The sequence below is a fragment of the Syzygium oleosum genome, unplaced genomic scaffold (assembly GCF_021117445.2).
Source record: "Syzygium oleosum isolate NSW1041296 unplaced genomic scaffold, Sole_v2.1 Sole_v2.20, whole genome shotgun sequence".
In the NCBI taxonomy this organism is placed as follows: domain Eukaryota; kingdom Viridiplantae; phylum Streptophyta; class Magnoliopsida; order Myrtales; family Myrtaceae; genus Syzygium; species Syzygium oleosum.
The window spans coordinates 408107-530002 of NW_026607504.1; the positions used below are offsets into that span (position 1 = coordinate 408107).

A 121896-nucleotide genomic window follows, 5' to 3' on the forward strand; every position below is an offset into this window, starting at 1 on the left:
AAAAATTTTCAAAAAAAGAAGTTGTTAGATTGCATGTTATTTTAGGCATTTTTTTAATTCCGAATTTCATTGGAAAAATACCAAAAATAAATCATTTGTCCGTCATTAGAATTAGGTCACGTCGTCGCATGACATATAGTTCGCATGCTAGGTTGCATTAATCGCATGTCATTTTTTGCACGTCATTGCATATAGGTTAGTTTGCATTTTAATAAAGCGCAAACCCTAAAGAACACCGTGAGTGCCGTGCTTTGTTAATTAGAAATCATATTAAGATTGTCTGTGTGATTTTCTACTAACAATGCAGATGCTTGCGTTATTCTAAGGTACGTCATTCTCCTAACCTTGCAATCTATTTACTGTTTTCTTGGGTGTTAAATTGGTGGTTTGCGCACCCGCATGAACACCTTGCATGTTAGTGATTAGGTAATAAAATGGATCCAGACTGCCTGCACAAACATTTTTTGAAAAGAAAAGGTACCGAAAGGGCGTTAGACTAAATCTAGCGTAATCAAGTCCCCGAACTTAGAATCTCTGATTCGTAGGAATAAAACATATCTCCCTTATGTTTTATTTAGGTTTCTAATCGACCTAACACAAATAAATTAGTGGCGACTCCAAGCATGAAAACTTTTGCATTTTAAAAACTTAAACCCTAAGTCGCGAATTGGTAGGGCTTGGGAGGGCCCGAGTTAGGCTTAGTCTTAATAATCCATTAGCCTGAGAAATTTAGGTCGCGACAATAATAATCATAGATTTATTGATGGAGTTTATCTCCGTTTATGCATTTGTAGTTTCTTTAGTAGTAAATCGTGAGAGATTCTTAACATCTCCATTTGCGCATTTTCAAGTTCATTTACATTGATATATCATTCATACCAAATAATGAACATAATAGGATATGAAAATATATAGTTTTATTAGTGCGATTCACCAAACAATTGATAGAATATAGCAAAATCCATCGATTTCATATTATATATTATCCAATCATATCATGGCTAAAAATTCAGACAACCAAACATAGCTTAGTGAATTTGGAAAGAATAATCTTCTTTGGAAATATTCAAATGACAACCAAACTAGGTTAGTGAATTTTGAAAGAATGATCTTCTTAAGCAAATAATTGTTTTGTTACTGAAATTATGACCGCAATCAATTTGTTAACATTTTTGTAACATTTGAGTTGATTTATTTCTTTATTAACCCTCTCATTTATTTGCCTATAAAGAGAAACTCCAAATCACAATAAAAACATACCAAAAATAAGAATTTTTATCCTTTTCTTTCCATTTATTAACAGGGTTTCTCCATGTATTCTGTGCGGAGTATTGAGGAAAATTTGCTCATGCTAAGAGCCTGACACATCAAGTTTCATACTTTGAGAGGCGAAATTATCTTAGGAAGATCTGTTGTATCCTTGCACGCCTCGGATATTTTTGTTCTTATTTTCGTACTCCGAGGCCTCAGATATTTTACTTCTCCAAACACTCTCTACTACAAACTCTCCATCTTGATGATGATGACCTCCTTATACGGCAACCTTGTTCCTTTCCTCCTCCTCACAGCACTGACGATGGCGGCTGTGAGCGATAGCCGGAGGAGCTTCGGAGAAATTGTGTCGAAGTCGGGTGGTGATTATGGTGCTAGTAAGGGCACTCAATGGGCTGTTTTAGTCGCCGGATCCAAAGTTTATTATAACTACAGGCACCAGGTGATCCACCACCCGAACTATGCATTAGGTACAGTATACCATCATATGTATATAAAATAGATAATGGACATCCGTACTAATATATATTGTGAAATGGATTGACCTGCGTGATGTGTGTCTATGCAGGCTGACGTGTGCCATGCCTACCAAATCCTCAAGGCAAATGGCTTGAAAGATGAGAACATTATCGTCTTCATGTACGACGACATCGCCAATAGCACGTATAATCCCACCAAGGGTGTCATCATCAACAAACCCAAAGGCCCCGATGTCTACCATGGAGTTCCCAAGGTCTTAGTTCAATGCATATTCGCATGACTGATTTCCGATTTTAATTAACCAATTGGGTAATATTGCAGGATTACACTGGTAATGAGACCACAGCAGCCAACTTGTATGCAGTCCTTCTTGGGAACAAGACGGCCCTCAGCGGGGGCAGCGGCAAGGTTTTGAAGAGCGGCCCGAACGACCACGTCTTGTTCTATTACTCCGACCATGGGACCACGGGACTACTGTGCATGCCTGTGGGGGACTATATATACGCAAACGACTTTGTGGAGGTGCCGAAGCAAATGCATAAGTTGAAGAAGTACATGAACATGTTGATATACATAGAGGCGTGCGAGGCGGGAAGCATATTTCAAGGGTTGCTCCCCAACGACATAGGGATCTATGCGACAACCGCGTCCAACGCCGAGGAGAGCAAGCTGCGCCTACTACTGCGCTGATCCCAAGTATGACACTTGTTTGGGAGATCTCTACAGCATCGCTTGGATGGAGGACAGGTATTGTTATGTCATTTCTCTACTGTACGTGTACATTCCATCATAAAATGCAAAAGCAAGAAATGAGCAAATAACAAGATAAGCATGTGTGTCTGTCTCTATATGCGGTTTTTCTATACTCTCTTTTTTGTCTCCGTGAATCCGATATTGGGTGTGTGAGAACAGTGAGGCCCACGATTTGGGGAAGGAAACATTACAGGAGCAATACTTAGTGGTGAAGAAGAGGACCAATCTGTCCCATGTGATGCAATATGGGAACACACTTCTCAGCAAGGCCTTCCTCTCCACTTACATGGGCCTATACTCCAAGAAAGTCTCTTCCGTTTCCTTGGACGAGATTTCTTCTTCGAATTCCCTGGCAATTCCCCAACGGGATGCTGATTTGGTCTTTTTCCAACGCCAGGTCCGTCTCCATCACCGTTGATTATGCTGCATATTAATTTATCCGTTAATTTATTTGTTCTAGTGGTTTTTGCTATGTCTGTCTTGCCTTTTGTTATTGGACACATTGTGTGGTTGTAGGTGCAAAAAGCTCCAAAAGGGTCGACTGCGAGTGTGGTCGCACAGAAGAGACTGGACGAACAAATTGCTCACCGATCGCATGTTGACCGCAGCATCAACCAAATTGTCAACCAAATCGTCCACCAACTGTTTGGTGACTCCAGTACTGCAAGCATGTTGACTGATGTTCGAATCGGAGACCAACCTGTTGTTGATGACTGGGACTGCCTTAAGGCATTTGTGAGTCTCCATGATCTCCTCCACGATTACTTCTCCAATCCTACATACTACATATAATACATGTGTGTGTAGCTCATATATCTCGTGAACCTGTCGAATTTGTTCGTTGTGACGTATAGGTAAGGGCTTACAAACAATATTGTGGACACATGAGCGAGTACGGGATGCAATACACAAGAGCCATGGCAAACATGTGCAATGCTGGAGTAGAGAGGGACAGTATGGTGGCAGCTTCTATTCAAGCTTGTTCTGGGAAAGCAGAGTAAAACTATTATCAGTGTCCCAATAATGCTTTTGTGTGCAGTTTCTCAATTACATATATGGACTATTTGTGCTGCTTCCGAGAAATTGGAATAAATTTACATTGGCAAGATCTCTATGGATCTTGTGAATTAGTCGGCCTGTCAAAATGCTAAAAGTTTTTTGGAAAGTATGTCAAGATCTTTTCAAATGGTTAATGTTAGGGAAAATTGCAAATAAGGGGTACAAGTGGGGTTTAAATAATGGCATGAAGTGACCAAGAAAGTCTCAAATTAAAGACATGAAGTTGCCAGCCGGTCAAATCTTCGGTCAAATATTCGTCGGCCGACTTTTTCCGGTGACTAGAATGGGGGCAATTTTGTCCAACATTTGCAATTGGCTAAAAATTTGGATAAAATCTCCCATATTGAATTGGGACTAGGGTTTTCCTTCAATTTTTCCTTCCTCTCATAGCGGCTCAAGTAAATCGCTTTCACCCGATCCTCGTCGCTTCTGGCCAGATTCAGTCCGTCCCGTCTCTTCTTTCTTAGGTTCCGTCGTCCGTGAGCTTCAACTAGTCGCCTTTTTTGGTTCCTTTTCCTATTTGCTGACCGTTAGAGTTGCATGTGTGCTTGTCGCGCCTCTTTGGTATTGACTCTCTGTCCGGATCTTTGTTGCTTGACCGAGTTACTGGCGATTCTGTTTTGCCTTGTTCGCTTTTCCACGGTTTTTGTCAAGGGTTTCGGTTATTAGAAATGTTTCTTTTTTGTGGAGTCGCGTGCATTTGGTTCGCCTCTGGCTTGTCGCTAGGGTTTTCTGCGGCTTCTGCGACTGATGGCCGTTTTGGAGTCACCTCTTAGTATTTGTGATAGCGAGCTTATCATTGTGCTTGAACACTCCGAGTCGTTGAAGAAATGCGGTGTTGTTTGATCTGCATGAAGACAAGTTCGTGTTGTAGTCGCACATCCTGATTTGGAGCTGACCATTCAATTACAGTGATCTCGACTATGAAGGTTGCTATAGAATTCAATTGAGTTGTTTCTTGGATTTTGAATTTTGAATCTTTTGTTTACTTTTAGGGCTGGATTTTATTAAGTTGCTCAACTGATGTGTGTTGCTATTGAGCTTTGTAGGAACTGGACATTGCTACTGGTAAGGCCACGAATCAGGTTGAGCGCTATACCCACACAGTACCCTCGAGGTAAATCTCCTGTGCTTTATTTTTGTTTTTTGGAATTTGTTTCGCTCTATTTCATAAAACTGACATGAAAGCACTAATCAGTGATAAACTTAAGGGTCTTAGCACACAAAAACAGATTTGAGGGTCACTAAAACGAGAGGAAAACATTGATCACTTTCCTGAGGAAGGTGCCATTCTTGTGCAAAGTCAGAGAAAAGTAGAGAATGTCTATGCGCTCTGATTTTATTAGCAAATTGTTGTGTAGATCACACACCCGCCTGACCCTCTTGTTCAATGCTGCATCACATGACAATCCAAGAATGTCTTAAATTTTACTTCTGAAATCTTTGGTCCAAGCTTTTATCAATCTATTTCTTGGATTATCCTTAAGAATTAATTACAAGGGTCGGGTGCAATTTGAAGTTAAGAGTCCTTATCAAATCAAAAGTCATGCAACAGTTGGCTGCAGGCTCTGTATCCCCATTTCTTTTTGCCAAGGCAGAGAAAACTTATGTGATTTTTTTCCATGCTCTAGATCAGCAGCGACAGCCTTCTTCAAATCGCATTACCCATCTTTCCTTTTTTGTTTGACATTTTCCTATGATGAGTCCATTGGACTATACTTTCAAGCACGACTTTAACACAAAGCGGCTTATGACAAGACACTTGCGTGATGTTCAATCTTTGTGGGTATTAAGAAGTTTGTGCTGTGTTGTTGGCGTGCAATTATTGGTGATAAGAACTCCCGCAGTGTCGTCGCTGGGCTGTTGCAAAGAATAATACTTGTTGAAGCCAGACTTTCAACAAAGCAAAAAGGGAAAGAAGATTTTATTGGGTAGACTGATAATTTCATGGGTGATGATGTACTACATTTTGGGGTTGTGATTGGTTGTTCTGGGTGTATTTTTGGAGCTTTAGATTAGTTGTAATAGAATGTGTTGTGATTAGTGGGAAGGAAAAAGTATTAGAAAAGTCTTAAATCTATTGCATTTGTGACAATTTAATCATAAACCTTTTTTGTGCTAATTTAGTCTTAAACCTTTTAATATACTGCCAATTCAGTCCTTCTAGCTAATTTTGGCCAGATATTGCTAATGCTGACGTTGCCCGGCCTATGTGGCACCGTCGGTGCTTAATTGGACAAATTTTATTAATGTTTTACTATTTTTCAATTTTTTTAGTATTTTTTTCGATTCTTTCTTTCTTTCTTTTATTTTCTTTTTCTTTCTTCCTCCTTTTGCCGATGAACGAGCACTGGCCATGGCCGGGACGACTGACCTTTCCTGGGCAAGGGTCACTATCGATCGCCATAGGCAAGGCCCGGCTAAGTGAGAGCGAGCCCCGGCATGGCCTCCCCTTGCCAGACTTGGCGAGGCTGACTGTCGCCTTCACCCGAGCCTAGGCGAGGGTCCGCCTCCCCAAATTTGGCAAGCGGGGCCCTTGCCAGGGCTTGCCCTCGTCGAGGGGAGGGTCGACCTTGCCTAGATTAGATCTACGAGGCCACCCTAGCTTGGGTGAGCCTCGGCGAGGACCTCCCTAGCCAAATCTGGCGAGGCCGGCCCTTGCCCAGGCCTCGACGGCCTCACCGGGTGTTGCCCGGACACAATTCAGAGCTCTTAGATAAGCTCTGAAATTCTCTTCGCTGCGAAGCCCTCTCTCTCACAATTTTGGTGTCTCGTGGTCCTCCTCCCTTCGGTGTTGCTGCAGCCTTGCTCTAACATCCAAGTCATCAGTTGACACCTAAATTTCGACCAACCATTTAATGTTAATTTGCATAGAAAATTAGAGATTAAATTTTAATGTGACATTTCGAAATTTTCGCCAATTGGAATTTATTAAATAGTTGAATTTTATGAGATGTGCTTGTAGTAAATTTCTCGCCCGGAACTGATCATTCCTAGGAATGCTAACCGTTAGGGAAAGGCTAATAGAGGAATTTAACTCGCACGACTAAAGAAAATTCGATCGTGAATAGATTTCGACCATTAAATCGCGCAAGTGATATTTTGAGCCACTGTTGGCCGATCCAAGGATAGTTAGGGGTCAGTTCGCCACTGTCCTAGTATTGGATCGCGGGTGATTCCGTTAGACCACAAAACGACTTGTCGAACGATTCCGAAATTATACCGAACGATCGTACCCCTCGGATCAAGTGATTGATCTTCGCGATTTTAATGACAATCGAGGTCGTCACGCACCGGACGGACTTGCACGTGACTCGATTTAGTATCAGTCATGAGTCGATTTCGCGAATTTCCCCAGCAAGCCGCCCATTAGCCCGAGAAACAATCGAGTTGCGTTTAATAGAATTTAATTATTGAATTTTTGCCCAAATTGGACACCAGAAAATTAGGAAGTCACGCCGGAACATTCGGACGACGTTGTACGTGACACGTGTGAATTTTTGGTGCGCTCAAATTCTTCGGAAAAATTCCATTTGGACGAGAAACGAAGAAGTTGACTGTTTTGCCCTTAAGGATTAACAAAGGGCATGCTTATGGAAGAAGGGGTATTTTAGTCATTTTTGCTTTAGATATTTTTTGGGCCAAAGTTTCTAGATAAGACTCTCTCCCCTCTCTCTCCCTCTCCTTCGTGGACTTCCCTCCCCCCCCCCCCCTTTTTCTTTTTTTTGGCCGTGAGTTTCCCCCTCCTCCACCGTGAGTTCTTCCTTGGCCATTCTCTCCACCGCCGGCGCCGCCGCTCGCCGCCACCACACCGGACCACCCTCAAGCCACCGCCCACGCCGCCGTACGCCACCATCACCCCCTCCCGCCGTCCCTCTCTCTCTCTATTTCCTTCCCTCTCTCTCTTGGCCGTGAGGCTCTCGGCCACGCGCAAGCCACGCCATAGCCGTCCAAGCCGATCGCCGCCACCCGGAAGTTGTACGTCGCCGCAGTTGTCCCCGATTAAGGGCCGCCGCTTTCCGTTCTAGCCGAGGAAGTCTAGAACGCGGGTAAGTCGCGCCTAAACCTAATTTAGGACTTCGGGTATCGACGGGTAAATTCGAACAAAATCAGTATGGAATTAGGTGCGGAATCACATGGATAGGGGTTGAAAATTTTATGGCGGGCCCTAGGAATTAATTCGGGTAATATTTATTGGAAACTCAGAAAATTAGGGGCTGCGAATTACTGTTCATATGCCTCGAATCACTGTTCACTGTCTGTGGATTACTGTTCACCGAGCTGTGATGGTCCGATTGGGACGCAAGTTGAATTTTTGGAACCTAGATATTATGGCGAGAAAGTTCCGTGAAGGATCGGAATTAATCCGACGCCGTTTGGTTGGAGAAAATTGGGAATTACCGTATTGGATGCATATTTAAATTATTAGTAAATTGTAATAATTAAGTTGAGTATGCTGTGGCGTGCTGTTGGGTACGAGAATGATACCGTTGAGTCCGGCTCGGAGTTTTATGTAAGTGTCGGGAAGAGTCGGTGGTGTGATTTTGTGATTTGAGTGCAGAAATTACTGTTCACGAGCTGTGGGAGTACTGTGCACTGTGCTGTGGTGAGTCGTTTGATGCGTGTTCGGTACCGTTAGGTCCGTCTTGGAATTTTATGAAAATCCCGTGAAGGGCTGAAAATGATTTGAAAACATTTGAACAAAGAAAAATGTTGTTTTATGCGAAAATGTGCTTTTGTGTGAAAATGGTGATGTGGTGAAGTGTGGAGTGCAAGTGTGCACGGAATTTGAGGCAATGGCATGAGAAAGTGAGTTGGGATCGGGCCGAGTATCATAAGCTCGGGCAGCGATCACGTAGGTTTGTTGCATTTGGCACAGGCTGAGGCTCGAAAGAGCATGATTGAGTTCGGTCCGAGGCACGATCAGCTCGGGTGAGACCGGGATTGGACCGAGGCATTATAAGCTCGGGCTTCGATCATGTAGACCTGTCGCATTTGGCGCGGGCTGAGGAAAGTGTGAATTTGGGATCGGACCAAGGCGTGTGATGCTCGGGGCGCGATTGAGTGTGAATGTGGGATCGGACTGAGGCGTGTGATGCTCGGGACGCGATCGAGGGGCCTAAGGCGTGAATGAGTACGCAGGCCGGATGTGGTGAGTGGTCGCAGTGTACCTGAGGCGTGTACGTTTACGCGGGTCACTGGCGAAGAATGAGAAAGAGGAAATGAGAATGGACGGAATAATGGGATAAGAGTGGTACATGCGCGTGTTTACATCTGACATGATTGGGTTTGAATGATGTTGTGCGCATGTTTGAGCCTGGCAATATCATTTGTTATGCCTGCAATGTGATGTTTCAGCGTGTGTGAATATATGTGTGTGATTGCGTAATTGCCTGGAGGTACGTGATAGCTTAGGTTGGGTTTAGGGGTGAACTTACTGAGAAGTGTTCTCACAGTTGTTTCAACCAACAATTTCAAAACCCCGACAGGACCCATGAATCTTCCGCCACTGCCACCAGAACGTTTTGGAGTCCTCAGTGGATGGGACGGTATAAGGGGACTCAGACTCAGAGGACAAGGAATCAGCTCAGAGTGGGTTTTTGGCGAGCACCATTTTTGGAGTAGTAGTAAACCCAGATCTTCATCCTTGGAGTATCGGTTTTTGAGAAAGGCAGTGTGCATGTACATGTATGGGACAGTTTATAAATGTAAATATTATGGTATAAGAAGGAAATGAAAAGATATGTACATTCTCCCAATTCTCCCCAGTTTTAATTATCCGGGTTTAATTGTTGATATCCGCTGTGGTAGTAAATCTCTGATGAGGTTTTGAGGTCAGCGATATTCCTGGGACGTCGCTTGAATCGACCAGAGGCGGTGTCGCGTGCCGTAGGGGTTCTGGGCGTGACATTTAACCCATAAACAAAAATATTAAAATTGCATAGCATATAGTTTAGGTTCATATAGGTTAATTGCATTCCACATCGAACTAGCGGTGGCGAGTAAGCTAAAAATTCATCGTGTAAACCGAGCCCTACCAATTCGCAACTTGGGGTTTAAGTTTTTAACATACAAAAGTTTTCGTGCTTGGAGTCGCCACTAATCTATTTGTGGTAGGTCGATTAGAAACCTAAATAAAATATAGGGAGATATGTTTTATTCCTACGAACCAGAGATTCGAAGCTCGGGGACTTGGTTACGCTAGATCTAGTCTAACGCCCTTTCAGTACCTTTTCTTTTCAAAAACGTTTATGCAGGCAGTCTGGATCCATTTTATTACCTAATTATTAACATGCGAGGTGTTCATGCGGGTGCGCAAACGACCAATTTAGCACCCAAGAAAGTAATAAACAGATTGCAAGATTAGGAGAATGACGTACCTTAATGCAACGCAAGCATCTGCATTGTTAGTAGAAAATCATACAAACAATTCTACTATGATTTCTAATTAACAAAACAAGGCACTCAAGGTGTTCTTTAGGGTTTGCACTTTATTAAAATGCAAACTAACCTATATGCAATGACGTGCAAAAATGACATGCGATTAATGCAACCTAGCATGCGAACTATATGTCATACGACGACGTGACCTAATTCTAATGACGGACAAATGATTTATTTTTGATATTTTTCCAATGAAATTCGAAATTAAAAAAATGTCTAAAATAACACGCAATCTAACAACTTCTTTTTTTGATATTTTTTATTAAAATTCGAAATTAAAAGTTACTCAAATTAAGAATGCAATCTATCCCAATCTATCCTAAAGTAACTCATTCTTTTGGGATTTTCATGGAAATTCGGAATCTTAAAATAACCTAAATAATCTATTAGGATTAGAATAACACCTAATTTAAACTAGGAAATAAATTATCCCAAGTCCTAATTTAAATTAAATAATTATCCTATCTTCTAGATACATTTAGGATTCCCTAAACATGCAAAACTTCTAATTTAAATCCTAACTAACATATTTTTGGATTTTCTTTATTTAAAAAAAAAATCAAACAAATAACAACCGCATTCAACAATCCACGCAATCTGCAATATTCTTCTTATCAAATTTGAATTAGGAAAAGAAATCAAATTAACAGTCATATCTATAGGGTTATAGATATCGACGGAAAACTTATTATTTGAATTGGAAAGCGAATAAAATCTATTATCGTATCCAAGTGATTATGGATAAGATAACGATTTTCCGTATTGCCGTGTATTGTACCTTATGGATAAGGTCGGATAGTCGTCCAGATGCGTTGCCAAATTAGAAAAAATTCCTAATTTAGGGTATCTTAGAATATTGCGGATAGAGCAAACAATATCCCTAAGATTTAGCAATCCACCAAATATTCACAGAATATTTAAAACACCTAAACTAGGAATTTGAAATATTCTGAAAAAATATTGGATATCGATCATACCTAATTTGACGGATATTTCCGATTCGAACTTGGATCAGACTCAGGCTTGCGGATCGGGATGATGACCGACGGTGGGCGCGGCAGCAACAACGCGGTGGCGCTCCAGTCAATCGACGATTGATGGTTGACTGGGGGCGTAACCGCTGGAGTAGTCGTGGACGGTGAGGGTGTGAACCAGGGCTGCAACTTCGTCACGGTTGGGCTCACGGTTTGCTGGAACGGACGTCACAAGTCTACTCCAATGCGTTGAACGTTCGTCCGTGTGTGAAGTCAATGCTTGAGATGGTCTTCTACGTGAATCACACTGAGGTATGAAGATGAGAATTGATGGAGAGTGGGCCCCCTTCACTGCACACGTTCCTCAATCTCTCGCTTGTATCTTCTACAGAAGATACCCACTCTGAATTGTGGCTGCCCCTTCTTAACGCCCTCCCCGATGGACGTCGTTCTCTCTCTGTATTCTTGTAACTTCGCGGACAGGAGCTTCCAGACAGCGACAGCAGTGAACGTCGTCAGAAGCAAGTGACGAGCAACGGCGGTGCAGCGTGGAAAGCACGGCCGAGAGGGAGCTCGGGGATGAGACTGTGAGGATCCAGCCGAGTCTCTCTCTTTTTTTGTCTTCTCTCTCGTCTACGTGTGTCTCTCCTGCTCTCCGAAATTGTGTTCTCCGAAAATTATGAGAGTCTCCCTTGATTATGACGCATAACGACATATTTATATCGCATACCTAGGTTAATTGACTAGGCTTTCTAATCCTAGTGGGCTTCAGCTTTATCATCTAATTTTATTTTAATTCTGAATGGGTTCAATTAATTTGAGCTTTTCTCTAATTAAGCTCAATGGGCTAATTTAAGCTCAAAATAAGAAAACCAAGACCCATTGCCCCATCCTCTGAATGAGCGGAATTTCGTTCGGCGCACGAGCTCGGTTTACACGATGAATTTTCAGCTTACTTGCTACCGCTGGTTCGATGTGAAATGCAATTAACCTATACGAACCTAAACTATATGCTATGCAATTTTATTATTTTTGTTTAGGGGTTCAAATTTAATCCCTAATTTTCTATGCAAATTAACATTAAATGGTCGCTCGAAATTTAGGTGTTAACAGCATCCTTTAGAGAGAGTTAAGCAATTGTTGAATTATTTGACAACTAACCAATCAAATCTTAATAATGTGCAGGATATCTGAATAAAATCTCTAAGTCTACGTTTGGTTGTCCAGATAAAATTCAGGATAGGATATGTATCATATCCTATGTTTGGTAGCTATTCAGGACAGAATAAAGGGGGATATAGAGGGGATATAGCCAATATAAAATAATCCTAGGAAGGAGGTGGGATAGAGCCGAATAGGATTTCTCAAGAGAGCAACACGCAAGAAGAACAAGTTTTTCTCACATTCACCGTCTCTCCTCCGTGCCTAGCCACCTCTCTGGCGGCAAGCCGTCTCTCAACCGTGCCCAATTGCCTCTCCGGCAGCAGCGACCAGCCCATGGGAAGATGAGCAAAACCAGGGGTATATTTTCCACTTGAGCAAAGAAAAACCAGCAGAGACTGTAGCATGCGCCACTAAAAATTTTGCTGCTAACCTAAGAAACAAAAACAAAGTCCGAACACAGAAACAAATGAATTTTAAATCACATAATTCTCCTCGCATGTTCAATATATGATCTCCTGCTTCAAGAACTGTAATCTTCACAAGGTATTTGACTTCTGGATGTAGCTAAGGCAAGATCTTCAATCGCAAAGTCATGAAGCTCTGCAGCAAATTCCACCCATGTTGGACCACCACCAACAACAATAAAATGCAGAATCCTCTTCCTCTCTTCTTCACTAAGGCTTGGTAAGCTTGCTCTCTCAAAGCTGTCGATCGCTGTCCAACGGATCTTCTAAGCATATTCTACATCCTGCATAAAAGGAAATCATATCGGCTTTACTTAACACTTACTGGGAACGGTATGGAGTGGAATTGATTGAAGAGAAGCATATTTATGTTTTTACTTAACCCACTATCCAATTGAGAAGCACATCGATTTGATAACAAAGTAGACCAAACCAACATCTTATCTTGGCGATATATATACCTTCAAGGAATGCGTATTCTCCTTGACACCGGGCATGTTAAATGTATTTGCACGGGCTCCCACAGCTATTATGAGATAGTAATAGTCTATTACAAATTCTTTTTATCCGACTTTAAATCCGCTTTTTATTAAACAATAAAAAGGATAAGACCAAATCCTTGAATTTCTTATCATATCCTATTTAATTATATCTTGACTATAAATTCAGACGACCAAACACAATTTAAGATTTCCCTACTTATGGCCGGCCATTTGAGGACTGGATTGGGCATGTAACGGTCCATGGTAACATCGTAAGGAAAGCTGTTTGACTTGCATGTGGGGAAGGTATGTGCATGGCACATAACCCCTATTGGCACCCATTCCCATGTGCTAGGGTCCATGGAAATGCGTTAAAATGGCACTTATGATTTCACCTTATACATCATGTCCAGATCTTATTCGATTTCCACGGTTTTGAGAATATTGCCTGCGTTATTTTCCGGGACCCTAAGTTTCCCACATTCTTGGAAAGCATGTTTCGAAGCTCGTCGAGCTATTTTCAAGGTCCTGTAACATTGAAAATTTAATTCTGGACCCGCCTTATCTGTCTGGTTCGTGTTTGAACTCCCGGGATGTTGGAAATTCAAATCTCGAGTTTATCTCGACTGTTTGGGCTCCAACATAAGGTTTGTCAAGCATCATCTTAGCCACAACTTTTTGAGCTGTTTCATCGTGATCATATTCATCTTCAGAATCATAATCATTGACAAAAGCCACTTTCTGATTGGAGTATGTATATGGCTTCTTATCTTCCTCTTTAGAAGATGTTCATACATAGACATCCTTGTAGTTGTAATCAATTGGAACAAATCGGTGAACGTTTGGCCTTCAAGCCATTCTCTTAAGTTGAATTTTAATCCACGAAAGGCCAAATTGATAAACTCTTTTTTCAAGAGTGATGTGTCTCAACTTTTTAAATCTAGAAATTTACTGATTCACCGATTTGTTATTGTATTGGCATATTCTAGCCAAGTCTGCCATCGTTGCTTCAATTATCAATTGATAAAACTCATTTCATTCTCAGCCCTATTATATATCGAATTGGCTGGCAGATTAATATACCAAGCGAAAACAGTATTAGATAAAGACAAAGGAAATAACCTAAGTCTTAGACATTCATATGTACCTACCTCACCACATTGAGCCCAAAATTGACCAACATGCTCCATGGTCGACTGATCATCTTTGCCTATAAAAAGGGCGAAGTCTGATATTTTAAATCTCCTAGGATAGGGAACGGCATTGACCCAATCCAGATATGGTTTCCTATAAATGGGCTTGACAGCTCCTCTGTCGGCTTCCAAGTGTTGTAACAACACATCGTTGATAGCATTGATGATTATCAGCCTAATGGCATTGGAAATGTCCCTCAACACCTGGTTAGCCATGTTGTTTTGTTGTTCCTCAAACAACCACTTCGTGGTGGCCACCATAACTAGATTTGGCTCCATTTCTGTCCTCTGCCCCTCAATGAGATGCCTTGGAATGTCGACATTCCCACTTTGGTTTTGCTCTGCCACTACTTGGGCAGATGACGATTCGATACAGATAGTTATATCATTACCATTTCGACTGGTTGTTACCGGCTGTATTGTCAAGCTCTTGCTGATTCCTAGTCATTGCCATTACACTTCCTTATATAAATCACAATGGTCTCACAAGGCGTGCCAAAAAGATATTATACTAGATATAGGGTTTTGTCCCAATGAGTGAAAAACCTCTCACCAAAGGTTGATCTTTGGTTTTTTTTTTTTTTTTGTTAACAAGTTCAATGGCGATTTGAACAAGAATTGAATTGCGTAACAGGGATGAATAACAACAAAAAAGGAAAATATCTACAAATAATAGCAAGTAAAAATATAATGATAAATTAAAAATACATAGAGAATTTGTTCTTGATGATCGGGGTCCCCTTTACAATCACTACAAATTAAACATCTTCTTACAAGCAACTAATACTCCACATGCAGTTACAAGTAGTTACAACTGCAATTCCACAATTTTAGGCCCCATTGTCACACATCGGCCTTATCCATAAGCGGTTATAACTAACTAAGTGCCGTTGGGTTCAATCATCAATGGATATCTATCTTCAATCCGTATTTTCACTTTGTCTCCTTTCTTCATTTTCCTGCTTTCAATACTTTGCCAAATTTATTAGAACACTATCCATGTATTGGTTTTATCATCCAATCGATATATCCATCGACCATTCGACCATTGTGTATCGATAGCTATATTTCATGTTCGTTGATAATCATTATTCATAGTTATTGATTAGTCTCACCATAGTTGATAACGACATTATATAACTGTTATGGACTTTCATGTCACTTGTCGATAGCCATATCGATCTAATAGCCAAGTTCTATGTTCGACCAAATGAACCTCATGTCAATTATAAAGAGTCAGGTCATTTTTTCATGCCAACAAATACTCAACTAATACAAAGCTGCTCGCTTTCTTTGTCCTTCACTTGATGACCACTTTCTTAGGAGCTGAATAACATTCAACAATTGTAATTGTCAATTTCTCGTAATTTCAACTCGAATAATGCGATGACATGGTTTTGGCGAAGGAGGGGATTTGCCAGTCGGCTTGAGCTGGTGATTACCCAATGCGGCCCAATTATTACTTCAAAGGCACGCCATGTGGTGTGTTTCAACTCAATAAAATCAAGCCCCTTAGCATTTTGTGGATCTGCTTTTATCAGGTTATTGTGCATGGGCTACCCAGCCAAAAACTTGGAAGACGTACACATATCTGTATGTACAATGTATGTATGTACATACATATGTATGTATAGGAGAAGGGTGAGTAGAGTGTGTGCTTTGTGAAGATTACACCTTATTGAGAAGGGCGTGTACAAATCAACAAAAAGGAAATAACAGCAAGGGTCCCTCGGTTCAAATACTCAAAATGAAGATTTAGGTTTTGATCGAATCTCATCTGTTGAAAAGAAGTGACATTGGTCTTGTGGGGTAATAGCGATGCGTCATTATCATGAAGCTGGATTGTTCCTGGTTTTGATAAGAATTGGGGATGAATGAGTAGAGGGTGCATTAAGTTGAAAAGCATGAGTGCGAGGGATAGTTTTCTTCTTTTCCACGTCCCGTTTGCTTTTCCTTCTATTTTGCTCTACTAACCCAATTCCTGTACCTGCATGAGTCTGAAAACAATGAATCGTACGTAGAGGGATATTCGTAATGCATCAAAAACGTACTATGGGACTGTCGGATGGGAAGAGCTAGCTTATTATGGTGTCGATATCACCGCCATCGATGACGTGAATCAAAGCTCAATTTTTAGTCATTTGTTCTTGATGCGGTTGATTACATAAACACAAGATACATTCCAGGCCTGTCACACCTGGACTCCATCTCAGCTCATCTCACCTCTAACTCACAAAAACATCCCCATTGTAGGATTTTTGTTCTGTGCTTCTAGAGCGTGCGAGACAGCTTCTACTAAAAGAGAAAGAAGAGTGTACAAGCCAGCAACACAGAAGTAAGAACGTGAAGGAGGAAAAGGTTGTATTGGCCCGCCTTCGAGAAATGATAGGTCAAGTCAACCCCTCAAAAGCCAAACCAGACAACGCGAAATGCAATCTTTCAGGACTATTCAATCAATCACGCAGTCTGGGCTTCTAGAATATGAACAAAAAAAAGCACAGAGAGAGTTGTGAGGTCCAATCGAATATGAGAACTCAAGACACTATCTGTGAATATGTAACATAGCATAGTAGTCTCCATTCTACCGCACCAAAGCGATGATTACCATTTGTAACAACACGGAAGGATATGCCTAACACACAATCTCTTAATACTGTGAAAGCAACTTCCTCCACTCGCTGTTTCCCGGAAAGCTTCCGGTCATGTGTACATTGGTTGCTATTTCTCAACCCTCGTCAGATTAAGTTATTCTCCCACGGGATGCATTCGAGGAGATTAAAGAAGTTGATTCTTTCTGGTTGCCAATCCATTTGTGGTCTTCTTAAGTTGAGGGAAGGATGCATTCGATGGTCCCGGATATTATTGAAAATCGCAGGCCACCTCTTTGCAGGGTCAATGTCTAAATGAAGAAATGCGTTATTGCCCAATGAATTAGATTGAAGTTTAGGCTCTGTTTATTTCGTCAAAAATATTTTCCATAATTTCTGATTCCGGTCAATGGAAGACGCTCTTTTAAAATTGGGGAAAATGATTTTCGTTCCTGAAAAAAAAGGAAATCATTTTCCCTATCTTTCTCGCGCTAGAGCTTCTTCCTCTCTTCCCTTACGTCACGCTCAATCTCTCTTCACTCACGCCACTCACCTCTGTCCCTCTCGTCCACACTCGAGCTTTGAGATATGTCCTCGTTCTCTTATTCAATTCATAGATTCACCTTCTCCGACATCCTGAGGTTGTAGCTACCACCGATTGTCCGTCGTCAATTGTCTAGGCAAGGGCATCGCGGCCCTCGCCTAAATTTGGCTAGGGCGTCGGCCTCATCGTAGCCCTTGCTTGGATCTAGGCGAGGCCCAACACCCTCACCTGTGGCAGGTGAGAGCCCGCACACTCGCCCGTGGCCAACAAGGGCATGACACCCTCGCCCAACTAGGCTTGTGGCTAGCGATGGTCAGCCGGCAACCTCGCCTGCCAGAGGTGTAAAAAAAACGAAAATAAAAAAGTTAATTAATTAATAAAAATATTTAAAAAAATACTAAAATATTATTAAAAATTATCCACATTAGCATCAATCGCGCCAAGTTGGATGGCCAGCGTCCACGTCAGCAATTTTTGGCCAAAATTAGCCGGATGGACTCAATTGGTAAAATGTGAAAAGGTTTTAAACATGATTGGCAAAATTAAAAAGCACAGGACTAAATTGGTAAAAATGTAACAAGTTTAGGATCTTTTGGATAATTTTCCCTGGAAAATATGGTCATTTTCTTTGAAAATGACTTCCTAAAAAATAATTTTAAAATGTCATATTTTTTGTAAAACAAACCGAACCTTAATATTCGAACGTGATAAAGGGGGCAATACCTGCTTTTTGACCAACTGGGAGTGGGGTTTGCCATTTGAGTGCCCTGAGGAACCCCACACTTGCATACTCTAAACCACTAATTTTTGCTGCAACTATTTTTGTCTAGTGGACTTGACTCAACTCATTCTCATCTACACTTTTTTTCCATTTCCCCTACCCTTTGTCCCCCTTGCTTGGCCCTTCCTCTAAGGGGTTCAAGTCTTTCCCACTTTGTCAAGGCTTCCCATTTATTTCAAAGAATTAAAAAAGTCCAACACATAAAGGAAACCATGCAATTCATAAGGAAGTTCCAACCAGAAGAGTTGATATTGCGATCTTTTAATGATGTGATGATGGGATGAGTCGTTGGCAAGCAAAAATCATTCCAAGGGTTTTGGTTACATAGTCCCAAAGAAAAGCACCTAAGGCTCCAGTGGCGACAGATAGAGAGCACCTTCATGGGTCTGTGATCAGATTGAACATTACAGCTGTCATTTTAAGATGCAAACCTGCACGATATCGTAAGTCTACTAAATAAACAAACAAAAGACAACTATTGTTCATGAGAGAAAACTTTGGAATAAGCGGTGAAGGTGTATACATATCAACCAAATGATAAATTGAGATGACAGAATGAGTTAGCAATATTTATGGAAATCTACATGCAACTCTGCAAGAAATTGTAATATGGTCCAAAGTTGAGATTAGACCAAAGTTATACTTCATCCCGACACATGGGACATCCCAAGCATCGCCGCCACTAATATGTGGGCAACGGAAATAATTTCCATAGTGCTTTCCATATTTAATTACATAGCAATAGTGCACATAATAACATTATAATTTCATGATCACCCTTGCATTCACAGCGAAATCAACACTCAATTCAAGAATCAACATCCAGTACAACATCTTTTCATGCAAATCATACCCGAAATACAATTACCTTACCCTTTCAATAATCGCACACGCAGGTGAAGATAATGACATGCTTATATCCTTTCATTTCTCAAAACAATGATAAAAAATTTATTTCATGCGCCACCACACGCATACTGTTGAATTTATGTCTCGAGTTTGAATCGTTTACGGAATGTGACTCGCTTGGATAAATTTCATATTTATCGTGAAGATATATATTTTTTCTTTTGGAGAAAATATTCAAAATTGCCTATAAAAGAAATCCTCCTGATGGCACGTAAAGTGAAGGACGTCTTCAACAGAGAAGGAAAACTGGTGGGCCCTGGTCAAAGTTATTCTTTGTTGACTCTTGGAATCAAAATAATAAAATAAAAGAGAAAGAAGGGGCACACATATAAAAGGCATGGTATCTTCTGCGAGGGTTTGAAGCCGCACACGCACAGAGCCGCATTAGCCGCGAACGCCCACGAAGCTCTCAGGGAAGGACGCCGCGCGAGAACAAATAGAAAGTACGTACGACGTTCTTGATTTTGATCATACGAGAGCGTTTCACTTTGGGCTTCAACACGCAGAGATTTGTGCAGTAAGTTTATTTTGTCCAATTAAGTTGTTTATTCGTAAACACTTTGGGTTTGGGCTTAAATATAGGTGTGGGAAACACTCGAGCATATGAGCGAATTGTAACTCTGATTCTCCAATTATAGTGGATTATTTGTTGCTGGCTCTCCCCGTGGATGTAGGTACCGATATTCGGACCGAACCACGTAAATCTCTGGTGTCCTTTATCGTTCGTCGTTTATTTCTCTGGTATTTTCGCATTGACTTAATTTGCAAGATCCTGTCGTTTTTTTTTTTTTTTTTTTTGGTAAAGGTAAGAGTTTGTATTACTTTTCTTAATCACCAAATACAAGAAAAAAACAAGAGACAACCCCAAGCCCCGAATATACAAGAAGTCCGAGAGAGGGGGGGCACTCAACAAGGCAAAACCAAAAGACTAACAACCCACAATGCTAGGTACAAGATATAGAACTACACAACCAATTTATGAAAAAATGGAAGGTGAGAGTTCCCAGTTCCTTTGTAGTCGCCTATTTGTAGGTGTGTCAGCAATTTTTCCTGAGGATAAAGCTTTATCCTTCACTAGCTTGAGAATGTGTTTGCGTATTCCCGGAATGAAGATACTCTTGTTTCTGAAGAGAGAGTTGTTCCGCTCGATCCAAAGGAAAATCTAGCAAGTCGGTGGGCGAAGGAAGTACCTCCGCAAACTTTGATGGCCCACGAAAGGAGTTCCAGCCACGGACGATTACGCCATGGCAGGTTACATTTGGTTGCCCAAAATGAGGCTAGCCTGCTAGTGACGGCGCATTCGAAGAAGAGATGGTTGATGGAATCTGGGATAGTGTGACAGAAAGCACATAATCCTGATTCAATCTGGCGATTTTGCATAAGAAAAACCTGGGTATGTAGCCGTTTTAAAGACACAATCCATAATAAAAAGGAGTGGCGGGGGGTCAAATGAGAGTCCCAAATAAGGGAGTGCCAAGGGGCTGGATGGCCTTTCTTCCTAATATGATTCCAGGCCCGGGCCACCGAGAAGGATTCGGTCGGGTTTGGGCTCCATATGAAGCTGTCCGGAGTGTCATCTTCTAATCTTGGAAGATCATCCATCCATTCCAAAATAGATTGTAAGGTTGCTGATGGTTGCCATGTAGATCCTGTCGTTTCCGCGTTATATTTCCAACAATTGGTATCAAAGCTTGAAGATAGGATTTTTTGGATTGTGATTTGAGGCTTTTTGCTTGTCTGATTATTATCTGGAAATTCTGTTATTGCAATTATGTCTGGAGCGAAAGTTGAGATTGAGAAGTTTAATGGGAGGAACAACTTTGGGTTATGGAGTGTCAAGATGCGTGCGTTATTAACAACCCAAGGTTTGGCCAAGGCATTAGATGGCGAAGATGGGTTACCCATTATAATGAAAGTAGCTAATAAAGCAGAGTTAATGGAGAAAGCAAAGAGTATAATACTGCTGAATTTATCGGATGAAGTGTTAATAGAGGTGGCTGAGGAGAAGGATGCCGCAGTGTTATAGGCAAAATTACAAGCATTCTATGTAACGAAGGGTTTGAACAATCGCTTGTACATGTTGAAGAGGATGTTTCAATTTCGATATACTGAAGGTACGTCGATCAAATCACACCTAGATGAATTTAATAAACTCATGATAGATTTGAAGAACGTCGGTAAGATACTTGATGATGAGGAACAGGGCATGATGTTGTTGGCTTCTTTACCGGAATCATAGGAGCACTTTACTGATTCACTACTACAGGGGCGTACTACTATTACCTCGGAAGAGGTAAAGTCCGCATTGTTTTCTAAAGAGTGGCAGAGAAAGTTGCGAGATGACAGTCTAGCGCAAGATGTAACGCGGGGACTAGTGATTCGAGGTAGAGAACAACATCGAGGGTCCAGTAGCAGCAGAGGTAAAAGCAGGTCAAAGTCACGCAATAGAAAGTCTAAAGGACGCGTGAAGTGCTTTGAATGTCACGAGGAGGGGCACATCAGGAGAGATTGTCCGAAGCGGAGAAATAGAGGTGACAAGCAAAATGCTACAAACAGTGTGGCAAACGTTGCTGAGGAGAGCACTAGTGATGCAGAGGCCGTCTTATGTGTGACTACTGGTTCGTTAGGAGACGAATGGGTGCTAGATTCGGGGTGTTCTTATCATATGACGCCTCATAGAAACTGGTTTACTACTTACCAGACTGCATATGGTGGTAGAGTTTTGATGGGGAATAATGCAACCTACAATGTTGTGGGGATAGGGATAGTTCGGATTCGGATGCACAATGGGGTAGTGCGCACACTGACAGACGTGAGGCATGTACCAGAGCTCAAGAAGAACCTTATTTCTCTGGGGACACTCGATGATATCGGGTGTAAGTACACTGCTGAAGGTGGAGTGCTGAAGGTCTCTCGAGGTGCCATGACAGTGATGAAGGGGAAGAAAGTGAGTTCTCTCTATCATCTACTGGGAAATACCGTGACCGGAGCTGCTGCAATTTCATCAGGTGAGTCAGATTCTGACTTGACTCAGTTATGGCATATGTGTTTGGGGCACATAAGTGAGGCAGGTATAACGATGCTGAGTGATAGGGGGTTGTTGAAGAGTCAAAAGACAGGGAAGCTAGACTTATGTGAGCACTGCATCTTTGGGAAGCAGCGCCGAATTAAGTTTACTATAGCTGTTCATTCAACCAAGCGACCAGTTGAATATATTCATTCAAACGTTTGGGGCCCGTCTCCAGTTCCTTCGAAAGAAGTTGCTCGATATATGCTGACATTTATCGACGACTACTCCAGAAAGGTATGGGTTTATTTTCTGAAGTACAAATCTGATGTGTTTGATCGGTTCAAGAAGTTTAAGGCATTGATTGAGAAGCAGTCAGATAAACAGATCAAGTGCCTGAGAACTGATAACGGTATGGAATTCTGTGGTAAAGATTTTACCAAGTTCTGCGAGAAAGAAGGGATTGTGAGACACCGCACAGTGCCCGGGACACCACAGCAAAATGGCGTTGCAGAACAGAAGAACAAAACTTTACTGGAGCGAGCTCGGAGCATGCTTTCGCATGCTGGAATAGGCAAGGAATTTTGGGCCGAAGCAGTAAACATGGCATGTTACCTAATAAATAGATCTCCATCATCTGCTATTGAGTGAAAGACTCCTGAGGAAGTATGGTCGAGGAAACCTGTTGATTACTCCGGATTACGAGTATTCGGATGTCCTATGTATGCTCATGCGAGTGATGGTAAGCTTGAGCCGAAGGCGAAGAAGTGCATATTTCTGGGTTATGCACATGGGGTGAAAGGCTACCGGCTGTGGTGCACTGATCCCAGATCACCCGGTTTTCTAATTAGCAGAGACGTGATCTTCGACAAGACTGCTATGCTTCAAAGGAGGGGTCTTGAGACACAACCAGCAGAGCAGACAGATCGTGGTGTCAGCAGTGAGGTGGAGATTCAGGTGGAGATTCCAGAGACCTCGAAGGTAACAGAAGTTGAGACTACAGATGAAGCCGCAGTTCCTGAAGTCGGTGATAATGAACAACCAGCAGAGCCGCAGCACACTATAGCCGCGGGTAGACAGAGAAGGCAAATTAAACCACCGGTACGTTATGGTTATACAGATATTGCTTATGCATTGACTGTAGGTGACGAGGTGGAGACAGATGAGCCTTCGTCTTACTCTGAGGCGATGGCTAGTTCTGAGTCGTCGCAGTGGATAGGGGCTATGAGTGAAGAGATGGAATCACTTCATCGGAATCATACATGAGAGTTGGTCAAAGTACCTAAGAGCCAGAAGATTGTTGGTAGCAAGTGGGTCTTTAAACGGAAGGAGTGCATTCGGTATCGAGGCAGCGAGATATAAGGCGAGACTTGTGGCGAAGGGGTATACATAGCGGGAGGGCATTGACTACAACAAGGTGTTCTCTCCTGTGATAAGACATATTTCTATTCGTGTTTTACTTGCCTTAGTTGCTGCACAGGATCTCGAGCTGGAGCAGTTAGATGTGAAAACAGCGTTTCTTCACGGTGAGTTGGAGGAGCGGATTTACATGAGACAACCAGAGGGATTTGCTATTCCGGGTAAGGAAGATCATGTTTGTTTATTGAAGAAATCTTTATATGGGCTGAAACAGTCTCCTAGGTAGTGGTATAAGCATTTCGATTCTTTCATGGCTAGTCAGAATTATTCTAAAAGTCAGATGGATAGCTGTGTTTACTATAGGAGATTGGAGGATGGGTCTTTGATATATCTGTTATTATATGTTAATGATATGTTGATAGCAGCTTAGAATATGTCTGATATTGTTGTGCTGAAGAGGCAATTGAGTGCTAAATTTGAGATGAAAGATTTAGGTGCTACAAAGAAAATATTGGGTATGGAGATTTTGCGTGATAGAACTGCAGGAATTTTACGTCTTTCTCAGAAGAAATATATTGAGAAGATTGTTGCACGATTTAATATGCAGTCAGCGAAATCTGTAAGTACACCTTTAGCAACGCACTTTAAACTTTCAGATAAGTTATCACCGCAGACTGAGGAGGAGGAGGAGGAGCATATGTCTCGTGTTCCTTATTCTAGTGCAGTGGGTAGTATTATGTATGCTGTGGTATGCACTAGGCCTGATATTTCACAAGCAGTGAGTGTAGTTAGCCGTTACATGAAGCGACCCGGTAAAGCTCATTGGGAAGCTGTGAAGTGGATCCTTAGATATTTGAAGGGGACAGCAGACGTTGGAATTGTGTACCAAAGGGACAGTAATGGCAGTGAGACCACTGGTTATGTGGATTCGGATCACGCAGGTGACTTGGATGAACGCAAGTCTTTAGCAGGGTACGTATTTACGCTAGCAGGTGGTGCAGTTAGTTGGAAGGCATCCTTACAAGATCACGTTGCCTTGTCTTCGACTGAGGCAGAGTACATGGCACTGACCTTTATAGCGAAGGAGGCGATATGGTTAAAAAGTTTGCTCTCGGACTTTGGGTTAGATCAGAAAAATGTTGATATACATTACGATAACCAAGGTGCGATATATCTGGCATGTAATCCGGTTTATCATGAGCGAACGAAGCATATCGACATCAGGTACCACTTCATCCGAGATGTCTTAGCGAAGGGTGTAGTTGTTGTTAAAAAGATTGCGACAGAGAAGAACCCAGCGGACATGATGACTAAGCCTGTTACTTTGGCGAAGCTCAAGCTCTGCTTGAGCACAATTGGCGTCTGTGGAGAGTGAGCGCCCGTCGGGGCATTGGGAGAGCTAGCATGGATGATGAGTACTATAACTTGGCTACAAACGTCGAGCCAAGGTGGAGAATTGTTGAATTTATGTCTCGAGTTTGAATCGTTTACGGAACGTGACTCACTTGGATAAATTTCATATTTATCGTGAAGATATATATTTTTTCTTTTGGAGAAAATATTCAAAATTGCCTATAAAAGAAATCCTTCTGATGGCACGTAAAGTGAAGGACGTCTTCAACAGAGAAGGAAAACTGGTGGGCCCTAGTCAAAGTTATTCTTTGTTGACTCTTGGAATTAAAATAATAAAATAAAAGAGAAAGAAGGGGCACACATATAAAAGGCATGGTATCTTCTGCGAGGGTTTGAAGCCGCACACGCACAGAACCGCACAAGCCGAGAACGCCCACGAAGCTCTCAGGGAAGGACGTCGCGCGAGAACAAATAGAAAGTACGCACGACGTTCTTGATTTTGATCATACGAGAGCGTTTCACTTTGGGCTTCAACACGCAGAGATTTGTGCAGTGAGTTTATTTTGTCCAATTAAGTTGTTTATTCGTAAACACTTTGGGTTTGGGCTTAAATATAGGTGTGGGAAACACTCGAGCGTATGAGCGAATTGTAACTTTGATTCTCCGATTATAGTAGATTATTTGTTGCTGGCTCTCCCCGTGGATGTAGGTACCGATATTCGGACCGAACCACGTAAATCTCAGGTGTCCTTTATCGTTCATCGTTTATTTCTCTGGTATTTTCGCATTGACTTAATTTGCAAGATCCTGTCGTTTTCACGTTATATTTCCAACACATACCATTCTTCTCTTCCCACCATGTTATCATCAATGTAATAATAGGTTTTAGTCAAGCAATCGGGTCAAAAACAGTAATTGGTGATAATCGACAAGTGGGTTTAACCAGCAAGTGGGTATACTCTACAAGTGGTTATACTCCGCAAGTGAATATACTCAGGCAAGTGGTTATACTCAGTAAATGGATATAAGTCGTCTATTCAGCAAGTGGATATAAGCGGCATGTGATGATACTCACCAAGTGGATATAAGCAGTGGCTGATGAGCATAAAGTGAGTATAAGTAGTATAAGCTACAGTTGGTGAGTATATGCAGCAACAGGTGAATATAAGCAACGGCTTATACTCATAAGCCGTGGCAGGTTAATAAACATCAATCAACCAAGTCAAGAGTACTAAGTAGAGGTTTTCACTTACCTTAAACAAAACTTGAACAACACAAAGCTTTAACCTCCTTCAAAGCAAAATAAGCAAGAACAAGATTGACAACTTTCAATCTTTTAATAAAACTAGTTTAAGAAAGGAGAATAAAGTCCACCAAATCACCTTTTAACTCTTGAAAGATGGAATCTTTGCTTTCCAATTGAAGAATCGGAAAGTGAGAATTAAAGAGGAAAGTGACGGGAGATCTCCTTTTTCTTTGCAAGAACAAGTTTGAATTATTTTTAAGTTCGAAGACTTAGAGAGATATGATCGTATGGCCAAGGCAAATGAACTTAAAAGACTATTCAAGAGTTACTATGGTTACAAAGATGATGAATTAAACTTAGAAAGGTTAAGTGGAAAGTTGTGTTCAAGTTAGAAAGTTGCAAGTGGTTCTATTCAAATATATGGCCAAGGCCAAGGGAAATGAATCAAAGATTTAAGAGTGGATGACCTAATGATGGCTTGAGTTAAAAGCCCTAGGTGTCAAGAGAGATAGGTGTTCTAACCAAGTGGCTCTAATAAGAGTAGCTTGGATACAAGTGACCTAATAAGATTAGCGAAAAGGCGATATTTTGATTAAAATGAGAGAAAGCTTCTCCTCGGCAAAGTAAAATGAATGAGTCATCAAGGACATTAATTGGTTAAAGTTGAAATAGATGATATAATGCATGATATCATCACTAGACTAAGTTCAATGTCACATGTGGGTTAAAATAACTCATAGAGAAAGAAGAGAGGTGGCCCAAATTAGAGAGTGACAAATGACTCAACTATATGGCTTTCAAAAAAAAAGTAAATATTTTGTTGATTCCAAAAAAATAGATATTTTGTTAAGTTATCAAAATGTCTAGTAAATCAATAGACAAACAAAGAAATTAGTGTCTGTTCTAAACATCGGTAAATCAAAATTTTATTTAGAACCATTAAAATTATCAATGAAAGATATCAAACATTAGGAAAATTTTAACTCAATAAATTTAAAACTTGAAAATCATTAAATATATAATTCGGAGCATTGTGGTAAATCAATTACTATCACTCTACAACACATCGTATATGTCGACATCTATTAATTAAATCTCAAAAGTATCGCTTTCCGGGCAACTACAGTCATGGAAAATCATCCTAAATAATTTTACCAAATATAGAAAATTTCGGAGGTCACGTGAGGCTCGGACGATTCCAACTCCAGAACATACACACCCAACACAGGCACACAGAGAATAGAGAGAGTATACATAAGAAAGAGAGAGGGACCCGCTCGGACATTCTCTCGCTGTGTTGTCGCTGTGTCCGCTTCGCTAGAGCGTTCACTTTGCCGATCCACCACCATGACGACGCAGCTTTTCCAGTGTTTCTCCACGACGAGTCATATCTCGCTCTGACGTCCCTGGTTGCCTCTCCGCTCTGAGTTGCTTCAGGAGGACCACTGTTCCTGTATCCTGTTCGGACGGTGATTGAGTTTAGCTAATTCTCGCTGTCGCTGCTTGATCGTTGCTCGTCATTCGCTGTCTAGAAGTCACCAACGTCCTCTGCCCATTCTTCCGGCCAACCACCGTCACTGCCTGCAGCCTTCCAACATCTCCGTGAAGACCGGCACCGAGTTTGGCCTTCACTGTTGTGCCCAGTTCCCTGTGGACGATCCCTGATGAGTTCCCTTGCACGGTTTGATCATCCTCAACTATTAACGGCAGCATTGCAGCAGTTTTAAGCTATTTTGCAGGTCGTTTGGCGAATTTTATTAGAAATCGCTCACATCTCGCCGCAACCTTACATCTCCAACATTTTGCGCGCCAAGCAGCCCTTCCCCGTCGCTAACTGCGCATCAATCACGAGCCACCTTCCCTCTCGCGTACCTTCAGTGGTCGAATCCGATTGGGAAATAAATCCCCTAAATTTGGTAACCTCTCAAACCGAGCTTAATTCCAATAACTTGTTACCAAGTTTACAATTTTCGAATCCAATATTGATTTACTTGAGTTTTTTAGGCATATCCGATTGGGGGATTATTCCATAAATAAAAATCCCAATAATCTTGAATATCGAGCTGCAAGACTCTTAAATCGGAGTCATGATTATTTTGGTTTTTATTGTGGAATGTGTTTATGATATTTTGAGAACCGGTGAATATTTTATTAGTATTTTATTTGTGTTGATTTTGGTAATTTATTGTCGTGCATGGTAGATTGATTGCATATTTATAATCATATGTTATATTAGAATTTCATGTTTAGGATCATGTAGGATTTTACAAGAAATTTCTCATCTTGAATAGGATTTAATTTAGTTTATTTCGTATAATAGATTAGGTAATTTTATGCTAGGATAGTTTACGATTAAGAAACAAAGAAATCACCAAAAAATAATAACATACATATATCATATAGGATTAGTTGCATAATGCCATATCACATTGCCTCATCATCATTAAATTCCATGTCATCAAAGCCATGTCACGTTGCCACGTCATTCATATATGCCATGTCATCAATGCCCAGTCATCAATGTAATGCCATATTCCATGTCATTCATCTATGCAATGTCATCAATCCTATGTCATTTAGTGACAACATATTTAGGGTCATAAAAGTTAGATTGCATAACATATTAGAATAGTTCATGACTTTTGTCCGTCATTAGAAATAGGTCATATAAATTGCATGTTGTATGTCATTAGTGTAAAAATCATGAATGTTAAAGTTATGTTAGAATTGCATATAATTAGTCTTCATATATATTAAAAAAAGAATTAGTTAGAATTGCATATCCACTTAGAAACCATATTGAGGTTAGGCATGCATTATTTTTAATTAATACTTGGTAGATTTTCGAAAAATAGACCATGATAAATGAGTGGATTGCTTTGCTTTGAGGTTAGCCCTAATCCTTGCAATTTATTTATTGCTTTAGTTTATTGGTTGTTAATTTAATGATTACGCATCCGCATGATCACCCATTGCATGTTAGTGGTTTAAGTTAGAAATTAATTGAGACGGCTTGCAAAATATTTCTGAAAATTAAAGAGAAAATGTATCAAAAATGGCATTAGATTAATCTAGCGTAATCAAGTCCCCGAATCTATTCAATCTCTAGTTCGCAGAAGTAAAGTATTCTCCCATACTTTACTTGGGTTTCTAATCGACCTTAATTGATTAGTGGCGACTCCTAATTGAATAAAATTGCATGATCAAATTGATTACTTTGAGTACCAAGTTGGAATTGGTAGGGCTTGGGCGAGTCCGTGCTAAGTCCTTGCGCTTAGTAATCCATTAATTTGTGGTTCACCTCTGAGAAGATCGCGACATCTAACTACATTTTACATCCGCTATATGGGAAGAAGCATATTGGCGTGATTGATTTTCAATCCTAATTTACCAGTTGGGTAATATTGCAGGATTACACCGGTGAGGAGACCATAGCAGCCAACTTGTATGCAACCCGTCTCAAGAACAAGACGACCCTCAGCAGGGGCATGGGCAGTAGCAAGGTTTTGTACAGCAGCCCAAACGACCACATCGTCTTCTATTACATGCCTGTGGGGTACAACATATATGCGAACGACCTATGAATGTGCTGAAGCAAATGAATGAGGCGAAGAAGTACATGAACATGGATATACATAGAGGTGTGTGAGTCGGGGGATGCTGCAAGGGTGCTCCCTAAAGACATGAATATCTATATGACCACAGTGTCCAACGCCAAGGAGAGCAGCTATGGCTACTATTGCCCTAAAGACTCTACCAATCCCTCCGAGTATGACATTTATTTGGGGAATCTCTACAGCATCGCTTGGATGGAGGACAGGTATTATTATGTCACTTCTCTTTCAAAGTAACTGTACATGCACATTTGATCATAAAATGCAAAAGCAAGAAATGACTCTCTCTTTCAGAAGGAAAAAAAGAAAAAGCTAGATAGATGAGCAAATAACAAGATAAGTATTAGAGATAATTAGCGATTTCTCTAAAGTAATTTTCATTGCTAGAGATATTATGATAATTATATTGATTATCTTTTATCTCTTAAGGTTGCACGTATAGTGCATGTATATCTCCCTTTTATTATACATATTTTGATTGAGATATTATCTTAGAATAGTTATCTAATAAAACATATAAATAGGCTAATGTATTCTTTATTAATATATACATACATAGAAAATTCTCCAATTCAATTTTCCTCTTTATTCTTCACTATAAGCATTTGCGTCTGTCTCTGTATGAGGGGCATGATTTCTTTGTCAAATGTACATGTACTTATTCTCTGTTCTCTCTGTTTTTGTCTCCATTAATCCGAATTTGGGTGTGTGAGAGCAGCTATGGCTTCTATTGCCCCCACTCAAACGCCAAGGAGAGCAGCTATGACTTATATTGCCCTAAAGACTCTACCGACAGTGATCCCTCCAAGTATGACACTTGTTTGGGAATCTCTACAGCATCGCTTGGATGTTGAACAGGTATTATTATGTCACTTCTCTATTTTCAAAGTAACTGTACATGCACATTCGATCATAAAATGCAAAAGCAAGAAATGACTCTCTCTTTCAGAAAAAAAAAAAAAAAACTAGCTAGATGAGCAAATAACAAGATAAGTATTAGAGACAATTAGGGATTTCTCTAAAATAATTTTCATTGCTAGAGATATTTTGATAATTATGTTGATTATCTTTTATCTTTTAAGATTGCACGTAGAGTGCACAATAATGCACGTATAGTGCACGATAGTGCACATACAGTGGATAATGCACGTATAGTGCACGTATATCTCTCTTTTATTATTCATATTTTGATTGAGGTATTATTTTAGAATAGTTATCTAATAAAGCCTATAAATAGGCTAATGTATTCTTTATTAATATATACATATACAGAAAATTCTCCAATTCAATTTTCCTCTTTATTCTTAACTATAAGCATGTGTGTCTCGCTTTGTATCAGGGGCGTGATTTCTTTGTCAAGTGTGCATGTACTCATTCTTTGATCTCTTTGTTTCTGTCTCCATTAATCCGAATTTGGGTGTCTGAGAAAAGTGATGCCCACGATTTGGAGAAGGAAACATTGCAGGAGCAATACTTTTCTTTTTTCTTTTTTTTTGGGTTTGACTGGAGCAATAATTAAGCTGCACATGGCAACCATTCTGTGCTCGGGAACAGATTTTGCTCAGAAATAATTCTTTTTTATTCTGTGCCCGGAAACAATTTCTAAGCATTTGAAGGCGTTTGGTAACTGCCCAAAATTTCTATTCTTAGAATAGAAAAAGAACAGAAATGTGTATGATATCTACAAAAAATTTCATTTTATTAATAATATTTTAATAATTTTTTGAATTTTTAAAATTTTCTTTTTTTTCTTTTTTTTCCTTTTTTTTTCTTTCTTTCGCTTCTCTTCCTTAGCCAAGGCCGGTCGCCTGCGTCGGCCACAGGCCAGGGCCGGCGAGGGCATCGCGGCCCTCGTCGCCACCCTCGCACCGGCCTCGCCGTCGCCAACCATGGCGACGGTGAGGTCGGCCTCGCCTTGGTTGGTCGCGGCCTCGCCGTCACGGCCGTGAGCCGCCCTCGCCGGCCACCGGCGAGGGCCACGACGCCCTTGCTGGTGGCTGGTGGCCGGTGGCCGGCGGGTGGCGAGCGGCAGGCCAAAGAACAACAACAAACCAAAAAAAAAATTGAAAAAGAATCAGAAATGGAAAAATTGTTCCAGAATCAAGAAGCTACTTTTTTTGGTTTCTTGATTCTGTTCCAAAACTGATTATGCGAACAATTTTTTGCAAATTTGTGTCCGGGCACAAAAAATTTAACAAACGGATTTCTGCTCCCAAACTAATTCTAGGAACAAAAGAATAGAAAATTTTTACTATTTGGCAAGTTGTCAAACAGGCCCTTAGCGGTTGAAGAAAAGGACCAATCTGTCCCACGTGATGCCATATGGGAACACAGTTCTCGACATGGCCTTCCTCTCTACTTACATGGGCCAAAGCTCCAAGATAGTCTCTTCCGTGCTCTTGGACGAGCTCTCTTCTTCAAATTCCTAGGCAGTTCCAACGGGATGTGGATTTGGTCTTTTTCCAATGCCAGGTTCGTCTCCATCACTAGTGATTATATTGCACGTATATTACACGTATGTTGTACGTATATTTCATGTATATCTCCTTTTAACTAATGTTTCTGGCTATGTTTGTCTTGCCTCTTGTTATTGGGACACCATATTGATTGATTACTTGAGGGTGGTTATAGGTGCACAAAGCTCCAAAAGGGTCTACTGATAGTGTGGAAGCACGAAAGAGAGGATGAACAACCTCGTCGATCGTATGTGAACCGCAACATCAACAAAATTGTCAACCACCTGTTCGGTGGCTCTACTACTGCATGTTGACTGTTGTTCGACCTGGAGACCAACCTGTCGTTGATGACTGGGACTGCCTCAAGACATTTGTGAGACTCCATGATCTCCTCTTTCTCCGATCCCTACATGACACGTGTATCCACTGCTAATTTATCCCGTGAACAGTTTCTAATGTCAAATTTGTTCGTTGTGACATACAGTTGAGGACTTACTAGCAATATTGTGGATGCTTTAGCGAGTATGGAACGCAATACCCAAGAGCCTTGGCGAACATTTGTAATGCTGGAATAGACAAGGACCGTATGGAAGCAACTTCTATTTTGCGTACAGTTTCTAAATTACATATATGGAGAATATGTGCTGCTTGTAAGAAATTGGAATAATTTTACATTGGCAATCCTCTAGGTGTCCTGTGAATGAATCAGCTCATCAAAATGCTCAAAGTTTGTTGCAGATTATGTCGGAATCTTTTCAGATGGTTATTGATATGGTCAGTCTTTTATTTGGCAATTATCCCGAATCGTCCTTACAACACATGTAAAAACCTCGTCAACCTAAATGCGATGACTATGTTAGAGATAATTAGGGCTTTCTCTAGGATAATTATCATTGTTAGAGAAATTTTGATAATTTTGATGATTATCCGTATCTCTCCAGATTGTACTTAAATTACACGTGTACCGCACGTATATCTCCCTTAATTGAGATATTATTTTAGAATAGTTATTTAATAAAGCCCATAAATAAGCTAATATATTTTTTATTTCAAATTTCTCTATTCCGCATCATTATTCTCAACTGACTGAATGATGACCACTTTCAAGGGTCGGTTTCAATTAATGAGAGGATTCACCTCAAACAAGAGAAGCACCTTAGCTAGCTGCGTTAATGGAGGGGCGGGATTGCTTTCACTTGAGAAACAAGTATAGGAAAATAGAAATAAAAAACTTGGTGAAAAAATTAATAGAGTTTCGGAACGAGGATTACCGCGTTGTGTGTGTATATATATACTGAGAGAAGGGTGACAACTTGTTTCTTTGTGAACCTAATTCTTCATCTGGAGAAAAAACAACTGACAGAAAACAAGCATCATGCAAACAAGAGTGTACCTAATCTGATGCATCACTCATGTCCTCTGTTCCATCACATTGAGCTTACGTATGCTTACTGTTACTGAGCTTCCAAGGATGCATTTATATGTATATTTTTTTTCTTTGGTCGAAATTTTAACTATACCCATTCAATGCTTCGGTCCAGAAAGACAAGGAAAGCTAGATTCAAAACGTAACAAATCCCACAAAGGTTGGGGGACTTAAATAGCCAATTACGAGGTAGACTTCCTCTTCGATGAGCTTTTGCAATCCAATCCGCAACTTGGTTAGCGTCACGTGGGCAGTGGACTATTAAGACTCCTTTCATTTGGGCCATTAAACTATTGCACACTTCAAATAAGCATATGAGGACCCATGGACTTCGAGATGGGTCTGACAAGCACTAGCATTTATATGCATGTTTTCTTTTTGGTCGGAATTTATATGTATATTCACTGGCATAATTTTTAATAATCAATTGGTCGTTCACTTGATGTACTTTCTTAGAAGCTGAAATAAAAAATTTTAACTAAAATAATTAGATAAAAGCCACTAAAAATCCTAAACTATACCCACTGTGACACATTTACCCTAAATTTTTTTTTCTGTGACACCAAAAATTACAAACTTGTAGTTATGTGGCACATTTACCCTCCGTTAAAGTTCGGTCAATGAAACCGTTAAAAATTCACCTACATGGACGCTAGAAAGCAAATAATATCATGGCGTCCACGTGACTTAAAGGAACTAAAAATGACGTCGTTTTGACTAAAAAAATCATATATATACAAGTTTAAGATTTTTTATGTCACAAAAAAAATTCTGAGTAAATGCATCACATGGACATAGTTTTAGGGTTTTTTTTTTTATTGCTTTTTCCCAAAATAATTTGATGAAATGTTTTTGCGGAAGAAGGGGATTTGCCAGTGGGCTTGAACTGGCGCTTACGGCCCAATTACTGCTTCAAAGGCGAGCCATGTGGTGTGTTTCAACTCAATTGAAATCAAGGCTGCCGTTAGCTTCCTGTGGATTTGCTTAGATCAGTTCATCATGCATGGGCTACCCAGCCCAATACTCGGAACACATGTATGTATACCTACCTATGTGTGCACATACTTTCCTTCTAAATGTAGGTTAGAGATTTTCTTCTTTTTAAGCTTAGTATGAAGTGAAATGAAATGAGCAGTTGTGTTATACGGGGCATTGTCAAATAATGCTGAAATGTATTTTGTACTCCTCAAAGGGTCATTTAAGTTGATTGAGCATACAATCTTTGGCTCTTATGCTGAAGGTAAAACGCAATTGCGCACGTGTTATGAGACGGATATGGTGGATCCTTGCACAAGCGGGATCCATTTTTGGTTGCTTGGTTGGTTGCCGATAGGCTAAAAGGCAAGTGTTTTTCGACTTTGCCAATCTCCGCCAACTCCTCATTCTCCCCAAAAAATCTCCTCATTCATTTGAAGAAAGATTTTGAAGCTTAGAAATGATGCCGCGGCCAGGCCTTTCATTAAGCATGTCATCGGTGACGGAAGATGTACCTTTTTGTAGCACGATGATTGGCATCCCTAAACAGCTGATGTCACACGGGGATGCGCGCTGATTTTGGCCTCCTACTAGCTTAATCAGAGGCTTGGGTGCAGATTCAAGCTGACATTTTTGTGATTCCTTGCAGCCAAACTCTCGTCTTTCTAATAGGGGTCATGGGGAGTTGACCGCTTCTTGATGTTTTACGATGGGGGGAGTTCGTTTTTAAGAGTGGAAAAGCTCAAGAGCGCATGGTCGTACCGGTGTCCTAAGCCTGGACCATGGTATTGCAGCTTCACCAGGTATGGAGAGGGATTTGTTGCTGGATTTGTTTGAAGTTGATTGGGATGTGGCTTAAACTTCAATGGGCAAAGGTCTCCCTTGTCTATGGCTCCAAAATCTGTTGCAATTATTTCAATGGCACTAGCCCATCCCCATTTCCTTCGTGCCAACCCTATAACTCATCTTCGGTCAACTCTCAACTGCGCCTGATTACCATCAACCCACGTTCGAAGCCATTAAAAATATTTCAAGTCGAAACAATGGTACCGCCCCCCCAAAGCAATTGCGCAATCCTCCATACTTATTCTAAAAATTATCACAAGACAATAGTATTATCGACTCGTGTGATTTTACATCCATCCCGGTGCACATACATACTTGGACCACAATAACTTCGACGTAAATATCGACTAATTTACATGGTCCGAGCATGAATGTATCCGCGTATTTTTCCAAAAAGAAGATGATTCTTTCCAAATTCACTAAAATTTGCTTCTTCTAACGCTTACGGACACGCTTTATAACCGTAGAATTTGTCGTTTATTTTAATTTTTTACAACTACAGGATTATCCGGAACAAGCGAATCACATGTTTTTTCAACCGGAAAAAAAAAAAAGAGAGAAAGAAGAAGGTGGGGGGGGGGGGGAGAGGGGCAAGAAAAGATGACGTGGCAACCAACCCGATCGGGGCTTTGCAATTGATTAATCACGTGGCGCGACGCCATTGGAGGTCGTGACCTGTCTTGTCTGAGAAGCGAATATGCCGAAGAGCGCATCGCGTACAGACTTTTAAGCATTTCAGTATGGATAGAAACGCATCCAAAAGCAAAGCAAAAAAATTGAAAAATAAAATAAAATAAAAAAGAAAAAGAAAAAAGAAAAGGAAAGAAGGAAGAGAAATCAGAAACTGAAGAAGAGGACGCAGACGAAGAAGAAGAAGAAGCAAGCAGGAGGAGGGAGGAGGAGGAGTTGTAGTAGTTTCCGTTCGCTGAGTTGACTCCGATTCCGATTCCGCTTCCGATCGCGCACGTCCGTCGTCGACGACTTCATTTGCACACAGAGAGAGAGAGAGAGAGAAGTGGCGTCTCAGCTGTGATCCACGGCGGTTGCGCGTTGTTCTCCCCCACCGTCGCTCGTTCGATAGCCAGCTGACCAGGTGACCTTCGGGAATCCCCTTCCCTTCCCTTCCCTTCCCTTCCTTTCTTGTTGTATCCGTGGCTCGAGAATGCGGGTTCCTCCTCTCGATCTGCTATTCTGTCCTGACCTTCCTGCTCGCCACTGTCTTAGATCTTGCCTCGGAGCTGCTTGCTGTTGTGGTGGTTTGCTTTGGCTGGTCATGTGGTTCGGTTGGTGGCGTTTGGACTTTTATCAGATCTTAGGGTTTCGTGTCCCTGTTTCTGCTTCCCCCCCTCCCTCCTTCAATGCCCCCGGACTGTACCGCTCGTCTGCTCGTCTGCTAAACTCCGAGGAGGGGGGGCTTTAACTCGTCTCATTTCCTGTTTTATGTTATGTGACTGTGTTGGTCGGGACGGCCTCGAAGAATTTGACGACTAGATTTCGATGATTTTGGTGGCGACTGTGGATTTGGGGTTAGAAACCTCTCGCTATTGATCCTGTAGCTGTCTTGCGGTTGTTGTGCTGGCCATCGTGCTAGTTTGCTTTTCCTTATGTTGATTGTTAGTTTCCTTTTGTATGCGATACTGGATACTAGTGTACACATAGACATTGGTATTGATGAATTATCGATGCCGATTCTTCAGGCATTGTTCTTGGCTGGAAAGAACCGGGTCTAAAGTAGTTTCGCCTTTATTTGGATTTCTTGGTATAGGACAAGGGAAGAAGTCGCTCGACTAGAAGGAGAGCAGAGCTTTACTTTACTCTCTTTTTTTTTAAACTTGAAAACTCATCTAAGATTTGGGCTTGCAGATTCTACTCCTGGTGGCTGAAGCACGACTACCAAAATTCAGCGGCCAGGTTTAGGGGGTGACTCGCCCCAAGTTGGTGAGTACAACCCTTTTCCTGTTGCACGGAGAGTAAACTCCTCCCAAATGATGGCCATGGATGATGACATGGAGAGTGGGGCTTTGAGGTCCTACCAGGACAAGCCCAGGACGTTTCCAAGCATGCGCACTAAGCCTCACACCCCACCGGTAAGGATATACTGTCTTCTTTTCTGCAAGTTTTTCATCAAAGTGTTAATTTTCTTTGGTTTTACTGGCCCGGTGATCATTTAGCCCCGTGTATGCTGTTAGTTTGTCACATCTTTTCCTTTTATTTCCCTAGGTGTATCCTCCACCCGCAATTGACTTGATAATGATTCCAATAAAGCAGCATTTTGATGCATTTTCTAGGAAGGCTTTCTGATATTATGTTTACTTAACCATACCACTTTACCCAATTTCTCGTTTCAGCATTGACTCATGCTCATCATAGTTTAAGGATATGTGTAGCGTTTCATGTAGACCCTCTTTTATTGGTTGACTCAATTATGCAAACTATTATGCGCTTGCTTGATGAATAATAAACAGTATGTTGAATGTTGAGCTATCATCTTTGTTTGCTTTTTATGATTTAAGTTCAATCTCAGGTATATATTGACCCCATTCTATTCTTCAGATTATCCGCATGTTGATGGGAATCAACGTTCGGGTTCTTCTTATCTTGCTGCTTCTGGTATTCGGAGGGGTCTTTTACATTGGTGCAAAGACTTCTCCAGTCATAGTGTTCGTCTTCTCTATTTGCATTATGAGTTTCCTTTTGTCAATATATCTCACAAAGTGGGTACTTTCAAAGGATGAGGGCCCCCCCGAGATGGTTCAGGTACATTGTTTTTGGCAATTACCTCATCTATTTGTTTTCCTTCTTATTTCCTTGTATTTTATGTTCTTTCTTCTGGGCTTAAGTTTGTTAGTAACAAATATTGGAGATGATTTCTTCACTAACAACTTGCTTATCCTTTTGCACTTCTCTCAATTGTATCCTGCATCATCAGCCGTAGAGCATATCAAACTCATTTTTATAATCTCCCATCGTATCCTAGTGGAATACGTATGCTGGCGGAGTCGTATCAAATTCATCTTCCATTAACTCAATTTTTTGTCTGACCATTCTGAACTTATGATATTACTTGTTTAGATATCAGATGCTATCCGTGATGGCGCTGAAGGTTTTTTTAGGACCCAGTATGGGACTATCTCCAAGATGGCACTGTTACTAGCTTTAGTCATCCTCAGCATTTATCTGTTTCGCACTACTACACCACAACAAGAAGCTTCTGGTCTGGGGAGGTGATTTCCACTGTTAACTGGTTGAGTGCAGTCTCTTCCTCTTCTTTTTTATCCATCTATTGACAAGCATATTCATTGGGCTTGTTGGTACAGGTCAACATCTGCTTATATCACTGTTGCTGCATTTCTTCTGGGGGCTCTATGTTCAGGTATAGCGGGCTACATTGGTATGTGGGTGTCTGTTCGTGCAAATGTTCGAGTCTCCAGTGCTGCAAGGCGATCGGCAAGAGAGGCATTGCAGGTTTTCCATCTTCTTTTGTGTTGATTATTTGTTGGAAAAATAATGGATTGTGTGACTATTAATGAGAATTATGTACAGATAGCTGTTCGTGCGGGCGGCTTCTCTGCACTGGTGGTGGTTGGCATGGCTGTTCTTGGAATAGCTATCCTTTACGCTGCATTTTATGTTTGGCTGGGCGTGGACTCTCCAGGTTCCATGAAGGTTACTGAATGTATGTCTCAACTACTCCTTGAATTTTCTACAGATATGGTGCCTTAAAGTCAAAAAGCTTATGCTCTGGGATTAGTTTTAGTCGATCATCTATGGTTTAGCTCCATGATTCTTTCGTAAATTAAGGACTATTCTATGCATGGAGCATTCTTCTTGTTGTTCAGCGCAGAGTGAGATTCATTCCTAAGATCTGTGTCTCATTACATCAGGCCGTGAATGCCAGGAGGGTTTTCTAGCACATGCAATAGACGGCATCAATTTTTGTTTGCTGTCCCGAGAGAGAGAGGGTGTGTGTCAGGGGAGGGGGGGGAGGGGGGATCGGTGCCCTTAAGGGGGCAATGATGTTATAAAGTCTATGACATCACTTCTATGTTTTTATTGCAGTGCCCCTTTTATTGGTGGGATATGGATTTGGAGCATCATTTGTGGCCCTGTTTGCTCAGCTGGGTGGTGGAATATATACAAAAGCAGCTGATGTTGGTGCTGACCTCGTAGGCAAAGTAGAGCAGGGAATACCGGAAGATGATCCACGGAATCCTGCTGTTATTGCTGATTTGGTAATTGTTTGTTCGCTTGTGCTTTCTAAGACCCATGACTATTTGCTTCTTGGTATTGCCTGGATTACTGTCGCTTTGCAAGTTTTTCTTATATGCATTCTACATTTTTGTCTCTGGAGGTTAGGACCATTTATATTGTTGGTGAGTTGGTGAGATAGTTTCATGATGTTATTTTACTTGCACTCCCAATTTCCATTCTCTTTACACATCTCATGGAGAATAGGATCGTACATATGGCTTTTTCTTTTGAAGATAGGACGATGGTCTGTCTTTTTTTGATTTGTTGACTGAGTTTTCATTTTTAGGAGATGGTTGTTTGGTGAGATGCAGTTTTGTTCAGTTGTGGCATTTGGTAATATTGGGGAAGAAGTTCATGGCTTTAAGCTCGGGTTTTAAAAAATATCCATCGTATATAAATTGAGAATCCACAAAGAAAGGAGGTGCATGATAAGTAATTCACCAGAAATGAACAATTCACAACGTTTGCGGTGATGGAATGTTTCAATTCAATAAATCTGATTTGGCATCCTTAGTTGAGCAACTATCTGAAAAAGGACTTGAATTGTTGGTTGCTCATAAAGTGAGTGTCGTTGGGGTTGTGTTGCTTTATGCTGTTGATTAGGCATCCTTAGTTGGGCAACTTCATACTGTTTGATTTGGCATCCTCAGTTGGGCAACTTTATGCTGTTGATTTGGCATCCTTGTGTTACTTAGATATGTAAATATATTAGTCTGTGTGCAGCATTGAGAAGCAAGCCTTTCTCCTCCACAGTCCTAGACCTTGTGGCTCAGATAGATGCCTTCTGTCCGCGTCACCCTTTCTTTTGTACATTTTTTGTCTTCCATTGGTATGTGTTGAGATAAGAATTCTAAAGCTGGCTTCTAACCATTCAGCAGCTAAATTTGTCTGTTTGCCAAATTCTTTGGCTATATTGGCTTTATGGGTACGAACTTTTCCTGCGAAGCAAATAATCTTCTAAGGAGCAGACTTAATTTTGTCATTGTAGGTAGGAGATAACGTGGGTGATTGTGCAGCTCGAGGTGCTGATCTTTTTGAGAGTATTGCAGCTGAAATCATTAGTGCTATGATACTTGGAGGAACAATGGCCCAACGTTGTAAAATTGAAGGCAAGTGTTCCTGCCTCAACAGAGAAATAATCTAGTCTTTTAGCACAAACGTAAGATAGACGAAGAAATGACACATATCTTGGTATATATACTTTCTGGTGATACACTTACATTGAATTTAAAGTTACACATGTTTGAATCGAGTGGTTCCATCGGCATGATAATTAAGCCTATTCTAGTATGAATTTAAAGGCGTGCAACCCAACTACTGTTGCAATATATAGAAGAGAGAGACCTGTCACGTAGAACATAATTTCTATTTTCTCTTTTCAACTGTATGTGACTACGATTTTTATTTATTTATTCTCCAAACTAAAGTTAGTTGTGTCTCGATAGTTTTAGTTTGGAAGTTATATTGAAGCAAAGTTTACTTTGCCAATGTGTAAGTTCAAATGAGTGAAGTTGAATTGGAAGTTTGCTAATCTGATCACGCTGACAGTTAGTTCAATGATTGAACTAGGGGTGAGCATGATGGACCGCCCGAACCGGGACCGGACCGGACCGGCCGGTTTGGTCCGGTTCTCGAGAGTATCGGTCCGGTTCCCGGTTCCTAAAAGTGGAACCGGTTTCTGGGCGGTCCGGTTCCCGGTTCTAGGGTGGGAACCGGACCGGACCGGACTGGACCGATAAATATATATATTTACTTTTTAAATTTTTTGGAGAAAAAAAGAAAGCCTAATCTATTCCCTCTTGCCTTTACCAATTTTTTTAAGGATTGGTTCCATTGGAAAATGGAATTGGTTCCATTGGAACGTGATTGGTTCCATTTGAAAATAGAAAAATAAATACATTTATTTATTTAAAATAGAAAAATAAATACATTTATTTATTTAAAATAGAAAGCCTAATTTAAAAGTACATGATCGGTTCCATTGGAACCGGACCGGACCGATGGTCCGGTCCGGTCCACAGTCCTAGGACTAGCCGGTCCAGTCCTCGGTCCTAGAAAATGGGAACCGGTTCCCGGTTCTTGGGTGGGACCGGACCGGACCGGACCGGGAACCGCTCACCCCTAGATTGAACTACTGGTTAATGCACAGTATCTGGTTTGATTGGGGACAAATGCTTCTGCTGCTTCAGTGTTGAATCTGGTTAAAATTCCATCTTTGGCATTTGTGACTGAAAGCAGAAACGCGAGACATTTAAAGGTCAAGTGATTAATGAAGTTTTTTTTTTAATGGGAGAAAATTGAGCTAGCAATTGGGAAAGGTGCTTTCTTATGGGTAAATAAGGCCTTAGAGCTTAAAGTTGAAAATGCCAAACTCTGTGAGAAAACAGCGTATAAGTACAATTCTTTAACCCTACATCCTACCAAACATAATAGAGGACCTCTATGAAACAATAAGTTGGAAATTTCGTCCCAAAAATCTCATCCAGAGTTCACTGAACAAGCTACAGAGGCGGTTGTGGTTTCTCTGAGGGAACATGGAAAATAACAAAGTCGTAATGGTCCACTCTCATTGATAAAAATGATCTCTCAACTTTGTTGTTGCCATATTAATAGCCAAAACGAAATGGTTGTAATTTTCTAAGAGTTTCATTTTTGAAAATCAACTCAATGGAAATTGTTGCACAATTCTCCATGCTGACAATGTTAGAAAATCGCAGCTTGAAGTGACAACCACTGCGCTTGTTTGCTTATTTCGAAAGACTAACTTGGCAGTTTGCTTTGATGCAGATCCATCCGGCTTCATCTTGTTTCCTCTTGTTGTCCATTCCTTTGACCTGGTAGTGTCATCAGTTGGAATACTTTCGATCAGGGGAACACGTGAATCTGGTCTGAAGGCATCCATTGAGGATCCAATGGCAATTCTTCAGAAAGGATACTCTGTTTCTATAGTTTTAGCCGTTATTGCTTTTGCCGCGGTATTGTTTCTCTGACTATTCTCATTTTTTTCCTCTTCACTGTCAATATCCATTGAAAGATACGGATGCAGAAAAAGCTTTCTTGTAATTATTTCTGTTGTTGGTCAAATTTAAAATTCAATGACTTGCCCTTGCCTCTATTTTTGGTATAAGTCATGTGAATAGGTTCTGACACTTGATTTTACTGGATTGAAATCTACAGTCTACACGATGGATGCTTTATACTGAACAAGCGCCTTCTGCATGGGTGAACTTTGCTTTGTGCGGGCTGGTTGGCATTATGACAGCCTATATTTTTGTATGGATCACAAAGTATTACACAGACTACAAGCATGAGCCCGTGCGCATGCTAGCTCTTTCTAGCTCCACAGGTCATGGAACTAACATAATTGCTGGAGTAAGCTTGGGTTTGGAATCAACAGCTCTTCCAGTCCTTGTTATAAGTGTATCGATAATTTCAGCTTTCTGGCTGGGCCAAACTTCTGGTTTGCTCGATGAGACTGGCAATCCAACTGGAGGTCTCTTTGGAACAGCTGTAGCGACGATGGGCATGCTCAGCACTGCTGCCTATATTCTCACTATGGATATGTTTGGTCCAATAGCTGATAATGCTGGTGGAATTGTGGAGATGAGTCAGCAGGTAATGACCATATTTCTTCCAAATTTCCATATCATTAAAATTTTTTGAACTTGAGGGAAAGGTGGAAAAACCTTGTTTGATAGAATTTTAAGCACTTTCCTAAGCTTGATTGGTGTGGACCCTCACGTGTATGTATTATTTCATGCAGCCAGAAAGCGTTCGGGAAATTACTGACGTTCTAGATGCAGTGGGTAACACCACTAAAGCTACAACCAAAGGTTTTGCAATTGGATCAGCTGCACTTGCATCTTTTCTTCTCTTCAGTGCTTACATGGATGAGGTGTCTTCATTTGCTCGTGAGCCTTTTAAAGAGGTGGGTGATTCCTCGATCATGTAAATCCTCTCCTATTTGGATAGCTTTTGAGTGTAGCGTCTCACCCTGCTACTTCTATTTGATATTCAGGTTGACATTGCAGTTCCAGAAATTTTTGTTGGTGGGTTGCTAGGTTCCATGCTTATTTTTTTATTTAGCGCATGGGCCTGTTCAGCTGTTGGCCGAACTGCACAAGAGGTTGTTACTGAAGTGAGGAGACAATTTATTGAGAGGCCTGGTATAATGGTGGGTATCTATTTTCAGAGTGTGTTCTCCGATGCTTTTTTTTATCAGGTTACTTTATGATCAAATCCTTCTTTGGTTGGCTCAGGACTACAAGGAGAAACCTGATTATAGTCGATGTGTTGCCATAGTAGCATCTGCATCATTGAGGGAGATGATAAAACCCGGTGCTTTGGCTATTGTTTCACCTATAGCGATTGGTGGGTCGTAATTGTTCATATTGTGGCTAAGCTTATGTGGCGTAGCAATGAGATGTCCGCCATTGTCACTAATCTTTGCACGTATCTTTGCAGGTCTTGTTTTCCGGATTTTGGGGCATTACACAGGACATCCTCTTCTTGGGGCCAAAGTTGTGGCTGCCTTTCTAATGTTCGCTACGGTTTCTGGTATTCTTATGGCTCTCTTCCTGAATACAGCAGGTGGTGCCTGGGATAATGCGAAGAAGTACATCGAGACAGGAGCTCTTGGAGGCAAGGGGAGTGAGAGTCATAAAGCTGCAGTCACTGGAGATACGTGAGTTTGACAAAACTTTGCCATTTTGCTTAAATAAGGGCGAGAGCATGTTATAAAATCAACTGGCAATCGTGTTTGATGGCATAGCTCAAAGATACATGGTCATGCCCTCTTATGTGTGCTTGATGTGTTTGTTATGACACTTTCATTTGTGCTCTTGTTTGCTGCTATTGTGTCTGCCAGAGATTGAAAACCTTGCGACATTTCCCTCTTTGCACATGACAGCAATAACCTAATCGCTTACTGTTTTGGGTCTGTTGGATGCAGTGTGGGTGACCCCTTCAAGGACACAGCTGGACCTTCCCTGCATGTGCTGATAAAGATGCTTGCGACCATAACACTCGTCATGGCTCCTGTGTTTCTGTGAGAGTTTGTCCATATATACCGGGATTTTCAACAGCGAATTCAAGCCGGCACCCATTTTCGTCTGACTAGTATACTTTGCCAAATGCATTAGATAGGAGTTCTCGATTTTATGTATATCCCCCGGGTGTCGACTTGAATGTCATACTAACATCTTTGTTTGAATAAAGAGACGTTTAAGTTGCTACTCATTCTAAGTACACACCTGGTGGTAGCATAAAATCTATCGGGGGCTTTAAGTTAGGAGCGAAGATTACTTTAGTGCCATGAGTTGTGACAGCTCAGTAGGGACTTGGTCGGGCGTGGATGCGCATTTTTGTAATTCTCTGCTGTCATGAAATACTACTGCTCGATTGAGATGATTAGGGAGCTTTGGAATGGTGTTGGTTGTGTTCTTAATGCAGTCAAGACTAGGAATTTTGCTCATCTATTTTTCTCATGTTGAGTTCAACTCTTTAACACGAGAGTATTCAAGGAGTGAATCTCGAATGTGTTGAATCGATAAAAGGAGCATGCCCTCTTTAAATTACCGAAAGAGATGGGACTGGTCAAATTGCAAGAAAGCTGATCTATAGACTTCACCGAACCGCTAAAGAAGAAGCAAGGGCGCATGTCTTGGAACTTTTTATGTATATATTGGATTTCAATTGCAGAGCACTAAAGTCACATATCCGTATGACCGGCACTCGCCAATCAATTGGTATTCATCCGCAGCATCCATGCCTCAGCTGACTTTCTGAAGGAAGTCAAAAATAATAATATCAGGTTCGTTTTACAAGGAAAAGATGAGGTGAGGTGAGGTGAGCGGAAAAAGTTACATCATCAAGAGATGACGACTGTTCATCTCTTTCCTTCTGATGTTGGTATTTGTGGCCCATTTTTTGCAATCAAAAGAATTAACTCAGCGATAGCTTGGGCGAGGAAATTAACGATTCTTGAGACGTGCAATTCATTGGGCCATTTTCAGCTACGTTGGGGTTGGGCCCAACGTACAAAGCCCACAATGACTACGGCGACATCGCAATTGTGGAAATTACAAGGTTCTGGTCATTTTTTTAGCAGCTCCTGTTTCCTTCTCCTTCTTATCTTTCTGTTTTTCTTATAGAAGCCAGCGAGCGCTTTGCACGCATTGCAGCTCCGCGCTCTGTTAGGGTTATTGTCGAAGGAGGAGGAGGAGGAGGAGGAGGATGCAGCAGCCGGGGAAGCTGACGGCAGCGCTCCCAGAGCAGGAGGAGAGGGCCAAGGCCAAGGCCGCTCAGAAGCTGAAGAAGAGCACCAAGATGCCCTCCCCTCAGGAGCTACTCTCCCACTACGAGTCCCGGGGGCTGGACTCCCACCAAGCCTCCCTCCAGGCCATCGACGACCTCCAGAAGTTGCTCTCCCGCGTCCTCTCCTCCCGGGGCGCCCCCCCACCCGCCGCCAAGGCGGACAGGGGGTCCCCGCCCGACCTCGCCCGGAAGATGGACGCGGTGAACGGTCGGCTCGCCCTGCTGGAGATGAAGCTGGACTCCAAGCCCGGGTACGCGGAGGCGTTCGCCATCGGGGTGGCCTCCGGGGCCGCCCTCAACGGGATGGGGAGCCTCATGCCCCACCTGCTCGGCTCCCTCTCCCAGATTTGGAGCTCTGTCACCAATCCTCACCATCACCAATGAAAGCGAGCTTTAGAGTAGACTGGCTGATCCCTGTTGCTTTTCCGCCATTGCGGTATCGATCCAATTCGAACTCTGGACTATTTGTTTTGCTGTTGGGTTTTTACTTGTTTCGTTTCATCTTCTCGGGGGAACGACAGATCGGGGCTGTTGTAGCTGGAGCAGGAACAGATAAGAGAGGCTGAGGTGAAAACAGAGGAGGAGGGGCGGGTCTGCGTCTGCGTCTGCGTCTGCGTCTATTCAAGTTTGTCATCGTTGCCAGCCACCATGTACCCGTCCCCTCTTCATTATCGCTCTGTGTACAATAACAAGGGAGCACGACCATGTCCAATGATGTATCGCTCTCCTAAAGACCAGAACTTTAGGAGGCACTTTGTTTTCCGACTTTGACTTTCATCATCATTGATTGATATTATTGGTCCCGTTGAATTCAAATGACGCTCCAAGTTCCGGGAAGAAAACCATTAAAGCTTCGTGCCAATGTAATCGGCTCTGCTCTGAAAAGATAAGAATCATAATAAAATATGGACCCGGATTAGGCGGTTTCCTTTGTCCCTCGAGGGAAAACGGCACATTTTTTTTCACGCTGCAGAGAGAGCTTTTCACTTGATCATCAAAGTTGGGGAAAGTAAGAAGAGCTAATGGACTTTTAATAAGAACTCCAGAAAGACAATTCATGTCTTTGTTCAGTCGTTGTTAGATGTAATGAGGAAAAGGGTTGCCCTCCTCTTGCTCCTCCCACATTCTTATTATTGACGTACCGTGGAGGAGGGAAAGGCTAGATTTAGTCCCGTTGCAATTCATTCCTTCGCTTTAAGAAATTAATGTGGAAGAATAATCTGGGGGGCGTATTTTAGGATTGCTGTAGTCAAAGTCAGATTAGAGTCGCAACTACGCTAGCAATTGGTGCCGCCCCGCCACGTCGACGACTGACGTGGCAGGTGAAGGATTTAGATATGGTTTTGGCCAATGGGTTACGAGAAAATATTATGGTCAGTCAGGACAGGAGATGAACAGCAGCTGCTTGCTCGAAAGACAAACGAGAGGTAAGGCGAGCGTGGGAACTAAACCCGACGACGATGGCGATACGATAGTGATTGTTGCTTTCTTCATCGCCCTTTTCGTGAGCATGACTTGCGTGCGGTCATTTAGGAGCAAACCACCGTGTAGTTTCGTTTCGTACCATCTTTAAAAGTGACGATGCTTTGATGATTCCCAGTGCTCCCGAGCGACGAAGACGCGGGTCCTTGCATTATGTCTCTCGCGGCGACCCACTCCGCCACTATCTACCGAAACTTCAACCCATTCGGCATACGACGAATGACATGCTCCGCTGAATCCAATCCAAGGCGTGGCTTCGGGACCAAAAAGGTACGCAATTTGTCTCCTCCTTTGCGGTATGTATATACGAGTTTGAGTTGGGAGTGACTTTGCTTGTCTCATATTCTCAGACCAACAAAATCTCCAAGGACAGCGATCCCTCCTCCCAAAAGAGGTATACCCAAGATCGCTTGCACTTCCATTTTCTGGGTCTGCAGTTTTTAAGCTCAATTCCGACTAGTTCATTCTAAAGCTGCTTGCTTGTGACGGCCCAGTCTTGTTCTTTCTTGCTATTGTCTCGTTTGCTATCTCCTTGGTGAATTGTTCCGTCCTGACGGGCTGTTTCCAAGGGTCAGCTCCACTTATCTCTCGTCTTCGCTCAGTGCAGGAAATCCACGCTCGATCAGCCTGGTCCTCTACCTAGTCGTAAGTCGACGAATCACTCTCGCCTTCGTAGCCAGCCATATATGGATGTTTTGCTTTTTTCATGTGCTTGGTAAAACTGAAGTATATCCCCACATTGTCTGATTTGGTTTTTCCTGCTCAACGGTGCTGCCGTAAAAGCACGATTGAGTAGAAAATCATCGCAGGATCAAAATTTTAGTACAAACTGTTAAATATAATGAGTGCTTCAGCTGGAAATAGCTTGTTCTCCTTTGAGAGAACGTTCGTCCCTCGTTCTTTGTTAGTATTTCTTCAGGCAACATCACCTGCTGCACTAGTGAAGTCTCAGCTTGTGTATTTTTGAGTATTTGCTGGTGTTACGTCATGCCTGTGTGTAGCTCATGGTTCACCATGTTTAAAATGGATTTGAGTGAAACCACTTTGTCTTCTGTTTCTTATCCATGGAGTTCTTAGATAATGCATTTCAAGGCACATTTAGTTTTGATTTCATTCATTCGTTTTCTTGATCTCCAGCAGAAGGCCCGTTTGTGTGTTATTCTAAACAGTTTTTTTTTTTTTTTGCTTATGTGATTTAGGTAGGAAATATCTTGTGCGTCATTACTCTTATGCAAAACTTTTCTTGTAGAGGCACCTGGTGTAAGCCCCAGATTCGATGGGAACTATAGAAAAGTTACTTCTACCGACCTTGAGTTTGAGGAACGGCTGAAAGCAGTTAGAAGGTGCGGCCTCACCGTATAACATCTTGCTCTATGACATTCATCATTATGTGAGACACTATCTGAAGATTGAGTTATGTCCAAGATGCCACGTGTGCATCATCAGGACATCTCTGTCTGCCGCAGTTGAACAGTATAAACATCTAACTTTTAAGTCATTTTTGTCGCTTGGACTTGCTCGAGAAGTGCCATTCAGATGTCCAGAGTAGACATATTACTCTGTGTGATCACAATCTCTAGTTCACATGGTGTGACATATCGATAGAGCTCTCCATAATGGTTGAACTGGAAACTTATCTGTCAATTGATAATCCTCCCTGGGAAAACCTTTTCTCTGTACCTTCTCAATTTACGCTTTCCTTTTATTCATATAGAAGAGATTAGGTTCTTACATCAAACTAAGTATCCTCTTCAGGTCAGCGGTCGAGCAGAAAAAAGCAGATGAAATGAAAGAATTTGGAGCTATTGACTATGATGCACCGACCAAGACAGATGATAAAACCACTGGACTTGGTACAAAGGTAAAATCCTTGCCATCACATGTTGAGTTTAGAAGTTCACTTTTTTGGAATTGTGGTCAGCTGAGCCTTGATCTCTGATTCGAGTTTCAATGTCAAATAGATTGGAGTTGGAGTAGCAGTTGTCGTCTTTGGTTTGGTTTTCGCTCTTGGAGATTTTCTTCCTTCCGGAAGGTATGCCTTAATGAAGGCTTTTTCCACATCTTTGAACAAGTGGTAGTTATGTGCCCTTGGCGTCTCTTGAAAACTGTTTCCTAAATGGTTGATGTGCAGTCCTCGCACCATTATGGTTGGAGTTATTGATCTTTTTAAACCTTTATGTTCCAGTGATAGTTCCTCTGAAGAAGCAGTGGTGGCCAACAAGAAGCTCTCAGAAGAAGAACAAGCTACTCTTCAGGTGCTTGAGAAAGAGCTGGCTTGATATTTTCACGGAGAGTTTTTTTTTTCTGCATGAAACAGGCCAATTTTCGGTCTCGAGGAAAGTTAACATTTTCAACGGGCTTTGACTTTGAAAGCAATGAAATCCTTGCATACCACTATTTACTTGCTGAATCTCACTGTACATATTTCAGTGTTGTGAGTGAATTTTTTCATTTGAGAAGAAATATTATGAGGGAGACAAAGTGTAAAAGAACAGAGTTGAATGATATTTTTTTTCCTATTATTCGTGAGCTGCAAGACACATGTTATTTGAAATCCTTTTGAATCCGAGCTCTTGGTCATCTCATATTTACTTGTATTTACCTGCCTTTCCTATTCAGAATATGGTACGATGACAGATAATGTTGCCCTTTCTTTTCAGCTTTACATTGAATAACCAAAGAGAATGCATAATTGTTCAGTCATAGTTAATTCTCAAATTCTGTTCTCCTATTGTGATCTGTTACAGACAAGGCTGGAAAAGTTTGAAGCTACACTTACTACTTCTCCAAGAGATCCCACAGCGCTTGAAGTAAGTAATGAGTCTAAGATCAGCTCTCCATTTGCGTTTTGCTCTCTAAACTAGATATTGACTCATAGGTTTATATCTGCTATGCATGGCTTTGACTTTTAACTTTACAAAAAAGAGACAGGATCTGTGCTACACTTATATATGACAATAAGTGACTTTGAATGGTACCCATTTATCGTGTTAGAATTACGAACTTTTCAGCTTGCATGCTGGTTGAAATACTCACAGGTTGAAGCATGTACATAATATTGAAATGTGGTCATTCTATAAACTGCCACTTATATCTGTACACAATGTATCAGGGCACTTGAACAATGAGAAATACCATAAGCGGATAGATAGCTTTTCCATTTATCTCTGTATATGCATGTTTGTCTGTTAGTATGTGGATCTAAGATGTGTTTTTTAAAGTTGCTTCTTCGTCTATTCTGCCGCATGAGATTCTTACATGTCTACAGGGGGCTGCAGTAACATTAGCAGAACTAGGGGAGTATACTAAGGCAGCTGCTAGGCTGGAGGAGTTGACTAAGGTTTGTCATTAGGCCAACATGCTTCTTAGAATAATGTGTTCTATTCAGCAAGTATCTTTGGCTCAAACATCTCTGCAGGAGAAATCAAATGATCCTGTTGCTTTCCGTTTACTTGGGGAAGTCAAATTTGAACTCAAAGATTATGAAGGGAGTGTTGCTGCATATAGGAGCGCGAGCAAGGTGTCCTTTTAATCTTTTTCAAAAAAGGCAGGACTATTGTCTTGTCATTTAATTTTATTGCTTTAAACGTATGGGAAGCGCTAGTCAAGTCAGGTAGACATGAGTTCTGACTTTCATGCAACTTATTAAAATTGAACTATTTTGAGTTTCACACCTATACATGTATTAATTGTATATCATGGCTTGTCAACTCGGACACCAACAGAAAAGGCAACTTGGCTGGTGTCGGTCTTGCCCTTCTAGAAAAATCTAAGAGCTGATCCCAATTCACAGACTTTTCATTGTATTGTAAGTTGGCTGTGCAAAGGGAGTGGGATAATGCTTAGTTTTTTTCTGTAGAAGTTGAAAGTTTCAAATCTTCCATTGGTGCAGCACTTGCATGTAAAGAAACTATTAATAGTTACAGGAGGAAGCATGTGAAAAAGACGATTGCATCTAGTTAGTTTATATGTGTAAAAATAAAAATTGGACTCCATGAATGCCTTAACCCATGAGATCTGCTCTTACTTTGATATCGTGAACTTATCCTTTTAATTGTCTGCAGTTGTCGACAGATATCAATTTTGAAGTTCTGCATGGCCTTACAAATGCACTACTTGCTGCCAAAAAACCAGATGAAGTGAGTCATAGATGTCATTTGAGTCGTTATATTATAAGCTAAGAACATGTTGGTGAAGCTGTGTTTTAGGATTAAAGGTATACCAGACATGACATGATCTAGCTTAATTTGTCTAAAGTGGTATTCATGGATGTAGAAATTTAGGAGAAATTGTTCTAAGTTTTATTCTCCAGAAAGGGCTACGAAATTACATGAGGCCTCTGGCCTTTTATAGCTGCTCGTCCAGCTAATTATTTTGTGCTAACTACCGAAGCAAAAAGCCAGATATACTAGCCATAAATCTGGTTAGTATCTGCTGGTTTAAAAAAAAATTATCAGCACCCTAAAACTTAGGAAACAAATTCCTAAAAGCTAACAAACAAAATCCTGAAAATCTGAAAACAAAATAATCGAACTTCTACTTCTAACTAAAATATCCGGATCTGGTTTTCAACACTCCCCCTCAAGCTGGGTTATGAATGTCTATCATACCCAGCTTGCACCTTAGAGTCTCGAAACTATTTCTGGATAAAACCTTGGTCAGTATATCCGCTGTTTGATGATTGGTTGGAACATACAAGAGCTTCAATATTCCTTCATCAAGTTTTTCTTTGATGAAATGTCGATCGATCTCCACATGTTTTGTTCTATCATGATGAACCGGGTTCTTGGCAATCTCAATAGCAGCTTTGTTGTCACATAATAATAACATAGGATTGGTATTAGTGAATCCTAGTTCATTTAAGACTCTTCTCAGCCACATGCCTTCACATATTCCTTGACACATTGCTCTAAACTCCGCTTCAGCGCTGCTCCTAGCAACAACGGGTTGCTTCTTGCTTCTCCAAGTAACCATGTTGCCCCATACAAAGGTACAATACCCTGTTGTTGACCTTCGGTCCGTGAGAGATCCAGCCCAATCTGCATCCGTGAAAATCTCCACGTTTCTCTCCTCTGTTTTCTTAAAGTAAAGCCCTCTTCCAGGACTTCTCTTCAGGTACTGTAAGATTCGAAAAACTGCCTGCAGGTGCTTCTCTGTTGGTTGGTTCATGTATCTACTAACCATACTTACTGCGAAACCAATGTCTGGCCGAGTATGTGAGAGATAGATTAGTTTGCCAACTAATCTTTGATATCTCCCTTTGTCCGTTAATGGTCCTTCTTCTTCCATCTCAGTTTTATAGGTAGAATCCATGGGGTTGTCAGCTGGTTTACACCCAAGCATACCGGTTTCCTTCAAGAGATCAAGAGTATACTTACGTTGGGAAATTGCAATCCCTTTCCGTGACCGAGCTACCTCCATACCTAGGAAGTACTTGAGTTGACCTAGGTCTTTAACTTCGAATTCTTGTGCCAAGATATTCTTCAGTTTTCCAATCTCCTCCAGATTGTCACCAGTTAGGATTATATCATCGACGTATACGATCATTATTGCTCTTCTACCTTCATCTGACTTCTTGACAAACATTGTATGATCTGTTTGACATTGAGTGAAGTTCAGCTTCTCAACGACCCTTGTTAACCTCTCGAACCAAGCACGAGGTGATTGCTTTAGGCCGTATAGGGATTTCTTGAGTTTGCACACCTTGTTGAAGCTCTCTTTAGTGTCAATTCCAGGTGGGACCTCCATAAAGACTTCTTCCTCCAATTCCCCATTTAAGAAGGCATTCTTTATGTCTAATTCTTTGTAGGGCCCCCAAGTTAGTGCAAAAGAGAGCAACACTCGGATGGAGTTTAGTTTGGCCACCGGAGCGAAGGTTTCTTCGTAGTCTATTCCATATGATTGTGTGAATCCCTTAGCGACCAGCCTTGCCTTGAAACGATCAACACTACCATCGGCGTTGTGCTTAACTGTAAAGACCCACTTACATCCCACCAATTTCTTCCCAGCTGGCAATTCTGTATATTCCCAAGTCTTATTCTTCTCAAGTGCATGAATTTCCTCAAGAACCGCTCTTTTCCACTCAGATTGAGCAAGTGCCTCATGGATATTCTTGGGAATTTGAATGTCGCTCAACGTTGAAACAAATGCCTTGTATTTCGGAGACAACTTTTCGTAAGACACAAAGTTGTTAATGGGATGTTGAGTGCACTGTCTCTTCCCCTTCCTAAGAGCAATAGGCTGATTAAGATCATCAAGTACAGCAGAATTTTCTGAGTTTGCAGAAGTATTACCTTCATCGACTGTGGGTCTTGAACTCGGATCTGTCTCTTGAGCCGGCCTTGATGTAGTACGGTTCTCCAACTCCTTTTGAGTCTTTCGCCTAGAATAGACAATTACCTCTTTATTTTTGTCTTGTGTAGCATCTTGAATGGGTAGACACGAAAGACTTTCGGATGTTGGATGACTCTCGGATGTTGGAATGGGTAGATACGGAAGACAAGGAGAATTTGTTTGTTGTGACCCGAATGACTGAGAAGTGTCCCAAAAATAATATTCCTCACAACTCTCCCCCTGAATGATATTTTTGGAGTGAAAGGGCTGGTGCTCAAAGAAGGTAACATCCATGGTGGTATAAAAACGCTTTGTTTGTGGGCAATAACACTTATATCCACTTTGATTTGGAGCGTATCCTAGAAACACACATTTGAGGGACTTAGGATCTAGCTTGCTGCGATGTTGCTGATTTATATGAACAAATGTTGTGCAGCCGAATACTTTGAGTGGGATATGTGAGGCAAAACGAATATGTGGGTAGGTATGAAGTAGCCTTTGAAATGGCGTTCGGAAATCTAGAACACGGGAAGGCATACGATTGATGAGATATGTGGCTGTTAACACTGCTTCTCCCCAAAAATGTTTAGGAACATGAGTGGCTATCATAAGAGAACGGGCGACTTCCAAAAGATGCCTATTTTTTCTCTCCGCCACTCCATTTTGTTGTGGAGTTTCTACACAAGAGCTAATATGTATGATACCTTGGCTATTTAGATATGACCCGAGCTGTGAGTGAAAGTATTCTCTCCCATTATCCGTTTTGAAAACTTGGATTTTTGTGCTGAATTGGGTTTGGATCATTTGGTTGAAGGTTTGAAAAATTCGGCCAATATCTGATTTTTCTTTCATCAGAAAAAGCCAAGTGAGTCTTGTGTGATCATCAATGAAGGTAACAAACCACCTAGAACCAGTAATATTATTGACACGAGAAGGTCCCCAAATATCACTATGAATCATGTGAAATGGATGAGAAGACTTATAAGGTTGCAAAGGGTATGAACTGCGAGTATGTTTGGATAATTGACACACCTCACATTGAAATTTTATTGAATCTTTATTAAACAAAGAAGGTAGCAACCTTTTTAAGTACGAGAAATTTGGATGACCTAACCTATAGTGCCACAATCTTACTTCACTCTCTTCCTTAGCACGAGATGCTACACATGACATCTTCTTGTTTTTCCATTCTGAGGCATTAACTCGCAGAAGGTAGAGGCCCGCATCCATCTCAGCACTGCCAATCGTCATCCCCGAGTTCAAAACCTGAAATTCACATGAGTGTGGGAAAAATTTAGTAGTGCAGCCTAAATCTTTGGTTAACTTGCTGATGGAGAGAAGATTATAGCTGAGTTTGGGAATAAATAATACTGAATTCAGTGTTATATCTTTTGAAATAACCACTGATCCAATACCAGCCACCTTTGAGCAAGAACCATCAGCAATTCGAACGCTAGTGCCGTTTTGACATGGATTGTACTCGTTGAACACTGTGATATCTCCGGTCATGTGGTCGGATGCTCCCGAGTCTACAACCCAAGAGGTGATTTTCTCCTGTTTAGCACTAAAGGCATTTAGAGAATTACCTCGTTGAGCTATTGTTGCTGTACTAACCCCTTCTGAACGGGTTGCCTTCTGAACTGATTCCTGTAGCAGCTTTTTCAGCATCTCCAGTTGCTCTTTGTTGAAGGGACTCGAATCTACCGAAGCGTTTGTTTCGGTTTGGACTATGTTGCTTCTGCTCTCCCGGTCTTGAGTAGGACGTGAGGCTGATGGCTTCCAATCATCTGGCCGACCATGAAGTTTCCAGCATGTGTCTTTTGTGTGACCTGTCCGTTTGCAATGATCACACCACGGACGACCACCCTTTCGCTGGTTGTTGTTGTTTGATTGAGTGCCTCGACTGTAGGATGGTTGAGATCCTCGGGCTATTAAGGCAGAATTTTCTGGATTGGTTTGGTTTTTTGAACAACCAAGCATCACCTTTCGCCGAGTCTCTTCTCTCCTGACCTCCGCAAAAACTTCTCGTACATTAGGTAGGGGCTTTATGCTCAGAACTCGTCCACGTACCTCGTCAAGCTCTTGATTCAAGCCTAACAGAAATTTATAGATGCGTTCTCGATCTTGAATCTGCTTGTACCGCTTGCTATCTTCAGGACAACTCCACATCATATCTTCCAGCATGTCAAGTTGCTGCCAATGACGCATGAGTTGGTTAAAATAATCAGTGACTGAAGATTCCCCTTGCCTTAGATCATGAAGAATGCCCTTAATCTCGAAGATGGCTGACGTGTTATCTTTGTTGGAATAAGTTTCATGAACAGCATCCCAAATCTCCTTAGCTGTTTGGTAATACATGAAATTCTCCCCTGTTTCATTCGTCATTGAATTCAGCAGCCAGGACATCACCATGTTATTTTCCACCTTCCATGTTCGATAGTTTGGGCTTGTCGCCTCAGGTTGTACGGCAACTCCAGTTAGGTAATCTTCTTTACCTTTTCCGCAAACGAAAATCATGACAGAATGGGACCATTGATTGAAGTTGTGACCGGTAAGTTTATGACCGGTGATGAGAAGAGTTCCCCCTTCGGATACATTGATAGGTTGGGTAATCAAAGGAGAGTTCTGAGCTTTAGGGTCTGAGGTTTCACTCTCAACCTCGCTTGCCATGGTGGCTCTAGGGTATTTTGTCATGGTGGAAACACTCAGAGATGTGGTAGAAAAGAATGGTCCAGATCGAGCTCTGATACCATGTAGAAATTTAGGAGAAATTGTTCTAAGTTTTATTCTCCAGAAAGGGCTACGAAATTACATGAGGCCTCTGGCCTTTTATAGCTGCTCGTCCAGCTAATTATTTTGTGCTAACTACCGAAGCAAAAAGCCAGATATACTAGCCATAAATCTGGTTAGTATCTGCTGGTTTAAAAAAAAATTATCAGCACCCTAAAACTTAGGAAACAAATTCCTAAAAGCTAACAAACAAAATCCTGAAAATCTGAAAACAAAATAATCGAACTTCTACTACTAACTAAAATATCCGGATCTGGTTTTCAACAATGGATATAGCAGTAGATAGCCTACCGGCCTCTGACGGACTCAGACATGGACCTTCCTTCTTCTGAGGCAGTAGGAGACTTCTGATAAGGATACCAACCTGCGCTGCCCCCACAGATGATGCTTTAAATTTTAATCAACTTTTTTCTTGGATGCGTATTCTTATTTTCAGCAAAACGAAAAGTTTGTTAGAGCATTTCAATAGTAAACAACACATCCATTTTAACAGCTTAAGCTTTGCAGTATCCAATTTTCACCAACTGTAACGTTGTGGTCTCCAATTTTCACCAAGGCGTATTCTCTGCTCCATTCTTTATCAATACACGGATCGTGATTCTAATTACACAGACCGTGTAGCTTTAAATAACCATGTGAAACCTTGTATTTTAAAATACATAACTTTATCAGTAATGCGGTCTCTTAAAATATAGCAAGAATTTGACGAAAAGTTTTAGCCTATGTCATGGACATAGGCTGGAACCTTGAGAAGTTCGTTTAAATCATACATGTAGCTCTGCCTCTTGATCTCTCATCAGAAGACTAGGGAGGTCATTGTATATTTGAGAAGTATCGGTATCTCTGTACTTGCACTGCAATATCGGTCTTATTTTCCCTAGGCCTTATCTGCACCTGTTTTAGCCTATTCTCTACACAGATTGTGTACCTATTCGTCTATTCAATAGCGGTCAAGCTATTGAGGTTAGTGACCTGTAGCCATGTATGAATTTCTTTGATGCGGTGGATCTGCAGGCTGTTCAAGTACTCCTGGCCTCTCGAGACCTCATGAACTCAAAAAAGCCAAATGTTGAGGCAGCTAGCAGTACAGCGGAAAGAAGTAAGCAGAACGTGGATCCTATTCAAGTGAGTTCTATTATATTCTTATCTTCTATCACACTGAAGTTTATGCAAGCACCTGTTTGGCTAGATAGGCACTAAGAACAGTAAGAAAGCAAATGGCGTCAACTTCTAGATAACAGATTACCTGGAAAGAACCCTGCTTGTGGAGACCTATGATTCGCATGTCATACTAATGCAGGTAAGAAGCAGTATGTTTTGAGATGAAGATTGGTCTATGCTCCACCTAGAACGATTGTTCTTTTCAATTGATTGTCTTTACCTCATTTTCCTTTTCTTGGTTTGTGGGGAGGTGAGAAAGTTTTTCTGTTAAGAGCTCAAAGTGGCGTATGCCATGATCTGGTGTCCCTGCAGATGGAAAATAGCCAAACAATTAGAGACAGATGGGACCGAAAGTGTTAGTGACTAGATTGACTACCTGACCAAGTTTTAAAAAAGACTAAGTAACCCCCCCTGGCTGCACTAAATTAAAGAGGGCCCAATTGGCCGCATCTCAAATATTAGCAGAACAGTTCAGTGTCTCCCCTTGCTCTGCAAATTCCCTGTAGGTTACAGCTCCAGATCAATCATTGACCAAACTGTCCTTTGATATGACCCACCATATTTTTGTGTAGCTCCATCATGCCACTATTGATTATACCAAATAGGGTTCCTTATTTTCCAGCAAGAGAGACTAACCACGACACTCATCACGGGAAAACTTCTCACCTGCCATATGCAGTTTCATTTCCAGGACGCCCTGCGAGCTGGTACCAGACAGCAGGCTTTGAAATATAGCATACACTGCTAATCATCTGTACTGCGACCTGGTTGCACAACAGTGTGATGGGTCATTGCATTCGTGTCCCATTTTTTAAATGATGGTGAAAATTTTAGTGATAATTTATTAGGGGAGGGCATCAACAATTTTTACGTAATTCAAAGACAACAGAGCATAAGATCCTGCCACTTGTAAGTCCTTAGTTTCTCCATAGAGACAGTAATGGTAATTATGCTGAATTTGTGTCTTTCTATTGAACTTGTGCTTACATTCTTTTAATTAAATTCTGGAAGATTTCAAGAAAAGATGAGCCTTCATAGAGATAATGGGAGTTTTACAGCATCATTCTTACGAAATGATGTCGAACTGTACTTGGCAGTGTTTTTAGTTAGCCTAGTGATTCTGGTACTCATCTGTAGTTGATGAGGGCACAAGTTCAATTCTCAAGAGTGAGAGAATTTCGTTAGGAGACCAGTCCGTCCTCGTGCAGAAAAGGTTGTGGTCTGCTAACGCGCTAGTGTTACCACAATGATTAGCTCACTGACCTTAGACCATTGGGTCACGAGTGGTGTGAGTAACTGTGGCTCAACTTGAACATTTTGTAGTGGGTATGGGACTCCTACATTAGTGTCCCAGGAGATTGCTAACATAGAAACCCTTCCTACCCTTTTATTAAAGAAAAATCGTGGCGGTTGACTGCAAATGTAGGTTCCTTCCAAATTACCAACAAGAACTTAACTTATCAAAGAGAGGGTATATAGCAAGTTCTTGTGCAATCTGTCAGTCTGCATAGTATTTGGGTAAGTAATTACTGCTAAACCTTCTTTTAGCCATCATTTCATCCTTTCTGTTAAGACGAACTCTAATGTTCTTGTTGCAAAGAAAAGTCTCTATGTTCAACATCTCATCGATACATTTCAGGTTGATTTACTACTTGGGAAAGCCTATTCAGAATGGGGCCATGTTAGTGATGCAGTATCTGTTTACGATGGGCTCATCTTTAGTCACCCTAATGATTTTCGGGGATACCTAGCAAAGGTCTCTTTCTTCATCTAGTAACTTGCTGTTTCTTGTTAGAATATCTGATGCAATTATCATGGATATCAATGCTGCATTTATTATATTTATGACACATACACATGCTTGATATATTACCATTGCATTAGCTTTTTGTTTTTCATTCCATGAATATAGCTAATTTATTAACAGAGGGACTCACAAAAAAAAAAATCAATAAGGAAAATAAAGACTACACAAGAGAGAGCTACCTTGCAAGATATAGTTAAGCCTGTAGATGTATGTGCTTGCTGCTTCCAGTATGCATCAGACCAAATGTAGTCTGCATATTTATTTTTAGCTTTTACTTGGCATAGTTGAGTGGCATATTAAAGTCTCTTTTAGTTACTGAACATCAGAGTATATTAGTAATGTTTATTACAGCTCCCCAGTGGGTTCTGGCAAAAAAAAAGAAAAAAAAAAAGAATAAGAAAAGCTGCCAAGATGGTTAAGCTAAAGGACCCTCTTGTTTTCTATTTTGGGATTGAGCCAAATCAGTTGTAAATTTGAACTTACAGTAACTATTACCACCTAAAAAAGGCTAGGGACGGGCTTGTTGTTCCTCAACGTGAATTTTTTATTCCAAAGTTTAGCCTGAGTTCCTCCATTTTTTTTCTGGTGTCAAAGAGGCTCGAACCGTAGTTTTGTTCTTTTTGTTATTATTATTCTTCCTGTTGGCTTGTTTACTGTTTGGCTTATGTGACCTCTGGAAATCTAACTGTCGGACAACATATTTCTCTTGCCTGTTTTCCAGGGGATTATATTGAAAGAGAATGGTAGAGCTGGAGATGCAGAGAGGATGTTTATACAGGTGAGTATAAAAGCTTAGGCAGCCATAAGTAGGGGTGAGCATGGTTCCAGGTTCTACCCTGGAACTTGAAAACCTGATTGGTGGGAACCTGTAGGTTCCAGGTTCCAAGGTATGTAGGGTAGGTTCCAAGTTCCAAAAATTGGGGAACCTGTTTCGACGGGTAAGTTCCAAGTTCTAGGTAGGCGGAACCTGAAACCTAGAACCTGAAATCTAAACAAAGTTTTTGTGTTTTTTCTTGGTCTATATCTTCACGTGATCTCGCGGTGTTTCATGGCATTAGATTATGGGTGTATAATCTGAAATCACTAATTTGAGCTTTTATTTTATGACTTGTTAATGTTTCATATTCTTCATGTGTCTAAATATAAATTGTGATCAATGGATCATAGCAGCAAGTGGTGCTCATTAAAGTTAATGATTCACTGCAATTATTCAATTAATAATACAGGGAAAACTTAGGTAGAACTTGAAACCGACCCTAGAACCAGTGATAGGTAGGTTCCAAGTTTCAAAAAATGAGGAACTTATTCTCATGGGTAGTTTCCACACGGAACATGGAACCGCTCACTCCTAGTATCGATTCACGCAATGACTTCTCAGTTTAATTGTATTTATTTGACCCGTAATGCCAGGAAAACTAATCTTTTGTATTCTCTTTGGTGAATGACAAGCTTGTTTAGTATTGTTGCGTTCATTTTCGTTTTGTTTAACTAAAAATGAAATAAAAAAAAAAGAACCTGTGACAGGGTAGGTTCTAGGTTTCAAGTTCCGACGGGTAGGTTCCAGGTTCCAAAAAATGAGGAACCTGTACCCGAGGGTAGATTCTAGGTTCTAGGTGGAACCTGGAACCGCTCACCCCTAGCCATAAGAATGTCTTGATGAGCATAGGCATGCAGTTTTTGCAGTCTAAGATCAAGTGGCTGGCCTCTAGATAGAAACTTTATTGAGAATGATGCAAAAACTCAAAATCATCATGCGATATTGCTGGTGTCATGCCTTTTGCATTTAATGCAATGGTTAGTGACGTATTGGGAGCTCTTCCAGTCGAGTAGAGAAATCAGTTTAATTGTCACTAATGGAGCTTTACAGCATTCTGCTGATGTAGTCGTTAGAGAGCTTGTTAGAAGAGCATTTTCCATGTAAATAATTTATTAGGCAAGGAAGCAAAGAGCAACCAATATGAGTCGTCACCTTAAGAATTAATTTTACGTTTTTACGCCAAATCTTGTGAAATATGACGAACTAAAAATTACCATTTCATCATGGAGGTTCAAATATTCTTATTGTTGAGGGTGTCAAAGGCAGTATTCAACCCCATTTTAATTGTTTGACCGGGAGAGTTTGCTTCCTGTCATAGTTGGACTTCTTGTTGCTAGTAGACTCAAAGTTGGATGTTTTCATTCTAATCATGTAAGATTAGTTTACTCATATTATTTTGTGAACTCCACTTGATTGTTTACTTTGCAGGCACGATTTTTTGCACCCGAGAAGGCCAAGGCACTTGTGGATCGTTATGCTGGACAGTGAGCGACTTTCTCCAATGCATTCACTTGTTAGGGACAGGAGCCTTGACTCAACTTAAAAGTCCATTTGGCTTTATAAAATTGTATAGACATGAGATAGATGACTGCCTATGACTTCGTTTGAGTAGTTTTATATAATGAATGGAGATTAAAAAGATCTTTTTTCTCGTAGTCTGTCGAAATCTACAGCTACGAAAGACCAAGGTTATGTTGTTCCTCAATTTTTGGCTCCCATAATTTGGAATTCCATGTAGATGGATTAATTCATACCCTTGATGCTTTGTCTTGTTTCTTGGTTCATTTTCTCCTCCGTTTGATAATAAACTGCATAAGCGCAGTCCAAAAATATATAGATTGCATGATATGTGGCTTGGATCACTTGCTTGCTGAACTCGTACTACGTACATTGTTATCCAAAGAAATATGAGCAGGGGCATGGACTCAAGCTCCTGCTTGAACCACCTGTCCAAATGTCATTCTCTGGAAACTGATGAGACTATGAGAGTGACTATGATCATCACACACACTAGGAACACAAGGATTTTGTGATTTTTAGGTTCAATTCAAGTGAACACGTAGGTCCTCCCTGATTTCAATGCAGTGTGACTATAACTTCTTAGAGGTCTGCGGTCCTTATTGAAAAGAATAAGACAGGATGCCATAAAGCAATAGAGATTGTATGTTCACTTTATTCTAATTCATGCAATTCGATAATTATGTAAAGAGTTATTGTAGACATTCATGTAGGATAACTTCGTTTAGCCACAGAAGTGGACTGGAGTCGATCTTAATTTCAGAGTACATGTAACGGCATAACAAGGGAAAGAACATAGATTAGCTAGAAGCATCAGGGAGCTGCAAGGTGGTAATAGTTCAATTTCTGCGTCATTTAATGGTAGATGTAATTAAGGGAGAGCAACCCTTGGTTTTTGTTTTCTGTTTTTATGGCCAATAGCAACCCTCGATTGAAGCCGCCCAACTGATAACTATTTCTCACCAAAGCAAGTCTGCCTTTTTTTTTGGCCATCAAAGAAAGCCTGCCTTATTCACTCCTAATTTACTTTGCCGGGTCCTTCATAACATCTCCTACACTACCTTTAAAATTATAGGTAATATCACTCAGAGGACCAAAATACATAAAGAAGAAAGTAAGAGAAACATGAAAGCAGAAGTTATCTGCACATTTGGGGGTGATGAGAAGGTGTGAGCTCACAATCGGATGAGCCACAGCTAACGGCTTCTTTCTCTACATATTCATGGGAGAAGAACGTGACGTCTCTTTTTTCCTCGACAGCCTTCAAGATCATCTCGAAAGCAGAGACTTCACATGGAATCTTGAGTACGCCTTCCTGTTGGAAGCCAAACTCTTCTTCTGCTTCTTGCAGAAGTAACCCGAATGCGGGGTGTCTTAAATGCTCAGTCGGGATCACAAATCTCTTCAGCTCTTTCCCCACTGAGACGGCCAAAAAGCCTTTGGGGACAACATCACTAGACGATGCCAAGACGTCCGAGAAGGAAAGAGTTCTCTTTAGAAACTTGATGCTTTTGCTGCCATTACCCATGGAGGTGGTAGTTGAACTGGAGTTGCTTGTGCTGCTATTGCCACTTCTGTTGGTGTTCTTGGAGGCGTTTGCGAGCTTTTTCCACTTCTTGAGGATCTGTTGAAGCCTAACAATGTCACTGATCTTGTTAGACTTCTTAGAATCCATGAAGCTGATGTGCCTTCAGGAATATGGGATCTGGCAAACTTCTCTTGTTTGGGGGTGGAACTCAAATGGGGGTGGTGTTTCGGGGTTTATAAGCTAGTTGAAGGAGGTGCTTGGTCAAGGTAATGGAATATTCAATTCATGTTCTACTCCGTTATTTAAGCATTTCATTGAAGATAGAGCCCGTCGGTTGCTGGTTGCAACTGCCTCCGATGAATAAATTAAAAGAAATAACTGATGCATTTGGCCTTTCTTTCTTGGTTTCTGTGACCCTTTTCATTGTATTTTGTCTTTCCGAGCCTCGGAGGAATGCAGATCCATATGAAAAGAGTCAGTACTGAACTACTATGCAGAGCTCGGCATTTTGTGCGCTATATTTTATTAACTGTAAATGTGTCTGTGAAGCAAAGTCTACAGATCTAGATAGATAAGCCGGTGCTCAGTCTCCTCTTCCTTACGAATATTACTGGTTCTTTTTGATTCAACTGTCTCAACAGTCAAACCGCCTAGAAAGGCATCATCCTCGTGCATGCTCCTCTTAATAATTGACCCTTCACAGCACATTGGTGTTGGTGTTTGGAGCTCTGGTTAGCAATTAAAGGCACTGATTGATGAGATATTAATCATTGGCGAGCTTTTCATGCACCCCTTTTGTTTTTTGGATTTTGGAATGGCCGAGCGGATCCTAGAAGCAAAAGGGCTCTGGAGAAACCCATGTGGCCTCCCCATTCTTTTTCTATCTAGTGCAAGGTATGGAATGATGTTAGATTAAACACTAAAGCCCACGGGGTTGACTTCTTATATAACACTGATGAAGCCAAGAGAACATGCAACCCCTTTCTTCAGCTTTTGTCTTCACATATTCGGCATCATCGGAACAAACATTGTCACCTTGTCAAAGCGAATTTACTTCGTTTCTTCTTCAGATAACCTTGATGCACATGATATGGTCGTGGTTTGCGATGTATGATTATCTTTTGAGAACTAAAAAGATGCTGTACAAAGATCTCTCTGGGAGATGCAGATATAGCTAGTGTACGTTTTTGTACCCTAGGAAGAAAAACATAATAAAATCCCATCTCCATATATTGTCAAGATGGTGCTGCAAAAAAAAAAAAAGAGCTAAGTCCATGTGGCTTGATCAGGTACCTCATAATCAAGAATATATAAAAATTTGAAGGGGAAAGGCTCTAATGAGGATTAGTACAAGTATAGTTTGATTAGTGGCGGGCTGGAAACAGTGACAAAACATGGTTGGAGCATCCTAAGATAGTTTGACCAAGTGGGGTGCTTTTTTAAGTGCCCAGAACCAGATAAAACAAATGATGCAACAGTTTATTAAGGAAATAAAGTGAGTGGCACTTGCCCGATTTGCAAGGGAAAGAGGAGATCTGATTGCTCGGTCAAACTTCAATGGAGACGGACAATTCGTACAAGTCCATAAAAAACAAGGGCTTTGAGCTCCAAAGCTCATGCTCGAGTCGATAAAGAAAAGGAGTATTCCATTGGAAGAAGCAAATGGCTGATTAAGTTAATCAACCCATGATTGCAGGGCTCATGTTGTAATCCCACCTCCCGAGGAGGGAGAAAGATTTCTTTTATCATTCTTGGTTTGGGGCTCTCATGGGTATCCCATGGCTTATGGTCTGCCTCTGCTAATAATTTGGATCTGGTGCACATGACCCCTCTTCATTTGAAAAATACAAGGAACCTCCTCAAATGCATAACTACAAGCATCTCTCTCTACGTCCCATCAGCTCATCTGAGTACCCGCACTGGTATGCATGTTGTCTGACGTAATATTTGATAAACTGCAACTTGGCCAAAAACAGTGGGCAATTGATGGGTCGTTTCTATGGGCCATCCCTAGAAACTAGGGTTTGAAAGCCAGAGCTGCCCATCAGCGTTTAGCTTAACGTGAAACCGAGTCTTTTGACCCAATACTTATAGATGACTCCCAGTTGTAGCAGAGAACCAAATTAAATTAATGCCGTCCAAATTGCACTGCAACGTCATCACGAAAAAGACTATTTTTAGACTACAAGCCATCATGATTCAGTTTTGAATCTAAGACCTCATGGCAAACCAAATCGAATCTTCTTGGTCGATTAGTTTGATCGTTTGGTTTCTTTTTTACACAACTCCATTTTGTTGAGTTATTGATTCAAAGGACCCAGATATCCAAATTTGTGGTCCTCTTAACTGTGTTAGCTACTGTAGATAAAGTGATTGACGGTCCTCCTATCACTTCTAATCTTTTTTTTTTTTGCTGTAGTGTAGAAAGTACAGCATTCTTCTATAGGTCTTCGTCGTCCGTTTGGTACGTATAATCCCCCTTGACGTGGTCCCTGTGAAATCAACTCGAGTTGAAAAAATCAGCATGTACACAAGAACACGATATGACTTCTCTTGGAGCTACTATGTGGAAGGACTACAATTCAATTATACGTTCGACTGAATTAAAAAGAAGAAAAAGGGAAAGAAGCGAGAGAAATCATTCGGGCAGAACCGGACGGATCCAGCAGCTACGGACGATGAAAGAGGGAGTGAATGCATCTCTGCTCTAGCTAAGACCCATCACTCACGTGATGAATATAAGTCTCCACATCTGAAAAAACTGAGGAACAGTGATGGGCCTCTTCCAGCCCAGTCACATGTCGGCCATTGCTCTTCGCAGGATTGCAGTGCAGCGTAATCCCACATGCGGACTGGGACGGAAAATCATCGCTTCTGAGCCGTGAACATGTTCACCATGGGCCAGGAACGACAAAACGTCAAAAACATGGGTACGCAACGTGCTTGGAGAAGAAGAAAGAGAAATATCTGTGGCTCCTGCAACGTTACTTCCTATACAGAGGCGTACAAAAACGCAAAGGTCAAGTGGGGGTGGCAATAGCAATGGCAATGGCAATGGCATCTTCAACTTTTGGAGGGAAAGCAACAGGTGAGCCTCCCTGGTCAATTCCATTTTTGTCTGCCCCTGCAAAAGCCTTCCTTGCCTTAATCGAACATGGATGGTCCCTCTTCATTGTCTTCTTCTTGGGTCAATTTCTCCCACTTCTTCCTCTTTTTAGGAGTCACATGTTTTCATTGAGCAAGTAAAATGCCCCCTCCATATTCACCCATCTACCTATCCTCTTGTTCTTGATCATCCGGACAACAACTTCCTACCTCTTCACTTGCATCACCTCAAGTTTATCTTTTGGTTCTTGCCAAATGTACTTCAACCTCCTTATAGCAAATTATCACCTTCTTTGTCTTCACTCATTGCAACATATAATGATCAGGGTTGTTCTCTCGTTATGAACCCCTTAAATTAGCGATGTTAACTTGAAAGGCATGTGATTCCGTGACCATATAATATAACGTTAAAGCCGATATTTAATAAATGAATCGTATAAATAAGATGCTCACCAAAAGTTGAACGACACATAAATATATATATTGTAACCTGATAGCCTTTGTTCGACAAATAAATGTTATTAGTGGATTAACAAAAAAATTATCCATCTTCGCAAAGAGCTATACTATAAGCTTTGCAGATGAATGTTAGAAAATATCTATCCATTATTACATAAAGTCTATAGAACGAAAATGATATTTGTTTAGAGGGTTATATGACACTGTTGATCATATATCATAAGTAAATTTAATTAAGGGCATAATTATTGATGACTCTTATGATAAAACCTTATATCTGGTTTATTTCGATTACTCTATACTTGCCGAGAGCACAGGATCCTACATTTGGTGTCATTCATATCACTTTACAGTGGATAAGCACAAAGTAAAGGTGAAATGACATGACTGCCAAAGTTTAACAAACAAAATAATTTAAAATGATCTAACTAGTATGATAGCACATATTTTGCTTACAAATATAAATTACCAAGTTAATGATAAATTACCCATTAACACAAATGCTTTATTGAAGAAAAAAATGAAATTTAAAAGGGCTCTAAAACATGACAGTGCATGTTTCATTAATATATGATGTTAGAGGATAATTAAAAAAGTTATATAACATGATGCCTTTTATATGACAAATAAATGATACTAGAGGATCAATTAAAATATTCGTTACTACAGAATTGTGGCTGATCTCTGATACTTAAGGTGAATGCTATCAAATCGATAAAATAGATGCTATTAGATAAGTATGAGAACTAATCGTGACAAAAATTTTAGGCATAATGATACAAATGATCCTTAAATTTTGACCCAATGTGTAATATGATCTTGAAATTTTATTTTTTTCAATATGGCCCATGAATTTTAGCCCTATGTGTAATGTGGTCCCTGAACTTTTTGGTACATGTTCAAACTAGTTTTTGGACTATATGAAAATTTTCAATGTTATCTCTAAACTTAAATTACTAGAACGACAATAATGAACATTTTCATATAATCCAAGGACTAGTTTGAACATGTAACCAAAGTTTAGGGACCACATTGAACAAATTAAAAAATTAATGACCACATTACACATTAGGCTAAAGTTCATGGACCACATTGAATAAATTAAAAGGTCAAGGATTAGATTAGACATTAGGCTAAAGTTCATGGATCACATTGAACAAATTAAAAGTTTATGGACTAAATTGCATATTGAGCCAAAATTCAGGAACCATTTGTGTCATTTCCCAAAGTTTTATAATGTCATATTTTGTCTTTGCCAGTATAGAATCATGTTAACGGGTCATCTTACTTGATTATGCATACTTCGCGTATAGTAAAAACTTGATAATCGTTATGATTAACCACATATACGAAGGTAACTCTCATCACTTTGCAATTTAGATCATGTGAAAGATTTGAATTGATATATAGATACAGAATATTATGAAATATTTACCAATAAATGATTTTAGATGATCATTAAAAAAATATGCATATAGTGTGATAACTTATATTTGATGAATAAATGATATTAGAGGATTGTTAAAAGAATTACACGTCATGTTTACAGATAATTAAATACAATAAAATTAATAAAAAAAATTCCGTATATATGAGAATCACCATTACGCAATATCAATGCAGGAGGAAAATATTTTTCTAATATAGTATATAATTTCATAATCAATTAATGCGCAATTTTATTATGACTCTTGTAATTAAGCGCATAACAATGGACAACTCTGATAAGATGATTTTTATTATGTTTTAAAATTTGTACTGAAGCATCGATAAAAAGGTTACCTATCCTCACAAGAATTTAATAGCACATTTATTTAATCAATGAATATTATAAAATGATAAAAGATGAATATGAGCTGATCAACAAAATACATTACCAGTAGTGCTTTCAAAATAGCTAAAAGAGAAAAAAAAAATGTGCCCAAATATCGCTTCACCAAGAAAGATGAGATTTATAAATATTACATTGGCATCTATTCAACCCGGTTATATTTGGCAATGCCAACTAACAATTTTTTTATTTGGGCCATATCTAACTTACACTTAATGTTGTCGATTTTCATCACAAGTGTCGCTTCACCGAGAAATATCAAATAAATGGGTATGGTTCGTTTTCCTTAAGTGTATCCATTAATTAACAAGAAGTATCAAAATACAAAGATAGATCAACAATCAACATTCAGCAGAATACTGAAAATATAATCCTAGATCCGCGCAACGCACAAGCATCTTGCTAGTTATAATGTATTGAAAAACTGCATATTCTTTTTATTGGCCTTAAAAAAAAATTGCATCTTGCTAACTCAATGTATCATATAATTTATTTTGTGATTGTCACCCACGTATGGGGGGGGCGGGCCATTTATAACCAGAAGTCCTGGTAAATGTAATGAGCCCAGTTGCCTCTTTTGCCCCCACAAATCAAAAGACCTCCCAAGCTGAGAACTTTCCCAAGTAAAACCCTAACAATCCACAAGAAAAGAGGCGGGTGCATGCCCCTGAAATCACTCGGTTCAAAGCTTGATATTTCCCTAGAAGGGAGAAAGAAAAGGGGGAAAGAACAGAAGCAGAACCCATCAATTTATCATCTCCCTCCCATCCAAAAAACATGGAGGAGTTACCATCCGATTCCACAGAGCAGCAGTATCTTTGTCGCTGAATTATCACCAAAGGGTCCATCATCGCACGACAGGGAAGCGATAAAAGAAGAGGAGGGGGGGTGGGGGGGGGGGGAGAGAAATCTCTGCTTCTCAAGCCAGTCCAATGACCCCCAAGTCTCCTTCTCAGGCACGTCAATCCATTCCTCCTCCAATCTTTTGCCCTCTTTGTCCTGAATTTCCTCACGCTTTTTGTGCTTTGCTCATATGGGTCTGTGAATATCTCTACACTCGTCATATGAATCTTTGAGGAGAAAAAAAAGGAAGGGAACCCAGAAAGAAAAAAGAGAAATGATATCTACTTGCATATTCTCTGTTCCTGCAGTAGCTTTAGATGTAAAAGTCGGTTTGATACTGATAAGAGCTTCGATTTAAAAAAATAAAATAAAATCATAATCTGGACATGGAATCACAGTCGCAGAAGAAGACTTATGGAGGGGCTAACGCGGGCTTTGGCGACGTCTATGGAGTGTTGATGCTCTCCAAGGAGATGATCGACCTTGACAAGGACCCTCCTCCTTTTGAGCTCCGGTTTCAAGTTCCCGACTTTAAGCTCGTCCTCAAAGTAAGTAGAGTGCTTTTTCTCTGGGTAGTTATTTTCTCTTTTGCACTCTGGACTTTTAGTCTCCAAGAAGTGTTTGATTGTGGATGAACACACGGTATATTCTCTTCCGAAGAATTGCCTTTTAAGTTAATAAGGAGTTACCCATGATTTACTGAGGTTATAGATGAACTTTAGGAAAGCAGGAAGTCACTTTTTATAGTTTGGGTTCCATGACACTCCGTTTTTATGTGTGTTTGATCGATTCGTGGGAAAATCTGACCCTCAATTGTCTATTTTCTCCTCCGAAATCTGCTCTATAAAGGTTGGTTGCTGAATAAATTGCCAAATGGCTGAGCACAAATATTCAACTGTGACTACAACGTGTAAATGCTTTCCCAGAGCAGAATCTTTGATGATCTTCATTCGACTTATATGAGATTGGTTGTTAGAGACTTCCCCATGGTTTGAGTTGTCATAATATGCGGTTGTCCCATTCCGGGGTCCTGACTACCCAGCTGATTTTAGTTATTGGTGATAGCCTATTCATTTGATTCCATTCTGAATTTTTTCTGCAATAAACCTGAGTGAGCTAAGTAATAGTGGAAGTATAGCTGTTGGCTTCATTGGAGATTACTGAAAAAGTTGTTTTTACGTTAGTATTCTGGATCTGGAAAAGCAAATCACAGATCAAGCTAAAAGTTCGTCATTTTGAATCTAGACTATATGTGCTATCTTTGTTTTGTTGTCTTTGAAAAGGAATGCTTGTCCAAGGGTTACAGTTATCTTAATATGCTGCTTCAACTCTTGGATTTCTCCCTCGAAATTTCTTAGGCACCTTTTCTCTCTTTACATAAACATCAGTAGATGCTCCTTTTCCTGTAGTCTTGCCATATTTGCGGCTTACCAATTGCAAAAGTCATTCTGCCCATTATCTGGGGTCGAATTTTTAAGTTCCTCATTCATTCTATGTAAATGCAGGATTTCTTCAGAACTAGAGAAGTTGGCGAGTTTCTTAGTGGGGCTTTGGCTGGAGCCATGACCAAGGCTGTCCTTGCTCCTCTCGAGACAATCAGGTTCAAATGGTTCTTTTGTCATTGAGCATGTTATTTGCATTTTTCTCACAATATGAAATTCCAAATGCTATCCAGTCACGCTTAACTAATTTGTAGACAGAAAGTATTCCACATTATAGCTTTTTTCAATTCTTATCATGTAAATCTTGTTCCATGGGCCCCCAATACATGTGAAGTTTTCAGTTGAGGTGTTTTCGGGATTAGGGATTTACTGTACTCACTATCTATTGGTCTCATCTCATGATTTAATTTTATGGGGGACATGTCTGTCCAGGAGAATCTGTGATAATTAATAATTGTAGAACTCTCTGACTAAATTTGCAAAACCCAACTTTTATTTCCAACTCCACCACCCTTTTAATCTGCTGAATTATGGTCCTTTGTACTCTGAAACTTTCGTATGGTGAGCAACCGAGTGATAGTTCTATTCCTACCCAACCTCAGCAGCTAAGCTGTTGAAAGTATTGCCCCTGGCTGCCTTAAGATTCATCATATGAAAATCTTCAAAATTTTTTAGCTTAGTTGTGGCTTGTAATTTGCAGGACAAGAATGATAGTTGGCGTCGGATCAAAAAACATTGCTGGTAGTTTCCTTGAGGTCATGGAGCAGCAGGGATGGCAAGGACTTTGGGCTGGCAATACAATCAATATGCTCCGCATCATTCCTACCCAGGCAATTGAGCTTGGAACATTCGAGTGTGTCAAGCGAGCAATGACATCTGCACAAGAACAGTGGAAACAGAATGAGGGTCCCATGGTGCAATTAGGTAGTCTGAATCTTAGGTTAAACCTTTCCTGGATCTCTCCAGTTGCCGTTGCCGGTGCAGCTGCTGGCATTGCTGGCACTCTTGTGTGTCATCCCCTTGAAGTTCTGAAGGTATCCAAACTTATGCTTCCATTCTGTGTGCGTCAATGTCTTAGCTTACTTTTGATTTTCATTGTTTGAGTTGTATGAAGACAGTTATCTATTCTTAATTCTCATGGTATCATGATGACATGAGAGCTTTTCAAAACTGATATTGACTTAATTCTCTTGTAGGATCGGTTGACTGTAAGTCCAGACATCTACCCTAGCTTAAGGGTTGCCTTAAGCAAGATCTATCAAGATGGTGGAATTGGGGCATTTTATGCTGGTCTTTCACCCACGCTAATTGGTATGCTTCCATACAGTACAAGTTACTACTTTATCTATGAGACGGTCAAGAAGTCTTACTGTTCAAAAAAGAATAAGAAGTCCTTGAGCCGTCCCGAGATGCTTCTAATTGGAGCATTTGCAGGTGAGAATCCTTCCATAGTGAAAATGCTGGTTGAATGATGCTACCCTAGTCATTTTCTTCTGTTACCTTTTCAGTGGTCTCCTGTATTTTTAGAAATTTTGGTCATTTAGGAGTTGCAAAAACCTTTGGTAGCATTTTTACTAGTTTGCACGTCTGAAAAATTTCTCTTTTCGCCCTTTTCTCTATCACTTTGCCAGGTTTTACTGCTAGCACCATCAGCTTCCCATTGGAGGTGGCAAGGAAAAGGCTAATGGTGGGAGCTCTGCAAGGGAAGTGTCCGCCCCACATGGCGGCGGCACTGGCAGAAGTCATTCGGGAGGAGGGTCTGATAGGGCTGTACAGAGGGTGGGGCGCAAGCTGCTTGAAAGTTATGCCCTCCTCAGGCATCACCTGGATGTTCTATGAAGCTTGGAAAGATATTTTGGTTGTCGGTAGACATCCCATGTAATGGCTCGAGAGCAAGTCACGTGTAACGGCGCGAGAACAACGTCCGGCCATATTTTTGTTGATCTGGGCGAGGGCTCCTTTTTTGAGAATTTTGCTGATGTAACGTGGGTCATTTATTTTGCCCATTGATTAATTTGTTCCAGCAAATTTTTATTGGAAAGGATTGTTTCCTTCTCCTATTTGACTTATTTTACATGATTTCCTTGCAATTTATAGAGCTTTGGTGATGCATTCGGATTGATTTCCTACTTCTCCAAAGAAGGAATATGTGGTCGGCGGTGGGTGCTGTTTTTGTTTGTTGATCATGTCGCCCACGGTGAGTAAGTGGGGATATTGGGAAGATTCAATCACCATAGATTTTAATTTAAGCACCTTAGTTTCTCTAACCATAAATTTTTGTCCGTAATAATCTTTTGACAGAAAAATTTAGAAGTACAGTGAAGTAATGGATTGGAAGAGGACCAGGAAAATGCGAAGCCACATAAAATATGGTAATGAAAGCCAAGCTGACGCACTGCCAATTAATAAGATATGTAAAACAGGAAACGGCTCAAAGTAAAGATTAAGAAGGCATGGCAAAGTCTACATGCTTTTAATTGAACAAGTTCCTCATCACTACACAGAACAGGTCCACCTGTTGGGACATTGCCTCTCTCCCTCGTTTCCCCATTCAAATGCATACCCAGAACTTCAAAATTTCAATTAATAGCCACCAGGGCAGTAGCATTGACCGACCATGCTCTACAACAATAAATCTATGATCCACCAATGACTGTTCAGACGGCTGCTGTATTGCCCATTGAAATGGAAGCAAGTCTTTTCAAGTATTTTTGTCTCTACACCAAGTCTAACCACCTAAACAATCTCTCCGATGACATTCAACAAGGAAAAAGTATAGGAGAGGGATCTCTATGCAACTTCCCATCAGACAAATCCAGTTTCTTCATCTTTTCTTCGCACCAGAACAATTGTCCTTTGACGATCCTCTCCATCTTAAGAACCATGGAACATAATTTCACGTCTATGAGGGCAAACAGCAGCTGAACGTCGTCATCTCTTTGAGGCCATGATTTCTTCTTCCACCCTTTCCTCCTCTTGCGCAGTTCCTTCAATTTCACAGCTTTCTGCATATGGCAGCAATCAGACCGAAGCAATTACAAAGTTTAAAAGTTTACTAGCAAATCGTATTCACTGCCAGTAAACTAAACACAAACAGCTGCCAGTTTATTCCATCTAACTGATGCGTAGGTTCCTAAAATGCAAACGCCAATCCTGCTGCAATAACAATCTTTTTCAAGAACTTAGCCAGTCAGATTACAGCTGTATCAGTCATATAGCAGTCTACAGAGAGAATCAACATGAGAAGACTTCGAGGAGATCCCAGCAGCAACAGTCACTGGTTATGCTCAAGAACCGAAGGGACATCAAAATGAAAAATTGAAACTTTTACTGGTGAGCGGATATAAGCAAACAATATCAAGAAAAATACAAATTCCTATGCCAGAAAAAAAAAATGAGAACTAATAAAGCCTGTAAATTTGAAATACAAACGAATCAAAGACCAATGCAGGAAAAGCAATACGTAACGAGTAATAAGAGAAACTCACCTTCTCAAGAGATGACTGGACCTGCTGTAGGGGGCTAGCAAAATGATTCTGATTTGCAAACAAATGTAGAACTCCAGTGGACTTCCTCTTGTCCATTTTCAGGAAAAGATGAAAAGTGAGGATGGTATTCTCCATAATTCTGAGGAGATCCGGTGCAAGAACCAATTTATCTGAGCCACCTTCTTCCACCGCTTTCTGCTCTGAGCCTGTTGTAGCACAAGTATTAATATAACTTTTACAAACATAAAGTCCATGTCTTCCAGTTATTTTATCTAATTTCCATGTATACCATCAAGGCCATTACCTTGAATATTTGGAACCTGAAGAAGTTTAGGCAAGCTTTTTCTTGCACGTGCATAAATTTCTGGTCGAAGACCCTGTTCGAAAGGTTCGTTTTCCATAAACCTTTGGAGTAGAACATGAAATTGTTGAAACTGTTGAGCACTGCGGCTGTAACATGTCATATTTTCAGGCTGGCCAGAGATCTTTTGGCACAGTTGAGTGTATTGGCAATGAAGTGCCTCCCATGTTAAGCAAGTTTGAGCTAGATAAGCTGTCTCAAGATCATCATAAGGATTACCTTCTGACTGTTGCAGGTTCTCCATTTCTTCATCAGGCTCTTCAATCTTCTTCAAAGAAAGACAGCGAAGGGGAGAAGTAAGTTTCTTAGATGCAGGTCTGGGTGATGGTGCCAAGGGAACTTGCGGAACTGCAAAACAAGAAAATACAGACCATATAATTGTTATCAAACTTCCGGAAGCCACTTCGGCAATGAATGGACATCTCTATACAAATGAAGATTCGATTTTCAATGTAAAATTAGCATTCACAGGACAGCTTGAAGTACATCCAGACTCCATACCAATCAACTATGATCATGTGTGCTCTTTCACAAGAATAAATGAAGCACCTCCTCATACCTCATCCAATTTCTCTCATCAACAAACAGAAGATACTGTATTGGTCCAAACAGAAAAGCTTTTTTATTAACAATAGATGAGGAATGCAAATTCTTTCTTTAGCACATATTAAATCATAGCAATACCAAAAACACTTACAATGGCACCAAACGAAAGAAACCAACTGCAAGACTCCTAATATAGAAGTCCAATAGAATCTAAGAGAAGTTACTAATAAAATGATTGGGAAAAAAGAATCCTGACAACAGAGAAAATCATGTCAGTCCATGTGAAAGTAATCAAAGCATAAAACCATCAGCTGTCACCAAAGTACCATGTTTTGCATAAGCATTTAACAGGCCTAACATGAAAACCATAACAAATTACCGGCTTCGCTGAGCTGCTGTGTACTCAATCGATCAAAGAACAGCATCCCCTCACAGTACTTTTCATAAAAAGCATCAAATCCACCCCACCATTGTCGACCTTCAGCTTCGACATCTCTCCACTCACTAGAGCTAGTCTCTCCCTCTTCACCCTCTTCCTCGTCATCCTCAGGGCATGAGTCCTCCTCAGGAATCAAAACCAGAAAACTGTTCCGCCTAAGTTCTTTCAACCGTCTCTTCACTTCATTCGTTATAAAGTCGTCGTCGTCGTCTTCATCCTCCACATCAGCAACATTATCCGTGGAGACCGACTTGCTAAAATCATCAATGCCATTTTCATTGTTTGGTTCCTCTTGTGGCGGGATGGACTTCCCCTCAGTATCCTGCTCCAAGATAGGCTTGCGGGCTTTCCTGAACTTCTTGACTTTGAAAAAGTCCATCCTGACTCTTCCTTTTATGTTGAATCAGATCGAATCCTCAAGCAATAGCTCAATGCAGTTCTTACCAGTACCGAGCCTTATGTCCTCTGGTAATAATATTCGATTAGATCAGAAAGAATGCCTCATTTCCTCTTTTTCTTTTTTCCTCCTGAACTTGAATCAGACCTTGCAGGATAAATCACAGACCTATCAGATGGGAAAAATCAGCAGGCAAAGCTTACCTCAGCTCCACTATCTAACCAAAAAAAGCTTTGATTTTTCGAACAGCACTTACGTTAAATAAACCGAAACTCTCTCTCACAAACTAAAGTAACAGTGGCGGCATCTCCTAAGATCCAGCAATTTTTCCAGCAAGTCTACAGCTTTACTCACGAAAGAGAAAGTACGAACCAGGAGGTCAAAAAAATCAGCATTTTTGGCGTGCCCAAGATTCAGCATTTGCGTCACGAAGCCTCAGAATCATCCACGGCTTCAGCAGAAACCTCCACGAACCAAGAAAGCAGAAAAGGGAGAACCCATAACCCTCAAAAGATCCGGCATTCGAGATCCCACTAGCTTGTCGATGAACCAGGACTAGTAGGCAGAGAAGATCCCTTTCAAGAACCAAGACATTGCCAAAACAAAGAAGAAGAGAATGCGACCAAGAAAGAAACAGCTAAAAGAGAACTGAGAAGTAGGGTTTGAAGGAAAGAGGGATGGGTGTTGCTGGTCTTGGTCCTCGGCGAACCCAAAACAGAAAGACAGTGAAACGGAAATTGGAAATTGGAAAATGGAAATTAGCAAAAGAGCAAATGCTAATGCTGAGTAGAGTGAGTAGGGGAGAGTGATTACTGTGTGTTGGTGTTGGCAATAAATGGTACGCGATTTTCCTTTCCTACGATAAAAGTGGGTGAAATGTGATTACTGATTAGGGAGAGAAAGTGAATTGAACGGGAGAAGGTATTAAAAGCACGAAGCCCCAGAGAAACATTGGGAAGCAGTGTTCCAGTGTCCGGACCTCGTGCAGAGAATATTGTCAGAAAGTATGCTTTATCTCTCCCTCCCTCCCTCCCATCACAAAAACCCAAAAACCCAAACCCAAACCCAAACAAAACCCCGCGCTTTTGGTTTCGTGAACCTGGGGAGAGCGAAAACACATGCTTGTCCTCTGAACATTGGCATAATGACAGCCACGTCCCGACTTTCTCGAGGTCAAAGGTGGAATCTTTATGAAAGAGAGACGACAGCCAAGCCAACCCAAGCGCGAGTTAAGGATCATCAGGTCAGGCTCTCATCATGTCCATCCTTCTTTGTCACGCTCACTCATGGAAAGAAACTTCTTTGTTACCTTTTGTTTAACTTATTTTACTTTATTCTTCAATCATGCCATAAAGCGGAAAAGAAGTGTCAAGTCAACACTTGGTTCGCGGGAATCCATTGAAACCTTCGAATTGAATTAGCGCGACAAGATTGGGACAGCAATGCGTGCCGGGGAGACAGTCAAATCTCTCGCTTTATAACGATGAAAGTGGGAGTTGAAGGTGGAATTGATGTCGCTGCCGTGCAGGTGAGATCCCCACTTGGTCCACCCGTCAAACCTTGCAGATGCTACCCGCAACATCGAACGGAATTGCTGAGTTCAGTTGTCTAAGAAAAGCCCATTCCGTGAAGAAAACATGATGAATATATAAAGAATAGAATACTAATCGAGACAGAAGTTACTACCAACCGATCTCTTTATGAATTAAAATTGATAAAGATCCTCTTCACATCTCTCAGGCAACATGTGCCGTTCAATAATTAGTTGCAAAAAGACTAGAAAAGCTAGAAGAGATTTGATGGAGTTATGGATAATAGCAGCTACAAGGGGGTCTTGCCGTGGAGCACCTTCCTCAGCAGCGATTCTCGCCCTGGAAATGGGTTGTATACCGGCACCGACGGTGCCGCTGCCGCCACCGCAGCTGCCGCTCCTCCATTTCTAACTTCCCTCCGGCTCCCACCGACAATCACTCGGTTTTGACCTTCACCCGTTTCTCTCTTCAACCTCAGCCTGTGTCTCCTCTCCCTCCTCCTCTCCTCTCCTTGAGATGGCGGTTCAGATTCAGAGCACTCCTCCTTCACCTTCCCCTTCCCCTTCCCCTTCTGGTCATCCGATTTCCTGGGGATCCTGCCGCCCTTGGAAGTGCCCAGAAGCTCGAAATCCACCCGACCCCACCCGGCCTTATCCTCGTTGTCCCACCCGAACCTCTCGCTTATCTCCAGCAGCTCGGACACCGCGCTCCCCGACCCTCCACCCGCACCCCAACCCCCACCACTCAACACCCTCTCCGCCGATTCCCACTCCATCCGGTCCCGGTAGACGGGGTCCTGCAACACCTGGTCGGCCAGCCGGGCCCACTCCTCCGTGTCGCGGGCCCGGAGGTTGCCGGAGACCCACCTGAGGTAGCCGGAGGGGAGCGTCCCCAGCATCCTGCCCTTGTGCCTCCCGAAGTCTATCACCCGGTCCCTCGCCGGCGTGGCCCTGCTCCTGCGGAGGGGTGTACTTGCCTGGGAGTGAAGGCTGCGGCGGCGGAGGAGACTCCACCGGTTGTGGGCATCGGCTGATGGAGGGTTCATCATCACGTGCACCCCATGCACCCCAATCATCATCTTCGGCTCAACGAACTGATGAAAGCAGAGGAGAACCAGTGCCTCCTCCTCCTCCTCCCCTCACCTTATGGCCGCGAAAATGGAAATGTTTGTCCTCGAAATAAGGGCCCAATTCCCTAAAAAAACCCCAACTTTACCCTTTGTCCCAATTATATCCCAAACTTTTTTTAGTCTTATAAAAAACCTCAAACTTTTACTTTTGTCCCAAATCTACCCAATTCACTTTTCGTCCAATTTTTTAATATTATTTTTTATTTTTTCGAATTTTTTTATTTTTTCTTTTCTTTTCTTTTTCCTTTCCTTTCCTTTTTTTTTTGTTTCACCTTTGGGCCGGTCGCCGGACCGGCGACCGGCCAGAGGCGGGGGCGAGGCTCGGTCCCGCCGGCGTTGGGCGAGGCCGACCTCGCCCGGACCACGGCGAGGCTCGGCCCCGCCTATTGGCGAGGTCGGCCTCGCCGGCGCCGGCGTGGCCGGAGTTCTCGCCCGGATCTGCGAGGCTCGGCCCGCCAAGCATCGGGCGAGGTCGGCCTCGTCCAAGACGGCCTGCGAGGTTGGCCGGCCTCGCCGGCCTAGTGGAGTTCTCGCCGGATACGGCGAGGCTCGGCCCCGCCGGCAACCGGCGCGAGTCGGCCTCGTCCGAAGAACGGCGAGGTTGGCCGAGCCTCGCCTAGTTCCGGACGAGGCCGACCTCGCCAGGTCTGCCGGCTGGGCCGAGCCTCGCCAGATCGGCGAGAACTCTGGCCACGCCGGCCGCGGCGAGGCCGAGCCTCGCCGGCTATTGGCGAGGTCGGCCCCGGTGAACCGGCGAGGTCGGCCTCTACCGGGCCGGCGTGGGCCGAGCCTCGCCACCACCGGCTAGGCTCGGCCCCGTCAAGCATTGGCGAGGTCGGCCTCACGGCCATTGGCGAGGTCAGGCCTCGCCGGCGGCACCACGGCGGGCCGACCTGCTGGGCCTCGCTCTGAGGTGCCACTGGCCCGGCGACCGCCAGAAGGTGAAACAAAAAAAAAGAAAAGGAAAGGAAAAAGAAAAGAAAAGAAAAAATAAAAAAAATTCGAAAAAATAAAAAATAATATTAAAAAATTGGACGAAAAGTGAATTGGGTAGATTTGAGACAAAAGTAAAAGTTTGAGGTTTTTTATAAGACAAAAAAAAGTTTGAGATATAATTGGGATAAAGGGTAAAGTTGGAGATTTTTTAGGGAATTGGGCCTCGAAATAAGGTATGATTCGAGAAAAATTCAAGGACTAAACCTGTGACCAAAGTAAAAGTGCCGGGCATTTCCCCAATAACCTAAATAATTTTTGAAGGAAAATTGTCACAAAGAAAAAAAAGGTCATAAACTTATTGCAATTTTACCAATTGAATTCTACAAATTTTAATTTTAACAACTGAATCCTAAATATTTTCGCGTTTTATCAATTAAGTCTATCCCGCTAATTTTAGGTGGAAATAACCGACACAAACGCTAGTTAACCTGTGTGGCATGGCCGGCACTAATAAATTTAATTTTTTTTTATTTCTTTTCTTTTGCTTTTTTACACCTTTGGCCGGCGAGGTCGTCAGTCGACCGTGGCTGGGCATACGCGAGAGTCTCTGGCCCTCTCTTGTGGTCACTAGTCAAAGGTGTAAAAAATAGAAAGTTAAAAAATTATTAAAAATTATCAACATCAACAACGAGCGTCGATCGTGCTCGATAGGACGCTCAGGGTCCAGATCAGTGATTTTCAGCCAAAATTGACCGGATGGACCCAATTGGCAAAACGTGAAAATACTCATAGCTCAATTGGCAAAATTAAAAGGTTGATGACTGAATTGGTTAAAGTGTAATAGATTTATGACGTTTTGGACGATTTTCTCTAATTTTTCTGGGGATGGTCGAAATACCAAATCAGCCCCTGCAATGTCGATGGTAATTCCCACGACTGCCATTCCGTTCCGCGATTAACCATCTCCCCCACCCCCCCTGTAAAGATTTGATCTTTCAGGGCCACACTCTGTTGATACACACCATCATTTTGTACTTCCCTCTTTCTCCAATCTCCATCTCTCTCTCTCCCTTCCCTCCCTCCCCTCTGTACTGTCCCGTCTGGAAGGTCTGAATTCGCCGGCAATTCCGTGGCCTGGTCCGGTGCACGCGCGCCTCGATCGGATCCTGCCGGTTTCTTCTCCTCGCCTTTCATCGGAGGCTCGGTCGCAGCTCGAACCGCCCGTAATGCCGTCCGTCTACGGAGCTCGCTTGACCACCTTCGAGGATTCCGAGAAGGAGAGCGAGTACGGTTATGTCCGCAAGGTGCGTCCTCTTCCCCCTTCCAATCCGTTCCGGCGATCCCCCCTCCCTCCCTCCCTCCCTTCCTGATTCCCTCCCCTTCGTGTGGGCGTGGATGTCGGTTTGTCGGATCAATGATTCGCCTTTCCTCCGTCGTTGGTCGTTTCGTTTGTCTTGTTCCATCCGGGTTTTTTTCAGATCGGGAATCGTCCGTCGTGTTGGGGATTATCGTGATCCCGCTCCTTTGATCTAGGATCGCATTACTGGCGCTGCCCAATTGGTTGATCGTAATGCGATCGCCCTATCGCTGTTAAGCCGTGAATAATGTTTAGCGCATTCTTGTAGATACGTGGACATGTCGGAAAGATGCCATCTTTTTTTCGGGAATATTAGATAGCTTTTTGGGCATTAATGAATTGTAGCCAAACAACAGAACTGCTGCTTCATTCTGAGGCCTTGTATGAATTGACATGCAGGTTTCAGGTCCGGTGGTTGTCGCTGATGGCATGGCTGGGGCGGCGATGTACGAACTAGTTCGCGTGGGTCACGATAAACTCATTGGGGAGATTATTCGTTTGGAAGGAGATTCCGCAACGATCCAAGGTTTCACTCTTTCCTTCCTTTGTACCTGAATTTATTCATCCAGAATTGTTTAATTTCTTATTATCTTGTCGTCCATGGGTTAATACAACTCTTTTCTCGAACTCATTGAATGGCTGCAATGCATTATGACCAGGTTATCTTCTTAATAACAGTGAGAAAGCTCATTGTTTTCCTTCCATTTGCAGTTTATGAGGAAACAGCTGGTCTCATGGTGAATGATCCTGTTTTAAGGACACACAAGGTGACGCTTCTTCCTCCTACTCTCATATATGTCCTGTATTTTTCCAGTTGGCAAGTGATCAAAATCAATGCATCCTCTGTTCGCTAACCATGCAATGTTAATGCCATTGTAACAGCCTCTGTCAGTGGAATTGGGTCCTGGAATTTTGGGAAATATTTTTGATGGAATTCAGGTTTGCCTCAGGCTTCGCTTGCAGCTTAAATCTCTTGCCCCTGCTTTTTTAATCTGTGAAAATGTTTCATTGGTCTTGTCGAGCAGAGGCCCTTGAAAACTATTGCAAAAAGGTCCGGGGACGTTTATATTCCCCGTGGTGTCTCTGTGCCGGCCCTTGATAAAGACATACTTTGGGAGTTCCAGCCTAAGAAATTAGGTGAGTCATGGAATTTAATTTAAATTTCGTCTAGAGGCAGCTAATGTGATTTGAGGTTGACTAATGTTTATACCTTACCTTACCTCACCTCATCGTCTGGGTTTAATTTGCTGGTACCAGGTGAAGGAGATCTTTTAACGGGGGGAGACCTGTATGCTGTAAGTTCATCGGTTTTCGTCTTTGTTTCGTTAAGTTATTCCGTTGAAAAATGGGTTTCTTCTATCATGTTAAGCTGCAAAGCTATTTTCGGTTGCTAGATTTGCTATTCCTTTTGTGTGATATATTTTTGTGATGTTGTGTTCTCTGACAGACTGTCTTTGAGAATAGTCTAATGCAGCACCATGTTGCACTGCCTCCAGATGCAATGGGAAAAATTACTTACGTTGCTCCACCTGGTCAATACTCTCTAAAGGTATTGTTAAAGTCTAGCTCTTTCTTGTAGTTTGTAGTCTGCCCTTGAAATTTGATGCAGTTACCCTCGGGTTGGTAATAGGGTCATCTAAATTAATAACGTTACTGGAGCTGTTATTGTGATATTTTCCCGTGTTGCATTGCATGCATGCGCACTTGGTGTTTTCACTTGAATGAGATAAGTGCACGCATTGTTTGTGAAGGGCTTTCACTTCCCGAAAAAGTCTTCTTCCACCCTGGAGGGAATCGAACTCATTCAGGAAAATGTATGAATTAAGAAAATTCTATTCTGTCAAGGAAAATGCATGATTGAATTGATAAAATTGCCACTTCGTTGTCGAAATTTGGATAATTCGTCCTTGCTATTAACTCTGAATGTGTAAGACATTTCCATGGCCGATCAAAGAGAGACTTATCTTTCCTTTTTTATTTTGTATGATAACAGCTGCACTAAGAATATGCAAATTGTAAATGTCTTAATCTCCACCTGTGGTATTAAAGGGCTAGTTAGCTATCTTCTTAGTTTTATCTTGACCCGAGGACATAGACGTACAGATTATAAGAAGAAATGATGTATGGAATCTCCATCTCCATTTTCATTGGACAGTATGCAGCTGTGGATCTATTTTTGTTAATTTATATGCAATTGCAGGACACTGTTCTGGAGCTAGAGTTTCAAGGTGTGAAAAAGCAACTTACTATGCTTCAGGTTCGCTACTCTATTTTTTATCCATACTTTTTCTAGCTTGAGCAAATAATACTACAAGTATATATCTGAAAATCTTTTGGGAAATTTTGGTATTTGGTATTTTTCAGACTTGGCCTGTACGTACACCAAGGCCAGTTGCATCAAAGCTTGCTGCAGATACCCCTTTGCTTACCGGTCAGGTAACAGATTGAAAGTTTAATTTCAGATCGTGATGTCTTTTTTCCTCTGGTATATTATGTTCACAACATTTTTGTCACATGACAGCGTGTACTTGATGCACTTTTCCCTTCCGTTCTTGGGGGAACCTGTGCTATTCCTGGGGCATTTGGATGTGGCAAAACTGTCATCAGTCAAGCTCTTTCCAAGGTGATCTTTAACATTCTCCACTGAAAGTGAATCTTTAGTTTCATTGTATTGCTGATGCCATGACTTATTGACTTTTTATACATATGACTCGTTTGCAGTACTCTAACTCTGAAGCCGTAGTTTATGTTGGCTGTGGGGAACGTGGAAACGAAATGGCTGAGGTGCATATCGTCCCATCAAATAAAAGAAGTATCTGTATTAGCGTGTCAATGATCATGAGTTTGTAAAATTCTTATAATGCAGGTCCTTATGGATTTTCCACAATTGACAATGACATTACCTGATGGTCGTGAAGAGTCAGTTATGAAGCGTACAACACTTGTGGCAAACACTTCTAATATGCCTGTGGCTGCTCGCGAGGCATCAATATATACAGGTAATTGTGTTTATTAGCTTTCATGGTTGGCTTGATTTGGTGATTGCAGAAGCAAAGTTTTAGAAATAAGTTGGCTATGCTTTGCACCCTAAAGTTTATAACTGATAGTTCATCTGAATATTTGGAGATTGTTCGTTGGTTGTAGTTTGTTAAGATGTAACATGGTCTCCATAAAGAAAAAATGTATCCTGTTCTGCGTGCATGATTGTTTCCTTTTTTTGTCAATTCTTAAGACTAATTCAAGTTCTTGTTGAAGACTACATTTGAATGATTCTCAGCTTATATTTGTATGGATTGCTAGGTATTACGATAGCTGAGTATTTCAGAGACATGGGCTACAATGTCAGTATGATGGCAGATTCAACATCTCGTTGGGCAGAAGCACTTCGTGAAATCTCTGGACGATTGGTAGGTATTTCTTCATTAGCTTTAGGAAATCGCCATTTTCTGAAAGCTTCCAATTTTGTTGGCGAGCCTTCCTGTCCACTGCTACGATGGTTTTCTTATTTTTTTGGACAGTTTGTGAACTTCTGGTGGCTTTGTCGTCTAATAGGATCCTATCTTATTGTCTTGTTATGCAGGCAGAAATGCCTGCGGATAGTGGGTACCCTGCTTATCTGGCAGCACGATTGGCATCTTTCTACGAGCGAGCTGGTAAAGTGAAGTGTCTTGGTGGTCCAGAACGAACTGGAAGTGTTACAATTGTTGGTGCTGTCTCTCCTCCTGGAGGAGATTTTTCTGATCCTGTAACATCTGCAACCCTTAGTATAGTGCAGGTATAGTTGGAGCTTATTTGAATCAGTAATCTTGATGATGCTTCCATTATATGAGTTCAATCGTATGATGGATAGTCGGAACTCCAAAGAGCACAGGTGTAATGACCTGGAGATTTACCGTCCTTTATGAAAGTACGGATGTGAACTCTTTATTTTGCATCAACTCTCTATCAATATTCTTTTCATCTGAAAGACAACTTTTTTCCAAATTGGAGGAGATAAAATATATGCTCAAATACTACCAAGTTTAAGCAGAACCACAGAAGAGAAGGAAGTCTCAAAGACCATGTAAATAGCAGCCTTTTTACATGAGGCCTTCACAATGACACCTGCATTGGGAGTGGTGAAGTTCATCACTGAGGAAATTAGCCCTAGATCCAACTAGTTTTAGAAGACACTATCTTCAGGAGGTCATTGACAGTCTTAAAAGAAGAGAAGGTTGAATTTGTTCTTTCGTCACCATTGTAGATTATATAATATTGAACTGCAAAAATACTTTCCTAAACTGTTGCAGACTGCTTATCTTGACGCAAAGTGTGAGACCTATGCATTTTGGTCCACGGGTTATTAATGATCAGCTTACTTTATCATACATAGGATGTCTGCCATTAGTTTATTCCTATGTACATGCCAAAGTTGGGTAGCATAGCTCAAGTATCATCCAATCCGGTGCTAAATCTTCCTTGCTGATGATTATCCTGATGGGTTTCCAGGTCTTCTGGGGTCTGGATAAGAAACTTGCTCAAAGAAAACATTTTCCATCAGTGAACTGGCTCATATCCTACTCGAAGTACTCATCAGTGAGTTCTTGAGCTGCTCTCTCATGCATGCAAGAGTTTTTGTCATTGGTGAATTCCAGTACACCTAATGCATTCTGCCAGTTGTATATAATCATTGGAATTCTTTTTCTCCATTGTATATAGGCATTGGAGTCCTTCTATGAGCAATTTGATCCAGATTTTATCAACATCAGGACAATGGCTCGTGAGGTACTGCAGAGAGAAGATGACCTCAATGAAATTGTTCAGGTACTTCATTTGTCCAGTGACTAGGAATGACTAGGGACTAGATGAATCATTATACAACTGATCCAAAAGTTGTTCATAAGGGCATTACTGGTTGTTGTTGCATAAAGGACCTAGATCTTGGACTTTTTTATCTGGTTTTTCTGCTCGTGCTTGCAACTCTTGCGAGAATGGACAAGAAATTGCATTGAGTGCAACAAGAGAACTTCAAATAGTTGTCTTCATTAGTTTTGGTCATGCCTTGCAAATTAGACCAGTTTTCACTCTTCATGACTTTCTGCAGCTTGTAGGTAAAGATGCTTTGGCTGAAGCAGATAAAATTACACTAGAGACTGCAAAACTTCTGAGGGAGGACTATCTTGCTCAAAATGCCTTTACCCCGTAAGAGGAAGCGATTCTTATGCTATCAATTAGAACATTATATTCGTGCTCTGCTACTTTTTTTTTCTCAAAGTCTTGCTTTGCCCTTTTTTTTCTTTTTGTAATAATCTGCCTTGCTTGATTGCGACAGATATGATAAATTTTGCCCCTTCTACAAGTCTGTGTGGATGATGCGCAATATCATCCACTTCTATAATTTGGCCAATCAGGTAGATTTGTACCCTGCTCTATCTTTTTCATGCTTTCTAAGTCACGGAATCATGGTTAAATGAACCTGTCGTATCTTTGGGGGAAAAGGTAGATGATGTCGGAAAGAGAATTTGGAAACTATTTTAACACCGGGGACTTGTACTTAAGAAATATTAATTAAACTAAGATTAATCCTGACATAGAAATCTGTCACTTTCTATGTCGGATTAACCTTAGTTTTTTATTCTTGACCAAAAAAAAAAAAAACCTTAGTTTTATTAATAATGTGATTAAATGTGAAAATCAGAGTTATGCTTGGGGAAATACACAAAAGGAACATGCCTTTGCTTGCTTGAAGGACAATCTTTTTAAGGTGTTATACATGGCGAGCAAAATGTTGGTTTATTAATTCCTGTTGACACACAAAATGTTAATGCAGGCTGTTGAAAGAGCTGCTGGCATGGATGGCCAAAAGATAACTTACACCCTAATCAAGCATCGGTTGGGAGATCTATTTTACCGTTTGGTGTAAGTATTGTACTTTGCTAATTAGTGATGAAGGTTTTTCTCCATGGAGCTTGTTTAAGAGACTTAATTCTCTGTTAATTCAACTTAATAGGTCCCAAAAATTTGAGGATCCAGCTGAGGGGGAGGAAGCTCTAGTGGCCAAATTCAAGAAGCTACATGAGGATCTTACTGCAGGTTTCCGTAACCTTGAGGATGAAACTCGATGAATTGAGTTAGGAACTACAATTTCTCACGGATCTTCGGCACAAAGTCACTTGGTCACCTTTTCGTTCTATATCTCTGCTTACTGAGTGCCCTTGAGGGAGGGATCAGAGTATTAGATTTTTGTGCATCCCGCATTAGAGATGGTGTTTTCTTGGTGTTCATATAATTGTACCTATTATTTTTTTATGTATCCTGACCTTTTTCTTATAGTTATGTCTTTACTGATAAGATTTAAAGAACTATTGGTTTCCATGGATAAATGTAGTTATGCAGTGTAGTAATAATGTTGCAGGATTTTTTTGTCTTTGGAATTGACCTTATTTGGCTGTAAGCTCTATTCCCTATTTCAAGTCTTCTACTCCTGCTTTTCTGAGTGAACACAAAGGTTGCACCGCGGATACTGCTTTGTCACAATTAAAATGAGTAATACCTTCAAGATCATTCCTCCTATACTATGTGTAAAGATAGGAGGGTTTGCTGAATTGACGAAGTAAAGCTAGCTACTTGAAACTTTCGGTCGTCTGTTTTTCATGCAAAGGAGGAGGAGGAGGAGAGTAAGGGTGCGCATGAATACCATTCTGTGCCCGGACGCTATTTCTGAACAGAAATGATTTTTTTTTATTCTGTGCCCGGAAACAATTTCTGAGTATTTGAAGGCGTTTGATAAATGTCCAAAATTTCTATTCCTAGAGTAGAAAAGAGCAAAAATGCGTTTGGTAACTACACAAAATTTCTGTTTCCAAATAATATTTTAATAATATTTTGAATTGTTAAAATTTTTTTTTTCTTTTTACTTTCTTCTTTGGCCATGGCCGGTCGCCGGCGACCGGCCACAGCCTAGGGCCGGCGAAGGCGTCACGGACCTCGCCGTGCTGCCGGCGGAGGCGAGGGTCGCCCTCGCCGGCGAGGCTCGGCCTCGCCCAGATCTGGCGAGGCCGAGCCTCGCCATCGCGACCCACGGCGAAGCCGACCTCGCCGTGGGTCGCGACGGCGAGGGTCCAGCCCTCGCCCTCGCCGGCCCTGGGCTGTCGCCGGTCGCCGGCAGCCGGCTTAGCCAAGAACAACACCACAAAATAAGAAAAGAAAAAAAAAAAAAGAAGAAAAAAAATTGATTCTCAAAATTGTGCCGAGAAACAAGAAGTAACTTTTTTTTACTTCTTGTTTTTCTTCCAAAACTGTTTCTCGGCACAAATTTTTGCAAAAATGTGCCGAGGAACAAAAAGTTTACCAAACGCATTTCTGTTCCCAAATTATTTCTGGGAACAAAAGAACAGAAATTTTCACTATTTGGCACGTTACCAAACGGGCCCTAAATGATAAGAAGGCCTAGGCTATTTCCGATGAACGAAGGAACTTTTCAGTCAGTTATAAATGGCGAAATACCATGAAGAGGAACTACCGAAGAAGCACGAGGCACCTAATACAAACCTAAGATGACATGACCTGTGGGTGTGGGACTCATTATCTGAGTCAGCTTATTCGTGCGAAGTAGCACAATCTCGTTCATAATTATCATGTAAACAAGGTGCCTCTACTGTGTTTTCTCACGATTTGGGATCGTTTCTCTTTTAGGAGACTGGCTTAATTTAGCTTGGGATACCATAAAATATGACTCTTGGAAATTAAATTAGTTATTGAGATGCATTCTGCTTCGAGATGTCATTGTCTCGTCAATGAAAATTGAGTGGAATAAAAGGGACACGACATCCACAGGCCAGGGCCGGCGAGAGCGAGGGCTGGACCCTCACGGCCTGGGCGAGGGCCGCCCTCGCCCTCGCCGATGAGGGGGACCCTCGCAGCCTAGGCGAGGGTCGTCGTCGCCAGATCCGGCGAGGGTCGCCCTCACCCAGGCTGCAAGCAGCGAGGATGGACCTCACATAGGCCGCGAGGGTCTAGCCCTCGCCCTCGCCCTCGGCCTCGGCCTCGCCTATGGTTGGTGAGGGCCGCGACGCCTTCGCTAGCCCTGGCCTGTGGCCAATTGCCGGCACTGGCGACCAAGCCATGGGCCAAGGAAGGAGAAGACGAAAAAAAGAAAAAAAAAAAAAGGAAAAAAAATATATTAAAAAATTCAAAATATTATTAATAAAAAGAAATTTTGTGCAAGTACGAAACGCCTTCAAATGCTTAGAAATTTTTTCCGGGAATGGAATAAAAAAAAATCATTTCTGAGCAGAAATTATTTTCGAGAACAGAATGGTTACCAAACGCATCCTAAGTTTGCATAAATCGTATAGAGCATTAATAGTATGGACTATGCTTGTTCAGATTACATGTCAGCAACTGAATGATCAGTCTGCATAAAGAATGTTCATGAATGTTTTTGGTCCTTAATAAATCAATGCACAGACGATCACCAAGCAGCTGATGACGACTGGTTGGCCCATGACCGTTAGGTTATAACTAAGAATCAAAAAACTGCCGGGAAGCTGCAACTCCTTTAGCTGGTGCAGCTTATACTGACCAGTCAAAAATTGAGAAAAGAAAAAGTAAGAAGGAAAGATCAGAGCTTGCCACAAATTCAGCTCTTCCCGAGCACATCCATCCTCTCTTCCCATCAGTTTAGGACCTGGCAATCCGGACTACTATCTCTCCCTCCCTCTACACACACCATTTTTGCCTCCACCTTCCAGTTTACGTTTGCACAGTTCATCGGGTCTTCGCCTGAACGCCACTGCCGGTGGTGTCGCTGGCTCAAACAGAAGTGGATCCAAATTGGAAAATTACACGTGTTCATTCCTTGAGGACTTGTAAGCCCTGCATTCTCTTCCCTCCGCATTTCTTTTCCTTGATAATTAGAAGGAATGTACTAGCACTACTGCTCAGGAAAATGTAACCTGAGCCTGATTCTAACTTGTTCAAAAGCACTTCTTCATCCGTTTGGATTTTATGGGAAGGAGTAGCGCATCTGCTCTCTCACTTACAACGAATACAAATGCTATGTTACTTTTGAGCTTCATAGCTAGGAATACATTATAAACCATACTACAGTTTTTGCCGCGTCCTTCTGGGACTTAATTAGCTAGGAGAATTTTGAATGTGAATGGTAAGTTTGAGAACCCTTTTCTTATAAAGTTCAACTAGTCAGTCGTATAGACATTTGGGCAGGAAGCATCCACTCACCAGTCAAAAACAAAACTGGCAAACGTGGAGAGTCAATTCCCCATTCAAAAGGTCAGCACAAGCAACGCTACAAAGCTTCTAAATTGGAGTTGGAGCTATATTGCAATCTTTTTGCAGGTTTGCATACGCAATTTATATGGGTACTGAGGTTGCTGCCTCTGAACTCAATATTACATGCTGTTGAATGCAGCATGACGTTCCTTTGTTTCAAGGTCTTATATTGATGAAAACAGGTCGGAGTGGTTTATGCTAATATGCTTCGATTGTTAGATTGACTCTCAAAGTTTCTGGCAATATAGGCAAGAGTCTGGTTGCGAAGGTGGCCGAGGATCATCTGTGTCCATTATACTTGAAGGCTTCCTGACTCTCTTTTTCAACTTTCCAGGAGAGATCTTTTTCCTCTGAGGCAGCTCATATCAACCAAGTCAAAAAGAACAAAAAGAAAGAAGCCAGAGATTGCCGAATGCAATGGAAGATGCGCAAGAGGATGGCCGCATCTCTCCAACTTCATCACCACCAACACCGCCATCACCTCTTCCGATAAGTACAGGACCTGGCAATCAAAAATACTATTTCTCACCATCTCCTTCTCCATCCCCGCCATTTTCACCACCGCAGTCCAGTCATACATCTGCAGAAAACCTCCCTCTTCTGCAGGAGTCATCTGGTCCTACACGAACGCCGCCTTTGGCATTTTCCTTGGACCGTAAACGAGCTGATGAAGAGGAGGATTCCAAAAGTTCATGCCTTAAGGACTTGTAAGCTCTTCATCCTTTACTTTGCTAATTAGTTTGTGGGCATCAATTTTCAACAGGAGTTGGTCGGATCCATATTAGGGACAAAGTAGCGCGTTCACTCTTGCGTATAGTGTTAGCTTCCTTTGTAGCATAATTTCTTTCTAGGGCCAAAGATAGGCACAACTGTATCAACTTCACCTATTCCTGGGACTTCAATGGCTAGGAGATCTTTGAATGGTAGGTTTTTAACATTTGAAACGCCAACTACTCTAGCTGTGTAGACATTTCTGGGCAGGAAGCCTACAACTACCAGTCAAACCTAGCAATCCCGCTAAACAAGAACTGTGGGGAATCAATTTCGTTCGAAATTTTCAGAGCAAGGAAGGCGGAGCTCATATAGTCATATTGCCAGTTGGCTATACCACCAGGGCATTAAGCCTGCTGTCTCTTGCTAGCAACTACATGGAGACAAATACTAAGTTGAGTCGCGTGTTTCAGGACCTCAAGACTAATGAGCTTTTCTGAACACAGGTTGGAGTGGTTTGTTCGAAGATGCTGCAACTGCTACATTGAGTCTTAAATTTTGAGGAATCACCAGCTACAGTAGCTACGGCGAGAGATTGTTTGTCACCATTATTTTTGGGATTTTTACAATTTCTCAGGATCAATTAGATTCTTCTAACCGGAGACCTGACTCATACGTCAGAGATTGTAAACTTTACATGTTCATGTTTTAACTGCCCATACGAACAAAAACATCAAATTTGTTTTAGGAAATGCTCAAATTTGACCAAAAATGAAGAGAGAATCGCAAGGGAAGATCTGAGTTGATTGGTCCAGAAAGTCCCTTTCCTCCAATCATTTTGATATCCTAATGCCTGCATTCCATCTCTTTGTTTGAAATAACTTGGCTTACTTCGCAGCAAAAAGAAAAGGAAAACGTGCGTGCAGCCACAAAACTGTGAAGCAAAGATTTTTTTTTTTCTGTTTGGCCAACAGCGAAGATCATTAATGTCCGTCTTTCTAATCAAGCTTTTCCCTCACCATATATACTCCCCAAATCAAGTCTCTATAAGGAGGACTACACCAAAAAGTTCCACCCACACGAGTAGCACGGTGGCAGCCTATGTATCAATCCAAGAGTACCAAGATGCTCAAGCAACTGTAAATATCACCACGAAACCATTGTCTCACTGCTGATTTTGCTGCCTCTGTTGTGAGAAATTGGGGTGATTCTGAGATGTGTTTGGTAGGTTTACCATACCAGACTGCAGACCCTGAGCATTTTGTGCCATGTTACCAAACGCACCCTGTGAACCAGGCTGTTGCTGCTGCTGCTGCTGCTGTGGCTGTATAGGAATCATATTTGTTGCATTGGCTGCTCCCATATTATAAACTGCAAAGTGAGAGGCCCATTATTCACTATTGCCATAATCCATGTTTGATACTTTGAATCCAAGAAACATCCATTTGATCATGCAGCATCCTCTTCATTATACAGTAAGTGAATTTCCAATGCCAAGTAACAGAGAAGAAAGTGGAAGACTTAGTTCGTACTTTGATCGTTCAATATCTGGGACGCATGACTCCTCTGGGGATTGGTTCCAGATAAGCCAAACTGAAAAAGAAATTCCCAACAAGAGAATAAATAGTGACAGAAATAAACAGGCCAAATAAGAGTTCCAGTGAAGAAAAGGTATCTTGATCAAAGTATTGCATGTAATGAACAACCAATCATGTCAAGATACCAAAGTAAATGCAAGATTATCATTTTATGAAGTCTGAAGTTTCAGTACCAACTTCATAAGGAGCACGCATTTGGCACCATCATGACAGAAACAAGACTTAGTACTGAACCAAAGGAACTTCTGACTTAACAAAAGAATCAGAGAAATTGCATTTGACCTCCATAAGTGTGAGTTGGAGATTAGCCAGAATATTGACTCCCCTAACACTGTCATTTTTTGCAACAAACAGCCTTCATTACATTTATCCATCGATTTCAAAAGAATCCAGGGAAAATGGTGCAAGGAGATTGTATAAAATTTTGTGAAACCACTATCAACTATTCTAAAATCTTAAACGATTAAAAGACATGGTTTAATATTTAATTAAATACATTAACCATCCTCCTCAAGCATAAGCTGGACTTTAGCCTAAAACTAAGAGCATGGAGATATATAATAGGTTAAGCATATAGAAGGTCTTAGCTCCTGCTCTGATAGCTTGTTAAAATTTTATGAAAGCCAATTGTTCTAAAAGTTTAAGCTCAATATTTAATTAAAAACTTTAACGGAGATAAATAGGTGGCTAATTGCAATGTGGCTAATTGCAATCCTTTTCTCATGGATGTACTGATAAAGTTTTCATCTACAGGAATTCAAGAGTCCTGTGAAACGTTAGCTCATAAATTACACATCTTATGGATATCTTCTTCGACCCATAAGATTTGTCCTCTCTATATCCATACACCACACCTAGCAATCTCTTTTTTTTTTTGGAGGATATATTCTTTGCAATGTACTTAAAATGTAATATTCGCTTTTTAGAAAGAGGTATATCTTTTAGAATGAAAAGGAACTAAAAACTTTCTATAAGGATGAAACATAGTAGCTGAAATAAAAATTCAAGGAGATTTATTCACATGATATTTCTGGTGACATTCCATTCCATGAAGAAACATAGCAAACTGAAATTCCTCTCCTACTTGGAAGAAAGAGTAGAAAGCTCACCTGCATTCTTGGAAGAAGAGACTGTGGCTGCATTGTAGCTGACATATTTGGTATCTGAAATCAAATAAACACGGTCAGTGTACTTCACCAGCAAAAACAGAGTGAAGAACGGCCCATGAGTCGAAAGGTAATGGAATGTCTGGACTGAGATAAGGAAAAGCAAATGAAAGAGGATGTCCACAAAACAGAAATTTATGCATTTATAATAAGAAGAGCCGAGCACACCTAATTGCATGCTCGAACATTTAAATGTACCAAGCAAATATGCAACTGCCAGAGGCATAATAAATGCATGAGTATAGTAAAAGGTACAAAAGTGTTCTTAAGTAATAACCTCTGGTAAGCCCACCGAAAACTATGAACCAGATTGGGAGTATAGTTAAACTAATTCTCATGCAGATTTTCTTTTTTTTTGGCCACCATATTCAAGATTAACCATCATTCAAGGTTTTTCAAGGGAAAAAATCCAGATGATGCACTTAATGCTCGAATATGTCCACTGAAACTCATGATAGAATCCTAAAATCATAAACTTGTTTGTAGTGACACAGATGGAAAGATGAAAAAAGAACCAAGGAAAGAGCGATATCTGACCATCTGGGAGTTTGGTGCTGTCTGAGCAGCATTGAACAATGCACTATTGGCAGTGCCGGAAAATTGGCTTAGATGACGATTCATCAGGTTTCCTTGATTGAGTTGGCTTTGACCAATGCTATGCTGCAAAGGGCCAGAAGGCAACTGCCTGCCTTGAAATTGTTGGTGCCCCAGTGTCTGAGGATACTGCATCTGAGGTTGACCCTGAAACAGCAAAAAATATATGAGATTGAGGCAAGCATATAGCAGAAATTGACACAAGCTTCTCGAAGTTGGCTAAAGCTGCAATACGATTAGCGGAGGAGAAAGAATAACATTCAGCCTGTAGCACTTGCATGAGTGTCTATTTTGTATGTTGTTTGATTTACAGAAACTGCTCAGCAACAAGAAAGGGTTGGGATTGTTGTGGTTAGCTAGAAAAGTATGAGTAGACAGACGAGGCCTTTGACAATTTTTAAGAGTTCTGCTTAAACAATGTAGGTACTTCCCCATTAGTGTATCAAAAAATGACATCAATTTCAAGTAGACACTTGTCAGCCTTTACTAGGAGCTTGGTTGACAACCTCATTATTCACAGAAAATTAACACTTGGTAAGATTAAACGTGTTTGGTAACAGTAATTAGTTTTAATCTAAAAATTCAACTAAGTCCAAGATTCACTAATGTGTTAAATTGAGAGGGTGCGTTAAAATGTCAAGTACAAAGATGTCCCACACTTCCTGTCTATGGGTTTTGCACAGACATTTTAACACTTGAGACGGGGAACTTAAGCTATTAGCTGCATGGACATTTTAATACTCCCTTAGCGCTTTGCATTTACCTATATCAAGTACAAAGATGTCGTTCTATACAGAGGTTTCAACTAAAAATAATATGCATGAATCAATACTCATTTGAAATTTTCTAGAAGTCTATTTTATTTGGCCAAGAATCTACAAAATGAGGCAATTTATATATCGATCCATGTTACTTAACAGCAAGTCCAAAGAATGAGGATAATTATCTACTAAGACACAAACAAAGAGTATAAATCTGTTGCCACCAAAGTTTTGCTCATAATCTTAGAAGTTCTTCCCATGATATCTTAAAAATATATACATGTAATTATTATTTAATTCAGAATTAGAAAATGAGCCATAAACCTCACCTGCCCCAGACCTGACATTGTAGGCTGGCGGAATTGTTGTTGAGCAAGAAGAAGTTGCTGATGCTGAGGTAATTGCATCATCTTCTGCCTTTGTTGTTGTTGCTGCTGCTGCTGCTGCTGTGGTTGCTGTTGTTGCGATTGTTGTTGAGGAGAAGGCGTATTCATATTTGTACCGGACCTAGGGGAATTGGCATATGGCATTGGAGATGCAGAGGTGTTATCAAAAGAACTGGCACCCGGAGAAGCAGCAGACCTTCCAAGTAGTTGTGTCCCGGTGCCCTGCTCAATTTTAGGTCACACGAGAAGCTCTAAGGATAAGAGGAGAAAGTCTAAAGACTTCTAAGGAAAGGTCAAGCTCCAACGAGACATTGGAGACATTGAACATTAAGGGCCTGTTTGGTTCGGCTTTGGGGGAATGCCTTTGGCAAAATGCAAAGGCCTTTGAGCTAAAAGAGTTTTCCGAAATGCAAGTAGTGTTTGGTAATGTGTATTTTAAAATCACGTTTGAAAGCAACTTTAGTCTAAATACCATTTAGTAAAAACTAATTTTGTAAAGGACTTTTGCTAATATTTTTTTTTTAAAAATCAGCAAAGAACTCAATCACCACCGGCAGGCCAAAACGGCCACTAGCCAACCTCCGCCGGCCAACTGCCAACAGCCAGATCTGGCCACCGGCCAACCTCGCCTGAGGGTCGCACGACCCAGGCCAATGCTTGCCTGGGTCGCGTGACCTCAGGCGAGGTGGCCTGAGGTTGCCTGACCTAGGCGTCGCCTGGGTCGCGCGGGTCCGGCCACCGTCGCCTGCGAGTCGGCCAACCTCCGGCGACCGCCGCCTGGGGGTCGCCGGGGTCGGGCGACCCCCAAGCGGCGGTCACCGGAGGTCGGCCGACCCCCAAGCGACGGTGGCCGGACCCCTCAGGCAGCTGTCGCTAGCCTCCGGTTTGGTTCCTCAGGAAGATGAACAGTATGCATGAACAGTGCACCTCGCATTCCGAAAATACAACTTGCGAAAGTGCCTCCAGACCTGCCTTGGGCTAAGGGACTTTAGAAGCCTTTGGAAATGCAATTACAATTCCCCAAAGTGCTCCAAAAAAATTGCCAAAGGCCATTTGCATTTGGCCAAGGGACTTTAGAGCCCAAATGATCATTCCAAATGCTGAACCAAACAGGCCCTAAATCAAGCAATTTCTCCCAAACATCTATAAAGTAGGACTTATTCTAAGACCAAGAGGGCCTTCACAAAAAAGATAAGGAAAGACATCTCGCTAAAGCATATACAGGAGAAGAAGCATTTGTCTATGTGACTAAACAACTATTTTCTCAACAACAATCTCATATCACAAGGATTCACGAAATGACTCAAATTGTTGAGGATCACAAGTTAGGACTGTCCATGATCTTTGCTTCATAGCTTCTGCAGAGAATATACAGCACAAATCATTGAAATGAAAAGAGCAAAGCATATGGGCGCACCTGCAACAAAGTTCCCGCACCACTCATGTTGTTTGATGATGCAGGAGTGTTCTTTTGGTATATTCCTGAAAAAGGAGCTTCCAGAGTTGCTTAAGAAGCTATCTATGTGCCATGCAAAGGATGATAGAATTCGAGAAAAGGCTTTTGCAAAAAAAAAAAATAATCGGAGAAAACAGCTAAATACTTCAGTGACAAGTAATAAATTTACCAGATGCATCAGCCAAATTTTGCATCCCATCGCTTACATGGAGCACGTCTGTGAGATGCATGGGAAGTGCTGGTGTCATCTGCCTCTGGTCTCCAGATATTCTTAATCCTTCATTCACATACCGTGCTCTAAATCAGTGTGAGAAAGCATTCAAAGCAAGTGCAAGAGCACCAAGAACTGACATCTTTGACATTAGTAGAAATGCAAAGAAAAAGAAAGAAAGAACTGGAGAAGATAACAAAGCAGTCTCTGTTATATGCATATGGCCTCCAATGTTATCATTTTGGTATCACAAGAACCAGAACCGTGAATAGCATCCCACCTTCCGAATTGATGTGTATTGTGTGTTGACAAGCAACCTGCCGTTCCCCAGACCAGAGTTCTTTCCCCATATACCTAACTCTACCACAAATTTTACAAGAGCGCATCATCTACTTCTCTAAACAGTTCAAGAATATATGAGTGCTCATTCCAATTGAATAATGAACCTTGAGTAGAGAAAGAGGCGAAGGAACATAATGCAGACATGGTCAACCAAGACAATGGATGAAGATAGAGCTTTGGAGTAATCTGTTAACACCTTCACCAGAATTTACAGCAACTCTCAGAATACTTTCTTGTTCTAGAATTTTAGCAGCCTGAGCCTTGTCCAGGGTTGGAGCAATTGTTGGACCTTGACGAGTTCCAAAACCATAAGCTTTACGTGTGTCCGACAATACTTTCTCAGCACTTTCACATGCTGCAGCAATCATGTCAATTCTAGCCTGCAAATGAAAAGAATGTGCATTTCATACTTAGTGCAAAAGAAGGTCATTCTGGAAGGCATGTGTATATCAACCTTTTAGAGATTTCAAAACAGCATATTTAAGTCAACATCAATATCACTTAACTAATAAAATTGGCATTTATATCAATCATTTCACATTTTAATGAGTTTAACATATGATGGCATTTGGGGAGACAAGTAACAAAGTAGTTGTTGATTTCCTAAGGCTTATTTATCTTGACTGGTTGATTCCAGGGGTTTGCAGCAGGCTGCATGACTAATCCCCCATGCCTATATATGAGTTTAGTTGAGGAAATATTGCTTATAAGAAGAACAAGGTCAAGACTGAAGACATAAGTTTAAGAAACATGCAGAGAAACCATCTGATAACCACCTTCAATTTCTCAATCTGTGAGGTAACAGGCAGGTTTTGCATCCCCTGCAGCAACTGCTCTCTCTTTGAGTTATCATCTGTCTCCATCTCAGGTAATAGCTTTGAGGACAACATTACAGGAAGAACTGTAATAGCAAAATTTTCACGTACTTCAGTCACAGACCAAGTGCTTATGCAAAATGTAGGATTGGGTATGTAACCAGGCAATAGCTCGGACGCGCATGGAATCCATTCTGGAGTAGAAATTCTGCTCCAGAATGGATTCCGGAACAGAAATGCGTTTGTTAAAAAATTTCCGGAATGCATTCTGGAGCAATTTTTGCATTCTGGAATAAAAATGCGTTTGTTAAAAATACTTGATTCCAGAATGCATTCTTGATTTCAGAATGAGTTTTGGACAAGAAAAAGAGAAGCTACTTTTTATAACTTCTCTCTTCCAGAATGCATTCTCCCTATTTTCTCTCTTTTTCTCACTATTTTTTTTTTTAGAAAATGCATAAAAATTGAAAAATTCCAGAAAAATTCATAAAATTTCCAGAAAATAAAAAAAAAGTCAGATTTCGGGAAAATAGGAAATTTGGTGAATTTTTTTCAAAAAATATAAAAAAATCAAAATTTTCAAAACTTCATAGAATGGCTTAGAATACCTTTGGGCACCCACTTTGAGTGAAATTTAATTTTTTTGAAGTGCTCAAAAAAATCAAAAATTTCAAAACTTCACAAAATGGCTTAGAATACCTTTGGGCACCCACTTTGAGTGAAATTTAATTTTTTTGAGGTGCCCAAAAAATCAAAAAATAAAAAATTTCAAAACTTCACAAAATGGCTTAGAATACCTTTGGGCACCCACTTTGAGTGAAATTTAATTTTTTTTGAGATGCCCAAAAAAATCAAAAATTTCAAAACTTCACAAAATGGCTTAGAATACCTTTGGGCACCCACTTTGAGTGAAATTTAATTTTTTTGAGGTGCCCAAAAAAATCAAAAAATCAAAAATTTCAAAACTTCACAAAATGGCTTAGAATACTTTTTTTGGGCACCCACTTTGAATGAAATTTATTTTTTTTAGGGGCCCAAAAAAATAAAAAAATAAAAATAGATTTCTGTTCCAGAAATCAATTTCTAGAGCAGAATTAGTCATGTTTTATCAAACAGATTTCTCCTCCAAAAATCAATTTCTGGCAAGAATTCCGGAAATCAATTTCTGGCAAGAATTTGATTTCTGGAGCAGAATGGTTACCATTCGCGCCCTCAGTTTTCCATGGTTCTATCCCTTTACTGTGATATCCAAAGAAATTTTACTCTCAAGCATATCACTCCCATTTTCACAAGTTTCAGTCAGTTTTTACACCATATAGGAAATTCTCCATTCAGATATGCTTGCAATGCTGTTTTAGACAAAATGAGAGAATCCCCATATAGCATCACTAGCATAAACCCACACGTTGTCACAACCACTAAAATTCCCTCCATGATTTCAACATATTAGAAGATATTGCTAGTTAAACATATATCAACAATGCGGTTTGCAACTATTATTAGTTTTTTTCAAGAATTATCTCAAATAAGTAACATTTTAAGTTGAGGTGATATAACAAAATGGATGATATAATGCTATATCTGAATGCTTTATTAGTAGATATAGAAAATTCCTTAACAATAAACCCTAAACTCTAAAGAAAGTAACTGATTGAAATTTTAGAAAATAAAAAATTTGGGATAAAACTATAGATCTTCCGGTATTTAGGTTACTGTTAGATAGTAATAATGACCAATACCTAATAGAAAAAGTATTTTGGTTTTCCACTGGATGACGATAGTACCAAAAGTTTGTAAACCTTTTTCTAGCCTAAACGTCAGTTTTATTTAGATTTAACTAATAATATTTTTGTATCAAATTAATAAACGAAATAAAACAAGGAATGAAATAAAGAATATGTTTCATGAAAAAAGGAAGTGAAGATGTGACCTTCACAGATATAAAGAATAAAAACGGTAAAAGAATAAAAATAAATAAAAAATGTGGACCTGTCTCAAGATTTGGGATGGAGGAATGAGAAACCCAAAAGTAGATAAAATAAACTAGAATGAAGAAAAAACTTATATTAAGTCAGAAAAAGGGAAAAGAAAAATACCGGTGGCAGGTCAAGTTTGAACCTGGCATCTTTAGTATACCAAAGGAGGCACATAACCACTTACCTACCCATCACTTTTTGTAATGAAGTTAGATCGAATAATACATATCAAAAATATGTAGCAGTGATGATGAACCAATCACGTACAGACACGCGGCATCCACAGGATAGCCTGACCAGGTGCAAGCGCTTTAATGTAGAGTAAAATTCTTTCATAGCTACGGAACACATTTGCTTAGCAGAAAGAAACAGGATGGCCTGCCCTATATTGACATGGTTCTGAAGAATCTGGAACTATAAAAAAAAAACATAAAGAGTGTATTCAGGCATGCCTATGGAATGATGAGAATTTCATTTCAACTCTAAGTTGTCAGACACTTTAACAGAGATCAGTAACTTAAGGGGCAACAAAATTTGGAATAGGAAAGACTACTTATCCCCAGTTGATGAATTGCTCTCCTCAAACTCAGAACACCAACATAATGTGAAGGAGAATTGTACATACTTGTAGAATTCTCTGCATTGACATTCTTCGGGTGTACAACAAAAGCCTTGGAAACCTTCCTAATCTCCTCCACGATGTTGAAAAGCTCAAGATTAACCATAGAGTACTGCCCCAAAATATCTTGCCTGGTAAGCAACACAGAGATTTGAATACAACTCGAGAAAGGAAATAGAAATTGCACATGTAGCTGGACAATAAATCAAGTTTTGGTATTTGCCACCTGGGTGGATCGCGAAATTCAACCAAAGCTAGATACAAATGCAATCGTAACGGTGTAATTAGGCCTGTACAAATCCACCGTCTATATGAGTTTGCTTAGGCTCGACTGAGCAACTCAACCGGAAGGAATTGGCAGGTAAACCAGAATTACATAAAGATTCGAGTCTTGGATGTCCAATGACCGTGCCAAATACCGCCCTAATCCATATCCTAGCTGAGTGGGAATTCATGTTTCCAGTGCAAGACGACAGAATCGCCAATCTGGCACACTACACCATCATGTGTACTACAAGTTGGCCTAGTTTTCTAAGAAATCAAATCGGAGGTCCATAATGGAAACCGCGCCTTACATGTCCAACAACTAGCTGACCGAGAATAGAGGGGATGGGAACACAAAACGAACACGAACACTGCGAGAGAGAGAGAGAGAGAGAAACCATTTAGGGGAGGCGTTGGTGCGGGCATAGGCGTCGAAGTCTTCGAGGATGCGGGAGATGGATTTGAAGAGGCTCATGGCCCTAATCTTGACGGACTCGAGGTGCAGCTGCTGCTGCAGGGCCGGGTTCAGCCTCTCCGCTGCGGCGGCCGTCGGGGGCGGCGGGGCCTGCGGCTGCGGCTGCGGCTGCGGCTGCTGCTGGGGTTGAGGTTGCAGCTGAGACGAGTTCGGGGGGATCGCCCCTTCCATGGCTGCCATCATTCCACCAGCTCCAGTGCTGCTGCTCCTCCTCCTCCTCCTCCTCCTTGGATCCTCTGCTCCCTCTCTCTCAGTCGCTGCTGCTTTTCAATTTCAACGTCGCCATGGGCACCGCAGAACCTGTCTGCATTCGCTCCGAAAATTCGGAATTGGCGGAATTAATTTGCAATATCGAGGGCCCTTTTTCCATTCGGCAAGGGGATGAATTGAATGTCTAAGCCCTTCGAAAAAGTAGAAAAACATTTTTCAAAACATAATTAGATATTAACGCTTAGACCCGAAACTCTAAGTTAAAGCATATAAACCCAACGCTGGTTCTCAAGTCTCCAACGTCCGAGCTGGGTCCATCGAGGCCGGGCTCGAGTCCGTCGAGGCCAGGACCTAGTCTTTGACACCCAAGCATGAGTCCACGAAGGCCGAACCGAGGTTCATTGAGACCGAGCTGAGGACCTCGGTGCCCACGCTCAGGCCCTCCACGCATATGCCTGGGTCCATCAAGGCCAAGCCCAAACCCTTGGTGCTCATGCCCTATGTCCCAAATCCGAGCCCATGTCCATAAAAGCCGAGCTCGGGTCCCCAATACTCAAGTTCTAGTCCCCAACACTCAGGCCCGAGTCTACAAAGGTCGTGCGCGAGTTTTCGGTGCTCGAGCTCAAGTCCTTAATTATGAAAGTTCATTCTTATAAAAATGTCTTTTAAAAATTCAAATTTTAATTTCTTTTCTTTCTTTTTCTTTTTCTTTTTGCTTCTTCCTCAGTCAATAGCCGGCCAGCGACCAGCCACAGGCAAGTCTCGAGCTCGCCAACCTCGAGCGAGCTCAACCTTGCCCAAGACTTCACCTCGCATGTGGCCGGTGGCTGGCGACCAGTAGAGATAGAAGAAAAATAAAAGAAAAAATAAAAATAAAAATAATTAAAAATTCAAACTTTTTTATTTTTTTTCCAGAAAAATAAAAATCAGATTTTTCCTATTAAATAACGAAAAATATTTTCTAGCTCATTTTCAGGTTTTAGTCAAATGCTGAAAAATATTATCATTTTTTCGGAAAATGACTTCCCGAAAAAAAATTTCCAAAAGTGGAGAATTAATTTGGATAGTACAGAGGTTATCTTACCTCTTGAATAGGATTTCATAAAGTTTTGATTACTCTTTTTATTAATGTGCTTCTTTTTTGAATTTTCGACCAAAAAAAAGTGATCTTCTTTTAATTTTCCTTTTCCAAATTGAAGAATGAGAAAGTATATATCAATTTGAACCGGACAATATGGTATAATTTTTTAGAGTTATGGATTAATTTTTTTGGGATAATTGCACTTGAAGTCCTAAAATTTGCTATGAAATTGTAATCGAGTTATGAAATTTTCAAAAAGTGCAATCAAATTATAAAATTTATCAAATTTATGCAATAAAGTCCTTTTATTAATTCCGTTCAACTTGACTGAGGAAAAACACTGACGTGACATTTTGTATTATTTTTTCTTCCCTACATGGTTCTGACACGACTAAAACACGAAGGACAAAGTTAAAATAACGTAGTTTTGATCCAAATTTAATTTTTTAATATAAATACTATTTAAAAATAAACTAAGTTTAAAAAAGAAAAGGGAAGGCAAAAGAGCCATCATAGCCCACCATCTCTGGAAAAGCCCATTGATGGTGAGATGAGGATCGGCCGGGCTTGACCAATGACCCTAGCTGATCGTAGATGAGGGTTTGCCGACCCTCCCTCAAATCAGACGAGGGTTGCTAACTACTAGCGGGGCACCGCATGACCTCAAACGATCCTCGCTCCACCATCGTCGGCCATTTCTGGCCGAATTCGATAATTTTTAGGACTTTATTGTTCTTCTTAAAAGTTTTATAATTTAATTACTCTTTCATAACAAGTTTTAAGATTTTCAGTACATTACACAGGACTTTCAGTGCATTGGTGTAATGCGATGCCTGCCATATAAGAACTTTATCTTTAGTATATTTACCTGTTTCTCCTTTTTAACAGTTGCGCATTAAGAAAGTCACACGATATCCATGTTATATTATTTTGTACCTCACCTTACCTAAATTCAACCACTTATGATACTTCATCATGAACTTTACGATAGGTTTTTTTAATTAGTTAGATCATATAATGTGTTTTATGGTAATATTACTCCATCAACATTTGTAATTTGACTTCGTACATGACAAATACCATGCAACAATATGATTAAACAGCCCCTGTGCTCTGCAGCGCTATCAATATGAGGAGTTCCGTGAGCTATAATCTAGACATAATTAAAATAATGAAACATGACCTTTTAATAAATTGCTTTTCATAAAAAAATGGAAAATGCATTAGATGGATTTGCTATTCTCTAGACAAATGATTTGAATTTGTACTACAATAGGTTCATTTGATTTCATGTTTCCTGCATCCCGTGCATCACGGAGGGCTATTCTAATTTCTCCTAACAAAATGAGTTGAAGCTGTGGCACTCGCGATTCCCTCGCGATGTCAGACGAATTGAATCCTTTGCAAGCCAATCGACGCAAGATATTCCTTTTCTTGAGTGCATGTAGGAAGATAATTTGACATAATCACTAAACAGAGGACAAAGCATATCAAATTATTAGTCGATATCAAGCTCTAAAAGCACAATTAAAAAGAAATGGCCAAGAATCACAAAAGCTAACCCAAGAACATACTCTACACCTTGTGCCAAAATCCCAAATACACACTAGAGAAACTGTTGACACCTGAAATTAATTAGAGATTTCGTCGCGAGGATATATGAATAAAACGACAAAAGATGACATCACCTGTACTAAAATGACAGCTGGTAGGTACGTACAGTCATAAGCGGAAAATTTGAAATTCAGAGAGAGGGGGATCAAGAATGCTGAAGGTATTTTCATCGAAGTATCGACAAGGAGAAGAATGAATATCAAGCTATGAGAGATTCGATGAAGGCCTTTGCCCCAGAAAAGACAAGTGCTAAAAGTGTTTCTCATCGATGAAATCGATGAAAAGGGTGATGAATGTCAAATCAGAAAAGCTCGATGAAGGTCCTTATTTTTGTTAAACAGGTGTCAAACGGAGAAAAGCTATGAAAGATTCGATGAAAGCCTTTGCTCCAGAAAAGACAGATATCTAAGTGCTAAAGGTGCTTTTCATCGATGAAATCGATGAAAAGGATAATGGATGTCAAGTCAGAAAAGCTCGACGAAGGTCCTTGCTTCCGGTGGACAGGTGTCAGACGGAGGAAAGGCTCGACGACGGTTATCATCCCGAGAGACAGGTGTCAAACGGAGGAAAATTTGATGATGGTTATTGTCTTGAGAGACAGGTGTCGAACGGAGAAAAGGCTCGATGACGGTTATCATCCCGAGAGACAGGTGTCAAACGGAGGAAAGGCTCGACGACGGTTATCATCCCGAGAGACAGGTGTCAAACACAGGAAAGTTTCGATGACGATTATCATCCCGAGACACAAGTGTCAAACGTAGAAAATGCTCGATAACGGTTATCATCCTGGGAGATAGGTGTCAAACGGAGAAGAGGCTCGATGATGGTTATCAACCTAAGAAACAGATGTTAGACGGAGAGAAAGCTCGATGACAGTTACCATTCTGAAAGACAGGTGTTAAATGGAGAAATGTTCGATGACGGTTGTCGCCTTAGAGAACCAATGGGCTCGATGACGGTTGTCGTTTCAGAGACTAAATGGGCTCAAAAGCGGTTATCACTTCATACAGAAGATAAGATCGATAACAGTTGATAAACATGTGTCATTACATGAACGGTAAAGATGAAATCAACGGTAGAGATTGGATACAACACCAAGAACGGTTACCAAGTCTGTGCTATAAATAGCGTCTGATTACCGACAGTAGAACCCCCCGGCACACATGAACAAAATAAATATTGTCTTTTATCTTTACTTCCAAGTTTCGCACTTTCAGTTTCCATAGTTGTAGTCTTTACTATCCAGTTTCGCACTTTCAGTTTCCTTAGCTGTAATTGCTCAGGTCTTTGTAAACTTTGGACGCCACCAGCAATTGGATGGATTCGTCTAGATTTTCTGTAAACATCAAGTTCCTTATTCACGCCTAGATTGCTCCTGTCCGGAATTAGATCTAGAACTCAGTCTCCTTTCATTAAGAACCGAAGAACGACTTTCGATGAATTATATTTCGTTGTGAGGACATTTCCGACGAAACATAATTTTGGCACGCCTGGTAGGACCTCTTAGATCAATTGGAGGAGTAATAATGGCACGAACGAGAAGTCAGAGCCAATTAGACCAGAATAACAATGTTCCAGGGAGCAGTGCACCCCCGAATCCTGCTGTAGAACGAGTGACACGCACAAAATCATCAAACGGGCGAACAATTACAGAGCAAGGTCAGGTAGGGGAGATAGACGTTCCCAGACACCTTACTGAAGAGCAAAGAAGACAATTGGAATCAAATACAGTTACACTTGCTACTATGAGAAGAATCATGGAAGAGCAACATAATGATTTGGCTAATTTAGTCACTAGATGCGTGGCTGATACTGTTAGGCCATTGTTTATCAATACAGTTCAAGAGATCATTGGAAGGCCGAATTTATCGATGAATTCTTCTCAACCACAGACCGTCCTAGTCGTACCTCCAGGTGCAGTTTGAAGTCTTGGACAACCCATAGTTACAAACTCTGGCAGTGCAATAGCAGGGCAAATTATGCCTCTTGCACCAGTAAGAATTCTTCAGAGAGGAGAAAATGCGTTGGCAAATCAAACACACGCCCAGTTGTCAACAATTGAAGGTAATGCAGTTAATTCAATACATCGAAACGAGAATATCAATACGGGTCAACTAGCAGCCAATGGAGCAAATTCGTCTGGTTCAGTTAAGACAAATGTGACTACTGCAAATATAGTTCCTCAGCATATTGCTCCGTATCAATTACACGACAATGGGTTGTCCAGTGGTATTGCTGCTCAACCAAGCGTTCCTCAAGGGTTATTCAGGCCAAATGTTAATACGGATAGTCCAGGGAGGAATGTAACAACACCGCAGCCAGCACCACATTATCAAGTGCCACAATCGTTACAGCCCTTACCACAAAACACAATTCCACAATATCCACAACCACCACCACAAAATACAATTCCACAGTACCTGCAGCCACCACTACAAAATCCAGTTCCACAGCATCCACAACCAGCAGTACAGTATCCATTACTACAACCAATACCACAAGCACCAATACCCCAATATCAGATGCATCAACTTCTGCAACAAAATGCACCACCAGTTGTAATCTCAATAGGACAAAATCATCACATAGTTGATCCAATGTTACGGCAATATGGTGGTGAACCAGGAGTTTTTAGGCAAGTGTACAGGAAGCCCTACCCAAAATGGATGGATACCGTTCCGTATCCAAGGGGGTTTAAGATGCCGGAATTTAGCCTGTTTACTGGCGAAGACGAGCAGTCAACATAAGAGCATATCAATCGATTCACTGCTTTATGTGGAGATGCTACGTATGGAGATCATTGGAAGTTGCGCTTATTCCCATTATCATTGTCCAAAACCGCTTTTACCTGGTACACATCTCTACCACCTCATTCTGTAACCTCTTGGGATCAAATGGAAATGATATTTCATAGTCAATTCCAAATGGCAGTGCCAGACATGTCTGTGGCAGATTTATCAGCAATGAGACAGTATAATAATGAGTCAGTTGATCAGTTCATGTTCCGATTTAGAAAGGCAAGAAATAGATGTCTTGTACCATTACCCGAGAGAACGTTTGCTGAATTTGCTTTTAATGGTTTAAAGTTTGCCATTAGGGAAAGAATGGTAGGTCAGGCCTATTATGATTTGTTTTCATTGACTACCATTGCTGTGAAGCATGAAAACTTTTTGAAAGAAAAGGATCAGAAGCATACTAGACATGAGATAAACTTGGTCGATGAAACACTAGTCGATGAAAACGAATCAGAGTATGCTGAGGTGGCAGTTGCCAAGATGATAATAGAAAAGCCGTACACTTGTCCTGCTTTGAAGCCAGCTAAAACAAAAGAAAAGGGAACCGTCATGGTCAAATCAACGGATGTCCAGTATTATTCTTTTGACATAAATAAGGTCGATGAAATATTTGATTTTCTTTTGGCTGATGGGCAAATCAAGCTTACTGAAGGCCAAGTTATACCAAGCCCAGAAGATATGAGAGGAAAGAAATACTGTAAGTGGCATCACTCATGGAGCCACAATACAGTTGATTGTATTGTGTTAAGAAAGAACATTCAAGAAGCAATTCGACAAGGCAAAATCAAATTCGCAGATGACAAAGAAAAGGCTCCTATGGAGGTGGATGTTGACCCATTCCCCATGATGACGTGAATGGTATCATTAAAACCTAAAGGTAGAATGATGCAGCCACACCTATGTGCTCGGTGTAAAGAAGAAATCAATTATGATCGACGAAAAGAGCATCTTTCGAAACAGGATGTTTCACAAGAAGAAACTTTTTGGGATCAATTTGGATATCAAAATTATAACAAAAAGACTGAATATCAGAGTCGATCCCGAAATGGTCAAGACAGGAATAAACGTCCGAATCGGGAGCAAAATGCTCAGGTTGTCAATAATTCGATACAATACCCAACAAAAGGGAAGTCTTTCAAGCAACGCTATGAAGAGGGCGACCTTAGAATTGGAACATTAGGAGAGCCTAGTGGTAAATTTGACTACTATGTTGACTATGGTCCACCTCCTATATATTCGGAGGAAGTGGTTGCAACTGGATGGGGTGAGGAATTCGATGATCCACCTAAAAGAGAGACCAAGACGACTGTAACGCTTCATCGAACTAGAACTTTGAAAATACCAAGCAATCCGCCAGAAGATGAGTGGTTTGAATCAGGAGAAGTTCAAGGTCCATGGGGCAATGTAACAAGGACTCAAAAAAGGAGGTTACAAAGGAAGAAGAAGATGCATGAACTACAAAGACAGGTTAATCAGATTCATATTACTCAAATTCCATCAATACCTTACAAACCTAAGAAATTCCGAGCTAGGAATTTAGTATGGAAAAGGAATCCTGGGGATTCTAGCCAGGATAAGCACAGTAATGATCAGAAAAAGGCTAAGACTAATGACAAAATTGTACTTAGACCTGCCATACTATCGAGATCTATTTCGCCTTTGAGTTCATGCATGGTTCAAGCTAGACTTCCATTGCAATATAGAGTGACATCTGTAGACTGAACAACCAATGGAGGTTCAATTATTGATGAGGAAGACAATGCAGAATTTCAATTCGAAAATGAAGAAGAATTAATGGAGTTTGAAAAACCGTCTCACGAAGGATCCAAACATTTTAGGGCACTTAATATAAATGCTAGGATAGATGGCCGTCCGGTTTCCAAGGTTCTGGTCGATGGAGGATCCACTTTAAATCTGGTTCCATATAGGTTCTTCAAAAAGATAGGAAAAAGAGATGAAGAAATTATCTCATCGAATATACAATTGTCGGATTTTACAGGAGAAGTAACAAATGTCAAAGGAGTATTTGTGACTGACTTAACTGTAGGATCTAAAACTTCTAGAACAGCTTTCTATGTTATCGAGGCAGATGGTTCATATAATGTGCTGTTAGGAAGAGATTGGATTCATGGAAATCAGTGTGTACCATCGACCCTTCATCAAATGTTAGCTTTCTGGAACGGAAGCAAAGTTGAATATGTTAAAGTTAATAGTAAGGCTCATGTGTCATGGGCACATGCGTTAAGAACTGATCGAGAGTTAAGGAAGATGCCAGATGATAATTCATGTGTTATCGAACCACCAAGAATTGATTCAAGAGATGTTGCATTCTGTCAGTTTGACAAGGGAAATGTCCGTTGGATTCCCAAAACTGACCTGGCGGGGTGTTTGGACAAGGTTGTTCATGGAGAACCTTACATTATTAGGCGACCTCAATAAGAGGTATACGACCTATAAGGCCGAAGTAAGCAGTTAAGATCTTAATGACTACATTATGGAATTTGAAGAATCACCCCTCAAAGAGGACAATAAATTTATTGAAGCTCAAGACCCGCTAATAGAAGTTGATATTGAAAATGCCCAACACCATCGATCAATTTTTATCAGTGCATTGTTAGATGAGGTTGCAAAGTCCCAGTTGATTGAGTTATTACGAAAGCATAGAGATTGCTTCGCATGGGATTATCATGAAATGCCAGGATTAGGATGGGATGTGGTTGAGCATAGATTGCCAATTAAGAAAGGATTCCGAGCACACAAATAACCACCAAGAAGGTTTGCACCAGAAATTGTGCAGAAGGTCAAAGAGGAAGTTGAACGCTTGTTGGCAGCAGGCTTTATTAGAACTGCAAGATATGTCGAGTGGTTATCAAATGTCGTGCCAATTAAAAAGAAGAATGGAAAGATAAGGGTGTGTATAGATTTTCGTGATCTAAATGCAGCAACCCCAAAGGATGAGTATCAAATGCCAATGGCAGATATGTTAATCGACTCGGCATCTGGCAATGAGATTATGCCATTAATGGACGGTCATTCGGGTTATAATCAGATATTTATATCGAAAGAAAATGTTCATAAAACAGCATTTCGATGTCCAGGAGCTATTGGGACATTCAAATGGTTGGTAATGCCATTCGGATTAAAAAACACTTGAGCAACTTATCAGAGGGCTATGAATTTTATCTTCCACGATATGATTGGGGATTTCATGGAGGTCTACATCGATGACATCATCATCAAATCAGACCAGATAAGTCATCTAACCTATCTTGAGCATGCTTTTATAAGGATGCAGAAATTTAAATTGAAAATGAATCCTTTTAAATGTGCTTTCGGGATAAGAGCTGGCAACTTTCTAGGGTTTATGGTTAATCAAAGGGGAATAGAAATAGATAAAAATAAAACTAAAGCTATTTGGAATTGCCACCACCTGTAAGCAAGAAACAATTGCAGATGATTATAGGTAAAATAAATTTCTTGCGTCGATTTATTGCTAATCTGTCAGGTAAGATAGAGGTATTCTCTCCATTACTTAAGCTTAAGAATCAAGATCAATTCGTTTGGAGGAAAGAGCATCAACATACTTTTGAGCAGATTAAAAACTATTTGATCAGTCCACCAGTTTTGATGCCACCCAAGCCAAGTAGGCCGTTGAAGCTTTACTTGTCGGCAGCTAACAATACCATTGAAAGCATGTTGGCACAGGAGAATGACAATGGAAAAGAGCAAGCAATATATTATCTCAGCCGGATGTTAAATGATGCAGAAAAAAGATATACTCCGGTGGAGAAGTTATGCTTGTCATTGTACTTTGCTTGTACAAAATTACGTCATTACATGTTGCCGACAACAGTTCAGGTAATTTGTAAGACAGATATTATCAAATATATGTTAACTCGTCCGATTATCAGAGGAAGAATTGCCAAGTGGGCCTTCATTTTGTCTGAAATACATTTGATATACGTGCCGCTTAAAGCAGTTAAAGGTCAGGCGGTTGCTGACTTTATTACAGAATATCCATGTGTACATCTGGAAGAGGAGAATGTCGAGGGATCGATACAGGTGGTACCATGGACATTGTATTTTGATGGGTCAAGTACGACAACAACATCTGGTATTGGGGTCATGATCGTATCCCCTCAGGGACATCGAACAAAACTTATGTGTCGACTTGATTTTGATTGTTCCAATAATCAAGCAGAATATGAAGCGTTAATTGTTGGCCTTAATATATTGGCTGACATGAACGTTAAGTTTGTAAGAATAAAAGGGGATTCCCAATTAGTGATCATTCAGTTATCGGGAAATTATCAATGCTTCAATGAGAATATTGTTCGATACTTCGATATGGCGAAAGTTTTATTGAACGAGTTCTTTGATTACGAACTGGAGCATATAAAAAGAAATGATAATGCGGAAGCCAATGAGTTAGCTCAAATGGCATCTGGGTATAAAATATCAAAAGAATTAACAAAAATTATTGTTACACAAACAAAAACTTTGCCATCGATAGATAATCAAATTATGATGATACAGTCCAATAGGGAGCATATCGATGTCGATGAAGAAGATTGGAGGAGACCTATCATTTAATATCTAGAGAACCCAGTTTCTAATGATAAATCCTTTAAAAAGCAAGTGTTGAAGTACCTGCTGTTGGATGGAGAATTATATCGGAAAACAATCGATGATGTTCTGCTTAGATGTTTAAGTAAAAAAGAGTCATCTATAGCAATGGCAGAAGTACATGAAGGAATATGTGGTGCGCATCAAGCAGGTATAAAAATGAAATGGTTATTAAGACGCCATGGTTTCTTTTGACCAACAATGACTCAAGATTGTATTGATTATGCTAAAGGGTGTGAGACATGCCAAAAACATGGACCACTACAACATGTCTCTGCAGCAATTATGCTACCCATTATCAAACCGTGGCCATTTCGAGGATGGGCAATGGACATAATTGGAAAAATATATCCTCCATCATCTAGAAAACATAGTTTCATATTGGTTGCTACGGATTTTTCATCAAATGGGTCGAAGCCGCCTCGTATAAGAACATAACTCAGAAAGTAGTAAAAGAGTTTATAGAGAAAAGAATTATTCATCGATATGGAATACCGGAGACAATAACGGCAGATCAGAGTAATATATTTACTGGTCAGGAAGTGTTAGGGTTTACTAGATCTAGGGGGATCAAGATGCTTCATTCAACTCCTTACTACGCTCAGGTGAATGGGCAAGCGGAGGCATCAAATAAGGTTATTATTAACCTTATTAAAAGGCATTTGGAAGAAAACCCTAGAGAATGGGATTCACTCTTGTCGACGGTATTATGGGCCTATAGAACATCGAAGAGATCAAGTACGGGAGTCAGTCCATACATGTTAACTTATGGTCAGGAAGCTATGCTACCTGTAGAAATTACAGTACAATCATTAAGAGTAAAATTACAAGGGGGCATGTCCAAGGAAGAGTATGACGAGTTGATGTATGGAAACATCGATGAATTGGGAGAAAGTAGAGTTATAGCTTTGGAGAAATTAATTGCTCAGAAGAATAGAGTTGCTAAAGCATATAACAAACATGTAAAGGAAAAACGCTTCGATATTGGTGATTTAGTTTGGAAAACTGTTTTGCCAGTAGGTTTGAAAAATGAAAAGTTTGGAAAGTGGTCACCAAATTGGGAGGGCCCATATTTAGTTACACAAGTTTTAAATGGAAATGCTTATCATTTGATGGATATTGATGGGTTTGGAGAAATGCCTAGATCAATCAATGGAAAATATTTAAAGAAATATTATCCTACTAAGTAGGACATGAAGGAACATCAAGGAACTAATAATCATTCAACATAAGAGTCCAAAGAGTCCATGAAACAAGCCGGCAAACAGAATGGTTGAAGGGGACGAGCTAGCTAAACTGGGAGGTCGGATCTACAAAAACAGTTTAGGCATCATTACATGATCAGTTTACACCAATATGACACCTAAACTTGTTTACAAAGCTACACAGACGACTCTCCAGATGACGATTTTCTTCTTCAGCATGGAAGCAGGTAGAAGAGCTGGTGTTCCTGGCCGAATAAGCCTGGTTACACTCTGTTTCTAGTTCTGTGAGCTTGGCAAAGCATGCGTTAGGCTGCTCGTCCAAGTAATCCACCAACGACCTGCAGGAGTTGATGTCCTCGTCTATCTAGGCTAGCAGTTCAATCAGTCCCTTCTTCTCTGTCTCTTCCGCTGCTCTCTCTTCGAATGTCAGTTTGCCTCGGAGACGACGGGTGGTGATGTCCAGTAGATCGGCTTTCGCTTCTCTTGTTCAGGTCAAACTACTTAGTCCTGCATGAGCGGGTTCCAGAACTTTGAGCCGGTCAAAGTATACTTTCTCAGCTTGGGTGACAAGGTTAACCTTGTTGAAATAGTCACCCTCAGCGATTGCATGCTGTTCGATTATCGTTCTGTTGTCAGAAAAGGCTCGAAGACCATAGGGAAAAATACTGCAAAATTCATTAAAGTCAAATCTAAAAGGATGGTCAGGTGGAAGGAACTTAGGTTCAGCTTCTTTGAAGAAAGTAAAGATTTCATCCACAGCCCGGGATTCGATAGACAAATAGGCGTAGGTAAAGGACAAGCGACATAAGATGTCATTCCACAAGGAGATAAACTCCTCGGTGAAAAGCGAAGCATGTGAAGATGAGGAAGAGGAAGATTTGGCCATGGTAAAGCTAGTCTGGAATATGGAATGATCGGATGAAGGTGGTAGGTTAGTAAGACTACAAAGCAGTGGTTTAAATAGAGAGCCAAAGCAGATAGGCACGATAAGAAGTCTGAAGGACTTGAGCGACGTGAGTAATGAATGTAACTGACAGGTGCTTTGAACTAATTGGAGAGCAAGAGCACGTCGCGACGAATTATTAATGCTGGTAGAAATGGAACGACAAGATAGGGTCATATAGGGGATCGTGTCCGCCGGCAATTTTTGCAAGAAAAGGTGGGTATAATGAATCAAGACCCAGTAACACTAAAGGGTTGTGTGGAAATCAAGCAAAGTGGAAATAGATGTAACTGACAGGTTCTTCGAACGAAAGTAAAGATATGTCAGGATATTATTGCTATCGAAGAGAATAAAATGGCATAGTGAGAGTACAGGAAAACGTGTGCAGCGAACACATCCGTAGCTTCTACGAGGAAAGGGTAGGAGCAGCTTATCAGAATTAATGGATATTTAAGATCCATATCTGCCAAGTACAGGAATATGAAGGGTTGCAATTATATGCTTCATCTGCCAGGAAGATGGATCATTATGACCAGCTATAAATTTGAGCATGTTTGACGTTTGAAATTGATATAATGCCGGTTGGATAAAGGATACTGGAAAAGAAGTAAAGCTCATTGATCAAGCATGTTTAGTGAAAAGGAAAGTGCATATATTCAAGGGTTAAGAATACACTTGGACGTGAATAAAACAGAGATCCTAATATATACATTAAGTATTTACAAGGCAAACTGGACCTATGGCTACATGAAATGCTGTTCAATTCCTAGACAGAAGTTCTGTAAACGTATTTCTAGATCACAATTGGCTTCGAAAAATTGATCTTTTTCAGGAATGTTCTCTTGAAGTTCGTCTTCCATAGTTTTGCATTCAATCTCCAATTGTTCAACCTGTTTAAGTTGATCAGCTAGGCGCTGCAGTGGAATATCATCAACTGCTTGATAATGTGCAAGGACAGCACGTGCTTGTTCCAGATCCTCTTGCCTGTTCAGATATGATTTTTCCATCTGGTCGAAGGTATCGATACGATCCTGTCGAAACTTATAAGATGCCAAAGCTGAGTTAAAAGATTGAGCCAACTCTTCAACAGCGTATTCCATAGCTAAACAATCCAAAGGACAAAGTAAATTGGATAACTCGGTCAGAAGAGATTTAATTTCTGTTTCCATGAGAACATTATTAAAAATATGAGATAAACCAGGTGATAGTAAATCGAGAAATCGAATCCATTTGGGTCAGAATTCGTCATTTCCCCAAGATAGGGACGGTTTACCAAAAGGTCGCTTCGATGAACATGGAGTGTCATCAGGAACTGGGATATAAGTTGGAGAATGGACTTCGACAGGTGTGCCAATGTAAGTCTCAACTTCCCGTTTGTAAGACGTAACACTCATGTCTGCAAGACAGGAAACAATAGAAGATGAAGTTTAAAGTAAATAAGAGATTAACTTTATGTGGGTTGGAAACTAAAGGTGATACCTTTATCGGATGAATATTCTGATTCTGAGGAAAGATCATCGTAGTTAGATGATAAGTCACAAGGCCTTTCAAATGGGTGGTTTAATCCAGGGAGACAGTGAGTAACTTTGGACATCACTATATCGACGTGTGAAGAAAAAACATATGATCGATATTCCACCCACCATTCATCGAAGGCATCGGTACTATGCGGATCTCCGGCAAAATGTATGTAGTCAAATCTTCCAAGAATGGTACGAGTAATTTCATTACAGCAAGAAATACTTCCTTCATTGATGAAACAATGACTACTAGTACGAGAGAAATGATATTCCATGGAGTAAACAATAGGAGCTGGAATACCTTGGGTAAGACCGAATTGACGAGAACAGTAGTGCGGATTGTATACCTCGAACCCTGGAAAAAATTGGCCTTTGATTGAGAAGTCCACAATTAGATCGCAAGGGGTGAGAATGCTTTTCCAGAAGATACAGGCATCGGATTGATCATAAGAAGGGCTAGTCTCAAGAACATCAACGCAAATTCTATAGAAGATAAAGTTTCTCGATGAAAGCAAATATTGAAGGAAACCCTCGAAGAGGGAAGTTCCTATTAAGGGGTAATAAAGAGGACGACAAAGTCTCCAAAGACCAAATTCCTTTTCGATAGGAGGAAGATCAGCCTCAGACCAGTAAACAGGGGGTATTCCTACATCAAAGAAGAGATCAGGAAAATACATACGACACCATCCGTGCACCATCCATAGAGGCCCAAAGAAAGGATCAGGATGCGCATTAGAGAAAGAGGTCTGAACATCTGTAAGAGATCGATAAAGAACAGCAAGAGCAATTCGATCGAGACCAACATCAAGACCATGAGAAAGCATGTGAGCAATGTCGAGGAACTCAGAAGAAACTGATAAAGTTGGTGTGCAAAAAATGTACCGTGAAAGCCAACATAGAAGGAATGCAACATGTTCATCAGAATGAATTTCCCCCTCAGACTTAGCAAATTGGTCCATAAATTCATCATAAGAAAGATTAAGAGACGTAGAGTTTTGAGAAGGCAGACATTCAAGGACCTCTTGACCTCGGAATTCAACAAAAGACGAAAGGCCCGTTAAGGCCTAAATATCCAAAAGAGTGATGGTTACTGGACCACAAGGAAGGAAAAAATAATGCGAAGAAGGTGACCAAAAGGTACAGAGACTGCCAATAAAACCATACTTCATTGGATTGATAGACATGCAACAAAACATCAGAGCTGTGTCAATTCGAGCTGATTGCCATTTGGACTTCATCGCACCACGCAGGCGTTTATACCATTGAAAAAACCTCCTATCAAAACCAGGATAAGAATTGAACCTATAATTGGAGGTCAGCCAAGCATGAGCATGAATGCGACTATTGTTAGTGGGAAGAATTTCTTGATAATGGCAAGGAAAACATTCAGTGAACATAGGAGGGGCTGGAATAGATTTGAGATAAGGACCCAGTATAATGTGATCGTTGTTAGTGTGATGATCCATAAATGACAAAGAGATACGACCTTTTGTTTCGTACACTTGAAGATCATCAAGACGATTCAAGAACATAGAAGGTGAGGCATGAGAAAAGAAAGGAAAGTTGGATGCCATATTTGAGACGGATGAAGTAAAAATGAAGGTCGAAGGGTATAAATAGACCCAACGTGGTAATCAACTTCACCCACGATCGGGAATGTGGAGAAATTTGAATGAAAATGTTCCCGCTGAAAATAAGTTATTGAAAAGGAATATTAAGATAAATTCAAAAAGAAATGGAGGTCACTTTATTGATTAGAAGTTCTCTTGGGGAACAACAATTTCTTTACATCACTTTGGAGGGACAACATACTACGGTCAAATTGACCATTCTCGGTTATATACTTGTTTTTGGTACGTCGATTTTCAGCTTCTAGTGCCAGTCGACGTCGATGCTCAGTCTGCTTGAGGTCTTTGAGAGTGGTAATATCTTTGTCAAAGTCCATCTCCAGCTCAAGCCTCTGTGTGTGCTTGAGTTTTTGCGTATCTCGAAGAAAGGCCAGTTTCTATTCAATTTCTGCTTTCTGCTTCTCAAGATGACGTTCCTCCTCATCAAGTCCAGATATCTTTTCAACCAGGGTATGAAGGTTAGTCTGCTTTTCCTTTACAGTATGACTGAGCTCGTTTATGGTTTGATTATTCTCGGCAAGAGGTTGATCAGAAAGAGTTAAAGACATAATTAGGTCATAATTACGTCGATAAGACTCTATCCTGCTGACAAAAGCCTTTGAAAAATCATCGAGTTTGACCTTCAGCTCAGGGGGCAGTATTTCACTAGGTGCAGCACTACACAGCTCATCGAGTAGAAATTTCAGTCGATCAAAAGCTGTCTGATTGCACAGAAGCATAGGAAAACCGCCACGAGAAAGATCTAAAAGTCGTAATAGCTTATCTCTGACCTTTTCAATGCCCATTTGCCCTGAGGAAGATGCGTCCGAAGTAAAACCCAATATGTGAGAAGCCTCATTTAGCATGCGCTTAGTCTTCAAAAGAGATTCTGGGGAATTTATTTCTTCGGCAAAAGGAATTGAATGGCTCGAGGAAGGCTGTGTCAAAGGAGCAGCAGCATTCTGTATTGGGACAAGAGCAGTGGCCAGGGCCAAAGTTGAACTAGAAGGGTCGGCTTCAGTAGAATGGACAGGGGAACCAGAGGTGATGTGACTATCAATGGGTGCAGTACTGGCAGTTGTTTCAAGTTCTGAAGTTGCTTGAATTGGTGGTACCGAATCATTTAGAGATCCTGAAAATAGAAAGAAATCAGTCGTTGAGACACGATATGAATTGTGACATATTATTATTACGCAAATACCTTGTTCTGGCGCTGTAAGGAGTAATATGGGCTGGTCAACAGTAGCGACTTCAAGAGCCGGATCAACAGAGAGTCCTGCTATATATATAGAGATTGTCAGTAATGAATTACCAAAAGATTCATCACTTTGCATTAAATAGAAAGAACAAGTAAAGAAGGGCACAACAAAGATATACCATTTGAATTGTCTCCAGAATGGGTGAGATTGACCTGAGAATCCGAAGCTTCTACAGGATTGATAGTGGCCATAGAAGAGGAAGCCGATGTAGATGAGGGGATAAGACGTTTTCTTTTGATCAATGCAGCAATCGGTTCTTCGTCTGCGTTCTCAATAGATTGACTAGATGATGGGGACCCTAGAAGAATAAACATTAGGGTTAAAAAATGATGTGGGAACCATATGAAACAGAAAAGACTGCAACAAAAGAATACCTTGCATCGAATCAGATTTCCTCTTGAGAAGAGGTGTGTTATCATCAACTTGGGGTTGATCCATTGCGGTGGCGCAATACAATCGGGTCCGAATAGGAGCACTTCTTGGGGGAACCACTTTCTTAGAAGGATTTGTCGACTTGGCCTTAGGAGTTTTGATTTATGCCCCCTGAGTTATCCGCAATGGTTCTGATTCAGGATTTGGAGCATCCCGTTCTATGGAAATGCCCTTTTTACCCTTCTTACCTTTGCTTCTTGGCTTAAATACGCCTCCTGCTATTCGACTCAGCATGTTTTGAGTAGCCTCCTCATAAGGGCTTTCCAGACAGAAAGAAAGCCACCAAGAAGTCCATGCAAGAGTACATCCAGGCTTAGGCTCGAAGTCATTAACATCAGGGGCAAATTTGGCATATATAAGCCGAGTGATTTCGGCACAGCATGCGAAGGGGGCATCATTCTTGAAAGGATATTTTTGTTTCACCATGCTTGGGAATTCAAGAGAATAAGGAATTGGCATGGGAATGGCTTGAACTAAACCAAACTGCCTGGCGCAGTATTGAGGAGAATAAATCTCAAAGCCATAGTAAAATTTGCCTTTCTGGGATAGCCTTAAAGGAAGGTCTACAGGAGTAAGGATGCGTAGCCAAAAGTCAATTGAATTGAGGCGAGCTATCGAATCAAATAAGTAATTGAATTCATTTGCATCATAAGCAAAAAATTCAATTTCATTAGAGTGAACTGTCAGGAGTTTATGAAGGTAAAAAGCAAAAGGAGAAAGATTCTCTGAAATACTTAATGAGGAATAACTGAGTAAACGACACCCAAAGGGAGGAGGTGTTGGTAGCTGGAATTCTAGAGAGAAATGATGACGAAAAGTGCAAGGAGTGTGAAAGAAAAGGAAAATAATGCACCATCCAGCATTGAAGAATTCAGAATGACCAAAATAAGGTATCTTCTTCTTTAGATGTCATCGATGAAGATGCATGAGTTATTCCTCGATACAAAGTGCCTAGCATTAATGGTGCCAAAGCAAGTGTTTTACCGGCAGCAAGATTGGCTGCGAGTGGTAAGAAATCTTTGGAAATTTTCAGTGTGGGGGCAAGGAAACATATTTAGACAGCCAAAAGAGAAGGAAACAGGTACGCTCATCAGGAGTTATTGGCTCAGTACTAAGAAAATATGTTTCCAAAAATCTACCATAAGCAAGATGTTCATCAGGAATAAAGGGTACTGGTATCGAAGCTATGTCACTTATGTGGGTCCCAATCAGAGGAAAATTAGTAATGGCATATATGTCCAACAGAGTAACAGACATAGGGCCCCAGGGAAAAAAGAAACAATTGGTCGAAGGGGACCAGAAACTAATAGCAGCACCCAGAAGCCCTAGATCTAAATCATACGACAGCATGCTGACTTCTAGAGCGGTATCAATACCAGCTCTTATCCAAGCAAGGCGAGTAAGTATATCTCCCTTTAGTTTTACATACCAGCGGTGAAAACCCATCTCAAGAGAAGGAAACCCCCGAAATCGTGAGTTTTCTGGAAACCAGATGTCTGCAACCGACGACTTCCGAACAGGAAGCAGTTCCCCTGTCCTCTTTGGAAAACAGGGACGAAGAGAAACGAGAATCTGTTGATGATCATGAAAGCAAAGACCCAAAATGAGTTGGTTGGAAGATTCATCGACCAAGTGTAATAATCGAAGGTCACAGTTTGAGGATTCTTGATCATGACGTAGTTGATCAAATTTCTCAATGTATGATTTGGGAGAATATTTGCGGGCCATGAGCGCAAATTGAGTGAAAAATCTGAATGGAAACGAAGAGGAAAACCTAGAATCGAAGAAGAAGACGGAAGGTCAAAAGTTGCAATTTTTCGCCAAGATACGACGGTTCAAGTGATTCGCTATCATGAAGATCTGCTAGGTCATAAATGATTGAGGTGACGTGTCAGAGAAAAGCGAAGCGTTTCAGGAAGGATGAGCAAATACAAGTTACAAGGCATTGAGAGTAAGATTATTCAGGTCAAAAATTTGTTTTAAAAGAATTAAACAAAAGAATTAATTCTTTTAAAAGGGGGCATATGTTGACACTTGAAATTAATTAGAGATTTCGTCGTGAGAATATATGAATAAAACGACAAAAGATGACATCACCTGTACTAAAATGACAACTGGTAGGTACGTACAGTCATAAGCGGGAAATTTGAAATTCAGAGAGAGGGGGATCAAGAATGCTGAAGGTATTTTCATCGAAGTATTGACAAGGAGAAGAATGAATATCAAGCTATGAGAGATTCGATGAAGGCCTTTGCCCCAGAAAAGACAAGTGCTCAAAGTGTTTCTCATCGATGAAATCGATGAAAAGGGTGATGAATGTCAAATCAGAAAAGCTCGATGAAGGTCCTTATTTCTGTTAAACAGGTGTCAAACGGAGAAAAGCTATGAAAGATTCGATGAAAGCCTTTGCTCCAGAAAAGACAAATATCCAAGTGCTAAAGGTGCTTTTCATCGATGAAATCGATGAAAAGGATAATGGATGTCAAGTCAGAAAAGCTCGACGAAGGTCCTCGCTTCCGGTGGACAGGTGTCAGACGGAGGAAAGGCTCGACGACGGTTATCATCCCGAGAGACAGGTGTCAAACGGAGGAAAATTTGATGATGGTTATCGTCTTGAGAGACAGGTGTCGAACGGAGAAAAGGCTCGATGACGGTTATCATCCCGAGAGACAGGTGTCAAACGGAGGAAAGCCTCGACGAC

The 121896-nt window shown here is 40.9% G+C and overlaps 11 protein-coding genes, 1 long non-coding RNA gene and 2 pseudogenes across 23 annotated transcripts; 9 read left to right on the plus strand and 5 right to left on the minus strand.

Moving 5' to 3' along the window:
* Positions 1-1516: 1516 nt before the first annotated feature.
* LOC130140650 (vacuolar-processing enzyme-like) lies at positions 1517-3514 on the plus strand (annotated as a pseudogene).
* A 25423-nt stretch (positions 3515-28937) lies between these two features.
* LOC130140628 (vacuolar-processing enzyme-like) lies at positions 28938-32809 on the plus strand (annotated as a pseudogene).
* A 3454-nt stretch (positions 32810-36263) lies between these two features.
* On the plus strand, positions 36264-44878 carry LOC115689045 (pyrophosphate-energized membrane proton pump 3). The gene is made up of 15 exons (XM_030615011.2): positions 36264-36482; positions 37253-37476; positions 37943-38146; positions 38462-38613; positions 38707-38854; positions 38933-39065; positions 39449-39621; positions 40629-40749; positions 42428-42615; positions 42818-43255; positions 43404-43568; positions 43659-43814; positions 43900-44011; positions 44105-44324; positions 44592-44878. Exons 2-15 carry the CDS (start codon positions 37375-37377, stop codon positions 44689-44691), a joined length of 2412 nt encoding a protein of 803 aa, XP_030470871.1. The 5' UTR covers positions 36264-36482; positions 37253-37374; the 3' UTR covers positions 44692-44878.
* Positions 44879-45801: 923 nt separating this feature from the next.
* Positions 45802-46771, plus strand: LOC115689048 (uncharacterized). Its single transcript, XM_030615016.2, has one exon. It carries the CDS (start codon positions 45875-45877, stop codon positions 46337-46339), a length of 465 nt encoding a protein of 154 aa, XP_030470876.1. The 5' UTR covers positions 45802-45874; the 3' UTR covers positions 46340-46771.
* A 385-nt stretch (positions 46772-47156) lies between these two features.
* Positions 47157-62096, plus strand: LOC115689046 (uncharacterized). 2 transcript variants are annotated; one of them, XM_030615014.2, is made up of 16 exons: positions 47157-47382; positions 47556-47707; positions 47788-47831; positions 48045-48082; positions 48687-48780; positions 49193-49298; positions 49399-49469; positions 49623-49692; positions 50185-50247; positions 50706-50777; positions 50856-50957; positions 51502-51576; positions 57575-57685; positions 59361-59477; positions 60250-60306; positions 61774-62096. In XM_030615014.2, the coding sequence occupies exons 1-16, from the start codon at positions 47346-47348 to the stop codon at positions 61831-61833; spliced, it is 1269 nt and encodes a 422-aa protein (XP_030470874.1). In that variant the 5' UTR covers positions 47157-47345; the 3' UTR covers positions 61834-62096. The 2 variants fall into 2 exon arrangements, with proteins under 2 accessions (XP_030470874.1, XP_056176594.1); XM_056320619.1 differs by having other exon boundaries at positions 47329-47459.
* On the minus strand, positions 60997-61272 carry LOC130140672 (uncharacterized). The gene is made up of 2 exons (XR_008818645.1): positions 61149-61272; positions 60997-61111 (listed from the first exon to the last, which is right to left on the minus strand). It is a non-coding gene; the product is annotated as an uncharacterized LOC130140672 (long non-coding RNA).
* An 825-nt stretch (positions 62097-62921) lies between the features above and the next one.
* Positions 62922-63538, minus strand: LOC115689047 (protein SMALL AUXIN UP-REGULATED RNA 51-like). Its single transcript, XM_056320620.1, has one exon. The coding sequence runs from the start codon at positions 63536-63538 to the stop codon at positions 63002-63004; it is 537 nt and encodes a 178-aa protein (XP_056176595.1). The 3' UTR covers positions 62922-63001.
* Positions 63539-69688: 6150 nt separating this feature from the next.
* On the plus strand, positions 69689-73193 carry LOC115689113 (probable mitochondrial adenine nucleotide transporter BTL1). Of its 2 annotated transcripts, none has more exons than XM_030615089.2 (6): positions 69689-69742; positions 70028-70177; positions 71135-71229; positions 71772-72105; positions 72268-72505; positions 72703-73193. In XM_030615089.2, exons 1-6 carry the CDS (start codon positions 69719-69721, stop codon positions 72951-72953), a joined length of 1092 nt encoding a protein of 363 aa, XP_030470949.1. In that variant the 5' UTR covers positions 69689-69718; the 3' UTR covers positions 72954-73193. The 2 variants fall into 2 exon arrangements, with proteins under 2 accessions (XP_030470949.1, XP_030470950.1); XM_030615090.2 differs by having other exon boundaries at positions 70034-70177.
* Positions 73194-73631: 438 nt separating this feature from the next.
* On the minus strand, positions 73632-77321 carry LOC115689122 (uncharacterized). Of its 5 annotated transcripts, none has more exons than XM_056320358.1 (5): positions 77116-77321; positions 75846-76449; positions 74864-75268; positions 74560-74765; positions 73632-74076 (listed from the first exon to the last, which is right to left on the minus strand). In XM_056320358.1, exons 2-5 carry the CDS (start codon positions 76282-76284, stop codon positions 73831-73833), a joined length of 1296 nt encoding a protein of 431 aa, XP_056176333.1. In that variant the 5' UTR covers positions 76285-76449; positions 77116-77321; the 3' UTR covers positions 73632-73830. The 5 variants fall into 5 exon arrangements, with proteins under 5 accessions (XP_056176333.1, XP_056176332.1, XP_056176331.1 ...); XM_056320357.1 differs by having other exon boundaries at positions 75846-76470; positions 76837-77321; XM_056320356.1 differs by having other exon boundaries at positions 76675-77321.
* A 660-nt stretch (positions 77322-77981) lies between these two features.
* Positions 77982-78996, minus strand: LOC115689055 (uncharacterized). Its single transcript, XM_030615023.2, has one exon. It carries the CDS (start codon positions 78910-78912, stop codon positions 78124-78126), a length of 789 nt encoding a protein of 262 aa, XP_030470883.1. The 5' UTR covers positions 78913-78996; the 3' UTR covers positions 77982-78123.
* Positions 78997-80945: 1949 nt separating this feature from the next.
* LOC115666249 (V-type proton ATPase catalytic subunit A-like) lies at positions 80946-87657 on the plus strand. Its single transcript, XM_030588010.2, has 20 exons — positions 80946-81203; positions 81656-81782; positions 81968-82023; positions 82139-82195; positions 82282-82393; positions 82514-82551; positions 82704-82805; positions 83457-83513; positions 83621-83692; positions 83778-83879; positions 83978-84040; positions 84123-84255; positions 84557-84663; positions 84837-85031; positions 85745-85831; positions 85955-86059; positions 86340-86437; positions 86568-86646; positions 87066-87154; positions 87246-87657. Exons 1-20 carry the CDS (start codon positions 81126-81128, stop codon positions 87358-87360), a joined length of 1872 nt encoding a protein of 623 aa, XP_030443870.1. The 5' UTR covers positions 80946-81125; the 3' UTR covers positions 87361-87657.
* A 2141-nt stretch (positions 87658-89798) lies between these two features.
* Positions 89799-92034, plus strand: LOC115666000 (uncharacterized). Of its 5 annotated transcripts, none has more exons than XR_008818603.1 (4): positions 89799-90105; positions 90464-90595; positions 90864-91236; positions 91747-92034. XR_008818603.1 is itself a non-coding variant. In XM_056320343.1 (2 exons), exons 1-2 carry the CDS (start codon positions 90947-90949, stop codon positions 91613-91615), a joined length of 417 nt encoding a protein of 138 aa, XP_056176318.1. In that variant the 5' UTR covers positions 90718-90946; the 3' UTR covers positions 91616-91802. The 5 variants fall into 5 exon arrangements, 1 of the variants encoding a protein (XP_056176318.1); XR_008818602.1 differs by having other exon boundaries at positions 89802-90105; positions 90452-90529; XR_008818601.1 differs by lacking the exon at positions 90464-90595 and having other exon boundaries at positions 89808-90105.
* A 143-nt stretch (positions 92035-92177) lies between these two features.
* Positions 92178-102273, minus strand: LOC115665999 (mediator of RNA polymerase II transcription subunit 8). 2 transcript variants are annotated; one of them, XM_056320341.1, is made up of 11 exons: positions 101827-102272; positions 101171-101295; positions 98531-98655; positions 97951-98134; positions 97371-97478; positions 97163-97227; positions 95689-95967; positions 94542-94745; positions 93948-94001; positions 92773-92833; positions 92178-92611 (listed from the first exon to the last, which is right to left on the minus strand). In XM_056320341.1, the coding sequence occupies exons 1-11, from the start codon at positions 102084-102086 to the stop codon at positions 92406-92408; spliced, it is 1671 nt and encodes a 556-aa protein (XP_056176316.1). In that variant the 5' UTR covers positions 102087-102272; the 3' UTR covers positions 92178-92405. The 2 variants fall into 2 exon arrangements, with proteins under 2 accessions (XP_056176316.1, XP_056176317.1); XM_056320342.1 differs by lacking the exon at positions 92773-92833 and having other exon boundaries at positions 92416-92611; positions 101827-102273.
* Positions 102274-112804: 10531 nt separating this feature from the next.
* LOC130140629 (uncharacterized) lies at positions 112805-113419 on the plus strand. The gene has a single exon (XM_056320548.1). The coding sequence runs from the start codon at positions 112805-112807 to the stop codon at positions 113417-113419; it is 615 nt and encodes a 204-aa protein (XP_056176523.1).
* Positions 113420-121896: the final 8477 nt, after the last annotated feature.

Coding starts and splice junctions, on each gene's coding strand:
- LOC115665999 (XM_056320341.1), bottom strand. CDS start 102,086: ATGATGGCAGCCATGGAAGGGGCGATCCCCCCGAACTCGTCTCAGCTG. Junction 101,296..101,826: donor ACCAACGCCTCCCCTAAATG/GTTTCTCTCTCT, acceptor GTTGCTTACCAG/GCAAGATATTTTGGGGCAGT. Junction 92,612..92,772: donor CCAGATATTGAACGATCAAA/GTACGAACTAAG, acceptor CTCACTTTGCAG/TTTATAATATGGGAGCAGCC.
- LOC115689048 (XM_030615016.2), top strand. CDS start 45,875: ATGCAGCAGCCGGGGAAGCTGACGGCAGCGCTCCCAGAGCAGGAGGAG.
- LOC115666249 (XM_030588010.2), top strand. CDS start 81,126: ATGCCGTCCGTCTACGGAGCTCGCTTGACCACCTTCGAGGATTCCGAG. Junction 85,032..85,744: donor CAACCCTTAGTATAGTGCAG/GTATAGTTGGAG, acceptor ATGGGTTTCCAG/GTCTTCTGGGGTCTGGATAA. Junction 86,647..87,065: donor TCTATAATTTGGCCAATCAG/GTAGATTTGTAC, acceptor ATGTTAATGCAG/GCTGTTGAAAGAGCTGCTGG.
- LOC115689122 (XM_056320358.1), bottom strand. CDS start 76,284: ATGGACTTTTTCAAAGTCAAGAAGTTCAGGAAAGCCCGCAAGCCTATC. Junction 74,766..74,863: donor TCAGGTTCCAAATATTCAAG/GTAATGGCCTTG, acceptor GTGCTACAACAG/GCTCAGAGCAGAAAGCGGTG. Junction 74,077..74,559: donor TCCAGTCATCTCTTGAGAAG/GTGAGTTTCTCT, acceptor TGCCATATGCAG/AAAGCTGTGAAATTGAAGGA.
- LOC115689046 (XM_030615014.2), top strand. CDS start 47,346: ATGAACAGCAGCTGCTTGCTCGAAAGACAAACGAGAG. Junction 49,299..49,398: donor CCACTGGACTTGGTACAAAG/GTAAAATCCTTG, acceptor AATGTCAAATAG/ATTGGAGTTGGAGTAGCAGT. Junction 60,307..61,773: donor CAGAGAGGATGTTTATACAG/GTGAGTATAAAA, acceptor TTTACTTTGCAG/GCACGATTTTTTGCACCCGA.
- LOC115689055 (XM_030615023.2), bottom strand. CDS start 78,912: ATGATGATTGGGGTGCATGGGGTGCACGTGATGATGAACCCTCCATCA.
- LOC115666000 (XM_056320343.1), top strand. CDS start 90,947: ATGGAAGATGCGCAAGAGGATGGCCGCATCTCTCCAACTTCATCACCA. Junction 91,237..91,488: donor AGTTCATGCCTTAAGGACTT/GTAAGCTCTTCA, acceptor CAACTACTCTAG/CTGTGTAGACATTTCTGGGC.
- LOC115689045 (XM_030615011.2), top strand. CDS start 37,375: ATGATGGCCATGGATGATGACATGGAGAGTGGGGCTTTGAGGTCCTAC. Junction 43,815..43,899: donor TTGAGAGGCCTGGTATAATG/GTGGGTATCTAT, acceptor TGGTTGGCTCAG/GACTACAAGGAGAAACCTGA. Junction 44,012..44,104: donor TGTTTCACCTATAGCGATTG/GTGGGTCGTAAT, acceptor GTATCTTTGCAG/GTCTTGTTTTCCGGATTTTG.
- LOC115689113 (XM_030615089.2), top strand. CDS start 69,719: ATGACCCCCAAGTCTCCTTCTCAG. Junction 69,743..70,027: donor CCCCCAAGTCTCCTTCTCAG/GCACGTCAATCC, acceptor ATGGAATCACAG/TCGCAGAAGAAGACTTATGG. Junction 72,506..72,702: donor TCTAATTGGAGCATTTGCAG/GTGAGAATCCTT, acceptor TCACTTTGCCAG/GTTTTACTGCTAGCACCATC.
- LOC130140629 (XM_056320548.1), top strand. CDS start 112,805: ATGCTTCATTCAACTCCTTACTACGCTCAGGTGAATGGGCAAGCGGAG.
- LOC115689047 (XM_056320620.1), bottom strand. CDS start 63,538: ATGGATTCTAAGAAGTCTAACAAGATCAGTGACATTGTTAGGCTTCAA.